This window comes from Sorex araneus, chromosome 3 (genome assembly GCF_027595985.1).
Source record: "Sorex araneus isolate mSorAra2 chromosome 3, mSorAra2.pri, whole genome shotgun sequence".
In the NCBI taxonomy this organism is placed as follows: domain Eukaryota; kingdom Metazoa; phylum Chordata; class Mammalia; order Eulipotyphla; family Soricidae; genus Sorex; species Sorex araneus.
In genome coordinates this window covers 44,712,917-44,857,095 of record NC_073304.1, presented here as the reverse complement: position 1 = coordinate 44,857,095, position 144,179 = coordinate 44,712,917, and the positions used below count along the sequence as shown (strand labels likewise).

Below are 144,179 nucleotides of genomic sequence, written 5' to 3'. Positions count from 1 at the left end.
ATGGCTGGGTGTGACCTCAATAAAATGAGCAAAGCTAACAAAATTAAAAAACAATAAAAGGCACTTTTACAAGCTTTTTATTGTTTTTAATTTTGGAGGTTATGGAGATGGAATAGGAAAGAGAGGGAGGCGGAGTAGGGCGTGGTGGGCACAGCCTGAGACTCCTGGAAATCAGGATTGAGGGCTGGAAGTAGACAACTCTCAGGAGCCTGTCAAGGGCTCTGAGTTGCAAGCTGTAAGTGACACGGGTCTACCCCCTCTGGTCACCCGCAGCCTTAGACAGGCCAAGGGGGAGGCCCCCTCCCTCAGGAAGCCCAGGGAGTATGGTTGGGACCTAGTTGCACTGATATCTTTGCAGGGTGTCCTAGGTATGAGGAATGGGCCCACAGCACACGGCCCACTTCCTGGAGGGCCCATCAAACCCGGGGCTTCACATATGCCAAACAAGTGCTCTGCCACTGAGCTACATCCAGAAGACACTGGGATGCAAATGGAAAGAAAACTTCATCAAGGGCCACAGAAATGGCACAAAAGGCCAAACACATGCCTTGCCTCCAGGAGGCCTAAGTTCAGTCCCCGGCACTGCGTCCTCTCCCAAGCACCTCCCGAAGCAAGTTGCAAGCAGCAAGCCAGAGGAACCCCTGAGCACTGCTAGGTGCAGCCGCCCCAAACAAGCAAAGGCCTCATCAAGGTAAAGCGTTTGGGTGTAGCTCTGTGGTAGAGCACATGCTCAGCACCCCAAAACTACCGAAACCCCAAACCCTTTATCAGAGCAACAGAAGACGCCTTTCCGGGACCAGGCGGGCTGGGTGGGAGGCACACAGGACTGTCTGACAATGACTGTCTGAGCATTTGGACCATGGGTAGAACCCTCAGTGCCACGGAGTGTGGTCCCTAGGTGTGGCTTATGGTCCCAAGTGTATGACTTTCTGTGACAGGAACAACAGTACAAAGGGGATTTTTAAAAATTCCAAATAAAATAAATAAATAAATAAATAAATAAAACCTCAGTTCAGTGTGGAAGTGTCCACTGACCCCTGAGCCAGTCCCGAGAGAAGGAAAATAAACTTCCCAGTATAGTCGCCCCCTCACAGAACGCTAATCCCGTCTGGGGGAACGCCAAGCTCCAGGCTCACAGAAGAGCAGACAAGCAACTGCTTATTAACTGCTGGTGAGATCAAGAGCCAAGACGAAGCATGGAGTAATGAGCCCCAGGTCAAAGACCCTTTTCAGAGGCTCCCGATGGAGCCACACTGCCGCTTTCATGAGGGAGCCTGAAAAGTCAGCCCAACCTGGCCGCGAGCTCTCAGAACAGAACTGAGGGTGTGGCCTCCTGGCTCCGAGGCTCCCCTGACTTTCTCCAGCACCTCTAAAAGAGTGATTCAGAAAGCCTGCAGCGTGGCAGGGCCCCACCTTCTCTGCCTGGGTCTCCGGCTTTACCCACTTGCCATGTCCTGGTAGCTGGGTGGTATCGCATTTGCTAAATGCCCACAAGACCCACAGCTGCTGTCCCTAGAGCTCATGCTCACGGGGCTGCCTAGGAGAGGGAAGCAGCGCTGTCACCGGGAAGGGTGGATGGTGGCAGTTGCCCCACTACAGCGGGGAGGCAAGGAATGGAAGGGTGGGCGTGACTCACACCCCAGGCCTCCAGCACGGCCTGACACGGAGATGTTGCCAAATCCTTTTTTGAAACTGCCATTGGTGAATTGTGTCATCCCTTGGGACTCAATCAAAAGCTCAGAGCCGGAGAAATAGTACAGAAAAGGCAAATTGCCTTTCACACAGCTGACCCAGGTTCTAACTCTGGCACCCGCGCACCATCAGGAATGGTCCCTGAGCATAGGGCCAGGAATAAGGCCTGAGCACAGCCAGGTGTGGCCCAAAACCAACCAATCAAATGAACAAACAAACAAAATGCAAAGCCAAAGGCTCAGAAGGGGATCCTGGAGGATGATTGCCTCCATCTTGCAAATGGAAGACTGCAAACACTATCGGGGTGCTGCCCCTACAGGTTCTGAGCACGGTCCTGGCAGGTCTATCTGGAAACCTTCACCACCCCCTGTGCCACAACAGTTTGTGATCTCCAGAGTCCTAGTGTCAGGTGTGGGAGCACAGAAGCCACAGACATGATCCCCACAACCCTAGTGAACCTGTGTGGGGACCCCAGTGCCCCACAACACTTGAGCACCCTAGTATCTATCCTCCCCCAACATATGTGGGTCCCCAACTCCCCAACATATGTGAACACCCTAGTGCCCCCCAACATATGTGAACACTCCTGTATTCTCCCAGCACACATGAACATTCCAGTGCCCCCTAGTACATATGAGTACTCCAGTGCCCCCCAGCACATATGAGGACCCCAGCAACCCCAATATATGGGAGCACCCCAGGGCCCTCCTGGCATATATGAGTACCCTAATGCCCTCCAGAACACATGAGCACCCCAGCACCCTCTTAGCACATGTGAGCACCTCAGGGTCCCCTGGCGGGGCACAGCAAACAGAATGTGGGTAAGCACCTTAATACAGAGTGTGACCCCCACAGTGATACCACAAGAAAGCATGTGTGTGACACCCCCAGTGAGTGCAACCCCAGTCATGGCAAAGGGAAGAGAAAGGGGGAAATCCCAGGGAGACCAAGGAGTACTGGCCTGCCAGGGAATCAGTTTATGCCCAGCCCACACACCAGGGGTAGAATCTTGTGGACACAGTGATGAGAAAGACCAGAGACAGAACTGACAACCAAGTCTGAGAAATCTAAGAACAGGCAAACTCAGCCTCGGGTGAGGCACTGAGTCAGTATGAGCCTCGGAGAGCACATGCAGACTGGGGCGCAGACAGGAGATGGAGATTCAAAGCCAGGGAGCTGCTGGCTGCCCACAGTCTAGGCAAACACTGGAGCCTCTGCTGCTGGGCAGAAAAGGATGAGTCCTGGTTGCAGAAAGAAATATGGATCATTTGCCCAACGTTGTTGAATTTCAGTGCATGTGAATTTACGAGAGCCTGGCAAGCTCCCCGTGGTGTCTTCGATATGCCAAAAACAGTAACAATGATGGATCTCATTCCCCTGACCCTGAAAGAGCCTCGAATATGGCACCATTGGGAAGGACGAGTAAAGAGAAGCTGGTAAAATCTCAGGGCTAGGATGAATGGAGACATTACTGGTACCTGCTCGAGCAAATCGATGAACAACAGGATGACAGTGATACAGTGATACAGTGTGAATTTACCTGAAAATTGCCCTGGTGACCCTGCCCTGAACATGGCCAGAGTGTCTGGGTAATCCTGAGCACTGCAGGATCTGAGCGGCACCGCGTCCTCACACCCTCACACTGACCTTCATCCAGTCAGCCAAGTATTGGCCTCCTGAGCACCCTAGGCCTCCTGAGCACCAGTTGGGAGGCCCACCCCTAAATTGTCAATGTATTGGATTCTGCTTAGGTTTACTTTCAGCAATGCTAGTCAAGAGTAATTCTGAAACTATAATGCATGTATTCTGAGTTTGAGGACACTGGAATCCAGAAGTCTCACTGTTGGAAAAGGAAGACATAAATGTAGAAAGCGTGTTTGATTCATCCTTTATAACTGGAACTTTCAATATAGTTGTATATTTTTGACTATAAAACAACTATACTGAAAGTTCCAGTTATGATGCACCAAACACTTTTCTACACACACACACACATATGTACACGTACATATATATATATATACACACACACACACACACACACACATATATATATATATATATATATATATATATATATATGGCACTTCTTTCTCTTTTTTTCCTTTTTTTCCTTTTCAGGTCATACCCAGCAGTGCTCAAGGGTTACCCCTGGCTCTGCACTCAAGGATTACTCCTGGTGGTTCTCAGGAAACCATATGGAATGCTGAAGATTGAACCTGGATCAGCTGTCATGGGCAAGGCAAATGCCCTACCCACTGTAGTATTATTATTCCAGTCCCTAACTTATTTCTACATTTCATATATATATAAACATATATATATATATTTTTCTTTGTATGTGTATAGTGTATAGTATTACCTAAAATTGTCTGATAAAAGGGTCTGGAAAAGATTTACACACCAGTAGGAATGAGGATATTTAGATACCAGATCTTTGTAAATATCATTTCCCACTAATGAAATCAGGGTCTCTTGAGAACTGGTTTATTTATAGAACTGGGGCAGAGAAAGTAGAAGACTCTGAGGTGGGTGGGGGAGGACAGGGATTGGCTTTGGGGCCACACTCACTATGTTGGGGGCTCCTCACCATTCCAGTAGAGCTGGGGGACCATGTAGTGCCACAGATTGAACTGGGGTCAAGGAAAGGAATGCAAGGAAAGCATCTTAACCCCTGTACTATCTACCTCTTCAATCCCCTGGAACATCTTTTTTGCGAAGACATGTTCAAAGAATCATGTAAATATGCTAAAAAAAAAGATTCAGTTCAAGGGGGTTCCTACTGACCAAACCTGGACAATATTTTAACGTCAGAATAAATCATAAATGCAATGGGTTATAACTTTTGAATTAAAATATTGATATCACAACAATTCAATAGTGGTGAAGGAGAAATTGCTTCAGTTGAATGTCAAGTAAATATGAAAGGAATGACAGGGGCAGAAAGTCATCAGTGGAGGACTGGAGCAATAGTACAGTGGGTAGGGCATTTGCCTTCCATGCGGCACCCCATACCAACAGAAGTAATTTCTGAGCACAAATCCAAGAGTAAATCCTGAATACTGCTGGGTGTGGCCAAAGAACAACAAACCAACAAACAAAAATAGAAAAAGAAAGTCATCAAAGAATACTAAAGCTAGTAAGTGAATTTGGTAAAAGCTAAGATAATTACATAGTTGCAAAATATGTTCACATATATTGTTCCATAATTGCTAAGGAAAAAGCAATAAATTCACATTGGTAGACTCCACTTAATTAAGTCATTAGATCTAACATCACACTATTGCTGTAAATGAATATTTACTATCGAGTGCCTCCAATTCAGATATTTGGAAACACACCATTGATTCCATGAGAATCCTGCCCAAAATACACAAGCTGAAAATATTTATGAGGAAAACATGAGGCAAAACCAAATGAAAGATATTTTTAAAGTAACTGGCCTGTAGGTTTTTAAAAGTCAGAGTTTAGAAATATGAAGAAAGGCTGAGAAAAACGCTTTGGACTAAAGGAAAATAAATAGACTTGGCAATTAAATACCAGGTATGATCTTGGATTTGGACTCAGAAGAAGGAAAAGAGTGAGGGTATTCTGAAGGCAGTTGATGAAATAAATAGTAATACAGCATCCATGCTTAGTTCCGGCTACTGCAACTCTCCAGTAGTTATATAAGAGAAAGGCACACCAGAGTATTGAGGGCTTCTGGGCACTATATCTCTAACTTACTCAGATATTGAAAGGCAGAATAAGCAAACAAGGCAAAATGCAAACAAATGAATCAAAGGATTGAAGGTTGTAGGACTTCCTTGTACTGTTCAATCTTTTTTTTCTTCTATAAATTTTAAAACCACTAGAATGAAAAGATCCTCCCCACAGTGAAATAGAGCAAACAAGCTGATGGGTGTGGTTTGAGCTAGCTGCTGGGAGGCCGGAACTTCCTTAGGAAACTGGAGCCAGCTCAAAAGCATGGCCATCCCAGGCCTGCAGGAGAGAAGCACCCTAGGTCGAGAGTAGGCTCTAGCTGTGAAACATGTAGCAGGCAAATTCTGCTCTCAACTTAACTACAAACTGGGTTTCAGTTCCTACCAGGGCCCATCTTGTCCTCAATGCAGTGAGGCCTTAATAAGTGTTCAGTGGCAGCTAATTGATAGGTAACATGCAGCAAATAAGTCACAAGTAAATGTGGAAGCTGTGCTCGTGTTGTGTTGCTTTTCAAAAATCTCACTATTGGGGCTTGGAACAACAGTGCAGCGGGATAGAACAACAGGGTGCTTGCCTTGCGTGCAGCCAACCTGAGTTCAATCCCCACCCCAAATGGTCTCCTGAGCCCCTTCTGGAGTGAGTCCTGAGAACAGAGTCATGAATAAGCCCTAGCACAGCCACATGTGGCCCATACACAAACAAAAAAAGAATGAGTGTAAGGTGAAAAATGATTAAAGTAGAATCAAATGTAGAATCAAGTGTAGAATCAAAAGTAGAATGGGCCGCCTCTTCCCATCTCCCCACTCTTCCGGGGTCCTGACTGTCACACCCACAAACTGCCTCTGGGTGCCATTAAAGTGCATTAACAGTCATGATTCAGAGACTCACAAATGAATCCTGGAACAAAGCAGCTCACTGCAGAGATGTCTCCGAACCCCAATTATTTAAAATTTTACAATTCCAGGAGCAGTTGAAGCATCATCACATACTTTTTTTAAAATTTTTTTTTTGTTGAACCACTGTGAGATAGACCCTTACAGACATCTCATACTATACAATACAAAATAATAATGGTGATGGGAAGGTGTAATGGTGGTGGAATTGATGTTGAAATATTGAATGTAATCAATTACTGTGAACAACTTTATGAAAATAAAATTTTTTAAATTATAAAAAAAAATAAGTAGAGCCCAGAGCAATAGTACAGCGGGTGGGGCATTTGCCTTGCATGCAGGCAACTGGGGTTTGATCCCGAGCATCTCATATGGTCCCTCCGAGCACTGCCAGGAGTAATTCCTGAGTGCAGTGCCAGGAGGAACCCCTGAGCATAGCTGGGTGTGACCCAAAAAGCAATAAATAAATAGAATGGAATAGAATAGGATAAAATAAAGTAGAATCAATTAAGATTTTTCTGTTTAGTATGATACAACTTAAGGCATATACTTTCCCTAAGCAATTTCTTTGCCAAGAGGAGATAGAGACATTATTCAACAATGTCTTTTCCATGACCATTTTCCAGTGTTTGGCCCCTGGACCGGCTCTGTGTTCATCTCAGAGTGAATTCCTCTGCCGTCCCACCCCCCTCACCACTTTGAATTGCTAATTTTAAAATTCCTTCTATTTTGTTCCCAGAAGCCAAACATTTTCCCCCTTCAGCCAACAAATCAAAGAGCTGCTAGCTAACAGGTTAACCAGGCTGGGCCCACACACCCTCAGCCTCCAGGTGGATATCAACTGCCTTTTTCTCTGAGGAAGAAGAAGTCATTCTGCCAGTCACTTTAGGATGGATGATGGATCCACTATGTCAGTTTTTCCACATGCCAAACACACACTACTGAGGCTGTGTTTGAGAAGGCTCCACGGTGCCCAGCTGCGAGGCCACGGAATTAGCCAGAATTCTCCTTCCCTCTGCCAGCCTGTGGGGAGAATGCCTGGATCCCACCCCCGGACAGGCTGGATAGGACCACGCCCGGACAGCACCTGGCCCACATTAGTAGGCGCTGCCTCAGGAAGGCCTGGAAAACACAGCTCAGAAGCGTGAGGCTGAGTCATCAGGGCGTGGAGGCTGCCGGATCACATTCTTGCAACTTAACAAGCAAGCACACAGAGTACAGGCAGAGAAAGGCGAAATTGTGGGTAAAACATTTTCGAGGCCAGTTCCCAGAGGTATCCCCCAGCTTACACGATGAGTATGTAAAAATGTAAGGCCAGCAGAGCCCGGCTCCTGACAACCACACACTCAGGTTGGGGAAGCAAGGGGCGGGGAAGAGGGGGAAAAGAGAGCAAAGGGGCAAAAGGCAAGGAGGGCAAAGTCTTCCTCAGAGAGAAGGCACACACAGGAACCAGTATTTAGGGGAAAGACTGACGATCTGGGGAGAGTGATTAGAAACAAGCCTCTGACTCATTCTCTCCTTCTTTTTTATTTTTTTGGCTTTTGGGGTCACACCCAGTAATGCTCAGGGGTTACTCGTGGCTCTGCACTAGGGAATTACACCTGGCATTGCTCTGGGGACTATATGAGATGCCGGCGATGAACACAGGTCGGCCACATGCAAGGCCATGCAATCCAATCACGCTGGCCCCTTATTCTCTTTTCTGGACAGAATTTATAGGTTCAAACACAACCCTTTACAGCAGCACTTTGGAACAAATTTGTTCTTAGGGCCCAGTGGGTGCAGCTCTCTGGACAGAAAAGATGAAAATCCATTTTGTTAGGGATCAATAGGCGTAGAGAGGCAAATTTGCTGGAACTTGAAGGTTCGCACAGACCAGAGACAGGGCTGGTCTAACTTGTTTTCTTGTAACCCAAAACCTTAGGCAATAAGGGGGTGATGGGGGGGTAAGTGGTGGGGGGAGAGGTGGGGTTGCCCTGGTGGGTGGAACCTGCTTCTGAGAACAAAGTCAATGCTTCTGAGAGAGGACATGGTGGAGCTCAGGGAAGCAAGAAAGCAGAGTCTAACGTGGCAGTGAGGTGACCGCACCCACCTGTGATGGAGACACTCTGTCCCCATCAGCTGGCTTCAACCTGACGTGCAGTAAGCTAGGAGACCTTACGTGCACGCTCGTGGGAGATCAGGTTCTAGGGGATGCTTCCTGCCCCTTTGATTCTTATTCTCCCTGTTTCTGTGCTGAACCCTGGGGTGGTGGTCCAGACACGTGAAGGCAGGGCAAAGGCGGGAAAGACAAATTTCTGTTCCATTTTCAAAGTGATGCTAGACCTGATCCTCTAGAGGCTACCCCAGATCCATGCTCCAGGGGTTGCTCTCAGCAGTACAGCCAGGGGTGGTGGGGTGGTAGGGTGTGGAGGGTTGAGTGCCTTGCAGAACTGGGGATGGAACCCAGGCAGCCCCAGGAAGAGCACTGCAGCCCTTTGAGCCATTTTCCACCCACAGTTCGAGGTTACCTTTTTTAAGATTGCCAGGAGTGATTGTGAAGTCATTTGTGACTTAAATTTCATTTTTCAAGTAGATCTGGTTTAAATTTTATGTCTCAAATATTCATGGAGTGTATATATTATATACTCCACATATATTTTTCAAGTATACATGAAGGGCATATGTACCAAATTGTATATACTATACACTATATTGTATCTTACTACAATGTAGTATCATATAGTACAGTATAGTAGATAGTACAGTGGTTAGGGGGCATATCTAGCATGGACTCAATCTGATTCAATTCACAATATGATATGGTCCCCTGAGAATCATATGGTGCAGCCTTGGTGGTCCTACCACCTCTGAGGTGGCCCAGGGGACCCCAGTTCTGCAGGCCCTGAACAGCATCACATTCGCACCCACTTGCTTTGAACCACTATGTCAAGAAGAATGACTATATTTGGATTTCATTTTAAAAGTATATTTAAGACTATTTTTAAATACTATAATTAAAAACACAAATACACAATTACATCAACTACAGAGGCAATAACACAATAAAGGCCTCTGGCATCTACCTTTTTTGCTTGTTTGTTTTTGGGTCACACCCAGCGATGCTCAGGGGTTACTCCTTCCTCTGTGCTCAGGAATTACTCCTGGTGGTGCTTGGGACGCCATATGGGATGCTGGGGATTGAACCTGGGTTGGCTGCTTGCAAGACAATCACCCTACCTCTTGTATTATTGCTCCAGCCCTGGCACATACATAGCACAGTGGGTGGGCATTTGCCTTGCACACAGCCAACCAGGGTTCAATTCCTCCACCCCTCTCAGAGAGCCCAGAAAGCTACCGAGAGTATCCCACCTGCACAGCAGAGCCTGGCAAGCTACCCGTGGTGTATTCGATATGCTAAAAACAGTAACAAGTCTCACAATGGAGATGTTACTGGTGCCCACTTGAGCAAATTGATAAACAACGGGACAACAGTGCTACAGTGCTACTTTTCCAGACTGGGACCTCCTCATCTGTGCTCAGGACCATGCCCTTGGGCCTCATCCTGGCAGCTGCATCTAACTGATCTGTCTTCAGGCACTCAGATCCTGCAGTGCTGGGGGCCAGCAGAGCTCCCTGGAAGTACTCAGGGGACCCTGCAATGCTGGCATCAAACCTGGGGTCTTGTGCGTGCAAGGTATGTGCTCCGGTCCCTGACAGATTTTGAGCAAATTCTGGGATAAAATTTGTGGAGTTTCCCAAATTTCTTTCTTTTCTCTCTTCAAGTAACATAACTTTGCACCATAACTTACCTCCAGTTAAGACAAACTGTCAATATCGAAGAGATAGTACAGTAGGTAGGGTACTTGCCTTGTACCCGGCTGACCTGGGTTCAATCCCCAGTACTACATATGGTCCCCTGGCCCTTCCAGAAATAATCCCTGAATATAGAGCTAGGAGGAAACTTTGAGCACCAGCAGGCGTGTTCTCAAAACCAAACAAACAAAACCTCTTTTCCTATTGAGACAGAGCAATAGCACAGAGAATAGGATACTTGCCTTGTACCGGACAAATAAAGGTGAACCCTGAGTTTGATCCCCATCAACCCATACAGTTCCTCAAGCACACACCAGGAATGACCTCTGAGTGCAGAGCCAGGAGTAAGCCCAGATCAATGCCAAGTGTGGCCTCAAGCAAGCAAAGACACATATTCCTAGGGTCAGAGAGATAGTACAGTGGGTAGGACACTTACCTTGCACAGGCTGACTTGGTTCGTTCGATCCCTGGCTCCATATAAGTCTCCCAAGTCCTGCTAGGACTGATCCCTGAGTGCAGAACTGAGTATAACCTAAAAACCTAAAATAGAAATCATCATCATCACCATCATCATCCCGTTGATCGTCAAGTTTCTCGAGCAGTCTTAGTAATGTCTCCATTTGTCCTAGCCCTGAGATTTTAGAAGCCTCTCTTTACTCGTCCTTTCCAATGGTGCCGCATTGGAGGTTCTTTCGGGTTCAAGAGAATGAGACCCATCATTGTTACTGGTTTTGGCATATGAATACACCATGGGGAGTTGCAAGGCTCTCCCATGTGGGCAGGAAACTCTCAGTAGCTTGCCAGGTTTTCCGAGAGGGAGAACTAGGCTATAAGATGTCGGGAGTCTTGGGCCGGGGCCGGTGCCAGCTCGAGCTCCGCCGAGATTCGACCAGGGTGGCCATGCCTTTGCACAGCCGCTTTGCTGCTGAACAACCTGGATCCAGAGCCAGCTATATTACTTGGGGTCCAAGCGAGTGCTTACAGCCATGTCTCCAGACTGTGAACTAAGCTTTTGCCCCATGCCGGCTAAGGGGGGAAATATCCTTCTTCCTTGGTTTTTCTCCCCCCTGGGAGGAAGTGGTGTGGTGTCTGCCATATTATGGAACTTTTAAAGAGGTATGAACTTGGTGGTGTGGGGAAAAAGAAAAAAAAATGTGGTTTGAACTTGAAACAGCGGGACGCTTGGGCAGTCTCGGGCCGGGGCCAGTGCCAGCTTGAGCTCTGCCAAGATTCGACCTGGGTGGCCATGCCTTTGCACAGCCACTTTGCTGCTGAACGACCAGGATCCAGAGCCAGCTATATTACTTGGGGTCCTAGCGAGTGCTTGCAGCCATGTCTCCAGACTGTGAACTAAGCTTTTGCTCCATGCTGCCCCAGGAAGGGAAATTATGCAATTTCCAACTTAAATCTCCCTGGACTTAATTACTTAAATACAGAAATCCTAAACCGCATGGCCGCTACTGTGGCCGCGCGACTTTATATCTCTTCATTTTCATCAGTGGAAAACTAATTATCAAATGTTTTCTTGTCAATAGGGCTGTATTCTTGGGGGATAAATTCCAACAAGAATAGTGAGTTCTGTGTTGAAACTCCAACAACAATAGTGAGTTTTGTGTTGAAATATGGAATGTAATCAAGGTAAAGAGAAAAGGAAGTGAAATGTATCAGTTATGCAGGGGGGGTGGGGGTTGGGGGGTGGGGGGGTGGGAGGTATACTGTTTTTTTTTTCCTTTTTTTGGTAGTGGAATATGGGCACTGGTGAAAGGACGGGTGTTTGAGCATTGTATAACTGAGACATAAGCCTGAGAACTTTGTAACTTTCCACATGGTGATTCAATAAAATAAATTAAAAAAAAAAGATGTCGGGAGCTTGGTTTTATAGTCTCTGGATGTTAGCCATTGGTGGGATTACAGGGCACCGGGACAGTCCCTAGGTGTGACCACCTAGCTACCGGAAAATGGGGAATCTGGGCGGATAAGGCCCAGTCCCAATCCAAGCAGGCTTGGAGGTCTCAGTCCCAGGTCCCACACACCTGGGTTCCTTTGTTGGTTCCTTCATGCGTGAAGCTCATCTGAACATGTGGAGAGGGGCCTTGACCATGGCTGTAGCTAGGCTCCAGAAATCTTTGGCCCCGGGAGCTCTGTTCAGGGCAGGGAGGGAAACTGAAGCCCACCCCCTCCAAAAGGCCCTGTGGAAGACAGCCAGGCATGGGGCAAGAGACTCTCTGCCAAAATAGAAATAGAAAAGACACATATGTTTTGTTTTGTTTTGCTTTTGGGGCCTGTGTTCAGGGTTTATTCCTGACTCTGTGCTCAGGGGTCCCCATGTGGGGTACTGGGGATGGAACCCAGATTGTCCATGTGCAAAGCAAGTACCCTACCCACCTGTACTATCCCTTAGCCTCAAGACACGTACTTCATTTTTTTTCTTTTTGGGTCACACCCAGCGATGCTCAGGGGTTACTCCTGGCTCTGCATCTCAGGAATTACTCCTGGCGGTGCTCGGGGGATGCTGGGAATCGAACCCGGGTTGGCCGCATGCAAGGCAAATGCCCTACCGACTGTGCTATTGGTCCAGCCCCAAGACACATATTTCTTTTTTATTATTATTATTTTTTTTATTTTTGGGTCACACCCAGCGATGCTCAGGGGTTACTCCTGGCTTTGCACTCAGGAATTACTCCTGGCGGTGCTTGGGGGACCATATGGGATGCCGGGGATTGAACCCAGGTCGGCCGCGTGCAAGGCAAATGCCCTACCCGCTGTGCTATCGCTCCAGCCCCCAAGACACGTATTTCTTAAGTGCACAATGCATGCATTTTGTTTCCCTTTCTTGATTTTGAGGCCACACCCAGTCGTGCTCAGGTGCTGCTCCCAGCTCTGTGCTTGGGAGTCATCTGGTGGTGCTCAGAAGACCATGAGGTGCTGGAGCTCAAACCTGAGCCTCCAGCTTGCACAGCTTGCACTCACCCTCTTGAGATCTCCGCAACTCAGCTGTGCATTTTCACCGAGAAATGCCATGTCATCACTATCTTTTGAGAGGGGGCACGGGAAGTTAAAGAGCTTTATTTCAGGGGCTGGAGTGATAGCACAGCGGGTAGGGCGTTTGCCTTGCACACGGCCGACCCGGGTTCTAATCCCAGCATCCCATATGGTCCCCTGAGCAACGCCAGGGGTAATTCCTGAGTGAAGAGCCAGGAGTAACCCCTGTGCATCGCTGGGTGTGACCCAAAAACCAAAAAAAAAAAAAGAGCTTTATTTCAATATATTTACTTAAAGAAATGTGAAGGGAGAGAAAGAGAGATCCAAGTTCAAAGGAGAACACTGACTTCTCCAGAGAGAAAAAAGCCAGAGGACCCACCTCAGGTGGCGATGCAGGCCAGTATCGTGTCCAGGGTGCAGAATGAGCCCGTCTTAACTTTCCTTATCTGCATACACAGTGTCCAGCACTCCAGAAAGTTCCCTTGTGTCCCTTCCAGGTCACCAGCACTCCTCACCCATCACTATGCTGACCCTTTCTGTTCTGTGCCATCGATTTGACAATTTGTGGGTCTGACCTGACCTGTAAAAATCTGTTCCTATATCAGTGCTCTCAAGAACTGGGTGCTCAGCCAACTGCCACCCAAGGCTTGGAAGCATCCATCAACCCCAGGCTCTGCTCCGGCCCATGGCTTCCCCAGGAGACTATGTAGCTCTCAGTGTGACTCTGCTGCTTTCATAAAGCACAGGGGGTTCATATCTGGCTTCTGTATCTAGGACAAGATATTCGATTGCCTTAAGGATTCTATTTGGATTTTTTTCTAATGTTATGCCCTCCCTTGTTCATCTTCTGGATCCGTTTAAACATCAGAAAGACAATCAAGCAAAGTAAAAAATAAATATTTCTTAATTCTTTGCAACTAAAATAATACATAGAAGTAAATCAAATGCTGAACTTGATTATCAGATTACAGTGATTATACCTCCATTCGTCATTCTTAATTTTGGTATTTAAAATAGTAATGTTACCTCAGATATTTTGTAAAAAGTAAATTTAATGGGGCAGGGAGATCGCTCAAAGGATTGGAACACAGGCCTGGCATGCTCTGAGTCAGATCCCCTGCTCTGTGTGGCCCTCAGGTACTTCAAGGGGTGAACCCCAAAGGTCCTAACTCCACTGGGTAGCCTCTGGTGACTTAAAAACTGCTGGGCTCAGGCAGAATTTTGGCACCACCCTCAAGGACTGAACCCTCTGGTCCGCATAGCCCTACTTGTTGAGGCTCCCCTTCCTGAGTGATGCATCTTTTAGTTGCAGTGCTTGTGGGGTATTTGAGGTGAGATTACAACCCTCTGTAGGAACTGCAGACAGCAGAGCTGCCAGGCTCCAGCCCAGGGCATGTGAACACAGTATTGGTATGTGTGTGACAGGGGTTGAACTTGTGACCTTGACTGTTCTATGTCCCCACTCCTTGGACCCAGGGCAGGGAGACTTGGTGGTCCTTAAAGTAACTGGATTTGGTCAGCCTTTCTCTTTTTTCCTTCCTTCTTTCTTTCCTTCCTTTCTTCCTTCCTTCCTTCCTTCCTTCCTTCCTTCCTTCCTTCCTTCCTTCCTTCCTTCCTTCCTTCCTTCCTTCCTTCTTTCCTTCCCTCCTTTCTTCCTTGCTTTTTTCCTTCATTCTTCCCTCTATTCTTTATTCTCCTCCTCCCCACCTCCCTTCCCTTCCTTCTTTCCTTCCTTCCTTCTTTTTATTTTTGGGCCAAACCCTGCTATGGCTTGGAGGACCATATGGGACATCAGGGATTGAGGTGGAATTCAATAGGTCGTGTGCAAGACAATCAGCCTTCCTGCTGTACTATCTTTCCAGTCCCAGAGTAACTGGATTTATCATCATGCTTGGGTCATCCTCAGCTGTGCTGGTGGACCACACAGTCAGGATCAAACCTGTGGCCTCCACATGCAAAGCGAGTATTCCAGTAATCTAAGTTATCTCCTCGGACTCTCAGCATTTTCTTCTAGATATGAGTGTCTTTTCATTTCCTATCTAGTTTGAAGCACTTCCCCTACATGTGGAAGCAAAGGAAACAAAGTAGCTGGCACTCCACCACCGTCACCAGGGGAGCGGCCCTGGTCTCTTCCTTGCACCAGGCTTTCTGTGTCTTAGTTTGCTCATTTGACCCTGCAGTGCTCTGGGACTGCTTCCAGCTCAGAGGTTGAGGTTGCTCCCTGTGATACTCAGGCGACCATGCACAGCCAAGCATTGGTTCCAGGGTCTCACACACACACACAAGGCAAGTCCTCTACCAATAAGACACAACCACTACCCAAGACTGGTTTTAAAAAGTATCTCTTTTAGAATTTGCACATTGTGTGTGTGTGTGTGTGTGTGTGTGTGTGTGTGTGTGTGTGCGTGTGCGGGGCGAGGAGAGAGAGAGATTGGGGATGGTTGTTTCTTATTCCTTGTGGGGAAAAGCCATTTTTATTTTTAATTTTTCTATAGTTTTTATTTTATAAAGTCACTGTCACTGTCATCCCATTGCTCATTGATTTGCTTGAGCAGGCACCAGTAATGTTTCCATTGTGAGACTTGTTTTACTGGTTTTGGCATATCGAATATGCCAGGGGTAGCTTGCCAGGCTCTGCCGTGTGGGTGGGATACTCTTGGTAGCTTACCAGGCTCTCCGAGAGGGACGGAGGAATCAAACCCTTGTCTGCTGCATGCAAGGCAAACGCTCTACCTGCTGTGCTATCGCTCAATATTTCATTACAATTAATATCCAAACACCAATCTCACCACCACTACACTTTCCCACCACCATAATTTGGATGTTTCCACCCTGAACCACAATTCCTGCCCCCAAACAGAACCAAAATAATATATTTTGTATTATTTCTTATGAAAAATTGCTGGAAATGCTACCAAAAAAAATCCTTAGAGGAAAGAGGGTGGAGGTTATTGTCTTTCACCCAGGAGCCATTAAGCCCTTCTATAGGAGATCACTAACATGTTGTTAGAGGTCAAGCCTTGTGTGCTTACATACACACACACACACACACACACACACACACATATGCATATGTATCTGTAAAATAAAACTAGGAAAAGCATCTTTAATTTTTAATGAAAAGTTATTTCCTGAAATAAAGCTGAGGGAAGGAAGACTTGAGAGAGAGGGCAGTGAGTCATCAGACACAGCTTAGGAGAGCACGGGGCCACCAGCGTGATGAGGGAGCCTGCTTGCTTCATCCTCCACAGGACCCAGATGTCCAGCACAGCAGCTAGGAAATCCTGGCGTGAGCAGAGACCTCCTGAGAGACGCAGAGGGCCCGGAGTGCAGGGAGGAGGTTGGTGGGGTGCCGCTGGAGACATGGGTGGAAGGCAGGGGAGGGGGGCGGGGATCTGCTGGGGCCCGCTCAGAGTCTGGAAAATGAGATCCAGAAAGTTGCTTGGGCTGTTTGAAGTTGGATTGTTCAGGATGAAACCAACCTTTACACCTGATTAGGTAACACACTCTGACACACTGGGGACAGAAACTGGGTGGTGGAAAAAGCAGGATTCCCAGGTGGGAAGTGGAAGCAGAGTGTGGGAGCAGGGGGGGACCCTAAGGACCTGGACTGGACTCACCATCAAGAGGCCTGATGAGAGTGAAAACTGAGGAGGAGGCTCTGAAGGAGGCTGCGCAGCCACAGACTGGGAGGAGAGCGGACAATTCGGCTCTGCCCCATTACCGAGAGATGGAACCCATGACTGCAACACCCAACTCTGTAGGTGGATGACTCAGAAGAGGATTTTCTAGATAAAATCTAGGCAAGGACTGGAAAGATTACACAGGGTTAAGGCATTTGCCTCACATGTGGGTGACCCAGGTTGGATCCCCAGCATCCTGGACAACTGGGACCCAGAGTAGCCTGAGAGGAAACACTTCCGACTGTGGCTAACCTCTGGGTGTGTGATCACCCCAGGCTGGTTCTTTTCATCAGCCGTCACCCCCAGACAGATCTAGAAGGCCAGGCCTCTACATTGGAACCATCCCAGTAGATTCTGTTTTCTGTGGGGACCCTGACTGATCCAGTACCCCATGGAGTGTCTGTGTCTTTATCAGTCTTTGGTTCCCTGAGCCCTGCTAAGTGATCCCTTGAATGCAGAGTCAGAAGTAAGCCCTGAGTCCTCCTGGGTGTGACCCCAAAGATATATAAAGAAACAAGCAAACAAGCAAATCACCTAGACCAATAAGTTCCCAGCACTTCTAAGAAGGGATTAGAGAAGAAGCACCTTTCAAGGCCTGGTTGTATTTGTATCAAAGTATGAGACATCTGTGGGTTCTTTGAAGCTTCGCTGTGAACAGCTGCCTGGCCACTTACCACCATTGTTCTCTCCTATTTCTCTGCCACTAGTACATTCCAGGGCTTAGGAGCAGTCCAGGGCATGTTCCGTGACAGAGCTCCTGCCTTATAGGTGTGAGGTCAGGAGCTGTCACACAATGAGTGTCACAGCCCAGTGTCACCGCTTCTGGGATCCCTGGGCCTCAAACGTGTGTGACCACCACCAAGTGTGTGAGCCCTGGCCACACCTGCAACCAAGTGTGCGTGAGACTTGGTCATCACCACAGCAAAGGAAGGGGAGGAGACACATACATACAAGGGAAATTAAACAAAATCGGGCTTCTAACTTGTTTCTGGCCAGATTTTCTATTTACTCACCGTGTGAACTTGGTCGACTTTTAAAATGCCCCTTTATCTATTTCCTGATGTGTAAAGCTGGAGTAATGATAGGGCCGAGTCACAAGGTAACCGAGGACTTGGGGTCCCTCAGGTGAAGGGCTGGGCACAGGGTTGGGGTTCAAAAAATGTTTGCCTATGGGCGGAAGAGGAGGAGGAGTGGGAGAAGTAAGGACAATGGCAAGTCAACAGCAGTTGTGTGCTTGTCTTTGTGATAAGGTAGGGAGAAGTTGGGGAAAGGTGTCCTGGACTGCTGGGACCCAGAGTAGCCTGGGAGGAAACGCTTCCGATGGTGGTTAACCTCTGGGTGTGTCATAACCCCAGGCTGGTTCTCTTCAGCAGCCTTCACCCCCAGGCAGATCTAGAACTCCAGGCCTCTGCATTGGAACCATCCCAGTGAATTCTGTTTCCTCTGGGGACCCCGACTGATCCAGTACCCCATGGAAAATCTGCATCTTTCTACCAGTCTTTGAAGCAGCCCTTTCTCTGTGTCCTCCTGGGACAGTGGCCCTAGCATTTCCCCAGTTCCTAACATGACTCTGAGTCATCCTTGACGGGAATTTCCTCTTCCTGAGCTCTGCTACCCCCACACCTCCAACAAGTTCTTATATCTTGAGACTCTGAGCCCACAGAATAATCCCTCCTGTCTGCTCCTTCCTTTCCCTTCCCATGGCTTCTCCCTCCCTGTTATCCACTTGGGCTGTGGTAAGCCTCCTAACTGGACCTGCAGCTTCTAGCTCCTAACTCAGCCCATGGTTGACCATTGGAAGAAGGGGCATTCCAACTCTTTGACCTTGAGTTCACAATAAGAAATGTATTTCACTTCACCACTCAGCACACACTCACAAAACTCACAAGGCGATAATGCACTCTGATGTTGCTTTGATTCATGACCCAAGAAATTGACTTGGTGACCCACTAATGGGTCCTTCCCTGCACTTGAAGCAGAGCCCTCACAGAGCTCTAGTTCTGTCTCTATCCCAGTGAAAGCTTTCAGTTGTTCCCATCACTGACTGGATTTGCTGCCAGTGGCATTAAAAGATTTTATGGGATGACCCAAATCTGCCTGTCTAAACATTTTTCTCTCCCTATCTCCATTTACATCATCTAATCTCTCTGGGCCTTCATAGTCAAAAGGAATAGAAGTATTTTTCCAATCTGAAAGGCAAGCAAGACTTCCTGTTTCCGCCATAAATGTATAATTCTAGGGGCTGGAGTGATAGTACAGCGGGTGGGGCATTTGCCTCGTACGTGGCCGACCAGGGTTCAATCCCCGTCATCCCATATGGTTCCCCAAGTACCGCCAGGAGTAATTCCTAAGTGCAGAGTCAGGACTAACTCCTAAGCATTGCTAGGTGTGACTCAAAAGGGGAAAAAAATGTATAATATGATTGGACAGTGTGTAGGGTGCTTGCTTTGCATGTAGCCAACTCAGGATTGATTTGTGGCATCCCATATGGTCCCCTGAGCACTTCGAGAGGTGATCCCTGAGCACTGAGAGGGTGGGCCCCCCACACACACATAAAGAGTATTATTCTAGACCTAGTAGCTAGTACTAAACCTACTCTTCTCAGGTTTCAAAAAACCCCAACATCACTGTCTTTGTTGAGGTTAATTCTATTTAACTCCTTTCTACCTTTCTATGTTGAAATCCATTCAAAGTCTAGCAAGAGCAAAGGACATAGCCAGAACATACTCATAAAATGCGATGAATCCATTAAGGGTGGAGTCGCCAAGGATATTTATTACACACAAGTAAAAAGAAGGAGATGAAACAACGAAGGTCTTTGTGTGTGTGTGTGTGTGTGTGTGTGTGTGTGTGTGTGTGTGTGCGCGCGCGCCACACCCAGAAGTACTCAGGAGTTACTCCTGGCTCTGCACCCAGGAATCACTTTTGGCGGGCTCACATCTAGGATGCCAAGGATGCAAGGCAAGCATCCTCCCCACTCCACTATCTCTCCAGCCCCAAAGGTAGCTTTTTTATTTTTAAATGTTATTTTATTTTTTATAAAGTTGTTCACATTATTTGATTACATTTCATATTCAAACACCAATTCCACTATCATTACACCTCCCACCACCATATTTCAGAGGCTTCCTTCCCGAACCCCAAACCCTGCCCCCAAAGCAGAACCGAAATAACTTATTTTGTATTTTTTGTATTGCTTGTTATGAATAATCTGCTAAACATGATCCAAAAAAAAAGATTTCTTAGAGAAAAGTGTGTGAAGATTGTTGTATTTCACCACCCAGGAACCATTAAGCCATTGAGAGAGAGAGAGAGAGAGAGAGAGAGAGAGAGAGAGACCAAAATCCAACACCTTACATGTGCAAGGCATGTACTCTGCCACGGAGCAACAACTGAATCTCTTGAAATTTCATTTCAGTTTAGAGGCCATGGGTGTCATTGATAGTTTTTGAGCAGGTGTGATTATGTTCTGCGGAGAGGTGTAAGGAGACTGACATAGCCTGGATGGAGTTGGACTTAGGACAGACTAGACCAGAGATGGCTCTAGAAACTCAGGCAGGCATGTCTGGAAGGTTCAGCTTTGGTCACAGATGAGCATTTTAGAGAAAGGAATGTAGTCTCTAAGTATCAGGGACAGATGAGTGGGTCTTGGGAACAGGAGGCAGGACCTGGAAAGCAAAGTTTCTGGAAGGAAAGAAACTTTACTGTTTCATGTGTGACAGGTTCTCTGCCAAGCCCTAAACCGCCACGGAGTGTCTAAAGAGGAGAAGCAACTCTCCTCTCATGGGACCTAGCACATGTCCGTAGAGAGCAAATTGAGATAGACAATGGCTAGGGTGGTTAAAAGGGGGTTCTCAGTCCCATCACCCATAGACATCGCATCTTGTCCACTTGGTGATTCTTGGTGTCCTGGGTGTGACTCTTTAATCAAAAGAGCCTGAATGCCACAGCTCTGAGGCTGATGACTCCTAGCAAGTAGTCAGCATCTGTCAAGCTGAACTCTATTAGAGGAGAGGCTAGAGGTGCCGCTTTTGCCAAGGTTGTGTTCTCAGCCAGGGTGAAATGAGTGTTACTGACGTTCAGCTCCATAATAAAACACGAACCACAAACTGCCATGAGCTTTGTGTCTGCTGAGAGTGAGATGCCAACCCTCTCATTACTGCTCTTTTCATCTATCTTCCAGAGAGCTGAGGAACGGCCTGTGCTCCCCATCCGCCCAGATGAGCTGAGCTAGAGGAAGTTGTGGGTCCCGCAGGGGGCCCAGGTTCCATCCTTATCTCGACTGTATCTCACCAGCACTGCCTGAAAGTAGCCTCAGAGCACTGCCAGCTTTGCCCCTAACGAAAGGAGAAGGCTGAACCTTGCACAATCTGGGACCCCAGCATGGGTGGGAGTAGCTGATCACGGTCCTTTACAACTGCACTCCCTATGATAGCAGGGGATGTTTCGACTGTCAGAAAGAGGGTGTGGAACTGTTTCTCTTGAGAAATTTTCCAGAAATGTGAATAATTCAGAACCCACAGTTTGTGTTTGTTTTTAAAATTAAAATTGTGTCACAAGGGGTTGGAGAGATAGTATAGTGCATGCCTTGTGCATACCTGACCTGGATTCGAACCCAGGCTTCCCATATGGTCCCCCCAGCACCACCAAGAGTAATTCCTCCGTGCAGAGCCAGCAGTAACCCCTGAGCATTGCTGGGTGTGTCCCCCAGCACTCTGCAAAAATAAAAGCAAACAAATAAATAAAGTTTGATTTCTTTCCCTCCTATAAGTACAACTTTGTGTCAGAATTCAGAAGCTCAAGCGCAGCCGATATAAGGTCCAAATCCAAAGCTCATAATGAATCGGGGAGCTGGATCTCACAGACACAGTCCCACTCAGGATCCACCGTGGTCTGCTGCCCACCAGGATATACGGTGACCAAATGATGGCAGCTCCTTATGTTCTGACTCAAGCCAGACTCCATTGAGCCACATAGGCGCTCTTTGACTTCACATGGAGTCTGGAGCTTTGATTGGCCCTGAGGGGCGACACCCAGATGTGAGATTCTGACCTGGTTTGAAACAAGTCTCTAGGATTGTGAGAGACTTTGCTGCCAACTCAGTCCATAATTAGGCTTGTTGGCTGGAGTCCTAGCTCTGATTTCCCCATATGCACCAACACGGTGAAAACACCCTCTTTTGAAATGCTTCAACATGTTCACCTGTAGCAACAGGAAAAGAAGGAATTTGAAGAGACTCTGACTTGGAGAGCTGACAAACGTCTCTAAACTCACAGAGCCAGGAGCAGGAGATTGATGTTCAAACACAGAAGCACATGGTTTGATTTCCACTTAGATAGTGCAAGGGACTGACAGCATCCGTCTTTCAAAAGAAACTAGAAAAAACAAACCAAACACTAATATATTTGCTCTGCCAGGGGTTGGCTTTCAGGGACAGTGTCCCAGGGACCCTTTGCTTTGGAATCTGCTTTTTTTCCTAGCTTTGAGGGGACCCTAGCTAGAGGCTCCTATAAAACCAACTGAGCTCTGAGTCAAAACCATGCTGGGTTCTCTTTTCTTAGAACTTCTCTTTAAGAATTTCAAATATGTCACCAAAGAGATAGTTCAAAGAACTGAGCTTCTGCTTTGTATGCAAGTGTCTGGTGTTCCCTCCCTTACCACATGGTCCTCTAGGCAACACTGGATGTGACCCTCAACAAAAAAACAAACGAAACAAGAATTTCAAATGTGTTTCAAGAGAAGTCAGTCATTAGCACTGAATCCTTACATTCCCTAGGAGGAACAGGATTCTGTTACTTCTCGAAGTGAAATGTGAAGTCCTTGGCCTGTCCTGTGGCCTTCAGCGTGGGGCTGCCCCAAGACTCACTGATAGCTGAGAATATGAAGAGGAGGTGAGAAACAGTCATGTCACAATTAGAGAGCATTGTCTAAAGACTCGGAATCTGGAAATGGCTGATGTGTAAATGTACCTCCGCCTTTAGAAAAGCAAATAAGCAGATAAGCGAGGAAAGAAGAAATAACATCAACTCACAATGTTGCATATAATTATTTTTCCATATCCATCTCATCTTAATTATAGAGAGATAAAAATAAATTGATGTCTCTGCAAAGGGAAAACATTTGAAAAGCATTTTTTCATCCCCAGGGTGGGGAGCAGGGGAAGGGCACAGGTGAAAGGAACACTTTAGCTCTACCTGAGCACAATAATATTTGCAAAAGTAGTGTACCTCTAAACATCATTATTTTTTTCCCATTCTGGAAAAAAGAAGATGTATTATGAAAATTGCATAAACCTACAGAATTCTGGGTTATTTATACATATGTATAGCTCAATTTTATATAATAAATTTTATATGATAAAAATATATGATAAAATTTTATATGATTTCATATGGTAAAAATTTTACATGGTTTTATATGATAAAAAGGAATACTTAAATATGATAAAGTACATGTATCAAAAAATAAGCTATAACACAACTTGGAAATTACACAACACCCATAATAAAGTCTAAAGTCATATGCTTAATAACATTAGTGCCAATTAAGAAAGTTGATTTAACTTTGCTAAATGCAGTATCTAGAATCTCAAATAGGGATAATATTACTCAAATTTACATTATACAGCAAGGATTTAAATAGTCATGGGAAAACAACATAATATATAAAAAGGTTCTCTCTGGTATCTGTAGAATGCATCATACACGTGTTGAAAATAATGTATGAATTTTAGGCATATAATTCTGTAATACATTATTGTCATCATTGTATTTCTTTTTTATTTTTATTTTATTTTATTTTTTATTATTTTTTTAATTGAATCACCATATGGAAAGTTACAAAGCTTTCAGGCTTAAGTCTCAGTTATGTAATGCTCGAACACCCATCCTTCACCAGTGCACATATTACACCACCGCGAACCACAGTAAGCATCATCATTTTTGAAAAATACTTTTCACCAAAGAAGTGCTAGACTCCCAAAAAGAACAAAAACCAAAACCAAAATACAAACTAAAACAATAACAAATGCTATAAGTCAGAGTGGCCACTCTGAGTTTACTTTTGGTATTGTTAGCTCATTAAAGGAGAGAAAATTATAGGTGATACAACTGCCATTAATTACTGAGTTTCATAAATCCTTTGTCCCGTGATTTTTAGTGTGTATTTCTAAAGGCAGTAATGACCTTTGCTTTCCTTTTTTGCCTTTAAGAGTAAAAATTCTGGGGCTGGAGTGATAGCACAGCAGGTGGGGCGTTTGCCTTCCATGCAGCTGACCCAGGTTCGATTCCCAGCATCCCATATCCCCCAGCACCGCCAAGAGTGATTCCTGAGTGTAGAGCCAGGAGTAACCCTGTGTATCGCTGGGTGTGACCCAAAAAGAAAAAAAAAAAGAGTAAAAATTATGGTACAGTGCTATATAAATTCTGATTAATTGGGTCCTAACTAAATCCCCAAATCTATTCCTTTGCTCACACCTACAGACACTTCACTGCCCCCTTATCACCTGCAAAAAATTACCTTCTTCATCCCTCAGCATTGGATTTGTGATGATGACTCCTTTATTCACATCTGAGAAATAGGGATGGTATTCGGTCACATAGTCTCTTTACTCAGAAGTGCCTGGCATTTTGTGAGGTTCTGTAGATTAAAAATGTGACCAAAATAAAGACAGAGCCTTGGACTAGTGAGTGGTAAGAGTCACAGCAAAAACATTCAGTTAGAGTCTGTGAGAAATACCTACTCTTGGTGCTGGAGTGATAGTACAGCTGATAGGGCATTTGCCTTGCAATTGGCCTATTCGGGTTTGATCTTGGTATCTCATATGGTTTCCCAAGCTCCTGCCCCTTGACCTCTTGGGTGAGCCTCATAGGATAGGAGACTTTCTCTCTTTTCTCCCCTCATTTATTCAGCCCTTGCTTTCTTTCTCTGCTGCAGTGTTTTTAACCTTTTCCCTTCTGGCCTCTTTTCTTTCTTGTGCCCCTCATGTAGTCACCCCCCCTACTCTTATTCAGCGGCACCCCATTCATGTGATTTTTCACCCATGGCCTCTTTGGAATATCCTGGGGGCCTACAAGGACCATGTGTTCCTAATTGAGAAACTGTGCTAAAGAAACAATCCAGCTAGTCATGCAGGTTCAGTTTTTGTTTTCTGTGCTTTTTGTTTGCTTACTTTTGTGCCAAAATTCTGAGTGCGTTGGGGACCACAAAATGCCAGGATTCAAGCCCAGGCCTCCCCCATGCAAAGCATGCACTCAGCCCATTGAGCTGCCTCCCAGGCCTTTATCACACCTTCTTTTTTAAAAAAATTTTTTATTAGTGAATCACTGTGAGGGTACAGTTACAGATTTATACATTTTTTTGCTCATGTTTCCCCCATACAAAGTTTGAGAACCCATCCCTTCACCAGTGCCCATTCTCCACCACCCGTAAAACTCAGCAACCCTCCCACCCTTCCCAGTCCCGTCTCCCCCCACCCCACACTGCCACTATGTCAGGGTATTCCCTTTTGTTCTCTCTCTCTAATTAGGTGTTGTGGTTTGCAATAAAGGTGTTGAGTGGCCATTGTGTTCAGTCTCTAGTCTACATTCGGCACGCGTCACCCTTCCCCCGTATGACCTCCGACCACAGATTACTTGGTGTTCCCTTCTCTGAGTTGCCCAGAATGAGAGACCAGCCTCCAAGCCATGGAGACAGCCTCCTGGTACTTATTTCTACTATTCTTGGGTGTTAGTCTCCTAGTCTATTATTCTATATTCCACAGATGAGCGCAATCTTTCTATGTCTGTCTCTCTCTTTCTGACTCATTTCACTTAGCATGATACTTTCCATGCTGATCCACTTATATGCAAACTTCATGACCTCATTTTTTCTAACAGCTGCATAGTATTCCATTGTATAGATGCACCAAAGTTTCTTCAGCCAGTCATCTGTTCTAGGGCACTCAGGTTTTTTCCAGAGTCTGACTATTGTAAACAGTGCTGCGTTAATCACACCTTCTTAAAAAGACTTCCAGGGCTAGAGAGATAGTAGAGTGGGATGGAGCTTGTTTTGCACATGGCTGACCTGGGTTTGATCCCTGGCACTGCATATGGTCCTCTGAGCACCACCAGGAGTGACCTCTGAGCACAGAGCTAGGAGTAAGCCCCGAAAATGAAACAAAACAAAAGTCATCCTCATACTAAGGATAAAGCATAAGTCATTAAAGGCCATTTTATTTTTTTTCAAAGAAATTAACTTTTATTTAAAAAGAGACTACTTTTCCCATACATATTTCCAAGGATTCATATTATACAACAGCCTGCTTAAACTTAAACCACTGTCCCCTAAACCAAAATTTCAAGCAGCAAAGTATGTAATTATGATAGGTAATAAATAAGGGTTGTCCTTCACCGATTAAAGGAATGCTTAAATACTTCAAAAAAGCCAACACAAAAATCACACTTTAAGTTTGTAAGTTTTAACAGATGTATTTTAAATACAAAATGTTTGTAGGAGTCCACACACTTTTCATCTCTAAAAAAACAGCTTGATTTGTAGGGCTAAAAAATTCCATTCATCAAAAGAAATGAAGCCTTTTCTTCTATAGCTTCAAACTTTTTATACTCAACTATCTCACTGCTCTGTACCACTCCAGACAAAGTTGACCTGACTGAACTACTATATGTGTTACTAACTTTCTCAAAAGAAAGTTATAAAAGGAATGCTTAAGGGGCTGGAGCAATAGCACAGCGGGTAGGGCGTTTGCCTTGCACGCGGCCGACCCGGGTTCGATTCCCAGCATCCCATATAGTCCCCTGAGCACAGCCAGGAGCAATTCCTGAGTGCAGAGCCAGGAATAACCCCTGTGCATCGCCAGGTGTGACCCATAAAAAGCAAAAAAAAAAAAAAAAAAAGGAATGCTTAAATGCATATCTCGAATACAATGCCTATTACAATATTTAACATAACAGAAGCTTTAAAAAGATCATTTCTTTCTTCATCTGATTAGCCAGGAGTTAATTTTCTGAAAAAGCAAAGAAAAAAAATTTTCGCAAAACATAACACTAGGAGTTTCTTTTTTACTTGAGATGTTTAATCACTCAAAATGATAACAATTACATCTTTAAGAGTGCAATAAAAGGGGTGGAAAACACCAGTACAACAAACAAAGTGTAGATGCTAAATAAACCAACATTTTTCCAAGAGTTCTTTTTTGAGGAACAGGAATGACTAAAAGCTTGGGGAAATCCAGAATTAAAAGTAAAGAAAATCAAGAGTAAAGGATGTCCTCAACTGCAACCATTCTGTTTATCAATACCATCTTGGGCTTTAGGAACAAGATCTTGATCATGATCTATATCAACTACCATAAGGAGAAAGTGATCTTCTGTACTGGTAGTCATAATCTTTGTATCTGTCATATTCATGATCATATCCACTAACATAGTATGATTCTCAATGCCTACAACCTCCTCCACCTCCACTACTGCATCCACTACCTTCACCATCACTCTGAGTTGGTCTGCCCATGTAAATGCCTGGTGTAGGTGTGTGTGCTCTTTTGGAGATAGAATAATTGACACAAATTCTGTCATCCAGCTCCATTCCATTGGCCCTTTCCATAGCCTTCCATAGCCTTTCCATAGGATTGAGTCATCAATCCTCTCAAAATAAACAAAAGCAAATCCTCGTGATCATCCAGTTCAATGATCATAAACCACATTGACCCCACTCAATGGTACATATCGAGAAAATGTTTCCCGAAGATCTTTCTCTGTGGTATATAAACTGAGGCCAAATACTCCAAGACAGGTGTGAGGATCTGGGTTTGCCCTGCTGCCTGTATGTCTCCTCCAGTTAGACATCAGAGAATGACTTCAGCTCCTTTGATACCAGTATTCTGGTGTATATGACTTACTTGGAGATTGTCTTCTATGACAATGAGAATGGAATCTGGATCCAGTGTCACGTCTATGAGAATGACTCCTTGACCTTGACCTGGATTTTGATCTTGATTGAGAATGGGATTCAGAGTGTTTGAAAACCATCGAAGAACTATGAGATCCTGACCTGCTCTCCAATTTTACACGAGAAGGTGTTCTAGGTGGAGATTTTGACTGAGAGCGAGACTCCTAGGACCCATTCATTCTTCCAGATTCTTTCAATTCTACTTCATTCTTGCTTTCTTGTTCTCCTCATTCTTTATTTTTTTCATTTTTCATACTTCTTGTATTCTTCCCGAATTCAAACAATTGAAAATAGCCTTAAAAATATTCAAGTGCTTCTTTCTGACCAATCTTCTGTTCCATTTTTCCCCCATTCAATTATAATTTTCTGATCTTTAATACTTTTCATTAGCCTATTATTTAAAAATTTTTTTTTAACTTTTTATTGAATCACCGAGTGAAAAGTTATAAAGCTTTCAGGCTTAAGTCTCAGTCATACAATGATCAAAAACCCATTCCTTCACCAGTGCACATGTTCCACCACCAAGAACCCCAGTATACCTCCCCCTCCCACTTCCACCCCCCGGCTGTGTAGCTGATAATTTTCACTTTACTTTCTCTTTACTTTGATTACATTCAATATTTCAACAGAAAACTCACTATTATTATTTGGAATTTTCCCCCAACAATCAGACATGCCGAAAAGCATCATTTGATAATTTGTTTTACATTGCTGAGAATGAAGAGCATATGAAGTTGCGCGGCCGTGTGGTTTTGGATTTCTGGTATTTTAGTAATTAAGTCCAGAGAAATTTCTGCCAGAAATCGCATCATTGCAAGCTCGTACCTCTGTTTAGTGGGCCTTATAAGGTGGTGGTTGCCACACCGCTGCCAGTGAAAAAAAAAAGGCCAAGAGAAAAACCTTTCCTCTCCTGGAGCGGCATGGGGCTGTAGCTTAGTTCACAGTCTAGAGGCATTTCTGCAAGAAGCCACTGGGTGCCAAAAGTAGTTAGCTGGCCTCCAGGATCATGGGCATTCAGGAATGGAGGGGCCCTCATTAGCCTTCTTTTATCTTGATTTATCTTCCACATTCTTGGGAAAAAAAAAACTTCAATTTCTTCTCGATCATTAACTCTACCCTTGATGTTGTTCTCCTCGAGATCACTCATGTTGGCCAGGCATTCCCCAGAACTCAATAAGAGACCAGTCTTGGCATGAGGGCCCACAGCCTAATCAACCACTGACTGGACTGTGGGGAGGAGGGAAGAGCCGGCAGCTATGGCCCTGTTCCTCCACTCCCACTGGATCTCGGTCTCTAACAAAACGGTGCCTACCTAAAGGCCATTTTAGAATCTGACATCCATACCTCGACTATCTGCAGTATTCTCCCACGTGCTCCAGGTCATCTGGCCCAGCATCAACACTGTTGTTCCCAGCATTCACGGCACAGAGCAGATGACTTTCTGCCCAGTTTCAAACCCTAATCCTACCAATGACCGGCTGTGTAACTCTGAGCAAGTTAATTGAGTCTCTATGGCTGCTTTCTGCACAAGTGAAGAGAATAATTATAGCAGATTCATAAGTTTATTCTGAGAATTAAATGAGTTAAATGATAAAAATGCTTAGAGAAGCCTGTGGGGTGTAATAAACAAAGTGAAATATTTACTCCTGTCACTGCTGCCATGCCTGGCACATTTACTCTCACAGATTTTAGTCAAGCTAGCTTTGCCCAATACTTAATGTGAGGAGAGAGAGCGAGAGCAAGAGTGAGAGCGAGAGCAAGAGAGAGCGAGAGCGAGAGAGAGAGAGAGAGAGAGAGAGAGAGAGAGAGAGAGCCCCTTAAGGGTAAAGAACATATTTTCCATTGTACAGAAAATAATAATCATGGTCCTATCTGAATGATGAACAAAGGAATGCATGAATTGGCAATTGAGACAGCATGAGCGCTGGATAGTGAAAATGACAAAATCATTGGAACTGTTGTTTATCTATAAGGAGAATGTAAGTGATAATTTATTTCCTGAAATTCTATGCAGGTAGTAGGCTGACTTTTTCTGGATGAAATATTCAAATATCAGGGCTGGAGCAATAGCATAGCGGGTAGGGCATTTGCCTTGTACATGGCCAACCTGGATTCAATTCCCAGCATCCCATATTTTCCCCGAGCACCGCCAGGAGTAATTCCTGAGTGCAGAGCCAGGAGTAACCCCTGTGCATCGCTGGGTGTAACCCAAAAAAAAAAAAAAACTAAGCCCTTCTGGGCTGGAGCTATAAAACAGCAGGTAGGGCATTTGCCTTCCAAGTGGCCGACTGAGGTTCAATCTGCAGCATCCCATATAGTCTCTGAGCACCCCTAGGTAATAATTCCTGAGTACAAAGCCAGAAGTACAAATGCTTGGGAATAATCCCTGACCATTGCTGGTGCTCTCCCCCCACCAAAAAAAAATAATAATGAGCTCCCATCTGAAAAATAGCTGCCATCATTTACTGCCCTATCCTCCTAGTATGATTGAAATGTTCTGGTCTTACATGGTTAATAGTAAACAACCAGGTACCGACATGCCTGGTTGATTCTCTGCAAGACTTCTGACCTTGGTTTTGCCCTTGTGGGTTTAGGGCATGCGGCATGACTTTCAAGAATGCAGAGAGGAGGAAATCCTTCCCCACAAACTTCTGTTCTCTGCATAACCCAGATCTCCCCAGTTTGCTCCAGAGTGGTGTCTGATTGATGGTTATCAGACGCATTGGAAAGAAGCACAGCGGGCTGCCAATGTGCAGATCTGGAAGGCCCTCCCACAAGAGCCTGTCAGTCCTGTTCCACCCCTCCCACCACAGCCCTGGCAACGCTCCCAATGCTGGTCACCTAGAGAGATCCAAAGAAGCAGAGGTGAAGCTCCCCACTAGCAGTAGGCACGCTTCAGGGGCCTCCTCCCCAGCTCCCCTCACCTACAGACTATATGGTCGGAGAAGCTGCACCCAGGGAGTCTTTGGGCTGGTCCTGCTTCAGAAATAAACCTGTTAAGAGGATCTATTTATTTTTATTTTCATTTTTATTTTTTATAAATTTATTTATCGAATCACCATGAGAGCAGTTACAAAACTTTCGTGTTTAAGTCTCGGTAATACAATGATCAAACACCCATCCCTTCACCAGTGCATTTTCCACCACCAAAATCCCCAGTATACCCCCTACCCCCTACCTGTTGGCAGATAATTTCCACATTACTCTCTCTCTACTTTGATTACATTCAGTATTTTGACACCAGACCCACATTATTCTTTGGAATTTCCCCCCAACACTCAGACCTGCCGAAAAGGCAACATTAGATAATTTGTTTTCTATTGCTGATTATGAATAGCATATGATGTTGCACAGCCGAGAGCCATGTGTGTGTGTCTGGGATCATGACTGTTAAGGAGTTTAATAAGTAACCAGAGTGACCGTTTGTGGGCGGCATCTCAGGGTCTCCTGGGGGGGGGGGCGGGGTGGTGGAGGAGGAGAAGGACCGGTTCCATCCCCTGCTATGAGGATCTAAAGAAGCAAACTTGTGTGGCATTGGGGTGGTGCACCCGGGGAGCATGTTTTGGGAGGGGAGAAAAGAGAATCTGCAGAGGAGTAGAACTAAAGGAGAGCAACGGTCCTGGAGGATGGTGCTGGTGGAACCTTGAGCATCTGAAGGGGCACAGACTGCAGAAGATCTCAGCAAGCCCGAGCTGACTGGGCACAGAGAAAGTGCAGCTTGGCACCAAGTTCCCAGAAAAGTCTTCCCAGGGACCTGGGTGTCCCCAGGGCCCCTGAGTCACAGCTGGGTAGTGTGGGAATTGGTGGAGAAATGCCCGCACATGAGTCAAGTAGTAGCTGTGGCGACAACACTGAAAGCAACTTGTCTCTGGTCTGCGTCTCCCCAGCGCACACACCAGAGCCAGTGGCCATGAGGCACGGAGCCTTTGCAGGGAGGCATCAGGGACTTCTGTTGTATATTGGAGTGCCTCGGTGGCAAATGACTGAGACCAGTATTAGCAAGCTCACAGAGAAAGGATTTAAGGGGTAGAGCACAGACTAGCATTCGAAATCCAAGTAGAGGCTGGGCAGGCAGCTCAACTGTAGTAATAATTGTCATTATGTGTGATGCCCTAGTTTCTCTTCCTGGCTTACACACACACACACACACACACACACACACACACACACACACACACACACACACGTGTGACTAGGGCCCTAAAAGGTCTGAAAGTGGGAATTTAAATAAATCTTTCCAGAATTCATGACGCGCCTTTTTTTCTTCTCTGCAGGCTAACTTTTTCAGTTTTATTCATATGACAGAACCTGTTCCATATGGTTCCCACGTGGACAGAGACAGGCACAGCTGACCGCCTGGGCCTCTCTGGGCTGAGCCACAAGATCCTGAGAAGGTTCCCACGTGCTCAGTTTATCTTAAGAGTTTCCTCTCAAGACTCTGCTGCTCCGGCGGGGTGGAGGTGGTGGAGGGCTCTCCTGGCTGTGGAGTGCCCCCTGGGAGGATATAGTGAGGACAGCGAACCATGCCTCTCTGGACACTGGTTTCCATGGCCCTCCCGGAGCTTCTCATTGTTCCCTCTTTCCTTCCAATCTCAAACCTACCCATGCTCCCCCTTCTCATTAGCATTTCATCAGAACGAGGTATTCAGCTCTCACCTCCTGGGAGAAATCTTTCCTGTCAAGATTCGCTAAATAACTCCTCAACCCTCTCTGCTCTGAGCTGTATTACACCCCTGCAAGTCCTTCTATCCATGCCCTCACCACGAATACTTCAGCAAGTGCTCATGGGGCCTTAAAGAGCTTAGTAAGGAAGCCAGAGTTATAGTACAGCAGGTAGGGCATTTGCCTTCCATGTAGCCAAGCCAGGCTTGATCCCTGCATCCCATATGGTCCTCTGAGCACTGCCAGGAGTAACTCCTGAGTGCGGAACCAAAAACAACCCTGGATTTTTTGGTGTGACCAAAAAGCCAAAAAATTAAAAATGAGAGAGAGTGAGAGAGAGAGAGAGAGAGAGAGAGAGAGAGAGAGAGAGAGAGAGAGAGAGAGAGAGCTCAATAAGTTAAAATGAACTCTTTAGAGTGGCCCAAATCCAGTAAGACACTGGTCTTAGAAGAAGAGGAAATTCAGAGCCTAGCAGACCCCAGGGGAAGATCACGCTGAGATTCCATGAGGGGAACCCCATCAATCAGAGCCTTGGAGGAAGCAGAGTCTGTGACCCCATGCCCTCAGGACCCTACCTGGGTCCACAAGTACAGGTGTACATATCTATGTAGCACGTGCCTGAGATCTTGGGGTCCATCCTTCTGCCTCCCCCCACACTCCCCAGTCAGTTAAAATAAAGGTAAATGTATGTTGTTTAGCCTAGATTGAGGTGCTTTGTGACAGTGGCGCAGCTGGGTTGCTGCTCTGTCCCTCTCGCTTGCCCTAGGGCTCCTCGGAGAGGCTGTATGGAATAGCGGCACTCTGCACGGGCTCTGTCAGCAACAAGAGCTGGTGTGAGGGCCTAATGGGTGTGGCACATGCCCACTGGACCTGGGAAGGTGACCATGGTCAAATCATGGATTTGTGTGGGAGCTAATGTGGGAGACAGACCTCAGGTCAGGTTTGAGACAAGAAAGGGCCGAGATGATAAGGAAAAGTCTGGGCTGAAGAAGAACCTAATTTTTTTGGGGGGTGGGAGGGGGGCCTACCTGGAAGTGTTCAGGGCTTCTTCTTAGCTTTGTGCTCAGGGATCACTCCTGTTGGTGCTCAGAGGACCATGCATGACGTGGCAGAGATTGAACTGGGGTCATCATATACAAGATAAACACCTTGCTTCCTATATTATGTCTTCGGTCAAAATGGCCTTTTTCTTTCTTTTTTTTTTCTCTTTCTCTTCCTTGTTTTTCATTCTTCCTTTCCTTTTTAAAATTGTCATTTAGGTACCATGGTTGCAATAGCATCAAAATTTATGGTTTGGTGCACTAAGTCATTGCATTTTATGCCACCAGAATGTCCAAGACCCTCCACTCTCTGTCTCCTCTAGTTTGCCTTGAAAAAGACACTTTCAACATGCTTTTGCCCAGGGAGATTTTCATTCTCTGGTGCTGCTGACTTCCCTATCTGAGAAGCAGGGTCTCCTTTATTTTGAGGGTGAGGGAATGGAGGTACACTCAGTGATGCTCAGAGGTTACTCCTGGCTCTGCACTCAGGAATTACTCCTGGCAGTGCTCAGGAGACTGTATGATCCTATCCTCCAGGGACTGAACCCAATTCAGGTGCTTCCAAGGCAAATATTCTATCTGCTGTACTCTCCAGCTCAGAAGGTCTCATTTCTAAGCCTATCATAGTCTTCACACTATGAGGGACTCTAGTTGCTGCAGGGACCCTTCTGAAAGCATTTGACTGGGTGTAGACACTGACGCCATATTATTTGTGGGCCTGAAGAACCGGCTCATTTATTGAGTTGAGAGAGGTGATTTTGTGAAACGTTAAGAGCACCAATAACGTCCCTCAAAAAATGCCTCTGAAGCAATGAAATGTTCAGATGACAAAGCTTGGGAGCAGCAATCTCAGGCCTCTGGTCTAGAATCGGAAACTGCTCTGTCTCCTAAGCATGAACCGTGTCCCCACAAGACCCAGCCTCTCTTAGTCCCTCCATCTGCCAGCCACAAGGTTCACGTTTCCAACTCAAAATCCACTTGTTAGCATTCAATATGCCAAATTCAGTGTCACAATTCATCACTCAGCATCCCACTTGTCACCTGGAAGTGCTGACCCTGGGGAAACAGAATTGTCACATGTACCATGGGTCCCCCAGGGTCCAGATGTGGAGACTGGAAAGATATCTTTGCTTACCCATGACTTGCTATTCATGGAATCTGTTCTCAATTTCTCAATGAGATTTAAACATATTTTCATTTTTATCCCACAAGCATCTTCTCTTTTGTGCAACATTCTTTCCTTCTCTGAATCATTGGAGGGCTGTGATTTCTAAATAATTTCTTGACTCTTGTCTCACTTGTTCTGTGTTCACTGATGCTTTTTACATTCCCACAATCCTACTTTCCTTTCTCCATCCTTCCTCTCCAGTTCTATTTTCTAATTAAAAGTTTGGTTTTGAAAAAATAAGACTCTGAGGAACAAAGAGGTAGTCCAGGATGTTAGACTGCATGCAAATCAAGCTTTATCTGCAGCACCAAGTAATCTCCCAAGCACAGCTGAGATGGCCTCAGTGGTCCCTGACATTGCAGGGCCTAAGCGCTATATCCTAAGACCAAGTGTTGATCATCAAGTTGATTGGATGGGCAATGTCAGGAGTAGCCCAGTTTCTGCCTCCTACCACACTCCCCACTGCCTCACACAAAAAAGTTGCCTTTGCTTTCTCCTTCAAGTTTTCCTTCCTCTCTTTTTCATTCACCTTGAAAGGGCCTCTACTAACTCTCATGTTCATATCCTAATCTCTTCTGACTTTCTCTAACTTTCTCATCCCTCAACCTGATGCCTTCTGGGCCCCTGGTGCCCCGCCAACTCTCTTCAGTGCCCTCAACACACCCTTCTGGAGAAATGTTTCTGCAGATTTTGTACCAGGGGTTTAAAAATCTCAATATATAGACCAGTCAGCCAGTTGCTTGAGTGGTGATATTAGGCTTGACCCTTTTGTCAGATGGCAGAGTGATTCATACATGAAGTATGATTCAACAGTATTTTCGTGATTTTATTGCATTGCTTTTTGAACCTACATTGAGAGAACTTATAGGGGCTTTGGTTTGGGTATCAAGAGCTATTTACTGCATGTGTACAGATTATAAATTGTTAGGCACACCCGGATTATGGTAAAATGCTTCACTTAGCTTTAGGGGGCATGAAGTTGGCACAAAAGGGTGTACGGAGATGTGCAAATAAGGAAGAAAAGCCAAAAATATATCTGACCACACAAGTGTGCTTAAACAAATCAGCTAAGTAGCAAGGACGTGATTTTTGTCGGCCCCCAAACCAACCAAAGATTACTGGAAAGAAAGGCAAGAAGGTGATTCATTCTTTGTTTCTATAACAACCTGCTTGGTTAACATCACCATGGCTAACTAGTGTGGGTAGTGGTGCCACGCCTGACCATGTGACCGAATGACTCAAAGTCTTAAGATTTAGAACATTTTCCTCAGAAACAAAGACCATTCCTATGGCAAATCCTCTTTATAATACCCACAGGTTAGTCATTGACCATGAATGAGCCATTCAAGGCCATTGGTTGCCAGATTCCCTCTTCAGAGAAGGGGGTAGAATTTCATAGAGATCCCCTCCCCCCACCCGCTGGCACCCAGTGACTCATCCAGAACCCAGTGAGGTTCAAGTACAAATCTAAAGCACACCTGAGCAGCACCAGCCCACCCAGATTTCTTTTTTAATTTGAACCATTATTGAGGTGCTGTGATCTACAATAATGGTTTTATGTGTACTTCATTCCAAAACCAAATCCATACCCAGAGTATCCTCCTCCCTCCACAAAGTATCCCAAATTTATTGTTACATAAATTTTATTTTTATTTCAGATTTATCCTGGACACCCCAAGGACCTTGCTCAGTTCCACCCACATTCCGTCCAGGGGTCTTTTGCCTCCTCTGCTGGAAACTGACGGAAATCCTCTTTACATAATTAATTAATTGTTTAGGAATTAGTTTCAGAGTTTACACTGGCCAGCTGCTGAAGGCTTCTCTCCTCAAGATTCACTAGAAGAGTTAGAAAAGCAGAACTTCCAAATTCTGTTCCTGCATGTGTGAGCATAGATTAGTTAACCCTTTTCCCTGAAACTTAAAACAAGGCCACAATGCTTAACTGTTTTGTGAAATAAAAAATAAGGTGAGGTTAAAAGGAGAAAATACCTAGCTTGAATTTCCTGTGCAAAATGTATTAGAGTGGGCAGGTAATTTTTTCCTAGTGGACTTGATTTGCCATTATTTGTTTATCCAAAACAAGTGGTTACTTTTAGCCTGTTCCCTGGGAAATAAACATCACAAAGATTTGGGGGTTTGTTTTGTTTTGTTTATTTACAAACATAGCAACCTCTCTATTAAATTCTTTTCACTCATGAAAAAAATTGGGGGGAATTCCCCAAACAGTGCTCAAGAGATCCGGGATCCCCATCTGAAGATGCTCAGTCAACAGGACCTATTCAATGCAAGTCCCTGACGATGTGGTGCTACTTGTCACTGCAGTACTGGGAATGCATCCCAACCCCTGTGTGTGTTGGGGATGGGGGGAGGGAGGAGAGTGGGGGTGAAGGAGTGAGAGGGCTCCAAGGCCACACCCAGCAGTGCTGGAGGACCATGTAGTACCCGTGCACCCACCACACGTAAGTGCCTTAACCTCTGTTCTATCTTCTTAGGCCTGTATTTCTTTTTTAAAAATCAGTTTTAAGATAACAAGAAGGAAGTTAGCTAGAAGGAAGTATACCGCAAGTGATAAAATCAGAGTACAGGATTTACTCTAAAGCCTGCACTAAGACGGAGCAATAGCACAGCGGGTAGGGTGTTTGCTTTGAATGGGGCCAACCGGGGTTCAATTCCCAGCATCCCATATGTTCCCTGAGCACTGCCAGGAGTAATTCCTGAGTGTATGAGCCAGGAATAACCCCTGTGCATCGCTGGGGTGACCCAAAAAGCAAAAAGAAAAACCAAAACAAAACACAAAGAATTGTTTCACTTAGCAAATACTGAGTGCCTACTATGTGTCATCAGAGAACGCTGCATCCAGGGACTCTGGGATCAGGGTAGGGCATAGCAGAAAGGCTGGGGGAACCAGCTGGAAATAGTAGAGCTAAGAAATAAATTCTGCAGCATGAAGGAAATGGACAAATGAACTTTTTGTTAACTATCAAAAATTCTATTTCTTGCAAGAAAAGTAGATTGGAAAAAAAGGGGATTTGGCAGCAGAAGGGTTTGGGGGAAAAGAGCTGCATTTTAAACAGGTGGCTGAGTTTTGGAGCCAGTACAAAAAAAAAATGGCTAAACAAAAACTCAAAGGCAGTGGGAGAGAGTAGATAACAGAAGAAGGGCATTCCAGGCACAGGGAACAGCCTGTGGGCAAGGACCGAGTCTTGTGTGCCAGGGGGAAGAAAGGGGGCCCTTGTGACCATGATGTAGTCAGTGCTGGGAGCAGAAAGGGAGAAAAGGTTGGAGTTTTATTTTTATCCCTTTTCTCTTTCATTTCAATGCATTAGAAAAAGAATTATCAGTTGAGATTCTGTGATTTACAATACTATCAATAATTTCTCATGGACATAATCCCAACACGACACCCATTACCACTACACCCACCTCCCTCCCCCAAGGAATTGAATACCTTCCTTTTCACTCCCTCTCACCCCCCTCCCCATAACTCAATTGTGTGGAGCACTTTTTTTTTCTTTTTGAATCACTCCCGGCAATGCACAGGGGTTACTCCTGGCTTTGTACTCAGGAATTACTCCTGGCAGTGCTTGGGGGACCATATGGGTTGCTGAGAATTGAACTCGGGTAGGCCCTGTGCAAGGCAAACGCCCCACCCACTGTATTATTGTTCCAGCCCCTGTGTGGATCACTTTTGTTGCTACCTTATTGTGTATTGTTAATTCCCACATACAAAAGAGATCATTCTATATTTATCCCTTTCCTTCTGACTGATGTTACTCACCATGATACGGTTCCATGATATCCTCTAGTTCAATCCGTGTTGCTGCAAACTGCATAATTTCACTTTTTCTTAGACTTACATAGTATTCCATTGTGACCACAACTTTTTTTTTCTTTTTGGGTCACACCCAGCGATGCACAGGGGTTACTCCTGGCTCTGCACTCAGGAATTACTCCTGGCAGTGCTCAGAGGACCATATGGAATGCTGGGATTTGAACCCGGGTCAGTTGCAACAACTTCTTGACTTAGTTAGGCATTTGGGGTGTTTCCATATTTGGCTATTATACTAAGTGTGGTGATGGACTTAAGTGTATGTATATTTACTTGAATTAATGTTTTTGTGTATGGGGGATAGATGCCAAGAAGTGATATCACTGGGTTGTACGGAAGTTCTATTCCTATGTTTTGGATATAGATCTCTGTATATTGCTTTCCAGAAGGCTGAACCTGCCAGCCATGGATGAGGGATCTTTTATCACTACACCCCAACAATGACTGTTTCCAGACTTTTTGATAGGGGCAATGGTTGAAGTTAACTTCCATATTTTTGCATTTGTTTCCTTCCTTAGGGTTTTATTTGCTTGTTTTACTCTTGGGGCTGCACCTGAGGTGCTCAGGACCTACTCATGACTTTATGCTCAGGGTAACTCCTGGGAGTGCTCAGGAGACTACATGCAGTGCCAAGGATTAAACTGTGGTTAGCCACTTGTAAGACAAGCACCTTACCCACTATAGTAGCTCTCCAGCCCCCTTTCTTTGGTTTCCTTAGTAATATATAGCTTTGTCACATATTGTTTGTCCTCTGACATCACAGATAATCATGTAGTCCTCATTTGAATCACCTTATCTAACCTTGAAGTCCATAGAACATTTTGCAGCCCACTGGGAAGCATAGATTTTTTTAACTTATTTTATTAGAGCTATGGAACTAGATAAAGACCCACATGGCTAAAACATACATAAATTTGTTATACAAAAAGTAACTTGAACCTTTCGTTAATTTTCATCTTTCACTCACATTACATCAGAGGCGAACTGTGTACAGTTCCACACATGCATTTTCCGTGTGGGTCTGGGGAATAAACTCAGTCACCACATGTAATGGTCTCCCTACGGGATAGCCTGGATACCAGTGGCCAGACTTCCTTCATCTCACTGAGGTTACGAACCAGCCTTTAGACTCAGGCTCTTGCAAGAACAAGACTTTTCTTGCAGTGTCTTTCTGCTCCATGAGACCTAATAGACCCCTGTGGTAAGCTCTGTCAACTGGTGTGGGGACCCCAGCCTAAGGGAGCGTCTTCCAGGTTCTTGGGAGTGTCCAGGAGCTCCCTGACGGAACTCCTGGAGATGTCGCTTGTGATTCCCCCCAGTGAGAAGCTCATGTCTGTCCCACCAGGACTCTGCTCTGAAAATACAATGGGTGTGTACAGAACAGAAAAAACAAGTGCTTTGCACTCCACAACTACATCTTGTTATTTGAGTCTCAGAGCAACTTCTCTCAAAACGTTCACCAAAAAAAACTGCCCATTCCAGAGTAAAATGACTGTGCACTAAGGTTGCTTCACATACGTATTGCCTCACATCTTTTTTTTTTCTTTGTGGTGAGAATATTTAGGACCTACTCTCCTAGCAACTTTCAAGTATACAGCACCTTCTTGTGAATTCAGGCTGTACTTTAGATTCCTAAACTGATTCATCTTATAACTTTTTTGTATCCCTTTGGTCAACGCTCTTCATTTTCCCCACACCACTACCTCCACCCCCCCTCCACATCACCCCACCTTCAAACAACATCCCATTTTTCTTCTATTAGTTCTGCTTTTTTTTTCAGGGGTTACCATGAAATGAGATCATGTGGCATGTCTTTCTCTGACATTTCATTCTGCCTAATGCCCTCAAGGTCTACCCATGTTGTCACAAAGCACTAGGATTTTCTCTTTTTTTCTTTTCTGGCTGATTAATATTCTAGAGTGTGCTTATGTAATATCTTCTTTATTCTTCATCTGTCAACAGACCCTTAGGTGGTTTCCATACCCTGCCTATGGTAAATACTTCACTGCTTCGATGAACACGGGGGTGGCAGATACTTCCTTCCTCATGCTTGGTGATGCCATTTGCTTTGGATTTGGACACAGATTAGGGTTGCAGGATCATATGTTCATTCTCTTTGTCATTTCTTTTTTTTTTTTTTTTTTTTTTTTTTGCTTTTTGGGTCATACCTGGCGATGCACAGGGGTTACTCCTGGCTTTGCACTCAGGAATTACCCCGGCGGTGCTCAGGGGACCATATGGGATGCTGGGATTCGAACCCGGGTCGGCCGCGTGCAAGGCAAACGCCTTACCCGCTGTGCTATTGCTCCAGCCCCTCTTTGTCATTTCTTGAGGAACCTCCATATCGGTTTCCTTAGTGGCTACAACAAGAAACATTCTCACAGTGTGCAGGGTTCCATTTTCTCCACATCCTCCTCAGCATTTAACCGTTGTCTTTTTTTGTAATAGTCATTCTAATAGGCATGAGCTAATAACTCATTAAAGCTTCAATTTGCATTGTCATAATAATTAGTGATGTTGAGAACTTTTTGTTTACCTACTGGCCATATATTTCTTCTTTGGGGAAAAAATTCAATTCATGTTCTTTGTCCACTTAAGATTTTGTTTTTGTTTGGGGGCCACACCCAAAAGGACTGGGAGTACAACTCCTGGCAGTGCTTTGAGGACCATCTTAGGTGTTAGGGATTGAACCTGGGTTGGCTGCACGCAAGGCAAGTGCTCTACCTGCTGTACTATTGCTCCAGCCCAAGTGTTACAAATTTCTCATATATTTTGGAGACTAACCCTTATCAGAAACATGGTTTGCAAATGTTTTCATAAATTTTATCTTCTCATTTTGTTGGTCACTTTTGGTTTGATGTAGTGTCACTTGATTATTTTTGCTTTCACTTCTTGTGCTTTGATGTCAGTTCCAAAAAAAAAAAAAACTGCTGCCAAAACACTAAATGCTTGAAACTGCATGAAGAAAAACTTTGTAAATTGCAAATTTTTTTAAATAAAAATTTTTTAAATAACATGAAAAAAAATTTTAAAGTGTTAAAGAATCTTTCCCCCGTATTTTCTTCTAGGAGCTTTACATAAAGTTCAGGTCTTAAACATGTCGACTTATGTCTTTAATCTATTCTTATTTTTTCACGCACTACCGGTAGGTAGTTTCTGAAAAAAAGAAATTGATTAAAATTGTTACAAAATATTAAAGAATACTACTTAGAGTATCCTGCCCGCAGGGCAGAGCCTGGCAAGCTACCCGTGGCGAATTTGATATGCCTAAAACAGTAACAAGTCTCACAATGGAGACGACGTTACTGGTGCCCTCTCGAGCAAATCGATGAACAATGGGAGGACAGTGCTACAGTGCTACCGGTAGGGTAGTACACTACCAGCTGTACAATCTCTCCTGCCTCTCGAATTAGTTCTTTTTTGTTTGGTTGGTTGGTTGGGTTTTGTTTTTGTTTTTGTTTTTGTTTTGCTTTTTGGGTCACACCTGGCGATGCACAGAGACTACTCCTGGCTTTCCACTCCTGGCGGTGCTCAGGGGACCATATGGGATGCTGGGAATCGAAGCCGGGTCAGCCGCGTGTAAGGCAAACGCCTTCCCCGTTGTGCTATTGCTCCAGCCCCTTGAATTAGTTTTTTGCCAGTGCTTATCTGAGCTTAAGGAAAAACCTTCCTTAACCACTTTACCCAGGGATTACCTAGATAAATACGACGAAACATGGTCATCTTTCTGGGAAGCAGCTCTTTGATGCACAGCCTTTCTTCGAGTCTATTCTGGTCCTTTCGTGCGCTTGCCAAAGGAACTTCCATCTCAAACAGCTCGGTTCATCAGGAGTCGCCCTGATCGTGGAGAAGACAAGACTTGAGACTAAGAGCCTTGTTCCTAGTAGCAAGATTTTCTTTTCTTTTCTTTTTTCTCTTCTGGCTGATTAATATTCCAGAGTGAGGTTTATTTACTCGGTAAGCATTTACTGAGCACGTACAGCTGCTAAAGGTCTCATGGAAGCAGCGGGTCTCACACCTTGGTGCAGGGGGGCCAAGGACGTGGGCACGACCCCGCGGCGCCTCGAGAGCCAGACAGGGCACTCGGTGCCCGCGGGGAAGGCTGTTTGATCGTGTCCCAAGGCGCAGCTGCAGCAAGTGTGAGCGCAGCCCCGAGACCCGCGGGACCCTCAGAAACTCCACGAGCGCAAGGCCTCCTCCGAAAAGAGTACAGCGGGGAGGGCGCTTGCCTTGCACGCGGCCGGTAGGGTGGGGTTCGAGCCCCGATATCCCTTCTGGTTTGCCGAGTCCACCAGGAGTGACCCCTGAGCGCAGACCAGGAGTCAGCCCTGAGCACCCGCCAGGTGTCAACCCCAAACTAAAGCAAACAGCAAAACCTCTAGGAAGCAGCCCGTGCTGCGCTGCCGCACCTCGCTGAGACTGGGGAGAGGGCGGTGACCACGGCCACTCCCCAGCGCTGCGGCGGCTGTCCACGGGACCCCCACCCCTAGAGGCGGCAGGGACGGTGGGGAGTCCTGCCGGCTCCCAACGCTCGCTTTCCCGAGCATCGCTTGCGCTCCCGGGACTCGGGCGCCGCCGTCTCAGGGGATGTCCAGGAGCCCCCAGCCCGCGGCCCGGGGTGCGGCCTGGGTGTGGACTGGGGCGGCCCCGCCCCGGGAGAGGCGGGTCGGGCAGCGGGTATTTGAGGCTTGCGCCACCACCCCGCAGGCACCGCCGCACCTCGCCAGGAGCCTCCTAGGAACGAGCGAGCAGCGACTTAGCACCCAGGTGAAGAGCGCGGGCGCGGGATGGCTGGACGCGGGGGGCGAGGGTCTGACTCCGGGTACTGCGCGCGGCGCGCGGCTATTTTGGGGAGCATAAGTGGGGCCCGGGCGCTGCGGGATCGCGAGCACCGAGAGCGCCTCCCACCCCCGAAGTGAATGCGGCGCTGTCCGCACCGTCTCCGCAGAGACCCCTCTACCTTTGACCCCTGGACACCCCTTAGTTCGTTCAGAGGGTGCGGGAACAGCAACACCAGGCCCGCGGACTTCGGGGCTTAGTGTGCGTTTTCGCCAGCTACGGAGAAGGAGGCGGGAGGCGCAGCCACCTGCGTGCCGCGTCTCCCAGCCCCCTTCGGGCAGGTCCACAGGTCGCGGAAAGTGGACGCTCTCCTAAACCCCGGGTCTGCTCTTCCTTGGTGGTGGGGCGCACGTACCTGTCCCGAACCCTTCCCCGGGCAGAGCTGAGGGTTAGAGAGGAGTAGGGGGGATTTGGGGAAGTGCCCTTGAAGGATGGTTTCTGTGGGCCAGGGGCCGAGAGCCGGTCGTAGGCACGGGAGGGGAATGAGCCCCAAGAACAGCCACAAGCAGGGGGGCTGCCAGCCCCAAGACCTGAGTGGGCATGTGCCTGGCTGGGCAAAAAACCGCAAACCCGGAGCGTTTGCAAAGGACTGACTCATCTCTGCCTAAATTGGCTAACCCGGGCCTTAGGCATGTCAGATGTGTGCGGAGGAGGCCGGTGGGGTGCGGCCGAAAGTGGGTATAGTACGTATGCCCAGCCCTAGCTTGAGGGCTGGGCCGTTCTCCAAACGGGCTTGAAGTTTTGTTATGAATTAGCAGCTGCTTACAATAAACCCTTTTCCAAGCGTTCCACTCAAAGGTCAGGGAGCTTAACCTACACTTCCAGGGGCCTCCGAAGTATAAGGAGGAGACTGTGGCTTAGCCCCTGGAAGTGAATCATGTCAGTTCTGGACACGAGGGTGGCTAAAGGGACGGTGATACTTGGAACTTGTTTGTTCCGAGTGTTTTTCTAGGATGCAGGAAAAATTCTGGAGGACTGACTCAGTTCATTTGAAAGAAAGGGTCAAATCAGTACCTCATAAGGTCCTTTGAGCTGGTCCGGAGCTGCGAAAGAGTGATTCTTGAGTGCAGCTAGGTAAGCCCTGAGCACCACCCCCTGATGTGGCCCCCAAACAAAACAAACAAAAGACAAAATAGTGATGGGCACCCCCCCAAGAGAACATTTACCACCTATCAAAATTCTGACTTATTTGCATTGTGCCTATCAAGTTTCATACCTAGAAATTGTGTTTCTGAAAGTTAAAGTTTCATAATAAAATGTATTGTTTTCCATGCATCTCCTCTTCAGATACTGACTTTGAACTCTTAACAGCAAGGACTTTCATTCTCTTGATGGAGGTGCCTTATCCTGGACTTTAGGGGTATTGAAGCTGCTTCTTAAATGCTTGGTGTCCGAGGGTGCCCATTTAGTATCAGCACTCACTCCATATTCTGGGGAGATGTTTGATGGGGGTTCTTGAATGTTCTCAGCTTTGAAGGGAAAGAAGTTGCTTCACTGGTTATATAGTAGCAGAAGAAAGGAAGCATTTGAGGGGCTGGAGTGATAGCATAGTGGGTAGAGCGTTTGCCTTGCACACGGCCAACCCGGTTTGATTCCCAGCATCCCATATGGTCCCCCAGCACAACCTAGGAGTAATTCCTGAGTGCAGAGCCAGGAGTACCCCTGTGCAATTCCGGGTGTGACCCAAAGAGAAAAAAAGGAAAAGAAAAGGAAGGAAGTATATGATCTGATTGGCTCCCCAGATCTCATTTTCATTAGAACAGGCACATCTTGCTCTGTTGAAGTCGCCTTCATAAGTGCTGTTTCTCTCTGCTACATGGAAGGACCTTTTATTTATTGCTAACAGGTTGGGAAGCTAATGTTGGTCCCACCTATAATTTAGGCCACCATTTGCTTAGATACCTCATTAGCTGGACTCCAAAGCTTAACTGCTGCAGAGACCAATATAGTATAACTGAAGAATCTTCCTTTGACCTTAAATACTAATTGGCATCTAAAGTTGAGACTTAAGGTAACTGATGTGAATACCCACTTCTCTTTTCCTGTGATCCTTGGGACACAGGATACCGGGTGGCACTTGACATCTGGTGCCTGAGCTTACTCTCATTAAATTCTGAGTAGTAAGCCTGTCAGGGCAGTCTTTGGTGTATCCCAGCTTACTCTTGACTAAGTATCATATGTTCACGCTTAACTGGATCAACTTTTCCACAGGGGAAAAAAATCCAGCAGTTGCAAGACAGAAAGAAATGTTACCTTCTAGAAGCCGGGGTGCTATGATAAGAAAGCCAGAAAGCAAACTTAGAAAGGACCTGTTCCCTTATTCAAGCATAGCAACTTAGGAGGGACCTGTTCCTTTCTTCCTGCTCAGCATATCACTGAATTTGACTTTGCAGCCGGCTTTTCTCAAACCCTGTTATGGGCTTCAGTAAGGGCAGGAAGTTCCTCAGGTCTTTGGAGAGAAGATGGGCAGTGCACTGGGGTTCTGAGGAAATTCATTCATTAGCCACTTTCCTTCCAGCACATATAAAGGTCGGGCCCTTTGTAAGCAGAAACTTCAGTAATGCTGCTGGGGACCTGGGCAACAGGGTTAATGACAAGGTGGAACTTTGTGGATAGTCACTTTATTAAAGGGAGAGCTGCCAGTTAACAGCCAGTGGAAGTAATCTGAGTCATGTTCCTTGTCCTAGAGTGACACTGAACTGCTTCCTGTAAGTTTTTGTTTTTTGTTTAAAATGTGAAAACTCAGGGCAGTCTGGTAGTGTCTCTCTGTCCCTCATTTTCCATCTCTTTCTTATCTCTCGTGTTACTTGTATTCAGCATATCTTTGCTGGCTCTTCAAAATTTCTAGGCGAATAATGAAAAAGAAAATATTTGTCCAAATAGAGGTGGCCTTTTTTTTTTTCAAATTCTAGGATTGCAAGTCTTGGTTAAAACAACAACCAAGAAAACAAACATTGGTTATGATTCTTTACAAAAAATTGATGGCAAGGAGTTGACATAAGAACAATACCTACGCAATTTTTAGAAAAGTACACTTTATTGGCTTAAATGTGGTTATAATTAGCAAAGTGACTATGCACAATGGCATCCTTATATTAAATATCGTCGGGCAATGAGTCACCCAGCTAGTTTTCTGACAAAAACATGATCTTTGAAAAAAATTGTTTGCAATTTCAGCATGTTATGTAGTTCCTAATGAGTAAGCTGGAGGAGAATTAGTTTCTAAGTGAAACAGTGCTTTCAGAGGAATGTAATTTAAAATGTCAGAGTGTGAAGTTTTGTATTAGTGTTGAATAGCCAGGACACTTGGACCTCAGCCCTTGGCCTGCCAATGTTGGAATAACTTTGGGCCATCACTTTAGCATTCTGAGCTTCAATTCCTCACCTCTGAAATGAGGAATATTAATTTCCTTTTCAATCTCATAAGATTATACTCAGAAACCAAACAGAGATGTGTAACTACTTTGTAAGTTGACAAGCACCACCAAGTACAGGGCATCATTAATCTAATGGACTTGTCTCATGTGTCACAACACAATCTAAACTGTCATCTGAGGTGTCACACAAAGCAAACTGGGGAAAAAAGTAAAAGTTCTTTTCTGTCTCTAGGGTGGTTGGATTGAATTAAAAAGTAAATTAAATATACTTGGCGAGATCCCCATGGCATATTCATATGCCAAAACCAGTAACAATGATGAGGCTCATTCCCCTGACCCTGATAGAGCCTCCAATGCAGCACTGTTGGGAAGGACGAATAAAGAGAGGCTTCTAAAATCTCAGGGCTAGGACAAATGGAGACGTTACTGAGACTGCTTGAGAAAATTAATGATCAATGGGATGATGATGATGATGATGATGATGATGATGAAATATACTTTGCACAGGGAATTTGGAAAGAACCAATATTATATTTGGAAGTGTCCCCTTTCTCTGAGCCTCTGCATATAATTAGCCTTTATTGTTTATTGCCCTTTTTTTTAAAACCATATCCTGCAGTGATCAGGACTTAATTCTTGGCACTTAGGGGTCATTCTTGGGGGTCCTCTAGGGATCATATGGGTTGCCAGGGATTGAACTTAGGTCAGCTGCATGCAAGACAAGCACCTTACCATCAATACTATCTCTCTAGCCCTATAATTAGCCTTTAAACATAGTTTGATTGGAGTTATGTTAATGAGGCAGCAGTACAGATTTTAGCTCGTTTTATAATTGAAACTACTTTGTTTTATTAATTCATCAATACTTTCATGTAGGGAAATGCATGCTAATCATCCTGGATGTCAAACCAGGAGTGCTTTTGTCCTTTCTTCATCCTAAGGCATGGTGAGGATGGGGATGTTTGGCATTGGATTTTTTTTTTAGTTGATATAATGGGGAGAGGGTGGGTTCTGCTGCTGGTAGTGTCTTGTAAAGTGAGTCATGCTGCTAAACACCCTGCAGCATACCCCTATGGGGAGTATCCCACCTAACATGAAGTGGTGCTGAGGCTGGAGATAAGCTCCTATGGAGTAGGGATAGCTTAAGAAGTGCCACACCTACCAGGTGATCATTGGATGCAGAGGATGGTTGTGGAAGAAGAAGCTGTGGAATCAAGGACCTGAGCTTGATAACCTGTGGGTTATTCAAAAGTCTTTCTTACTGGCATTGAAAATGAGAAGCTTTCTTTTCTTGAATTAAAACTCTGTTTTTTTTTTCCTTTCTGGTCTCCTCTTCCTCTTGTAATCCAGTTTTCTTGGTGGTGACAGCCTTTCAGGGAAGGAGGTGCAAGCAAGATTTAGCTTTTGCTTTAGAAGGTCATCCTATATAATAAATGCAATGGTACAGCAGGCAGGAGCAATAGTGAAGTGAGCACTACTACATGTACTTGCCTTGCATGTGGCTAACCTGGTTCCAATCCCCAGAACCTCATGTAGTCCCTGAGCCCCACCAGGTGATCCCTGAGTGTCAACCCAGGAATAAGTCCTAAAGATCACTGGGTGTGGCCACAAAACTAACTGAACTGAGCAAACAAAAAACCACACAGTGAGTTTCATCCCTGCTGGGCCACAATGGAGCATTACCAGGCTCATTGCCAGCAACTTCCTGTGTTGGCAGATAAGCATCAGGATAACCAATGCCGCTTCCAAAGAACCTGATAAAAACCAGGTTAAAGAAGTATGTGCAGGATGGGAGAGTTAGCTCAACAAGCTGAGAACATGCTTTGCATGAAGGTCTGGACCTGGGCTCCATCCCAGTTCCCAAGGACTGCTGAGGGTCATGCCTGAGCACTGAGTCAAGAGTAAACCCTCAGCACACTGGATAAAGATCAGGAAAAACAAACAAGGGCCAGAGAGATGGTATCGTGGGTACTATCTCAGGGCACTTGCTTTGCACACAGCTAAACCAGGTTCAGTCCCTGGCATCATGTATGGTTCCTTGAGACCTGCCAGGAGTGATCCCTGAGCACAAGGCAAGGAATAAAACCTGAGCACAGCGGGGTGGTGTGGCTCAAAAACAAAACAAGCACAGAAAACAAATGTGGGGGAAAACAAAACAGAGAGAGAGAGAGAGAGAGAGAGAGAGAGAGAGAGAGAGAGAGAGAGAGAGAGAATGGGCTGGCAATGTTTAACTGTGATTTTAACAAAATGGGCTATAATGCCCTGTATGTGCGAATGAGGCCAGATTAAGTCCTGAGGGAGATGATAATAAATTTTTCACCCAAACAATTTGATGTTTACATTTTCAGGGTCTACCAAGTAGTTGGTTTCTTGCATCCCTTGAGGGCAATATTAACTCTTAATTGAGAATCACTCACAAAGGGCAAATCAAGGAAAAGGCTATTCGAGTTAGAGTGCAGGGGAGATTCCACTTAGGGTGCAGGTTAATTTGATCACATCACTGAGTTCCTGAGCTGAGAGAAGGCGCTTCAGGCCTGAGCGGTGCAGAGCTCTTCCCTGTGGCCGGATGTGGGGAATGGGGAGGCCTCTTTTAAGGCTGCTTTAAGTAAGGCAAAACCTTTGGTAGCATCCTATGAAATAGATAAACTTTTGTTATTCTGCTGAAGAATTTATTTGTCATAGGAGCAATAGCACAGCAGGTAGGGCATTTGCCATCTTTTTTTCCCCTCAAAGCAAGTATCTTGTACATGTCTTTTTCTGTTGTTCCACATCCAGATCTCACTCACCTTGGAGAATTTGTTTAACTGACCTTGTCCCTTCCCTCGTGATGGCAGCCTCCCAGGTGTGGCTTTCTATGACAAACAGTCAGGCTTATAACATCATGCATGCAGGATCATGTGGGATTTCTGCCAGCCCATGAGTCTTTTGGCTGTACAGGTCTCGGCCTGTCATTCTCCACTCCCAACCAGGCAGAGCAGGTGCCAGTGAAGGAGTAAACATCGGCAGTAACAATGTCTGGGGCAGTGTCCTTAATGGCTCAGCTGTAGGTCACCAGCACTGCTTTTCTGCTAAAACTCAACTAAGAGTGTGAGCTCTCAGTGGGAAAAGAAGAGAAGGTGGGCCATAGTACAAAAGGAATACAGGGAGGCTGAAGAGATAACACAGTGGGTAAAAAATTTGCCTTGCACGTGGCTAACCTGGATTTAATCCCCAGCATCCCCTATGGTCCCTGAGGACCACTGGGAGTGATCCCTGAGTGCACAGCCAAAAGGAAGCCCTGAACACTTCTGGGTGTGGACCCCAAACAAACAAACAAACAAAAAAAGTGTATGCGAGCACACACACACACATACCCCATTCCTACACTTAGCTGTTCTGATGATGGGGTTGCACACTTGGTTGTGTTGCACCATCCAGCCTGTTCTTTACATGGTGTCAGAGAGCTCCATGGCTGTATACCTTGCAGTACTCAGGGACCAGGTGTTTCCAGGGATCAACCCCAGGCCCTGTGCATGCCAAGCATGTGCAAAGTCTTCTGTGCTATTGCTCTGGTCTTTCTATTTGCATTTTTAAAAAACCCAATCAAAAGGCAGAACATTTTCGGGGCTGGAGCAATAGCACAGCAGGTAGGGCATTTGCCTTGCACACGGCCAAACTGGGTTCAAATCCCAGCATCCCATATGGTCCCCTGAGCATCGCCAGGAGTAATTCCTAAGTGCATGAGCCAAGAGTAACCCCTCTGCAACGCCACGTGTGACCCAAGAAGAAAGGAAATAAAAAGGCAGAACATTTTCTTCCTTGTTCTCTCCCCTACCCTGTATGTCATGGACGCTGTGCCCAGGATTCAGAACAGAGAATCAGTGTGATTAGAGTTTAAAAGCTGAGTATTAAACATATTTGGGGCTCTAGGTGCCCACACCTTGCCCTTTGATGAAACTTGTTTGTGGTTCTGCACTGAAGCTTCAGGTGCATTTCCCAGTAGATGGGCTTGTGTGGATTGACCATCCCAGTGTTTCTCAACCGGCATAGTCCAGGGGGGCCATGGTGAAAGTGTGTAAATGTGGGACTGTGGCCCAAGACTCAGAGCCAACCAGTAGGCCAGAGTGCCACAAAAAGGAAGAAGGTCAGACGGGGGTACAGAGGGGAAATGACTGAGAAACACTGGTCTTCACCATGACCTGTTCATAGTAATCAGCACAATCCTTCAGGCTCAAGAAAATAACCTATTTTTTTTTTCTTTTAGGAAAATGGCAGACAGTTTTTCGGTAAGTGCTTGAGGGCTGGTTTTGGTTATTGGTACCCACTTCCTCACAGACAGAGATTTTTGTTTTGAGCCCTACACTGTCCCCACTAACTCCCAGCCCTGCTTTCCTTTGGCCTCACCCATGTGAAAAGGGCCGCTGAGCTGGAGTCCTATTTTTTCCGTCAGGCTCTGCAAGAGCTGGGTAGAGAAGCCTGGGGTTGACCCTCAGTGACCTAGCTGCAAAGCTGGTTGGTATGACTGAGAAATTCTTGGAGCCCCATCATCACACCAGGATCTAGTTTTGATTCTTCCCTGCCTCTCCTGAGGCACACGCTTCTCCATTGTGGTAGCTGGCACCTGACGCCAACCATAGACAAAAGGCATCCCTCCATGCTCTGAGATGATGGGAGGCAACAATGAAATGGTCACACCTACATCATCCCAACTGAAGTCTCACTTTAGTTTTTGGAAGTGAGTAGGAGGAATTTGGTGTGAACATGAATTTCCTCCTTGTACCAGGCCTTTCTGCCCCTCAGATCACAGCCTCCTGTTATTCTTTGAGATTCGGTACGTATGACTATTTTTCATCTTATAATTGTTCTTCTTTCTTTCCAGCTTAATGATGCTGTATCTGGGTCTGGAAACCCGAACCCTCAAGGATGGCCTGGTGCCTGGGGAAACCAGCCTGGTGGAACTGCCTATCCTGGGGCCTACCCTGGGCAGGCACCGCCCGGGGCCTACCCTGGGCAGGCACCCCCTGGGGCCTACCCTGGACAGGCACCCCCTGGGGCTTACCCTGGACAGGCACCACCCGGGGCCTACCCTGGACAGGCACCGCCTGGGGCTTACCCTGGCGCAACAGCACCTGCTTACCCTGGATCAAACACACCAGGTGCCTACCCTGGGCAGCCGGGTGGACCAGGCGCCTATCCTCCTTCTGGACAGCCCAGTGCTCCTGGACAACCCAGCGCTCCTGGCGCTTACCCTGCTGCCGGCCCCTATGGAACCCCAGCTGGACCGATGGTAAGACGAACTAGTCATTTCCTGTTCTCGCTTCTGGCCAGGACAAAGCTAACACAGGATGCAGCGTGCTTCTGGAGCACACTGCCACCCCACCGCGGGGCTCTGGCTGGGGGCCAGCTCCTGGCACCCGTCTGCTTCTGGCCTCACGGAAACGGGAACCTTAAATTGTGCTCTGAGTCACATGCCAAGGACTAGCTGCGGTGTGTTTTAGTCCCCTAGACAAAAGTGCCAGTGGATATTGAGTTTAGTAACAACAAGTCTCACAATGGAGACATTGCTGGTGCCCGCTGGAGCAAATCGATGAACAACGGGATGACAGTGCTACAGTGCTATAATGTGTAAAAAAGGAAGCTAATGCAGGAGTTGGGGAAACGGTGCAGTGGGTAGGGTGCTTGCCTTGCATGTCGTCAAACCTGGTTCTACCCCTGTCATCTCCCAGGGTCCCCTGAGCCCCGTCAGGAGTGATTCCTGAGTGAGGAGCCAGCTGTAAACCCAAAATCAAACCAAAAAAAAAAAAAAAACCAATGCACACCCTAAAGACATAGGATAAAGCAGTTTTATAGATGCGGAGTTAATGTCATAGTAACGGGGGAATTGGGGTTATAGTCAATAAAGGCTGCGTACAGACCCTGTGCTAACAGTGGGCTCCTACGTGGCTGGTCTCACTGAGCCCCGTCACTACCTATGGGACATGGGATAGTAGGAGCAGGAGCTGTGACTCAGTGGTTGAGTACATTGCATATAGGTGAGGCCCAGGGTTCCAGCCCTGGCACTGCAGGGCTCCACTCCCTAACACCTGGATGTCCTTCCCCCATCCACCCAGAGCAACAATACTAGATACTTTTATTATTCTCCCCATTTACCCAGGACCGATTTCTGAACACAGAGCCAGGTGTGGTCATACCCCCCCACACCAGCCGCCACAAAAAAGTGACTGAACTTTAGCAACAACTTTTGCTTCTCTCCTAGACAACTTGACTTTCTATTGACACGGTTATATTTTTTCCTCCCCAGACTGTGCCCTATGACCTGCCTCTGCCTACAGGCGTCATGCCCCGCATGCTGATAACCATTATGGGTACGGTCAAGCCCAATGCAAACAGGTGAGAGCAAAGTGGACACGCTTGACACACTTGTGGATTGCTATTGGACTAAAGGATGATCCATATACATTGAATTTTTCAAATTACATATTTAGAATCTTAGTAACACCACAATAAGAGGTTAATCCAGATCATTATCTATCGCCACCAATGCAACAAGGTTTCCCCACACGAAATCTTATGCTTCCCCCACAACCAGAAGGCAGCAGACTTTTACTTAGTGAGGACCCTTAGGAAAGCAGAAAACCCCTTCTGTTGGTTCTTCCTGTCAGTGAAAGGCTTTGAATGAGAGAGCTGCAGAGCCTTTGTAATGGTATGTTCACACATTCGAATGCCTGAGCCATAGAGTCCCTAAAAAACCAAGCGGGCACTTTCTGTCTAGGTGCCTATCAAAAGTTACCATCCTGGGCCAGAGAGAAAGAATCCAGGGGGTAAGGTGCTTGCCTTGCAGACTCACCCCAGTTCACACCTGGGCACGACATGATTCCCCTGAGCACCACCAGGATTGACTCCTGCACAGAGACAGGAGTCTTCCCTAAGCACTGCTAGATGGCCCCCAAAACCTCTTACTCCAAAAACTCTCTCCAAAAGAATGTGGCCAAAGATGAGGTAAAAAAAATTAACACATTTATCTTGCCTTTTTTTTCTTTAAAAAAAAGCAATGAGGAAAAGTAGTGTATAACATTTATTATATTAAATCGATGAACAACGGGACAACAGTACAGTGCAATAATGAACATGCATTACTGGCTCATGAGCAGAAAAACAAGAAAGGGTTGGAGGTGGGGGATGGGAAAGCCCAGAATGATGCTACTGCATTGACTTCTCCCAGCTGATTTTCCAGTTAGAACTCATTTTCTGGTTCTCTACTTTCTGTTGAGAAAAATGCCTTGTATTTTATAATCTGCTCTTTAGAAAATGATGTTTGATACTTAGTATACTGTTGTGTGGCCTGAATCGTTTCATTAACTCTGACCTTGGGTTTAAAACAGAATTGCTTTAGATTTCAAGAGAGGGAATGACGTGGCCTTCCACTTTAACCCCCGCTTCAATGAGGACAACAGGAGAGTCATCGTTTGCAACACAAAGATGGATAATCTCTGGGGAAAGGAAGAGAGACAGTCGACTTTCCCTTTTGAAAGTGGCAAACCATTCAAAGTAAGCTACTGGTTTTATACATTGATGGTGTATATGTGCTCATGGGGAATTATAAAGATTTAGCTCATTACTCTGGAATCTTCGTGCAGCTGAAATGAATTTTCATCTGCTCTCCTGCCACACCAAACCAGCACGGCTCCTTCCCCATCCCAGGAGGGCACCCTCCCTAGTTCCATTCAAGTACTGCTATGCCTTAGTGCTCTTCTTGGTTCAAGATTTCCTAGAAATAAGAAAAATAAAATTTAAATTAAAAAGAAGAAAGCCTTTAAAAAAATTTATAAAGTAGTTCACAATATTTGATTACATTTAATATTCAAACACCAATCCCATCAACATTCCACCTTCCCACCACCATATTTTGAGTTTTTCCATCATGAGCCCCAGTCCCTGCCCCAGAGTAGAATCAAAATTATATTTCCCTCTAAGGTTGGTGGTCTCCTACTTTGGATTCCATCAATGTGGTGTGCTGCTCTTTCAGTATTGGTAGGGTGTGTCCTATGAAATGTGTGGCCGCAAATGCAGCCGAGCAGTCCAGGAACAGGTTCACTCATGATGAGACTCAGCCTAAGCATGTGGAGAGCGACCATGAGCATGGCAGCAGTTGAGTTCTGGAGATTTTTGGCTGCTGGGGCTGGGTCCCTTGGGAAGGGGAGGGGTCTCATCTACCCCTCCTCTGGGGTGCCCTGAGTGAAACAGCAAAAAGTAGAAAGTCTTTATGATATATTTGTTCCTTAAAGCAACTTGGCAATCAGAATCAGAGAGGTAACAGGAGTTATGGCATCTTCCTTATTTGTCATCAACCTCAGTTTAATCCCCCATATCACATATAGATCCCTGAGCCCCACAAAAAGGGATCCCTGAGTACAGAGCCAGGAGTAAGCCCCTGAATGTAACTCCTCTCTCCCTAATTAATAAACAAGGTAAAAAAAATCATGGCAATCAAAATAATTTTTAAGTTATAAAATCCATATACTTTTTTGTGAAAGGAAAATCTTAGATTTTTTTTCTTTTTGGGTCACACCTAGCGATGCACAGGGGTTACTCCTGGCTCTGCACTCAGGAACCACCCCTGGCGGTGCCCAGGTGACCATATGGGATGCTGGGATTTGAACCTGGGTTGGCTGCGTGCAAGGCAAACACCCTACCCGCTGTGCTATCGCTCCAGCCCCAAAAATCTTAGATTTTTAAATAAAACTTTCATCATTTTATCCTTCCTGCATCTTCATAAAATTTTCAAAAGTGAACCTTTCCAATATTTTTTTATGACCTATGACATGCTTCATAAGCATTGCTTCAACAAATATCTATTAGGTCTATGTTATTGGGTTAGAACTGATTAGAAAGCGAACATTAAAACTGTTATAGTGAACAAAACACTTGGTGGACATAATTCCCACAGAATATGATTAACAGTGTTCCATTTTCTAGGTCTATGGTAAGTTAACTGATGCCCTACTGATGAAAACTTGAAGTATGAACAAATTCTAAACAAATTAAAAATGAAGGAGCTAATTTTACTAAAACCACCTATCCATGTAAATATTTGCTTCCAAAATATTTTATCCAAAGAACATGCTTGTTTAAACGTTAGATCAAATATCACAAAACAGCTTCTTCCAAAAGGTTATATGAACTAGAAGAGCATATCAACATTACCCTTGTCCATCCAAAATTATTTTCATAAAATCTGCCAGTTTCAGGTGATTCCTTTTCCCCCATAATTTTATTTTTTACTGAAGTAACATCACATTATGTCATATAAACTTCAGGTGTACATCACTTTGATGTGGGTGGGGGGTTGGGGCTACTCCCTGCTCTGTGCTCAGGGGTTAGTCCTGGTGGTATCTGGAGGATCTTGTGGTGGCATGATCAGAACCAGGGTCAGCTGCACACAAGGCAAGTGACTTACCATTGTATGAGCGCTCCACCCATCAGGTGTACATTGTTTTTAAATCAATGTCTGCCTATAATACATTATAACCATTAAAATTCCCAAACCTTGGTTACATTTGCTTTCAAATCGCTTTCTAAGACCACAAGCCTAATTTCTCATTCATGCACATTACTAAATGCTTTTCTACTATGAAAAATAGGCAATCCTACGTATTAGGAATAAACTTTTACATTTAATTGAACTTTTTTTTTTTTTTTGCTTTTTGGGTCTCACCCGGTGATGCACAGGGGTTACTCCTGGCTTTGCACTCAGGAGTTACTCCTGGCGGTGCTCAGGGGACCATATGGGATGCTGGGGATCGAACTCAGATCGGCCGCGTGCAAGGCAAACGCCCTACCCGCTGTGCTATCGCTCCAGCCCCCATTTAATTGAACTTTTAATACATCAAAATATCTCCTAATTGAACTATCTGTAGTTTAAAAATCTTCACTAGTTCTGTTGCCACAATCTATGGCATTTACTGGGTCATAGACCATCTCTGAATTTTTGGGAAATTTTTTTTTCTCCAGTTGGGGATTCCTACTTTAATTTTCAGGATTTTTAGGGAACAAGTAATCTTTTCCTTAATGGCTTCACTTGTATAGCCTTCTAACAATTTTATCTTTTAAGTCTTTGAATCATCTGGAGTTTCTGTTGTTGATTTACTTTTTCTGGACTTTAATATGTTTACAAATGATCAAATGAAATGTTTGCTCTATTGAGCCATCTCAGATGTTTCTAACGGTTTTCTGAATATGCCATTTCAGATCCAAGTACTGGTTGAAAACGACCACTTTAAGGTGGCTGTCAATGATGCTCACTTGTTGCAGTACAATCATCGGATGAGAAACCTCAATGAAATCAACAAACTGGGCATTTCTGGTGACATTGACCTCACCAGTGCTTCGCATGCTATGATATAATCTTAAGGGGGTGAATACTTAAAAAACGTAAAACTTACACATGTAATGTTCACTGTGAGTGAAATATTGTATGCTTATCCATTGAAATTTTTCTTATAAATCATCCATTTAATAAATACTTATTGTTTGGTTTTATTTTATTTTTGGGTCACACCAGCTGTGCTCAGGGTTTACTCCTGATGTATTTGGGGGACCATATGGGAATCAAACTTGGGTCGGCTGTGAGGAAGGCAAGGGCCCATCCCATTGTAACATCTCTCTAGCCTAAATATTCTAAGAGCTACCTGTCTTGATGTGGCATTTGAGGCAGTTTATTCTAGGTAACACACAATGGATACAATGGAAAAGGAAGCATGTGAGAGTATCACCACATTGAGGTCTCCAGATGTTTTATTTGTTAAAATATTTTAAGGAAAGAAGTAGGGGTTGGTCAGGCATAGCCCAGACTGCAGCGCTCACCCTACAGATGTGAGGCTGTTTCCTACCTGCTGCCTCACGTACTTGGTGTCTGACCCTGGTGTCTTGACTGAGATCTGGGCACCACCAGCAATGTCCTGTTGTGCTAGCAGTGCATGGTGGCCAGGAGCGTGGCCCCGGTCAGCATGTGTGAAAGCACAGCCATAGGAGCATAACCCATGGAGAACCCAACCCTGACCACGGAAACATCAGAAGGAAGGGAGTGGGGGAAATAAGAGAACCATGACCTGCAGTGGGTCAGTCTTACAGGGTGTTATAAAAACTAGGAGATGTGATGATTAAACCATTTCCCCATTTTCTTGAAAAATTTTATTTCTAAGGGGCTGGGGACATGGCTCTGTGATAGAGCACTTACTCAACCCCTCAAACAACATAAGAAAAAAAATGGGACAAGACAGACTGTATTTGGGAAATGAAAAAATCGGGAAAAAAAATGTACCATCAATGATTTACTCTGCAGGATTCAGTCACTGTTGGGATTCTACTTCTTGACTCCTTTAAAATCCTATTTTATCTCTTTATACCCCACTATTTTCAAGCCAGTATTTGATACCAACAAGAAATTATATCATTGTAGGTTTCCTTTTTTTTTCTTTTAATAAAATATCCGAATTCATGGAGCAGAAAAGTAGCTTTATATACAAAATTGACTTCCAAATCTTGAGTTCTCTTGGCTAGCTTAATTTTTCTACCTCTGCGCTCCTTCCCCTTTTCATTTTTATCATGACAAGGGGGTGTCACACTGGTGTGAAGCTTGCATGTGTTCCCCTGGGGAGCACACCTGGCCTCAGTCTTTTTTTTTCCCTTTTAAATAAGTTTTATTTGATCAGTGAGATAGTTACAAACTTGCATGATTATACTTCAGTCATACAATGCTCAAGCACCCATCCTTCCACCAGTGCACATTTTCCGACACCATTGTTTCCAGTGTCCTTCCTGCCACCCCCACCCCATCCCACTCCCTGCCTCTGTGGCAGGTACAATCCTTCTTACTCTATTTCTAATTTGGGGCACTACCATTTGCAATATAGATACTAAGAGGTCATCATGTTTGGTCCTTATCCCGGGCAATCTCTTACTTAGTGGTTCCTTCTCCATCCCAACTGCCTTTTCTCCCAGTATGTGGACCCAGCTTCCTAACCTGGTGTGATCCTCCTGGCCCTTATCTTTACTGTCCTTAGGTGTTAGTCTCATATTATGCTACTTCATATTCCACGAATAGTGCAGCCATCCTATGACTGTTCCGCTCTAATTTCACTTAGCATGATACTCTCCATGACCATCCATTTATATACAAATTTCATCTCTTCTAACAGCTGCACAGTATTACATTGTGTAGATGTACCAGAATTTCCTTAACCAGTCATCTGTTCTTGGGCACTTGTGTTTTTTCCATATTCTGGCTATTGTGAACAGTGCTGCAATAAACATACAAGTGCAGATGTCATTTCTACTGTTTTTTTTTTTTTTCATTTCCAGAATATATTCCCAGGAGTGGTATTGCTGGGTCATATGGAAGCTCAATTTATATTTTTTGGAGGAATATTCATATTGTTTCCCAAAAAGACTGGACCAGTTGACATTCCCACCAACAATGAATGATAGTCCCTTTCTCCTGGCATCCACACCAGCACTGAACGTTCTTGTTCTTTTTGATGTGTGTCAGTTTCTATGGTGTAAGATACCTTATTGTTGTTCTGATTTGCATCTCCCAATGATTAGCTATGTGGAGCATTTTTTCATGTGCCTTTTGGCTATTTGAATTTCTTTTTTGAGGAAGCTTCTGTTCACTTCTCCCCATTTTTTGATGGGGTTGGTAAGTGCTCAGTCTTGAGTTGAAGTGCTTCTCAGGGTCACACATGCTTTAGCTGTGTTCGCACATATCTGGCTGCTATACACAGGAGACCACCCCTGTGGTGCCAGAAGCAGAGTGGTGAGGAGCATGTCAGCACTGGGGAATGAGTGCACACCTTACAGTGGAACCTGGCCTCTTAGCCAGAGCCCTTCACTGGCCCTCCGGCAGCAGAATGAGCCAGGGCTTTGAAGGCACTGATTTCCAGTTACTTATACTTCATTTCAGGCACACAGTGTTCCAACACCAACCCCACCACCAGTGCCCCCAGGTTCTATTATCTTCTACCCTGTCTCCTTGACAATCACATTTTTTTTTTTTTGGTTGCTGTAGTTTGGATAGCATGCTTACCTTGTTGGTTCTGCGGCTCAGATATATACATATACCATACCTCCATTCCACCGTGTGCTTGAGGCCGCTAACCCCTGCCCATTACCTCCTGCCAACCTCTCCTTACTCCTTCCCTTGATTGCTTTCTTTCCCTCGCCCTCCTCATTTCTACAATCTAAGGACCTAGGCAATGTAGGTATCCCCAACTGATACCTTGCATTCCCTCATCCCGTTATTCTATACACAGTAGATAAGTGAAATCATACAGTATTTGTCCTTCTTCTGACTCATTCACTTAACATGATATACCCTACTTCCAAGTTGGCACAAACTGCATGATTTCATCATTCCTTGCAGCAGCATGGTATTCCATTATGTGTACATATGTATATATATATACATATATACATATATATATACACATACGTACATACATACATATACATGTATATATACACATATATACACACCATTGTGTGTATGAGTGGATATAGTCATTATCCACTCATCTGTTGCTGAATACCTTGTTCACAGGACTTTCTGCCTCTCTTTACAAATAGCAAGCCAACAATAAATAAACATTTCACATTTGATTTTAGCCAAAAGACTGAGAAGCAATTGAATGAACATTTCAAAACTAGGATGACACCTTTTCATTTCACAAAAGACCAAAACATGACTATCGTTTCTACAATATACTTCACAAAATAGTTAAAAACACTATCACAGGTTGGAATCCCCAAGGAGATGTGAATATAAAAAAATTTAAACAAGTGCTCTTATAATAAACAGTTGTGGGGAGAAGTTATAGGGTTGGGCCGAGGGAGTTGAACATTAATGCCTCAGCCCACTCCACCAGGTTCTGAAGCTGGAATGATCTGTTAAAATAGCTGAGAAGAAGCTAGGTCCTTAGTACCTCACATCAGTGCATACCAGCCATCTGGGAGAATGTGGGACTGGCTGAAGGAGCTCTCTCCAGCTGAGAGGGTAACACAGGAGGGCTGCCAGCAACTGAAATAGCCTGTTTCTTTGGTACATCTACACAATGGAATACTATGCAGCTGTTTGGAAAGATGAAGTCATGAAATTTGCTTATAAGTGGATGGCCATGGAGAGTATCATGCTACATGAAATGAGTCAGAGAGGGACAGAATGACTGCACTCATTTGTGAAATATAAAATGAGACTGACACCCAAGGGCAGTAGAGACAGGGACAGGAGTATTGTTCCATGGTTGGTAGCCTGCCTTATGAGCTGGGGAAGAAGGCAGCTAGAGAAAGGATCACTAAGTCAATGATGGCTGGAGGGATAGTTCGGGATGGGATATATGTGCTGAGAGTAGATAAAGGACCAAACGTGATAGCCTCTCAGTATCTGTATTGCAAACCATAATGCCCCAAAGTAGAGAGAGAGTATGGGGGAAATTGCCATAGAGGCAGGGGAGGGGTGGGATGGGATGGAAGGGATACTGGGGACATTGGTGATGGAAAATGTGCACTGGTGGAGGGATGGGTGTTCGATCATTGTATGACTGAAATGCAAACATGAAAGCTTTGCAACTATCTCACTATCTCATAGTGATTCAATGGAAAGAAGGAAAGAAGGAAGGAAAGACAGAAAGATGGAAAGAAAATAAAGACAGGAAGGAAGGAAGGAAGGAAGGAAGGAAGGAAGGAAGGAAGGAAGGAAGGAAGGAAGGAAGGAAGGAAGGAAGGAAGGAAGGAAGGAAGGAAGGAAGGAAGGAAGGAAGGAAGGAAGGAAGGAAGGAAGGAAAAATGGCCTGTTTCAAACTTATAAATTCCTATCCTAACACTCAGGCTTTGTACTCTAGCTATGAATAAGTGAAAGAACTAAGCTTTGGAGAAAAGAGGGGAACTTGGTTTACATAAAACTACTCACATTCTCTGGTTCCTTTGTAAAATAAGCACCATGACCATTGGATAACTATTGTTTACAGAAGGATTTTTCATATGGCAGGTCTTCAATACACAGAAATTTCCAGTTTATTTTGAAAATTCCCCTTTAATCTTAGAAATGTTCTTTCCAAGTGAAAGAAGTTTGCTTTTGTAGTGTCTTCAAAGATTTTCCTGGGGTTAGAGTGACAGCACAGTATGTAGGGTGCTTGTTTTGCATGTGCCCGATCCGGGTATGATCCCTAGCATCCCCTGAGCATTGCCAGGAGGGATTCCTGAGTGCAAAGCCGGGAGTAACCCCAGAACACCACCGAATGTAGACCAAAAGACAATAAAACAAACAAAAAAATATTCTCCCAATATCATGTAATGCTAGGGTCCAAAAGACTAAAAACACTAGTTGTAAGGGACAACTTGGATTGTAGAGCCTAAGCACAGCCATGTGACCCCCAAACAAATGAGAAATCTAAGAAAACCCCAACCCCAACAAACAAACACACCCTCCTCCCCATCCCAGCCAAGAAACCCAAGAAACCCAAAAAAATCCCACTCATATTTTGGGAAAACTAGGTATTCTGAGAACATTCTTCTAGGCCAGCATAAGCCTCTTCACATAAGCCTCTTTGCAGGCTCAAGTGGACTTAAACCTTTGCTTCTACAATGTTAACACACCTTTCTCTGACAACAAAAGTGAATGTGTTTTGTCTTTGATAATTCCAAATTTTAGGGGCTATCCATAAGGTCACTGTTTGATGGATAATTTTGTGAGAAATACACAGATCTAATTATGAGCTTTGGTTGCTAGTCTGCTCAGAGCCATTACTCTGACGGCTCCATCTTAAACAATGTGGTCAGTACAAGTTTTATGAAAGAAAATCATTCAGGGACGAGGAGATAGCTTGAAGGTCCTGTGTTTGATCCCTGGACTGCATGCCCTCTCCATGCCAACACCACTGACCCCACCAGCACCGCATCACCTAGCCCAAGCACCAAACTACAGGTATTAGAAGAAGCAGTTCCTGGGGCCCCAAGTATCACTGGGGAGACCCCTATTAAGAAACACAAACTTAGGGCCAGAGGATAGTACAGTGGGTAGGGCACTTGCCTTGTATGATGACAGGATCTATCCCTGGCATCCCCCACTTGGTTCCCTAAATTCTGCCAGGAATGATCCTTGAGCACAGAGCCAGAATAAACCCTGACCACTGCCAGGTATGGCCCAAATTCCCCGCTGCCAAAAAGGAAAAACCAAAAAACTGAAAACTATCTCAGCACAGCAAGTACTGATATGATCCTCTTCAAGAGAAAAAGGCATTTCCTCTGAAGGCTGAAAGTCAAGGGGAAAATAGAAAAAAAAAAAAAAAACACAAAAAACCTAGAATTTAATGGGAATCTCTTAATATTTAACTATTCAATATCGCAGCATGTAAACTCACTCCAGAATCCAGGAAGCTGAAAAAGAAACTGTATGTTCTTACATAGACAATAGTCAATAGTCAATGTTAGATGTGTAGATCAATACATCTAAGAATTCAAATTAAGAATACAGTATAAGGGGGCTGGAGTGATAGCACAGTGGATAAGGAGTTTGCCTTGCTCACGGCTGACCAGGGTTCGATTCCTAGCATGCCATACGGTCTCCTGAGCACTGCCAGGGGTGGTTCCGGAGTGCAGAGCCGGTGTGACCCAAAAAGAAAAAAAGAATACAGTATAAAAGGATCCAAATATTCTACCAACATTTAATATATTCTGATTAAACCAAAGATGGTTTATAAGCTCTCATATGTTACTTAGCATTAACTTTACACGTTTAAATAAGCTATAAGGCATACTACATATTTTATTCTGCACGGTTAAAGTATAAAATGTCTCCACTTCCATGAAACAGCACCACATCCAAAACATGAATGAACAATGTCTATGAAAGGACAAGATGACCTATAGAACTGGACAGAAAAGATACAAAAGTACACATGTCATTCAGCTTGTCAGTAACCTAAGAATATATTACAGCATTAATAAAACAAAGCAAAATGTTGGAACTTATTATTTTTTTTAATTTAAGACTCTTCTGACTGTTCTCCAGTGAGGGGCCTCAAAGGTGAGAAGGTGATCAGGTTGCCACCAAAGGAAACGTATCTGGACTCTCTCTGGTGCCTCTTCTCCACAGGAGCGAATGGATTACCACAGCTGAGACGTGGCTAGAAACACATTCAGAGACAAATGTCATTAAAACCAACACCCAGACTTTTGCCAGTTAAATCTTCAACATTGCAAGTTCACAGGGGGAAAACCTAGTAACGGAATCATTTTTCCTACAGAAAAACAAAATTATTATGGTTCTACTACATGACCGCAGATGTCATTTTGTTTATTTTTTTTTTATTGAGAAGGCAAATTAGTAATGCACCCTTAAAAATGTTTAATGATATGTAATTTCCACAGCTTATGGAAGATGAATAAAATTGAGACCATGTCTAAAGTAACTCGTGCAGACTCTAATGGCTAAGTCACCTAGTGGCATATGATAGGCCTATCGCAAGAGGGTCCTGCTGGGACCCTTCTGTTTCCCCCTCAGATCCTACTTCAGGTTCAAATAATGCCACAGCAAGTAATTATTTGGTAGATCAACTCCACCCTCCACTTCCCCCAAATACCCCAGGGCCAGGGAGATAGCTCAATGGTAGAATACATGCCCAGTATGCGCAGGCCCCTGAGCCCTGCCAGGGGTAGTGTGCAAGGCAAGTGGCATGCAAGGCAAGCACCCTGGCCTCTTGATTCATATCTGAAGTCTGACGTAGATCGTCAGAACCAATCATACAGAATTCAAATCTGGGAACAGACTGATCAGGTTTATAGAAATTGCTCAAAGTCCCTGACTTCAGCTCTTAGCCTAGAATTAAAGAAGGGAAAGACCAAGAAAGAACAGAAGGTGGGTCTCTGTAATGTGCTTCATTCTGCTCTGGGACACAGGGCAGCCTGGCAGCTGGAAGGCAAAGGAGGAACCTTTAAAAGATAATGAAATAGGACCAGAGCCGTAGTACAGCAGATAGGGTGCTTTGCCTTGCAAGTATCTGACCTGGGTTCCATTCCTGGCACCCCATATGGTCACCTAGGCCCGCCAGGAGTGATCCCTGAATGCAGAGCCAGGAGCAAGGCCTGAGTACTGGCTAGGTGTGGCCCCCAAACTAAAAAACAGAAAGAAAGAGAATGACACCAAAGAAATAAAAGATGTCCTGCGGGTGCCAAATGTTCGTCAGGCTTCATGACCATGTCTTTACTTTAATGAACTTTTAATAGTCTGTGATCAAAGATTAGCAAACCCTGGCCATTTCCTGACCTATTTAGCGACTAGTTCTGGAAAATGCATGCCAGAACTGTTGACCTTGCTACATCTTAAGTACAGGGGGATGGCATTTGTCCTATACTTTATATCAATATAGTTGACCTGGATTCAATTCCTAGCACAATATATAGTTCCCCGAGCCTCACTAGGAGTTCTACTACCCCTACCCTCAATACTAATGCCTGCCGTATTATAAAGTCTATAAACATTAAATTTTGGTTAAATGAATAGCAACTAGATCTTAGAATTTAAAGGTAAAAAGATACAAGTTTTTTTTTTTTTTTTGGCAATTCAAAACACCATCAAACTTTTATTTCTTTGAACAAATAGCACAGAAGTGATGGAGAGTGAAAAATATATGGGGGTTTAAGCAATAACTGCTTAAAAGTGGTGTTGACATAAGTTTTCTTTTTCTTTTTTTTTTTTTTGGAACCCATCCCTTCACCAGTGCCCATTCTCCACCACCCGTAAACCCAGTGTCCCTCCCACCCTCCCCAATCCCATCTCCCCCCCACCCCACCCTGCCACTGTGGCAAGGCATTCCCTTCTGTTTTCTCTCTCTAATTAGCTGTTGTGGTTTGCAATAAAGGTGTTGAGTGGCCGCTGTGCTCAGTCTCTAGCCCTCATTCAGCCCGCAACTCCCTTCCCCCACATGGCCTTCGACTACAATGTAGTTGGTGATCGCTTCTCTGAGTTGACCTTTCCCCGGAACGTGAGGCCAGCCTCGAAGCCATGGAGTCAACCTCCTGGTACTTATTTCTACAGTTCTTGGGTGTTAGTCTCCCACTCTGTTATTCTATATACCATAGATGAGTGCAATCTTTCTATGTCTGTCTCTCTCTTTCTGACTCATTTCACTCAGCATGAAACTTTTCATGCCCATCCACTTGACTACAAAATTCTTGACCTCCTTTTTTCTAACAGCTGCATAGTATTCCATTGTATAGATGTACCAAAGTTTCCTCAACCAGTCATCCGTTCTGGGGCATTCGGGTTTTTTCCAGATTCTGGCTATTGTAAACAGTGCTGCGATGAACATACATGTGCAGATGTTGTTTCGATTGTACTTTTTTGCCTCTCTGGGATATATTCCCAGCAGTGGTATTGCTGGGTCAAATGGGAATTCAATAAAAAGATACAAGTTTTAAACTGTACAGAGATGAGTAATAATTCATTTTATAAAACAAATCTAGAACAAACTTTTCAGTTTAACAACTCACATCCTTCGGACCAGCTTAGAACATAAACTTTTCACATAAATCTGAAAAACTTACAGAATCAAGGTGGTATTCAGTAGTGATCCTTTCATTATCGAATGGTACTGAAAAACAATAGAATAATTTTTAACTTTTCAAAAGAATATTCTTAGTCAGTGTTGCTAGAAATGGATAAGCCTTGAAAAATAACTTTCATATAGCAAAGCCTAGAACAAAAATATAGACCATAGGATAATGTAACATCTAAAATGAAATCCTCACCCATAATTTCAGTATAAAGATAGTCTTCAGGGGCAGGAGCGATAGTGGGTAAGGCGCTTGCCTTGCATGCTGCCAACCTGGGTTCTATCCCTAGCACCTTGTATGGTCACCCAAACCCACCAAGAGTGATCCTTGAGCATAGATCCAAGAGAAAGCCCTGAACACTGCCAGATGTGGTCCCAGAACAAAACAAAACAACATAAAAAGCATCTTCAGGGGGGCTGGAGCAATCTTTCAGTGAGTAGGACACTTGCTTCATATATGGCCAGCACCATGTATGATCCCCAAGAATCTCTAGAAGTGATTCTGAGCACAGGGCCAACAGTATCATTGAGTGGCTAAAAATAAATTAAAAAAAGTAAAATAAAACAAAACAAACTTGGCTCCTCAGGGTCAAGGACACAGGTCAAGTGAGAGAACACAGCCTGGCATGTGCAGTCTGGAGGTCCATTTCAGCAGGGCCTGTTTCCCTTCCACACTGGCTGTGACCCTCACGGCCCGAGCACGTTTAGCCGGATCACTACCAGGGATCCCTTGGAGGTCAGTAATGCTGCCAAGGCTGGCCCTTCCTTATTAAAACCAATCATCCAGTACAATATAAGCCTTGATTTATTTAGCAGAGCTTTTATTTTTCTTTTACTATATTAAAAAGACCTCACCTAGGCTGGAGATAGTATAAGGATTAAGGCAATTGCCTTGCATGAAGATGACCTGGTTCAGTTCCTGGCACTACATATGATCCCCTGAGCACTGCAGGGGTCAGTCCTGAGCACAGAGCCAGAAATATCCCCTGAGCACCACTGGGTGTTGACCCCACCCCAACTCCACCCCACAGTAAAATTAAAGACCTCACCTGGATGAGAAATTGCTGATGGTGTCATTTGTCTTGGAAGGTCAACTTCAGTCCTGCCCTCAGACACAACTTTGCTGGTAGACTTCGGTGTTTTAATTTTTTGAGAAAAAGGTTCAGAAGAGATAGAAAGCCCTAGAAGATTATGAAACTTCAATATTCAAAACTTCTTTCATTTGTTTTTCATCAGAACTAGAAAAACAGGGCAAATTCTTTCTTTTCCTACTAACTAGCCTCATTCTCCTGTAAAATAATATTAGTTAAAAACCATATGTCTGGGAGGCTGGAGCAATAGCACAGAGGGTAGGGTGTTTGCCTTGCACATGGCCAACCCAGGTTCAATTCCCAACATCCCATAGGTCCCCAAGCACTGCCAGAAGTAATTCCTGAGTGCAGAGCCAGGAGTAACCCCTGAGCATCACTGGGTATGACCCAAAAAGCTAAAAAAACAAAAACAAAAACAAAAAACCAACCCATATGTCTGGGACTTTCAGTTAAAGACTATACATAGGAAAGATACACATGAAACTCTGCTCTCTCTCCATTGCTGACTGCTCTACCAGTAACAAATCATATTAAAAGGTAGACTGATACAAAGGCAAAGGTGGCTAAGCAGAAGCCCCTATAACAGAAAATTATCTATATCAGAAAATCACCTACATTTCAATCTGGATCAAGTCTTTTTTTCTAACGTCTATGAAAAATTGTCAATTGAAAAAAAAAATACGAGTTACAAAATTCTAACAATGGTTTCCCGACGTATTAAAAAGGGGGTATGTGGTGCATATGCTATCCAAGTCAATGAGCTGCTTGTGCCCACATGTTGCTGGCAAGTGCATGTGGTATCGAGCACATGTGTCACTGCATCTCCCCTCTTGAGACGTATACTTTCACACTTTATATCTAATGCTGGGATGCATACTGGGTTCCTTCTCAACTCTGGAGAAGCTCACATTCTCTCTTGGTATATTAAGTCTCTCTCTCTCCCTCCCCACCTTCCCTTCCTTAGAATTTCCAAGTAAAATCATCATACTTTTTTTTATAAAGGGGGGGTGAGGTGTTGCTGAATATTTAATTAACTCTTTTTTATTTTTTAAATTTGGGGACCACACCCATCAGTGCTCAGGGATCATACTAGGCAGGGCTCAAAGCACCACATAGAGTGCTGGGGATTGAATCTGGGTTGGCCCCGTGCAAGACAAGTGTCCTACCAGTTATGCTATCTCTCTCTGAGTATTTTAAAGTTAGAGAATTTACTGAATTTAAAAGGAGCTGAGCAGAATTTTTAATATAAGTGAAAACAAAACAAAAAACACCACAGCTTCCCTAAGTTTCACATCTGGAGAGGTGAGGTAGTTTGATGGCTGATTTCTTTGAGTCTTTTCATTCTTGCAATGGCAGGATTTCAATCCAGGGCCTCACAAAGGCGCTTGACCACCGAGTCATATCTGGGCCCTGTGATTCTTCCTTTGCTTCTAATTAAACTTCTAACTAACCTAAAGGAAAACCACCTAACTTCTTATTCTTCCGTGAATAAGGTTAAGACCCTTAAACCCCTGGAATCCTAAGGCCTATCTCACATTGCAGAGTAGCTATAACATGTAGAATCTCTAAGGACATAAAAAATAATTCTAGAAGCTCGATCTCACAAGGCAATCGCATCAAACTTAGCAAAATGCAACCTGTATATGTGAGTGAGCATGTGTACTTAATTTCCAGGAGCCAGAGAAAGCTTACATCTCTCCTCGTGAAAACACTTTTCCACCACTTATATACGCTCATCAAACCCAAACAGTTCTCTTAAGTAATGTCAGCAGAGAAACTGACCTGAGAATGATTTAACAGGACTTTCCACTCTGAAAAACCCAGCATCAAACACTATTTTATCCACTTCCTTTGGCATTACAGAGTTTGCCATCTCAGCTTGGTTTTCCTGCTTAATTTTCTCTCTCATGGCATTTTTTATGGCAGCTAGGCGATTTCTAGCTGCAATTCTTGCACTGTCGTCCTTTTTGGGTTGACTTGCTATACTTGAGACAACTTTCTTCTGCAAAGAGAAATTATGACATTTATGAAAGTTACTTATTACTAAGAAAAACATAAAAAGCACACATGAAATGTATGTAGACACAAAATATATACGAGATACTTGTCCAGCTCCTAATCTGCAAGAAAAATGCTTGTGGTAAAAGTGTAAAGGACAAAGTAAGTTCCTGCCCTCAAAAGAACTCATAGCTTCACAATTAAAAAGCAAGTTATGGGCTACTTATTATAAGGACAAATGTCATGCTAGAGATAAACTCAGAGGGGTAGGAGAACACAAAGATAACACTTAAGTCAGTCTTCAGAGGCATCAAGAAATGTTTATAGGAAGCAGGACCTGAGCTGAAATCATGTGTGCATTGGGGCTGGAGTTGGAGTAGAGTGGATTGGGTCTTTGACTTGCATTTGTGGACCCGGGTTTGATCCCTGGCATCCCATACGGTCCCTGGTCCCCCAAGAATTGCAAGGAGTAATTCCTGAGTGCAGAGCCAGGAGTAACCCGTGGGCATCACAGGAAGGAAGGAAGGAAGGAAGGAAGGAAGGAAGGAAGGAAGGAAGGAAGGAAGGAAGGAAGGAAGGAAGGAAGGAAGGAAGGAAGGATGAAAGAAAGGAAGGAAGGATGAAAGAAAGGAAGGAAGGATGAAAGAAAGGGAGGAAGGGAGGGAGGAAGGGAGGGAGGGACGGATGGAGGGAGGAAATAACGAAAAAGAAATCATGTAGGCTGAACAGATGGGTTGAGGAAAGTAGAGCTGGGTAGAGACAAGAGCATGTTTGCCAGCCCACAGGGAAAGAAGGCTCAGAGGAGTTAGTAAGAACAAGTCATAGCTTGTTAAACGGAATTATAAAACCCCTTACCTCTAATGATCTTAAAGTGCTACCCTTATACAGAGTATAAAGCTTAAAGATCTTGATGATTTTTAATCAGGAGATTAATATCATTGGATCTATGTTTTGGAAAGGTAATTCTGGCAAAAGCCTGGGGAATGAACTGGTCATAAGTAGTTAGAAAGGGGACCAAAGCACTAATACTGGCAACAGATGATGCTAATTAAGAAAAGAGGGCACCAGAGCCACAGTACAGTGGGTAGGGTGTTTGCCTTGCATGAGGAGGACCCAGGTTCAATCCTCAGATCCCATATCGTCCCACGATCACCACCAGGAGTAATTCCTGAGTGCAGAGGTAGGAAAACCCCTGAGCATTGCCAGGTGTGACAAAAAAAATTAAAAAAATAAAATTAAATAAATAAGAGGAGAGAAGTGAACAGAGATAATTAAGAGATAGAATTAAGAGGACCTTGTAATCTATTAGATGTATATGGGGTAGAGATGGTGTTAGAAAGGGTAGAACCAGGGGCTTGAGTAAAGCAGGTAAGGCACTTGTCTTGTGTGCGGCTAAACTGGATTTGATCCCTGGCATCCCCTATGTTCCCCTGTGCCCTGCCAGTGGACTCCTGAGTACCATAACTGCTGAGCACTGCCTGGTGTTGCTCAAAAACCAAAAAAAGAAAGAACCAAAGAAAACAGTTTCTATCACAGACATCTGAGGGAACATTGGTGTGTAAAAATGATGGTTTCAGTTTGGGATATATTGATTTTAAGGGATAGTGAGTCAGGATATATGGGACTGAGCAGTGTGGTTTGAAGTGCAGATTTGGGAATCATTGCAGGTTAAGACTGCACGGGAAGATGGAAGGAAAGAGGAGAACTGAGAGACGAATTCTGAACATTCTGAACAGCTAAAGAATAAATAGAAAAGTAAACTTGAAAACGTGCCAAAGATAAAGGCATGGAGATAGGAAGAAAATTGGTAGAATACAATATCAAGAAAAAGAACTAGATTCCACTTAATACTGCAGTGAATTAGATCTTATAATTAAGTCCTTAATTAGTTTCGACAACTGGTGGATCAGATCTTTAGTGGTCACAGTTTCACAGGCATAGCGAGGAATGAGGCTGTGCTGCAATGAGTTGGAAAAAAACAAATAAAACCATAGAATTTTGAAACCTTTTCAGAAAGCTTGAAACTTGGAATAAAAAAGATGGGAACAGGTGGTAACTAGATAGATAACTAGATAGATAACTAGAGCTGGAAGAGATTTTTTTAAAAATCCATTATTCATTTTACATATACAATGTTCTATATATTTAATCTATTTATTACATCACAGACATTTTCTTTTAAATAAGGACCTTTAAACATGTCTAAACACTGAATAGAAAAGAGCAATGATGATAGAAAACAAGGTTGAAGAAGTCAATGATTTGTCTCACTGGCTCTAGAATCTTAACAGTGGATGCTAAAATGAGGAGAGAGAGACACCTGGTGAGAAAGTGCAGAATTGCAAGGCTCTGATAAAAGGCTGATGCCATTGTGATATGAGCCACTGACATTGTTATGTTTCTAGAACAGTCCCATAAGCAATACCCACAGGAATTTCAAAACAATTAAGTAGTCTTCATTGTTTAGAACTGAAATTCAATTTTATCAATATCCTCAAGGTTTCTGTGACGCAACTTCATTAGTAAAACAAACATTACAAGGTTCTTTTAGTGCTCCAACATCTTAAACACCCAAGCTAGGATTCATGGCAGTTTCTACTTAGATTACACAGCGCAACAAAGTACAACCCTCTGGCTATAGTCTGGAATAATCACAGCTACTTTCCTAAAAAGAAAAACAAGCAGTGTGCATGGTGGTTTGAGAAGTCTCCATCTGAATCAGAAACTTTGAATCCAAAACATTATCATATATATAAAAAACAAACTACAAAGAAGTTCATGAAAAAGCTGAGTGTGAGACCAAGCACTGCCAGGAGTGATTCCTAATACTGCCAGGTGTTGCCCCAAATGTGCCCCCCATGCCCCCCAAAAGAGTGGAATCTATCATGCTAGCCAAGCAAATTTACGAAGAAAATAACAAGGAGATTTTTATTGTAAAGAAGACAGATAATAGCAAAGAAGAGCCATTATTCCTCTTTCCATTAAAAAGTTATTTCACTAGGGCCAGAGCAATAGTACAGTGGGTAGGGCATTTGCCTTGCATGTGGCTGACCTGTACTCAGTCCCTGGCATCCTATACTGTTCCCTGCCAGGGGTGATCCCGAACTCAGAGCTGGAAATAAGCCTAAGCACTGCCGGGTGTGCCCCCAATCTGAAGAAAAATTTCACTTAAAAATGTACCACTTGAAACAAATATAAACAAATGGGACTACACTAAACTAAGAAGCTTCTTCACCTCAAAAGAAACAGTGACCAAAATACAGAAAGAGCCCACGGAATGGAAAAAATTATTTACCCAATCAATATCCATCAGATATCCTTAATATCCAGATAACCTTAATATCCAGGATATACAAGACACTGGTAGAACTTTACAAAAAAGACCCCATCCCCATCAAAAAATGGGGAGAAGAAATGAACAGAAACTTCCTCAAAAAAGAAATTCAGATGGCCAAAAGGCACATAAAAAAATGTTCCACATCGCTAATCATGAGGGAGACGCAAATCAAAACAATGAAGTATCATCTTACAGACAGAAACTGGCACACATCAAAAAGAACAAGAACAACCAGTGCTGGCGTGGATACAGGGAGAAAGAGACTCTCATTCATCATTGGTGGGAATGCCAACTGGTCCAGCCTTTTTGGGAAATAATATGAACATTCCTCCAAAAAATAGAAATTGAGCTCCCATATGACCCAGCAATACCACTCCTGGGAATATATCCTGGAGATGCAAAAAAAAAAAAAAAAAAAAAAAAAACCCACAGTAGAAATGACATCTGCACCTGTATATTTATTGTAGCACTGTTCGAAATAGTTAGAATTTGGAAAAAAAAACCTAGTGTCCGAGAACAGATGACTGGTTAAAGAAACTTTGGTACATCTACACAATGGAATACTATGTAGCTGTTAGAAAAGATGAAATCATAAAATTTGCTAAGTGGATGGACATGGAGAGTATCATAAGTGAAATTAGAAAGAGGGACAGACATAGAATGACTACAATCATTTGTGGAATATAAAATATCATAATATAAAACTAACACCAAGAACAGTAGAGTCAAGGGTTAGGAAGACTGCTCTACAGTTGGAAGCCAGCCTTTTGAGCTGGGGGAGAAAGGCAGGTGGGATAGAGAAGGGATCACTAAGTCAAATGATGATTGGGGACTGGAGCGATAGCACAGCAGGTAGGGCGTTTGCCTTGCACGCGGCTGACCCGGGTTCGAATCCCAGCATCCCATACGGTCCCCTGAGCACCGCCAGGAGTGATTCCTGAGTGAGGAGCCAGGAGTAACCCTTGTGCACTGCCGGGTGTGACCCAAAAAGAAAGAAAGGAAAAAAATATGGTTGGAATGATCGTTCTAGATGGGATGCGTGCACTAAAAGTAAAGGACCAAACATAATGGTCTCTCATTATCTGTATTGCAAATCATAATGCCCATAAGTAGAGAGTAAAAGGCACATTGTCTGCAGTAGAGGCAGGGGGAGAAGAGGAATACTGGGGACATTGGTGGTGGAGAATGTACACTGGTGGAGGTATGGGTGTTCGATCACTGTATGACTGAAACTCAAACATGAAAGAAAGCTTTGTAAGTGTAGCTCACGGTGATTCAATAAAAAAAAAAAAAGATGAACCACTCATCTGAACAATACAGAACTTTGAGGATAAGCAACAGCTCAGGAAATTCATAGCCTTGAAGCCAATTTTTCAAGTACTAAAAGCTCCTTTAAAGGACAGCAGAAACTTTCCATCATGTGGCACCGAGTATGGCACCCATTCATGGTGCATATGGTTGTCCTCACTAGATGAAGAAAGGTTAGTAACAGAGCAATTCATCATCACAAATTGACTTTTATTGATTTGCTTTCTAATAATTCTATTTGCCATTCTTTTAATAAAAGTTTTTTTGAACCAAGTAATATGAAATGAATTTGTTATATGCCTGCCAAGGGATGAAGGGGAAGAAGTCTCATTTATGACAAGGAGGATATAATGATTACCTCAATCAAGGTCATGCACAAAATAAAATTTAATATGTTTTAGATGCCAGAGTTTAAGAGTTAGTTATGAGAATAGGCAGTGTACTATATTGTATTAAATGATTTGAATTTCCTTATTTATATAGGTTAAAATTATACAGCAGCTAGGGGAAAAGGCAGCTCAGATAGAGAAGGGAACACTAAGTAGAGGATGTCGGGTTGGAAGATGCAAGCTGAAAAAAGACCATAGACCAAACATGATGGCCACTCAATACCTCTATTGCAAACTACAAAACCCAAAAGGAGAGAGAACAAAGGGGAATGCCCTGCCGCAGAGACAGGGTGGGGTGGTGGGGGATGGGGTGGGGGTGGTGAGAGGGATACTGGGATCATTGGTAGAGGTGAATGGGCACCGGTGGAGGGATGGGTAAACGATCACTGTATGAGTAAAACGCAAACACAAAAGTTCATAAGTTTGTAACTGTACATCACAGTGATTCTCTAATAAAAAATTAAAAAAAAAAAAAAAGAAATGTGAGAAGCCTGTAGGGAATTGTCTATCAATGAAATGTTGTTTGATTTGTACACAAGACTCAGCTACATATATTCAGGGATATATTTTAGGCATTGCCAAATTTCCTAGGTAATAGTGTTTTCTAGTAATAAAGTTATTCTTTTAGATTATATAAATATCATTAATGCATAAGTATATAACTAGAATTATATGAATTTTTTTGTAACTGATAATCTTTGTCAATATAAAATGTGGAATTGAGGGGCTGGAGCCATAGCACAGTGGGTAGGGCGTTTGCCTTGCACGCGGCCGACCTGGGTTTGAATCCCAGCATCCCATATGGTCCCCTGAGCACCGCCAGGAGTAATTCCTGAGTGCATGAGCCAGGAGTAACCCCTGTGCATCGCCAGGTGCGACCCAAAAACAAAAAACAAAACCAAAAAAAAAATGTGGAATTGATGAAGTATCAATGACAATCCCATTACTACTATAACTACATTCTGCCTATCAGCTAGATTCCATATATTCATCTTTGTATTCATACACATTATCTACCTATCTAACATCTATTAATTATAGTATACTATTTTTAAAATCATGCTCATTAAAATTTTACTGTTTTATATAATACCTGCAGATTAAAGATGGATCTTAGTTCTTTAAATGGGTAATGTAAAAATTTCATCCTATGGAAAAAAAGGCATAAGATACCCTTAATAGGAACTAATTAATGTCCTGAAATTGAAGAATATTGTTTATTTTAATAAACCATATGGTATGAAAAATATTGGAAAACATCTGTAGGACATCAGAAGAATAAATTTTTTAAAAAATGGATTACAGTAGGTTGTTCCTCAAATTAAGAATACTTCTACATAACATTTCTTTTTTCTGTTTTGGTCATTTTAGATTGATTCTAATTAAAATATAAAGGTAGTGCAAGACTTCAGGCAATTTATTCTTGTGAGGGTATGGAATGTGCAGTGAAGTTATCGGTATACTGTGATAGTTCAGAATTACTTTTTATGTGATCATTGTCCTGTATAAGTTGATATATGCGTTTACTCCTAATTATCTCTATTTTATATACAATTTCTGTTAAAAGGATGATTCAATATAATCTATTAAATTTAATAATTCACTACAAAAAATCATATAGCAATTAATCACTACAAACTGACTTGATTTATCTTCTAATAATTCTATTTGCCATTTTTTTAAGATTTGTTGGAGCAAGCAATATGAAATAAATTTGTTATGTGCCTGGCAAGAGGGCAGGGAAAGGTATGGCAGGGCCCCCTAGGACACTGGTAGTGGGACCACTGTTGCACCACTGTATGCCTGGAACAATTCTATTATGAACAGCTTTGTAAATCAGGGTGTCTTAATTAAAAAGAAATATATTTTTAAATGTACCACACAGGGGCTGGAGAGATGGTACAGCAGGTAAAGCTGTACCTTGCATGTGACTTAGCCAGGTTAGATCCGTGGCATCTCACATGGTCCCCCAAGCACTGCCAGGAGTGGTCTCTGAGCACAGAGACAGGAATAAGCCCTGATCACTGCTGGTGTGGCCCCCAAACAAAACCAGATCATACAGAAAAGTATAGAAACATGAATTCTGGAATGAGAAAGTCTGGCTTGAAGTCAGCTCTCTGTTGGGCCATGATTTAATGTATTGGGTGCCCTGGATTCCTCAACTGTAAAACAGAAATAATAGTTCAAACATTGCTAAAAAATAAGGGGTTAAGATGATAGCTCAAGGGGTAAATAGAGAACTGTTTAGCCTGCTGAGGCCCTAAATTAATTCCTGGCACTGCGGGCACAATCCTAGCACCACCAGGAGTGGCCTATGTGGGGAAAACAAAACTTCAAACAAAGCGGGAGGGGTAGCTGCAGCGAAAGACAGTGGGCAGGACACCTGCTTGCTTGCACAAGGCCAACTCAGGTTCAATCCCCCAAATCCCATACAGTCCCTTAAAGCCCACCAGAAATGAAAAACTAAACAAAAACAGGAAAAAACAAAGGGCAGGGGGAAAGATGACAACACTTCACAGGACTGTTGTGAAGATTAATATAGTCATACATGCAGGGTATGTGGAATATGGCACATGCTAAGCATAATATAGATTATTTGCTTCTACTACTACAATGACATGCATAGACACAGTTTAAAGAATAAAGCAAACCTGCATGGGGTGGGGGTGGGGGGAAGGGTACCTGCAGGGTGAGTGCATAAGCAGCCTGATGGTGACTTCAGGCTTCCTGATACCCCAAAATTGCCACTGTGCCTCTAGCCAGACCCCAACAACTTGGGACTAAGTTTCTCAAGAAATTAAATGGCTAAAAGTTAGGTATATGGGAGCCATACCCACAAACCACCTCCAGCTCAGCTATACAAGCTCATTTATTGGCCTTGCTTCAGAGACCCATAAATAAATCTCAAAAGAAATCAAAAGCAGGAATTAACCTCGGACTCATTCAAGGCTGAAAGGACCTGTGTAAATTGGAGGGGCTGAGGGCAGGGGTCAGCCTGGTGCCCGTCCAAACAGAGCCCCTGGCAGTTGCTTGCTCCCACAATCCAAAATCACTGCCGCAACTCTGGCTGGATTCCACCATCTTGGGACAGACCTCACAGAGATATAATCTGCTGAAAATTTGGTTATGCAGGTTTTGTGACTGTAATCTCCAGGCTTTTTTGGGGTCGGAATGGGCTACCACCTCCACTTCCCAATACTCCTGAAAGCACTGTCAGTCACCCCCACAAACCAAATTCAGTGCCATCATGTCAGCTCTTCTACTGGCCTTGCTTCAGAGACCCATAAATAAATCTCGAAAGAGATCAAAAGACCCAGGCAAAACCCAACACACTGGGGTAGGTCAGAGGGGGACTGGGTCAGCCTGGTGTCCATCTAAGCAGAGGCCTCAGCAGCCGCTTGTTTCCAGAATCACAGCTATGCATCTGATAGACTTGTCTCAGACAAACCTCACCAAGATATCATCTGCTGAAAATTCAGGTATGTGGATTTTGTGGCTGAAATCTCGCAGGCTTTCTTGGGGGTCGGGATGGGCTACCTCCCCCTACCTCCCTGTACTTCTGGAAGCCTCGGCAGTCACATCCACACCCCAAGCTGCCACCTAGTTAAAGAAACTACTTCAGCCTTACCTTCCCAATAAGAATACTGAACGCCCTGAATAAACACAATGACCTCTTAGTACTTGCATTGCAAACCATAATGCACAAAAGGAGAGAGGGAGGAGGGGTGCCTGCCATAGAGGAAAGCTGGCTGGGGTAAGCGGTGTTGAGGGATGGTGGGAGGGAAACTGTGGACACTGGTGGTGGGAAATGTACACTGGTGTTGGATCATTGTGTGATTGAAACCTAATCATACAGTCTATCTCACAGATATTCAATTAAATGATAATGAAAACACATGCAGGGGCCAGGGAGATAGTACAGTGGGAAGAGTACATGCCTTGCACATAGCTGACCCAGGTTAGATCCCTGGCATCCCATATGTATCATGAGCTTGCCAGGAATGATTCCTGAGCGCAGAGCTAGGAGTAACTCCTGAGAACCACTAGGTGTTCTAAAACTAAAAACCAAACAAAGCCAAAAAAAAAATATATATATATCCAAACAAGCACAGACCTACTATTTAGTAACTTAAAAGTCCTCTAGGGTTCAACTATGACTGAACTATTCAACCACAGTTCCTTACCTTCCTGAAAAAATAACCATCCTGAATTCTGTGTTGATCATTTCCTTATTCTTCCTTCAGAAGTAACCAGGACATTATAAATAATACACAAAACTTATGAAGCTGAATTAAAAGAAATGAGATAAAGTAGAAGTGTTGGATAACATTGGGTTGTCCTTGCTCCTCCCACAGGGAGCTTAGGTTTACTGAGTCATTCCCACAACAGTGCCCCTGAGGCACATCCAATTCCATCAAGCATTAATAATCCTATATTGTTTTTCTCTTTCCCTTATGTCATTTGCATGGCTTATTTAGCAATGTCCTTTTCTGTATAGACACAGGAAAACAGTTCATGCTATGCTTTTGTAATATGGGAGTTAATTGATTCCAAATAATATTTACTCCCAGGCATCCATCGTACTTACCTGACTCACACCTCAGTTGCCCTTACTTCCTAACACCCACAAAAGAAAGATCCCAACAAAGAGACTGGACAAGCTGTAAGCTACCCTGGCATCAGAAAGGGACAAGCTAAGCACAGTAAGAATAATAAGGGCATGCCATGGAACAAACTATCATGTCCCAAAAAGAAGTAACTGAATAAGGACCCTGTTGGGGTTAGGAAAGAGTAACCTGGTCAGAGGACTGTGGTCTGGAATATATAGCAAGATGTCACCAGGAAGAGCCAACCTTCAAGTTTAGTATATCTCTGTGTTCTTACAAAATGACTAGTAATATTATAAGAAGTAAATTCATTATGATTGTTTAAATGGATTACTAGCCGTGGAAAGGAGAAAGCAATACATCCTAGATGGAGTTCTGTCCTTGAGCGGATTACCTAGTAATCTAGAGTGCTGAACCCTCAAATGAGATCTTGTCCTCGAGTTTATCTCCTAGAACTTCCCCTGAAGGAGGGACTTTACATCTGTTTGTTGTTATACAATGTTCAACCCCACATGAAGGGGTACCCTTCATGATTTCTTTTTTTTTTTTCCCTTAAGTAAACAGATTTCATTTAGAGGTGTTTGAGGGAAGGAGGAAGGGATAAGTGGGAGAGAGAAGAGTAAGAGTAACGCACTCAAGAGAACGCGGGCTTCTCCAAGGGTGGAGAGAGCTCTATACACATCCTAGCACTGGAAACGAAAGCATGAAAGTACACATCTCAAGAGGGGAGATGCGGGCGACACATGTGCTTGGGCACCGCATGTGGTCACGTGGGCGCAAGCAGCACATGGGCTCGGGCAGCACATGTGCCCCTTCATGATTTCTATATAACTGTGCTGTAAGGGGAAAGAGGGGACTAGAAGACAAGGAATATATGAAGACTAGGAGGATGAGGATGAGGGAACTATGATGACTGAGTCTATGACCAAAACTATGACTATGATTGTGCTGTAAGGGAGAGATCAAACTACCCTGGGGAGGAGAGAGAAATTAACTACCAACGAGTGTGGGGCCCTATTTCTCCGTTCCCTGGTCTTTCCATTGCCGTGGGCTGGCCAGAGGAATGGCTCTCGGCCACTGAACATTCGAGTCCCTCGAATGCTCACACTTTTCTTTTGGAATCTCCCAGAAAAGTCTATATCAGAATTAGGTGTAAAACCCACAAACTTACCCGTAAGAGCTTTTTGCTTGTTTTATTGTTTTGCCATCCATTTTCCTCAAGTTTGGTCAGATTGTTGAATTTTTGTTTTACATCAACTATCTGTTAATAAGTAAAGCATACGTTTACCAGAGCAATGTTAATCATACTGAAATTACAAACTATTTAAGCCAGAGAGATAGTACAGCAGGTAGGGCACTTGCCTTGTACATGGCGACCCAGGTTCAACCCCTGACACATTTGGTCCCCCAAGCACACCAGAGGTGACCTCTGAGCAGGGCCAGGATTCAGTCCTGAGCACCAGTGGGTGTGGCCCCCAAACCAAAAAATAAATGAATACAATCTCTCATTTCCTTTTTTTAAAACTCCTTTTTCCCTCCCCCCAAGTTATCTACTCCCTTTCTAAAAAACATCAGTTGCTTTTAGGTTTTGTCAACTATGAAAAAAGTTTCTATAAACATTTTTTATACATGTATTTGGGGAAGGAGTGGGAGTTGGGGCCATACCTGGCTGGACTCAGGGATCATGACTGGTGGGCTCATGTACAGGGGACCAAGCTTGGGCCAGCTATGTGCCAGGCTTGTGCTATCATTCTAGTCTGTGTATACATGCTTTTATATGGCTAAGTTTTCAATTGAGGAAATATCAGGAAGCAGGAGAGTTTGCATGGATGAATAGAGTAAGCTTAATTTTGCAAGAAAGTGCCAAATAGTCTTCCAGTATGCGTGTGCCATTGTACGTTTTTACCACCAACTCCAGTTCTTGTTGCTCCACATACTCAACGGTATCTGATATTGTGCACTCTAAAATTCTGCCATTGTTAAGTGCATAGTGGTACTGCAGTGTCATTTTGTGTGTGTGTGTGTGTGTGTGTGTGTGTGTGTGTGTGGTTCCCTCAATGGTAGACTTGGTACATTCAATTGGAATCATATATTGTATCTGACTCATTAGTAAAAATACAAATTTTTCTGGGAGAGTGAATGTGACTTACTTATGGGCTTCTAAGTATAATGCCCGCCACACAGGAGAAATGCAACAACTGCTATATGGGGCAAGGGCTGTAATTTGAGGCTCTGGGTTTGATCCAACAAGCATGCACGCATGCATGCACTCACTCGTGCTAGAAGAACTTGTTCTTTTTTTTTGGGGGGGGGGTCACACCCAGTGATGTACAGGGGTTACTCCTGGCTCTGCACTCAGGAATTATTCCTGGCAGTGCTCAGGGGACCATATGGGATGCTGGGGATCAAACCCAGGTTGGTTGCATGCAAGGCAAATGTCCTACCTGCTGTGCTATAGCTCCAGCCCCTGCTAGATGAGTTTGAACTGCTAAGTCTAGATTTATTCATCTCACATGTAGAATCATTATAGAATATTCAACAACATCATTTCAATTTCCAACCTACATTCAATTTCCAACCTACATAGAAGTTATTCTGACAGTAGGGGGGTGAAGAAGATATTGAGTTTGGACAGAGCTTTACAGTTTATGTGAGTATAGTCTAATATTTCATTTAATATTACATGCACTCAAGCAACTACAATAACCATTTTACTGTAATCTCATTAAAAAACACAGCAACAACACTCAAAAGTTAATACACGTATGGGCCAGAAAGATAATTCAATGGGCAGAGTGCATGCTTCGCATACAGGAGGCCTATGTTCGATGCCTGGCACTACAGTGCCCCAGGCACAGAGCTGGGTGTTATCCCTGAGTGCTGTCAGGTACAACAAAAGGAAATACACTCAAAATATTTGACCACATACCTGAAAATTGATCATATCCCAAAATCCATCCAGATCTGTACAAGTAGTCTCCTTTTCACCAACTTTATATTCACAATTGTCCACCAGTCCTTCAAATTGTTTGAACCTTTCTTTCATAAGAAGTCTTGTTTGACCAACTGCTAGATGAATGAGATCTTTCACTAAGGAAATAAAAGGTTTTTTTTTTAAAAAAAAAAATTTAAAGGACAAAGACCTAATTTTTTCAAGCTAACCACTAGGTAGGGCCTCTCCCAGTGCCCTAGGATTTATAGAATCACATTCTTACCCTAAACCAAAAACAAAAAATATCTCCTATAAAAATTTCTCATACAAACACTGGGCATCTGCTTAATTCCTGCTAAAAATTAGCAATATACATTTCCATACTTATTGCTACACAAGTGGCATTCTACCTTTCCTTGAATAAATCACCCTCAAACAACTCATTAATTATCAGTATCTAAAGCACACAAATTATTTTTTCATAACTTTTTCAAGATTGAGGAATTTTCAGAAAATCTCTCACATTAAGGTAATTTTCATTCAGAAAACACTTTGTAAAATTAAATACCAGATCCAGATGTCACAAATAAAGTAACAACAACAAAAAAAATCTCATAACAAGTTAGACAAATGTCTAACTCAGGAATGAAAACTAATATTCTAATGACATATCTTTGAAACTATGTGTCATTTTAGCACAGTGGGGTAAGCAAGCATATGCTGAGAAATAAATTCTTGCTCTTTTGAATAATAAAATTTTACACTCAAATTTTATAATTCGCACAAATGTAACCATATTAAAACAAATAAAAGATTTAAGAATTATTTCCTCACCATCATCTGGAATATCCAGTTGAAGCTTCTTGTCCCACTCTTGGCAGTATGTAATTAATTTCTCACGTTCTGACTGGAGAATATTTCTAAAATTATGATAAACATTTCCATTTTACAGATTTTTCTCTATCAGTACAAAGACACATAATGATAGGAAGATATAGACAGGTTCGATATTCATTTCCAAGAGTCAAGAATTAATCTCATTAGGAACTGTAACATATTGAAATGCATAAAAACAAGGCGATACCTATACCTTGGGCTGAAGCGACAGGGCAGCAGGTAGGGCATTCGCCTTGCACACGGCCGCCCCAGGTTCGATTCTTTCGCCCCTCTCGGGGCGCCTGGCAAGCTACCGAAAGTATCTCGTCCACTCGGCAGAGCCTGGCAAGCTACCCGTGGCATATTCAATATGCCAAAAACAGTAACAAGTCTCACAATGGAGATGTTACTTGTGCCCACTTGAGCAAATTGATGAGCAACAGGATGACAGTAACAGTGATCTATACCTTATGTACGTACTTTTGTTTGTTTTGGGGCCACACTGAGCGGTGCTCAGGACTTACTTCAGGTGGTGCTTAGGGGACCATGTGGTGTGCTGGGGATGAATCTCGGGATGGCTGAGTGTAAGGCAAGCACTACCCTCTATACTATTGCTCCAGTCCCAAATGTGCATCTTTCCATTTTTAATTTTTGGAGAGCTTTTATGGGCCCAGACCCTGCTGTGCTCAGAGCTTACTACTGATTCTGCTCAGGGATGACTCCTGAATATGCTCCCTGAGAGGACCCTGTTTTGTGTCAGACTGATTTGGGGTTGACTGTGCACAAGTGCCTTACCCCCTGAGCTATCTCTCCAGTCTTCCATCTTCTTATATATACAACACATGAAGATGAATAATACCTACAACTCACATTTGAAGCAAGTATTTCTAGTTTGTTCTAGTTTTAATTTTCAGAGGCTGAAAAGAACCAGACATTCCTTTGCACTGTCACAATCTATGACCCACACAACTGCCAAGAGAAGTTGTATGTCTGGCATTACAGTGATAGGGCCTTAGAGATTCTAATGATAAAGCTTTTCTTACAAAGGCAGTGGTTCTCAAATAGGATCAGTTTTTTTGGACGGGGAGTGGGGGCACACCCAGTGGTGTTCAGTAACCACTCCTGGTGGGGCTTGGGGGAACCACAGGAAGTGCCAGGGATCGAAACCAGGTTGGCCACATGCAAGGCTAGCATACTTCCTGCTGTCATGTCTCTCCAGCTCCTCAAGTGGAATCCATTTTGTCCCCACTGGGACATTAGCAAACGTCTAGAACAGTGAGTTTTCACTGCCAGGTCACAGGTATAAAAAGGTTGAAAACCACTGGTATAGAAGTATTTTTGATGATCACAAATAAGAGCAGTGTTACTGGCAAAAGACTCATTCAACAATACAGAGGGCAGACTTCCCAAAGAGGGATCTGTTCAGTCTGCAATCTCAAGAGAACCAAGGTTGGCCTAGCCAACGGCTAGGGAGAAGGCTGAGGGTTGGAGCGTATGCTTTGCAGCTGGCAGCAATGAGCTACTAAGTCCATTCTGCTAGGTTGAGCATAGCTGGGAGTGATCTCTGGCTTTGGTTTTTTGATTTGGAGTTATACCTGGTGGTGCTCAAGATTTGCTCCTGGTTTTGTGCTCGGGGATCACTTCTGGCAAGGCTTGGGAGACCACATGGGATGCTGAGGATTAAACCTGGGTGGGGTAAACACAAGCGCCCTACTAACTGTATAATCTCTCTGGTCCCTAATGAGAATTTTTTTAAAAAGTTGAAATCACCCAAGACAATTTCTCCCTAACTGACCAGTTAATGTACGGTTAAAATGAGAGAGGCCCGGGGGTTTTATCTCCAGCACCCTACATGGTCCTAAGTGCCTCCAGGAGTGATCCTTCAGCAGAGTGAAAAATAAGCCTTGAGCGCCACCAGGTGTGACCCCCAAAACAAAACAAACAAAAAAAGAGTTAAATTTCATCCTTAAAAGATCTATAAATGAAAAAAAAAATCTAAATGTTAATATAATTCTCTTAAGACTGGGAAATGGACAAACCTGAAATATGGCACATCATGTTCTGGCTGAGACATCTGTTCTTCATTTATTTGAAGGGGTGGGACTTCCATTGAGTGACCATTTGAATTTTTAAGAGTTTCATTTTTATTTAAGACATGTTCTATAGAATAAAGAATAAATATTACACACAAAATTCAGAAGCACCATACCTAAAATGACATTTCATTCTTGATTTTTTAAATGTTGAATTTTAGAATTTGATTTCTGAGATAATAATTTCATTAATCTTATCTCCTTCTAAAGTCTCTAAATATTCTTTACCTCTTTATTTTTTTCTTATTTATTTATTTATTATTGGTGAATCACTATGAGTTACGGTTACAAACTTATGAACTTTCATGTTTGCATTTTGTTTATATCCCTCCACCAGTGCCCGGTATCCCTCCCACCCTATGCCCCCCGCCCCACCCCACCTCTGTGGCAGGGCATTCCCTTTTGTTCTCTCCTCTTGGGTGTTGTGGTTTGAACAGAGGCACTGCATGGCCATCGTGTTTGATCTATATTCTATTTTCAGCGAGCATCTCCCATCCCGTGCAGGTCCTTGAACCACACTTTACCTGGTGTTCCCTTCTCTATGCGAGCTGCCCCTTCCTCCAGCGTGTGGGGCCGCTTCCAAGCCTTGGAGCCAACCTCCTGGTACTTATCTCTACTATTTTTGGGAATAGTCTCCTATTCCGTTATTTTATTTTATATTCCACAGATGAGTGCAATCTTTCTATGTCTGCATAGACAGACATATTCTTTACCTCTTTAAATTTACATTTATTCCCTTCTCTTTGTAGTCTAAATTCCTTTCCCATTCTCTCTCTCCCCCCAAGTCTTTCCCCAAGTCTACCTCCCTCCCTCCCTCCCTCCCACTCTTTGGGTCATACCTAGCAATGCTCAGCGGTTACTCCTGGCTCTACACTCAGGAGTGCTTGGGGGACAATATGGGATGCTGGGTCGACCAGCTGTGTGCAAAGCAAACATCCTATCCGCTGTACTATCTCTCCCATCCAGTCTTCCTTTTCTAATCCTGAGGTCATTACCCCGAGCCAGATAGTAAAAAGAAAAGTTCTCAACAAATCTCTGCCAAATCATAATCCAGAAAAGTATGCATCTTACTTAAAAGACCATACCTCTATTGCACACTGTGAGGGAATCTAAAAGACACTGTGATTTATTTGAATCTTGATGTACTGCTTCAGTAGAATAAGTTTCACACTCTTGTGTAAAAATTTCTCTTGTTTCTTCTTTAATCTTATCACTAAAAATAAAAAAATAGCAAAAATATTTCATGAAACATGATCCCTAGATATTTAATTGCAAGATTTCAAAATTATATAGCTTTTTTAAAAACTTGGTATAGAATAATGTTCATGTCTGTTCTGGAAGGGACGGCAATTTAAATAAATACCTCCATAGAAAGTTCACCTTTATTAGAGTGAGACTCAAGGATTTTGAAAATCATTTTTTTCTTTTCAATGGAGACTTCCCAGTGGTGTGCAGGGTGTTGGTAAAGACAGAGATTGAACTCAGGGCCTCAATAGAAACCACTGGGGGCTATTGCAATGATTGTTGAAGAGCCCTTCATGGAATATAAATACTTAGCAGCGTTGAAAGCTGCTGACCAGCTTCCAATAAATTTGGCATCAACCAGTATTTGCATAAAGAATCTTACTTTTTCTTTTAAGGATACCAAGCGATTTTTCACACACAGCAACCCCCTCACCCCAACTTACACACACACACACACACACACACACACACACACACACACACACACACACACACAGAGTAAGTTAATCTTTTTCTCTAGAATTCTCATGTACTGTTGGTAGGACTCTTGTATGAGTCAGCCTCTTTGAAAAATAGTCTGGAGACTTCTCAAAAATGTAAGAAGTTATGAACAGAACTTTCATATCACCCTTTGATTCTACTCCAGGGTATCTACTCCAATGACACATAAGCATTAATTCGAAAGGACATATGCACATCTATGTTCATAGCAGCACTTACTATATACCTTACAATAGCCAAGGTCAGAAAACAGCCCAAATGCCCAGCAACAGAGTGGAAAAAGAAACAGTGGTATATGTACACAATGGGATATGACTCAAGTACGAGAAAAGATGAAACCTACGGTTTGTTGCTACATGGATGGAACGGGAAGGTATCATGTCAGAAGGAAGAAACTAAGAAAGGGATTAGACTACCCCAGTGGAAACAAATCCTGAGATAAAGGTCAACAGAACTGTAAACTGAGGCGGCTAAGGGGGTTGCAGGGAGGGTCTGTGGGACAAAAATAGAGGAATCCTGACACTCTAAAGGGTGGTCCTGGTGTAGCAGGACTGAAGGTAGAAAACAATAATGCCACTATTAGAAACTATGCGATTGAGCTAAAGTATTGTAGAAATTTGTCTCTCTAAAAATGTAAATTATATCTTTTTAAAAATGCACATTCTACCATGAAAATAACAGAAAATAGTGCATAGGAAATGCCAAAACTACCAAATACATTAGTGTGTATAGGAAACATCAAAACTACCAAATACTTCTAAAAAGTATTTCTTGGAGGGAGTTTTGGGGCAGTTCTCAGGGTACATGTAGAGTTGGAGATCAAACCAGGGTACCTCATGCAAAGCCAGTGCCTTAACTCCTATATTATCTCTCTGGTCCTGCAAAGTACCTTTAAAGGCCACATCTACATGACTTTTTGATTAATACATTTCACTAACTAAATAACTTCCAAAAGCACGGGTTAAATCTAAGAAAGGCAATTTGTCATCCAAATTGCCTTAGATTTAACCCGTGCTTTTGGGAGTTATTTAGTTGCCTTAGCAAGGGATTCATTATTAAAATTACAGTCTTACACTTCTGTTTCTGAAGGCATCCATGTGTAACTGGGTGTCAAGAAAGCGTCAGCACTTCGGGGAGTCATAGGGTTTACTTGATAGGTCCTCAGACCATTTAGTGGTTGAAACATAAAATCTTTAGGTGCAAAGGATTTCTTTCCTTTCACTTTTGCAGTATTTATCTTTGGCGAGTTTTCCACTTTTGATAGATCTATTCCATTTGTTGCACTGGTTTGTGGATCCAAAGTATTTTCTTCATTCTCAGCTTTAGAAGAAATGACCTGGATGCAAGTAAAGAGAATAGAGTGAAAATCCCTCTACTTAAGCTAGAGATAACTAATTAGAGGTCTGAAACGTGAAAGTTGAGAAGTTCCAAGTCTATAGTTTAAAACAAAAAATTAAATGTATATATGGAATAGTGATGATCCAGAGAGAGACACAATCCTTATTAAAGGGCTCAATATAGTTTTTAGGTTTCTAATACATGAAAAATGGAGGCTGGGGAAACAGCTCAAAGGGTTTTTTGCATGGGAGATCTTGATTCAACCCCTAGTACTGCATGTCCCCAAGAATTGCTGGTATGATGCCAAAACAAACAAAATTACTTTTTATAAAAACTGAGGTGTCAAACCAGAGTGACGGGTACTTGCCTTGCATGTGATCAGGCTGGGCTTAATCCCCAAGACCCCATATGGTCCACAGAGCGCCCAAGAGTGATCCCTGAGTTGTAGGGCCAGAAAGCCCTGAGCACCGAGTGTAGCCCCAAAACAAAAAAACAAAACCTAATTAATTAAAAAAAAATTAAAAAATTTAAAAAAAAAGAACAAAACACCTGAGGTGTAAAAATGTACTCAGCCACAAATATGTCTTTTTACTCAAGCTAAATTGATAATTTCAGTGGTTTGAGAATAAGCAATCCAATGCTTACAAGATGACTACTATTATCAAGGATCAAATCTTTTAAAAATAATTTTGAATAAACTTAAAATACAAGCAAAGGGGCTGGTGAAACAGTACAGTGGGTTAGGTGCCTGCCTTGCATGAGGCTGACCTGGGCTTGATCCCTGACACTATGAACATAGAGCTAAATGTAAGCCCTGAGTACTGCTAGGTGTGGCCCCAAAACCAAAAAAGGAAAAGCAAAGAAAAATGTTTTTGGTGTGATACATTAAGATTAACCATATAAAATATGATTAATATTATTTTCTCAATAAAACCCAATTTTGGTATTCTTACCAAATATATGTCATATATCAACATATAATTGATACATAATATTACACTAATTTCAGGTGTAAAACATATGATTTAATATAAAAATTATAAGCTGATATCAAATACAAGTTTGTCTTTGAAATTGATGATACATTCTCTTACCAATTCTTAAACATACTATCATGTTTATTAATCGTAAGCATTAATTGTATCATAAGTATTATTTATATCCTTTTGGTGTTGGGACCACCCCTGGCAGTGCTCAGGGGCTACTCCTATCTTAGTGCTTACTCTAAGTGTTTGGGGCACCAGATAGCAGTGGGGATTGAACCCGAGGCTCCTGCATTCAAAGCATGTGTCCCCACCCATTGGGCTCAATGAAAATACAGTAGTAGTAACTATCCTCAATATGCTATACATTACAATCTCTGGGGTTTATTTTATAAATCAAAATTGATAACTTTTCACCACCTTAATCCATTTTACAACAATTTTAAACATAGGTTTTAGAGGTTTATTCTAGTTTCTGGTTTTGGGGGGAGGAATGGGCTCAAACCAGAGTGTTTTGACCTAGAGGAGGGTACATGTGTCACACTGGCCCTGAGGCTGGTGTGGCAGTGAAAGTAAAAACTAGTGATCATCCATAAGGACCAAATCAGTCTCTAAGGAAGAGCTGTGGGGCCCAGTGGTTTATCTATGCAGGTTCACTATCACTTTCGTTAAAGGATCGCTGCCTGATTTTCAATAATAATCTAGCTAGATCTCTTAATTTTTGGCATGACCTTTCTATCCCTACCCCCCACCCCAAAGTTAAGAAATTATAGATAGACAGGATAATGAGCCAAGAAACTGAGTCCTCAAAGTGCCATTTTTGCTGTCTCATATGTATGTTCCATGACAAAAGAAACTACTTTGGAAGACTAATAGAGGCTAGGAATGTTATTTAATTCTTAAAACTAATATGTAGGTAATCAGCATTTGAGATGGGAAAACCATTCATAATTTGCCCAAGGAACTGGAAGTGATGGCAATATTCAGACTAAATGAATGGAAAGTTAGTGTGTATCTCCTAACTCTCTTATCTAGTTCATACCTAAAGATTTGTCAGCTGTGTTTTTATTATCATTTCCTATTCCCTGTTAACCAAATTATGCTTTCTATACCATAAAACTGAGGACACAATTTCTGAAAAGAAAAAAAGTCCTCAATATTTCTTTGCTTTTCAAGAGCTTTTGGCAAATATGTAGGTCTTAAAGCAAATCTGAATGCTTAATTCAGCTTTATGAGAGCTGCAATGAAATTTTTAAAGTAACCAGAAGTCAGTAAGTATATATGGCCTACCTTTCCAGGCTTTGTTTCTATCTTTTTCATAGATCTTCCTTCATTTGGTGATTTTCTTTCTGTTTCTAAAATAAAAAATGAAATAAGACATCCACTTTGACTAGTCACATAGAAAATGTTGCACTAGGAATTTGGAAAGGGAAAAAAGGCATCTATAGAAATGTATGTCTGAAAAGAATCTTATGATCATATGCTATTAAATGGTCCCAGGTCATACTCCCCCCCTATATATACACGTCATTATAAAATGGAATAAAAACAAAAGGCATATCATGCTAAGGTATGCCGTCTGTTTTCAAATCAAAGTAGCTATTTTATATTTTACCTTATGCCACCATAACAAGCAATTATCATCAAAAAATAAAAACACAAAGAACAACAATAAGTCAGAAAAAAAAAATCACCCCAAGATTACATCACTCAATAATACTCCAGATAAGACTTTGGGGTAAGTCTACTAAGTTTTATCTATTCATGTACAACTTCTTTAGAATTGTCATCATATTGTTCCGAATTTGGCCTGCTTTTATTTACTATATCAGAAACATTATCCTCTAGTAAGTTTCATGTTGTTCTTAAATGGCCACACTATATCCCAGCAAATGGATGGTGCATTAATAATTTGAGTCAATTCATTTTTCATTTGAAAGCACTGCTTACACTAATCAAGGTCTTCAACATTTGAACAAGCCTGGATGTAGGGACACATAGTCTACCTGTAGGAATTGAATTTTCTATTTCCTCCCTTTCTACCTTTTATTTTTAAAAGAAAAGAAAAGCATGCTGATTTAAAACAACTGAGCACAAAACTTCAAGGACATTCTAGCTCACTTACTACTGATCAAAACAAGCTCTTACCATTAGTAGCACTCATGACTGTCTTTCTTGTTGCAGAGGAAACTGTTTGGACAATCTGCTTTGCTGCCTGTAAGCTGTTTATAGCTGAGCGAGTCATTCTCACCACTGTGGCAACAGGCTGTGGAGCTGTGGAGGAAAAATTAAACAAAATGACTTTTGTAATTATTAAGTTACTGTTTTAATAATTGTGGGTGCATTAGAACTTATAGTAATGGCTAATGTCCCACCTTCCTTCTCTTTATCCAACGCTTTCTTTGCAGAAGTTTGTCTTTGAGCAGATAGAGTTGCTCGAACTTTAGTTCCATCATTAATCTGTTGAAGAGATGAGGTGCCCAATGATTTAATTGTATAATGAATCAAATCACATTTGACATCGTAAATGAACCATCTGAAAGTACGACAATGAGAAATGTCCTAGCAAAAAGTTCACTATCCTACATAAAAGGAGATGAAGAAATTCCTCGAAAGCATACTTAGAATCCTAGAACTTGGAAAATGCTAATGAGCTATTAGCAATAGCTGACTAAAATCTGAGGGTCCATAAACACATCAGATGCATTTTTGCTTTAAGACCTCTAAATTTTGCCTAAAAAATTCTCCGAACAGAAAGAGCTTTTTCATCTTTGTGTGTGACGTCTTCCCTCAAAACCTGCCTGACTGCTGAATCTGATAGCATCATTGGGAAGCAAGGTCAGAATTGTCCAATATAGGATATGAAGAGGTCATCTGGGGAACTTCTTTCCCTAATTAGAAATTGGTCCTGAACCTATTTCCTGCTCCAACCAAGATTCCAGACCATGCTTACTTCAGTACTCTATTTCCTTTTCCTTTTCAAAAAAAGGAAATTTTTTAAATTTCTTTATTTCCTTTTCAAAAAACTTTCATGATAGTTATACTCATTTACTATATACTTTTTTTTGCCTGCCTCACATAAAATCAAGGGATCTTATTTTTTTTATTGACTATTGTACCCCAGGACCTATGATAGTAATTCAAATTTATTGACTAGAGAATACTTGCTCACCAAATAAAAAGACATACTATTTTCCTCCTTGACCATTTCACTTGATTTTAGTAACCCTCCTACTAACCTTATCCATTATGCTACCTTGAAGACTCTCATATTTTCAACACCTCTCTGATGTGCCTACATCCCTAGATGCACTCATGGGTCATGGAATGGCTAATTAGAAGCCACTTAACAAAATGAGTGCGGCCCCAAGATAAAGCTCACAAAGAGCATTTCCTTAGCATCCAGCCAAAACTTTTCTGTTGCAATACCAAAAAAAAAGAAAGAAATTTTGGTATTATTTATCAAGTAGATAAATGGTTGTCCTTGAAGCTGTCATTAGATTAAAAATGAATTTACATGCTGAGGGAAAAATGTCACCGCTTCTCATTTAGTAACAATGATCAACGATACCTTAATCTGTTCCATTTGCTCTCTGGCCTTTGACCTTGTAATCCGCATAAACGATTGAACATCCTTAAAGCAATTGAAAGAAGAGAACGTTTAAAAAATAATCATGCTGGGGACAGTTTGACAGTACAGTGAGGAAGGGGCTTGCCTTGTATGAGTCAGATCCAGGTTCAAACCCTAGCACCCCATACGGTCCCCTAAGCCCTGCCAGGATCCCTGAGCACAAATCACAAAGTCCTAAGCACTGTCAAGAAACAAAAGTTTATTTCCATGTCTCATTATGAAGTTTAGCTCCCATTTTAAAGTCAAACCAAGTTTCACCACTGATGCCTGACTACTGTTTGGATGAAGATGCTCTTTAGAATGAACTCTTCTAGGACTTTGTAGATCCTTACTGCAGTGTTCTCATGCAATCCTATACCTTAGATGCCCACCTTTGCTCCCAATGCTATAGACTAGATTCCTCCTTAGTATAGATTTCCAAAGGAAAAAAAAAAAAAACCTTTTTCGCATGTGTGGCGGGAGGGGAGGGCTGAAACTCAGCAGTGTTTGGGGGACCATATAAGCCTCCTCCCCCAGAGCCCAACTTCCAAAACTTTCCCCAACAGGGCCTATTATCTAGAGCCACCTTTCTCAACCAGCAGCCTAGAGTCCCCTAGGAGCTCTGACAATATTCTAAGAGATGCACTGGTAAAAACTGTAAATGGGAGGGTAATGGCATGAGACTTGGGGTCCAAATGGTAGGATGAGAGGGGTATAGGAATGAAACAAGATGCAAAGGGGCCACTGTCGGAAAAGGACCAAGATACACTAATGTAGATGATCCAAGCAGGATTTTTTTTTGTTTTTAAGTTTTAATATGCCTACTTAAATCCATTTCTCTTCTTGTCTTCTGTATCTCTTGAGAAGCAGCATGACTTACATGGTTGCTCAAGCCAATACCAGAATCATCTTATCTGACTTTTCAATTTCCTTTACCCCTTACCATCGACATGGTCACCAGTCCTATCAAATTTTCTCTCAAAATGAGTTTTTCCTCTTTCTTCCTTTTAAACCCACTGCCCCAGATTATAAGCCGTAACCTAATCTTGTATAATAAGCTCACAACTGATCTTCCTATCCATAAACAATTAACACTGTCCTATCCAAATAATTTTCCTAGCGTGGGTATTCCTCTCAAATTATTAATCTAATACAGATAGAACTCATTTATGTAAGTTTCCCAGGGCTCGCCATATTCTCCAGGAGGAATGCCAAATCCTTTGACATAATGTCCACTGTTCACCCTACTCGACTTTCTCTCCTAGTTTATCCTATTCTCAATTTACCCAAGCTAGTTAAGTGCTTTGATTCTTATCACCTTATGTCATTCCCGCCTTCTACCAACTAGTCAAATGAATAAAGGGAAGGGGAAAGTTATTTTTAAAAGTTTAGTCATTTAACCTTTTAAAATTCCTTCTAAAATGAACTATTCCTCTGTATCAGTTTAAGATGATACATTTACCTTTTGAGGCTCAGCTTTCAGAGACTTCTGGTTTGACAGAAAACAAGGCATGTCAGGTCTAACGCGACACACTTTAAAGATTCCCTTTTTAGCTCTCTCTCTCTGTTCTTTCAGCTTTTGAAGCTGCTTCTCCTCTTTGTATTTCTGGAGCATTTTTCTTCGTTGATCACCTAAGAACAGTTTTCATTGAACCAATGAAGAAAAAACAAAAACCATACAAAACATTTCAGAAGATAAAAATTTATACAAGTGTATAAAACATCATTTTGTTCAACTGCTTCAACTAACTTTCAACTACTACTAAGAAATGTTCTTCTATTGTTGTTGTTGCAGTTCTGTGGCCACACCTGGTGGTGCTCACTCACCCCTGGCTATAGTCAGGGATTATTCCTGGCAGGACTCAGGGTGGGGGTAGGGGATGGTACATACAGTGCTGGTAACTGAACCTGGATTGATTGCATAGGGGACAATTACCTTAACCCACCATACTAGTTCTCTGTCTCCCTAAGAAAGACTTTTGAGCAAATTCTTATTCAATCCTTAGCCTATTAACTATAGGCCTTTCAATCCTTATTCTTAAAAAAATTTCTATTCAACAAATTTTATCCCTAGGTACTTCAGTATGTAGCTCTAAAAATAGACGTTTTCTTTCATAATCATATCATCATCATCACACAGCCAACAAAATTAGCAGGTAAGATACTGTCTATTACAGGGACCAGATATAAATTTCCTTACTTCAAAGAGATATTTTTAAAACTACTGGAAACAAAAAGCAAGCAAGACCCACTTGTGGCACATAGATGTCTTCTAGGTGTCTTCATTTAAATGAGATTCTCCTCCCATCTCTTTCTATACCATTATTTTCTTGTTCAATAGATTATCTTCCACTGCACATATCTGTTTACTTTTTCCTGCTTTTTACTCATTTCTCCAGCCCCCATGTTTTCTATAACCTGGAAAGCTATCTCAGGATTTGATCAGACTCAAATTCAACTTTTGGGGGAAGAATAGTATGTCCTAGGTGGTGCTGCTCTCTGGAACCAAAACTACCTACCAGTCTACAAATGCTAGTGACGAGAAAAGAATTGAAGAACATGAATTTAGAATACCTGTGACCTTCACAGTGAAGATGGTCAAATTATACTTCAAAAATCACTTGAAATGAGGTAGGAAAGGTAGCTCAATGGGCTCAACATATGCTCTGTGTGCAGGAGAACCGGGGTCAATCTCCAGCATCATGAGATCCTCTGAGCTGCTCCCCGAGCTCTGAACTGGGAGTAGCTCCTGGGCACATCAGATATTGCCCAAAATCCCCGCCTCCAAAAAAACAAAAACAAAAAAAAACTCAAACAAAAACCAAATACTACTTGCCATCAGCAAGCAGCACTAATACACTGAAGAGTCTCTCCTCGTTATTCCTGCCTTGCCTGACTCCAGGGTAGCCTATTCTCTGGTGTTCTCTTTGCCCCTCATTTCTTCACTGGTTTTCCTTTACCCTAACTGTTGGAATACTCACCCCACTTCTTTTTTCCACGACAAAATTCTGGATAATCACATCTACTTTTAGTGCTTCAAAAGCCATGTATCGCTGACAACGCCTGTGCACTGAGCTCCAGCCCAGACTCCCTCCCGCCATGGGCTCATCTGGAACATCTAACTCGACAGCCATCTCTCTCCTCAGTTCTGGTGGACACCTCAAATTAACATATCCGGGCCGGAGCGATAGCACAGCGGGTAGGGCATTTGCCTTGCATGCGACTGACCCGGGTTCAATCCCCGGCATCCCATATGGTCCCCCAAGCACTGCCAGGAGTAATTCCTGAGTGCAAAGCCAGGAGTAACCCCTGAGCGTCACTGGGTGTGACCCAAAAAGCAAAAAAAAAAAAAAATTAACATATCCATCATCAACTGGGCACTTAAATCTTACCATTCCCCAAAGACTGTTCCCCTCTCAGTCTGATACCTTTGCCAATGGCCACGCCACATTTTCAGATGGTGAAGCCAAACACCTTGGAATCATTTCAAACTGTCTATCAATCCCATATCCAATCCATTAGGAAAGCCTACTGGACAAAAGGCATTCAGACTGCAGCTAACTATGTTGCTGCTACCAATCTGATCAATTGTGAACTATCAGCTAAATTTTACCGTGATCATCTCATTAGTCTCCCAGGAGCCATGCTATATAGTCTACTCTCACTAAAGCAGAAAGATGTCTTTATAACATGAATCAAGGTGGGGTGGTCAGGGGGATGCTAGAACAACAGTATAGTGGTAGGATGCTTGCCTTGCACATGGCCAACCTGGGTTCGAATCCCAGCATCCCATAAGGTCCCCCAAGTCAGCCAGGAGTGATCCCTGAGTACTGTTCGGTGTGGCCGCCAAACAAAACAAAAACCATAAATGAGGGCCTGGAGGATGTGGCTGAAAAAAAGAATGTCTGCCATACATGCGCTCCCCCCTCCACCAGCCCCGTCTCCTCTTTGTATGAGCTCCCCCCTCCACCAGCCCCGTCTCCTCTTTGTCCCCATAACTGCACTGTGATGAAGTCAGTGGAGAATGACCACACAATTCAGGCAGGATTTTCAGTGTCGCCAATATGTCCATAACAAAGTTTGGGGAGTCCCATCAAACAAGCTGCTGAGGGTAAAGGGTTTTTCCTTTTGTCTTGGAATCCTTAGAAAAAAAGGAAGTTGTGAGGGTCAGAATGATAGTTCAGTGGGCAAAGCACTTGCCTTGCACATGGCTGACCGAGATTCGATCCCTAGCATCCCATATGGTCCCCCAAGCACCGCCAGGAGTAACTCCTGAGTGTATAGCCAGGAGTAACCCCTGAGTATTGTGGGGAGTGACCCAAAAAATAAAAATAACAACAAAACCCAATACAACAACATGAATCAGATTACATGACAACCATTAATCCATGAATGGCTTCTCATTTCACCTATTCGGAGTAAAAGTCAAAGTCCTTATAATGACAGCCTTCCGTTTGCTTTTTCTACCAAATACTAGGCTCACTTCCAAGCTTAGACCTTTGCAAACGGGAAATAAACAAATGAAACTTTAATAGTACATTGACAGTTATATTTCTATTTGAGGGCATTTGATCAAAAAATGGAGCCTTGGGCCAGACAGTATAGCAGGTAGCCTGCGGTGAATCAGGGTTTGGTCCCTGGCACCACATATGGTTTCCCGGAGCCCATCAGGAGTGATTCCTGAGCCTAGAATAAGCACTGAGCACCATCGCTTCCACCCTACCAAAAAAGAAAGGAGTTTCCCTGGGGCCTGAGATATCATACAGTGGATAAGGCACTTGCATGTGGCAGACCCAGGTTCAACCCCCAGCACCCCACATGGTCTCCTGAGCAGAGTCAGGAGTGATCCTTGACCTTGGACCAAGTGCCCTATCTGCTGAACTATCACTCTGGTCCCTCTAGGGCACCTACTTCCTAAGAAAAGATTATCCATTCCCCTACATGCCTCTACCTAGCCTACTGCCTTTCTCCTTGAATTTAACACTGATCATCTCATCTCAGAACCAAATAATAGAACCCTAAAACTTTTGTCTTTTAGAATCATAAGATAATGTTAAGCTGAAATATTCTAGCTCAATATCCTCATTAAAGCATCAATTAAACAGGGACAAGAGATAGTATAGTAGCCCTGGCACTTGTTAGCACGTAGCCAACCTGGGTTCAGTCCCTGGCATACCATATGGTCCCCTGAACCCTGTCAGTAGTGATTCTTCAGTACAAAGCCAGAAGTAAGCTCTAAACTTCGCTGAGCGTTGCCCCAAAGACAAAATGGAAAAAAAGGAAGAAAACGATCAGTTTAAGTAATTTTGTCACCATTTTTGCTTTGTTATAAATTTACTACAGACACAATAGTCTACTGACTTGTAGCTAAATGAAAGTCATTTCCAGCCTCCTCCTCCCTTCCTATGCATCTCTTGCCTTTTAAGACACATTATTTTAAAATTCTGCTCCCCAAGATCATTCTTTTCCTTTCTGCTGAAGCTGATTTCTTCCTAAGATCACTGAATTCTTTGGATAATGCAAGGATGAATAATTCTTTTATTTTCAGAGTTTTTAAAGGTCTTTATTTGGGGGGGGGGCCTTTTGTGTCACATGTGGTGATGCTCAGGGGTTACTCCTGGTTCTGCACTCAGGAATTACTCTTGGCAGGGCTCAGGGGGCCATATGGGATGCTAGGGATTGAACCCCGATTGCCCACATGCAAGGCTAACATCTACCTATTGTACTTTTGCTCTGGCCCCAATTCTTTTATTTTCTTTTAAAGCTTTTTTTTTTAATTGTATTTTTATCTATTTATTGCTTTTTGGGTCATACCCAGCGATGCACAGGGGTTACTCCTGGCTCTGCACTCAGGAATTCCCGCACGCAGTGCTCAAGGGACCATATGGGATGCTGGGAATGGAACCTGGGATGGCCGTGTGCAAGGCAAACACCCTACTCGCTGTGCTATTGCTCCAGCCCCCCAATTCTTTTATTTTCTATGAAATTTTTCCACTGGAAGAGAATAATTTCAAGGAGTCTTCATTCAGTTCTAGTTTTATGTCCCTTATCAATTTATCTTATCAATACTAACTCTAGCTCCAGACTTTAAGGTTTCTATATGGCAGCATACAGAATGAAGTGTTCAGACACATCAGAGGCAAATGGCTTTAGTCTAGCAAGGGAACCTTCACAATCTTTATGATAAATAGTTATTTTCAGTATAGAAAACACCAAATCATCTTAATGATATTTAAAAGCTCCATTCTTTGGTTAGGAATTTTTTTTAAAAAACTCAGACTACTAAATCATCTTTTATTCATTCATCAAAGCACTGAAAACTGTAATAGATCTTTACGTACTTGGTTTCATAGTGGCCTTTTTGGGAACAAGCTCTTCAGAAGTCTCACTTATTTCAAGAAGACTTCTACCTTCCGTGATTGGAATGTTGACATCTTTCAAACCAAAGAGTCTATTTCGCTGGTATTCTTTGTGTCTGCTTTCTTTCTGAGACAGTGATTTTCTTTGAGCAATTTTAGTTCTAATCATCTCAGTACTTAAATCCTTCCTATGTCGAGCAGTAAAATGTGATGAAGACATCCTGTAAGGTAAAAGAGACAGAACAACTTACATGGATTTTCCTTTTATTATTTTTTTAATTAAGTTTCAGCTATAGAAAAGATAGTACAGAGGTTAAGACATTTGCCTTGTACATGGCCAACCCCGTTGATTCCCAGTACCACACAAGGTCCCCTGAGCAACGCCAAGAGTGACCCCTGAGTATGAGCCCATCAGATGTGGGCCAAAAACCCAAAGGGGGAAAACAGATTCTGCTGAAGGCCTGAAAGGCTGTTTAAATGGACACATTCACAAAACCCAGGAAGTAGAGCTGGGCCTAGCTGGCACAACTTCCCATTTAAAAATGGTCATTGTGAAAGAGATCACGCACCGAAGACTGCCTAGACAGCCCCACTCGGGTTGGAATTATCTACCCTCTACATGACAGCTGCCAGAGAAAGAGCAAAATTGTCAGAAGGTCAAAGATCAAGTCCTTTATGACAGTTCATACAAATAGTCACCTCATGCTCTTAAGGTTCTCTGTGGCACTCTACTAGGACAAAACTCTGGTCAATAATAATGTGCTCTGAGACCCCACTCTGAAATACAAGAGGACAAGTTCAAGAAGAGACTGGAAAGACCAAAGAGAAGTTGCAACTTTTAGAAGTTTTGGGTCCATCACTAAAAAAGGTAATGGGGGGGGTGGGCAGAGAGGTGGTCAGAGCAGGTGGTATAGCAGGTTGGCACTTGCCTTGCATGTGGCTGACCTGGATTTAATTCCCAGCATCCTATACAGTTCCCCAAGCACCACCAGAGCACTGCCAGAAGTGATTTCTGAGTTCAGTCAGGAGTAATCCCTAAGTTCTGCTAGGTCTGCTCCCCTCCACCTCAAAAAGGGTGGTTTTTTTTTTTTTTTTTTTTGCTTTTTGGGTCACACCCAGCAATGCACAGGGGTCATTCCTGGCTCATGCACTCAGGAATTACCCCTGGCGGTGCTCAGGGGACCATATGGGATGCTGGGATTCGAACCCAGGTCAGCCGCGTGCAAGGTAAACGCCCTACCCGCTGTGCTATCACTCCAGCCCCAAGGGTGTTTTTTTTAAAGCATACAAATGAAAATTAAAAAATTAAGACTGCAATACTCCTCTTGCCCTAACTCAGAGACTTTTGAAATAAAGATATCAAATACAAAATGGAACATGAGGCTCTATAGAGTGGGATGAAGGTTATCAAAAACTAAACATTACAACTTACTTTGTGGTTTCTAAATAGGAGCTTGAGATTGCTGGAGGAAGGAAGAAGTGAAGTTCAGGAAATTACAGTCTGGAATGTAAAAAATAGTCTCAAGTCTTAACTTTCCCCTGGCGATGTATGCAGGCAACCTGGCATATTGTTTCTCAAACTAAAAAACAAATCAAACTAAAAAACAAACCTACTGGATATGCCAGGGTAATAAGTAGGCTGCTGGATGTACAAGACAGGAAAAAGTGGGAGTTTCTGGAGAATTACCATAGTGATGCAAAAGGATAAACATATCAGTTTGACCTTGTAAGGGAAAAATAAATTATTTACAGTAATGTTAGAAATCACCATTTACATGGCATGTGCCCCTGCCCCTCGCCTTTTTATTACAGTGATTAAAACAAAACAAAACATAGATCCAAGTGGAGAAAGAGAATTGGTTCTCTAGAATAAACATCTCTGAGGTAGAGTTAAAGGGGGAGTGCGGGTGAGGGGGGGCGGGCAGAGAGAGATAAAGACAAGGTCAAGGCCAGTGTTCTCTGGATTACATCAAATTCCCCCTCTTTTCTCCTTTCCCTCCCCTTCCTATATGACCACAGGAAGATCTTGGAGGGTGGGGGGAGGTGGGGCGGGGTGCGAGGGTCTGCCAGGCACCAGCAATCTTGAGTGTCCTGGCTCTAGACAGTCTCATGACTACCAGTGAGAGCAACTCTTAGAGCACCAATGCAGGACTAGCCCTGCATGGCCAGATGTGGCCCCAAAACAAAAATAGTAGAACGTAGTAGAACTAAAATAAACAAAAACACTATAGAGGGGCTCAACAGCAGAATGAGCCAAATAAATATCAAATCACTTAACTCAGGGTTAAGGTGAAAAAATATAAACTTTTAAACAAAGAACAAAAAAATTAAAATTTTAATGAAGAAAACGTAAGATTTATGGGAGCGTATCAAGAGGGTCAACATTTGCATCAGAGGGTTGAAGAAAGAGGATAGAGAAAGGAGAATAATTCTTGTTTGGGGGTCACAGCTGGCACTGCTCATGGGTTACTCCTGGCTTTGCATTCTGAAATCACTCCTGATGGGCTGGAATGCCTGTAATCCAACCAGGGTCAACTGCGTGCAAGGCAAGAACCAAACCCTCTGTACTATCTCTTCAGCCCCAGAAAGGGGAAGAATTCTTAGTTGAAGAATAACTGAGAACTTTAATAATCTAAGGTAGGAGATAGCTATCCAGATTCAGGGATTTCAAAGAATTCCAAACAAAATAAGCCCAGATAGACATAGTAATTAAATGGCAGAAACCAAAGATAGAGACAGAATTTTAAGACAGCATGAAAAAAAGCAATGATTCACAGAAAAGAAAACCCCCATAAGATTCAGCAGTTTTCTCAACAGAACTTGACAAGTCTAAAGGGAGTGGAATGAAATAACCACAGCGTTAGATCTTTGGATATTTTATATCAGGACCAGACCTCCAACCAAGAATACTCTATCTGTTATCACTAGATTCAAGGGAGTGATTAAAAAAACCTCTTGGACAAATAGAAACCCATGGTCACTAAACTGGATTTGCAAGAAATAGTAAAGGTTGTTCTACAAAGGGTAAAGAAACCAACTTGGAAATAGTGAGATACTTAAAAAACAAAATGTAGGAAGAGAGAGAAGTGGGATCTCTTAGAATGCACCCAAGACAGATGAGTGGATAAAGAAGTTGTGGTATATATACATAAATGAAACACTACCCCACTAAAAGAAATGTGCTTGCCTTTTGTCATGACAGGGATGGAACTGGAGGGGGTCATGATAAGCAAAATAAACCAGACGAAATATAAATACCAGATGATCATTCATTGGTGGCATATAAAGAAGCAAAGCAAGGAAAACAGAAATGTCTAATGAAAACAAACCATTAGACTCTAACAATAGAAAAGAAGTAATCAAGAGGATTGAAGGGGTTGAACAGAAAGGGTCCTATGGACAGTGAAGGGTGTCGGTGGTATTGGCACTTTGATGGACATGGTATGTTAACAGTGTATCCCCAAAACACAAACATTAAACCGTAACCAATGTTAGTTTGTAGATGTAGCTCAGAGGTAGAAGGGTGAGTGCATTGTGTATATGAGATCAGGCAAAGTCTTGGTCCCACAGCACCACTAAAAGCCACTGTCATCCCGTTGCTTATCGTTTTGCTCGAGTGGGCAGCAGTAATGTCTCCATTGTGAGATTTGCTGTTACTGTTTTTGGCATATTGAATACACCACGGGTAGCTTGCCAGGCTCTGCCGTGTGGGTGGGATACTCTTGGTAGCTTGCTGGGCTGCCCGAGAGGGATGGAGGAATCGAACCCGGGTTCGCCGCATGAAAGGCAAACGTCCTACCACTGTGCTATCGCTCCAGCCCACCACTAAGAGAAGCAAACAAAAAAACTGACAATACCAATTGCTGGCAATGCAAAAATGGTTAGCCACTTTGGAAAAACATTCAGCAGTTTCTTACATAGTCAAAAATACGTACTGGCTGGAGTGATAGTACAGTGGGTAGGGCACACCATATGGTTCCCTGAGCGTCACCAGGAGTGATCCCTGAGTGCAGAGTCAGGAGTGAGTCCTGAGTACTGCCAGAAGTGGCCTCCCAAAACGAAACAACACTTAACAATGATCCACCAATTCCATCCTTCACATTTATCTCAAATAAATTAAAATCATATATGTAAATGCTTATAGCAGCCTTTTTTATAGTTGCAAAAAATTGGGAAGCTAAATTTCATTTAACTGGTGAACAGAAAAACATACTGTGGTCACCTACACAACAGAATATTACTTAGCAATGAAAAGGAGCACACTATCGATACACACATCATAGACAAATGTAAAATGCTCTAATCTGTGTGAAACCAAGCGAAGGGGCCACAGGAAGCACAGTGTGTAGGGGCACTTGCTTTCCAGGCAGGCAGTCACCCTGGGTCTGATCCCCAGCACTGCATATGGTTTCCTGAACTTCAGCAGGTGTGATCCCTAAATGCAGAGACCAAAAAAAAAAAGTCTATTCTTAGCGGGCTGGGAGACGAGTTAGTGCCTACCTTTCAGGGTGTGACCTTGAGTTCAATCCCAGTGCTGCGCAAGTGCATGGAATGCAATCCAGGCAACTCTGCCATCTACAATCCCCAGTGACAAGCCAGGGATGGAGTACTGCAATCAAGGAGTGTGCAGTCCCTAGTGAGTACTGCACTACAACTACATAAATGTGCAGGCACCATAGCCAGCAGCACCACTCCCTTCGAGCAGGTGTGAGAGCACATATAAAAAGTGAGCTATTCCCAAAGACACTACACCATAACGCGACAGAGAACCATAGCCAAGAGTTTAATTCCCAGCAAGTATGTGTGCAAACACAACCAGTTAAATGGAATTTAGCTTCCCAAACACAACCTCATGTGAAAACCCCAATGAGCAACCTTAAATGGATGTGCGGTTACTACTATCTGGCATGTGTGGAAATCTTGGTCACTATAACAGCATCAACAGAGAAGGAGAAGAAAAAAAAAGTGTATGATTCCACTGTTAGGACACAAGGATTAGTGGGTTGTCAGGAACCAAAGAGAGCTGACACACTGACTATAAAACAGTAAGGAATATGGGTCGTTTTTGGGGTTTGTTTGTTTTTTTTGAGGGGAATAATGGGTGGAAGATGTTGATCATAACTATTCTATATCTCATTGTAGTAGGTAGCTACAAGACTTGATAACACAAAGAATGAATTTTGCTATAGGCTACTTAAAAAATTAATTATTTTCAGGAAAATAAACCCCTCACAATCAGGAAGTTTAAAATGTTATAGGTCCACTATACTCTTCAAGAACTGAAAATATCCGCTAAAACACTCCAACAAAAGAATTGGTGGGGCTGGAGTGATAGCACAGCGGGTAGGGCCTTGCACGAGGCCGACCCAGGTTCGATTCCCAGCATCCCATATGGTCCCCCAGCACCGCCTGGAGTAATTTCTCAGTGCAGAGTCAGGAGGCCAGGAGTAACCCCGTGCATCGCTGGGTGTGACCTCTGAAGCCAAAAAAAAAAAAAAAAAGGAAGAAAGAATTGGTAGTGTAGTAGAGATGCTAACACTACAATGGTAATCATATTTCAATATAATATGTATCTAATCTTGGGGCTGTATGATAATACAGCTGGCAGGACGTTCCACGTGGCCGACCGGGGTTTGATCCCTGGTATCCCATATGGTCCCCTGAGCATTGCTGGAGTAATTTCTGAGAGTAGAGCCAAGCGTAACCCCTGAGCATTGCCCGGTGTGATCCAAAAGTACAGCGGGTAGGGTGTATGACTTGCAAGTGGCTGACTTGGGTTTGATTCCCAGCATCCCATATGGTTCCCTGAGAACTACCAGGAACAATTACTGAGTGCAGCATCAGGAGTAACCCCTGAGCATTGCCAGATGTGATCCCAAAACAACAACAACAAATAGGTGGACTGAAGAAAATAGTATGGTGGGTACGGTACTTGCGTTACACACAGCCAACCCAGCTTCCATCTTCAGCACCCCATACGGCCACTTGAGCATTGCCAGTTGTGGCCCCAAAAAAACTTATTTCTTTTAAAAAAGGAAAACATGCAGAAGAAATTCATCAAATTAAACATATTACACAATTTCATGCAATTAACTGAGTTTTTTAAATGGGGATTTATTTTTCTCTCAAAAGACCTGGATGAATTTAAGAGTCCAAGCTGGGGGTTGGGGCACCAGGGAGACGACTCAAGGGGCTGGAGTGCATGCTTGACCCCAGGTTGAATCTCTCTTATGCTTACTGGAGCCCTGCAAACAAAGTTCTCTATAATCTAAGGAGAGTTATTACAGACTATGCTGATTCACCACCTCCTGCAAGTGTTACTTTGCTAAATATTAAAGAAAAAACACACTCACATGCAAAAGAAGCTAGACTATCTTACATCATATACACAAAGCAATTCAAAATGCTCTAAAAACTGGATTGTAAGATGTGAAAACCATGGAATACTAAGAAAACATAAGCAATACACTGCTTGATACTGCCTTGGACATAGGTACTTTTGAAGATTTGACCTCAACAGTAAGGAAAACTAAAGTAAAGGGTACTCAATAAAGCAAAAAATCTGCCCTGCTAAAGAAACCACATCAAGGCCAGAGAGATAGTACCTAGGCAGGCCACCTTGCAATAGACTGACCCAGGTTCAATCCCTGGCACTCCATATGGTCTCCAAAGCCTGGTAAGGAGGGATTCCTGAGTGCAGAGCCAGGAGTAAACCTAAGTACTGCTGGGTGTCATCCAAAAATGAAAAAAGGAAAGAAACCATCACTGAAATGTAAAAGCAACTACCAAAATGAGAATTTCCAACTGAGTGGGAGAAGGTATTTGCAAATGATGCCCATAATATAGAGCTTAATATCCAAAATATCTAAACAACTCAACAAAAAACAACCTGATTGTGCAACAGGCAGAGAAGCTGAACAGAATTTCTCCAAAGACTTACAGATGGCCAACCATCTGTAAGTAAGGCACCAGGAACATTGTCCAGATGTATGTCATCACTTATCATTAGAGAAATGCAAATTAAGAAGTGGTGAAAAGGGAACACTTGTGTTCTGTTAGTGGGAATATAAATGGGTGCAGCCTCCACAGAAAATAGTATGGAAGGGCTGGAGAGATAATACAGTAGTTTCTTGCCATGCATGTAGCCAACCTGGGTTTGGTCCCTGGCACCCAATATTGTCCAGTAAGTTGTGTCTATAGTGACCCTTGAGTGCAGAGCCTGGATTAATTCCTGAGTAGCACGAGGCCCCAAACCAAAAATAAAAACAGTATGGATATTTCTCAAATATTAAAAATTATGATATTATTTATTTCATTTCAGAGGGTTTATCCAAATTAGTGTATCCAAATTAGTGTTTTCGTATTTCTTGGGAAAACCCTTTGAAATGAAATAGTTGCACTCTTATGTTCACTTAAGCATGTTTCACAAGAGCCAAGATATGGAAACCTAAGTGTCCACTAAGAGATGAATTAAAAAGTGGTGTGTGTTCATATATATTTAGTTATTTATATACATAAATGTTTAACAAGATTAAATTTTACCATTTGCAACAATGTGAATAGACCTTGAAGGAAACATGCTAAAGAACATAAGTCACCCCAAGAAAATAAAACCCACTATGAGCTTAATCATATGTGAAAGACTAATAAACAAAGCAAACAAAAAGTCTCAGCCAAAATGATGGTGATCAGGCAGGGAAAGAGGAGGGTGGTAATGGGACAAGAAAGAGGACAGTGTTGGGGGGGGGCTGGAGGGGAGGAGGGGAGTCGGGTAATGGTCATAGAGAGTTGAAGGATGGAAACTACAGTCTTGGTGGCAGACTGGTAGTGCTCCAGGTAACAAATACGTGCTCTTCTAGGGGCCCTGGGAACCTGAGCTACAGTCTACTCTGTACACGCCAAAGCATAAATAGGGTATGCCTGAAACATATGCGGTTTTCCATACCAAAGTTCCCTCAATTAAAAAAAAAATCTCAAATTAAACGAAAAGGGAAAAACGTATACATTGGCTATTTAAAAAAAAAAATTCAGCGGAGCAAGAATATTAAAGGCAAGTTCAACTGTGGCAACCCTTACGTTGGGTTGTTGTCAATTAACTAATTAACTCTTCATATTGGCACAACTAAAAGGTGATGAAGTTTGGATCACAAGTGGTGGCTTTTCACACACCACTGAATTCTCGAGGCTTTTCTTTCCATCCGAAAGTCTGGACCGCCTTAGCCGGGCCCGCCTAGAAGTTCTCACAGAAACGGGGCGTTGTTGTTTTCACGGCACCTGGGAGGGGCTACTGGAATTGCCGGTCGGCTGCAGGGGGCAGGACTAAGGGTCCTACAGCTCACCCTCCTCACCGCCTCTCGCCATTTCAGCCCCGAGGGTAAAACGCAGACTCCAGCGCCCAAGGCAACAAACAGGGGCCCGGGGAGGGGCAGGGGCAGCCGCCCGAGAGAGGCGCCCCGCTCCCCGCCGCTGAGCCGCAGTCTCCTCTCTGAAGTGTCCAAGGAAGCAGGCCAGCGCCCGCTCCGCCGAGTCCCAACACCGCCTACCTGAAGCAGCTGGTGGCGTGAAACCTCTGTCAAACAAAAACGTGCAGGAACTCTCCCACAGGAAGACCACCGCCGCCTCCGAAGCGCGACCACCCGAAGCCCGAACCTCTACAAAATTCAAACCTCCCGCACCGAGTCGCTGATTGGAGGGGCTTAACTAGTGCTTCCGGGGGAAGGTGCCCGCCCCTTCCCTCCGGAGAGAATTGCGATTGGTTCGCTCCTGCGACATTTGAATTGATTGAAAGGTGAACAGACGGGTCAAAGGAAGAGGACGGAATCCGTAGAAAAGTCCGAGCCGGAGGGTTGATTAGGAGCCGGGAAGCGGCGCCGGGGATAGTGGGGTGGGCAGCGAGTTTGGTGTCCCGGGGTCGAACTCCCTAGGACTCGCAGGCATTGACTGGAGGTCCAGAGAACCCCTTCAGCGAGGGGCGGGGGTGGAGGATGGGGGTGTAAGTATAGTGTGCTGGGCTTTAGCCATTGTTTAATCATCTAATATAGCAACACGCTGGGATGTTTCTGAAGACTTTAAAGGGGCCAGAGGGATAGTACAATGGGTCAGGCACTTTCCTTGTACTGGGCCACCAGTTTTGATACCCCAGCACCCTATATGGTCTCCCAGATACCATCAGAAGTGATCACTGACTACAGAGTCAGCAATAAACTTTGGGCATCCCTGGGTGTGACCCAAAAGAAAAAGAGAGCTTCTCATATCAGATTTCTCATAATTCTCTTACTATGGCCTTACAATGTCTCTAAGCTTTTTTTTCTATTCCATTTTAAGAAATTGAAGTCAAATTTAACTATAGTGAAATTATAATGGGGCTTATATAATTTTTTATGATGTTGGTTTACAAGACTATATATGCTTTAGAGCTGCAAGTTAATGCTACTTCAAAATTCATGATACCACACTTAGCACACCCCCTTCCCCTCCCAACCGTCACTCCAGAGTTTGTTTTTTGTTCGGTTTTGTGCCCTTGAAAAACCCTAGTTTCTTAAGTGTGTAATTGGAAGGAGGCCCTGGGAATGACATCATATAAAAGAGCCAGTTTTGCAAAACCTGAGCCTGAGTTCTCTCTCCTGGGCTGCCCCCATACTCTGGATGCCCTGCGGTGAGGCCAATGTGCGACCCTGAGAGCTCGCCAACCAGAACGTGCAGGAGCAGCACAAATGAAAGAGCGGCTACCCTCTGCGAGCACCAAAGCCCAGTGTGTGAGCACTGCACCCACTCCAGTGATGGTCATCACAACCGCAACAAAGGGAAAGGAAGGGGATGCAGGGAAAGTGTGCAAATGGTTGAGTTTGGCCACAGCTGATTAGAATGTTAACGATCAAGAGTTCACTGTCTGCCAGAGAGGCAGGCTGGGAGTGGGGTGGGGGGTGTTGGGAGGGAAATTGGGGACACTGGTGCTGGGAAATGTACACTGGTGGAGGGGTGGGTGTTGGAACACTGTGTGACTGAAATCCAATCGTGAACAGCTTTGTAAGGGTCTCACAGTGATTCAATTTTTTAACAAAAAAAAAGAATTAAAAAAAAGACTTCCCTGCCTCTTCCCAGTTTCCCACTCTTTAGGCAACCACCCCCGCCCCCACCCCATGTTCATTACCATATAAAGGAAATGGTTGGTACTCTTTCTATCTGCCTTCTTTTTTTTTTTTGCCTCCTTTCTTAAAGTAAGGTTTTTGAGATTCACCCTTAATCTTCTAGAATTAGCAGTTGTTTTTATTGCTGAAAAGTATTTATCAGCTCACCCATTGGTGGACTTTTGGGTTCTAGTTTTTCACTTGTATAAATAAAGTTGCCATAAACGTTCTTGGATAACTTTTTGAGGGCATGTTTTATTTGACTTGGAAGAAATATAGATATGGGATTTCTAGGTTTATATACTTTATAAGAAATTGCCAAGCAGTTTTCCAAAGCGGCTGCACCGTCTTACATTAGTCATGTGCAAGAGCTCCAGCTGTCCAACATGCTTGCCCACATTTGGAGTTGTCAGTCTAATTTTAACCCTATGAGTGGGTGTGAAATAGTATCTCCTTTTAATTTCATAATTCCCCTATGACTGAGCATCTTTTCATGCTCTATTGATTTTTTTATATTGTGTTATGTGAATATCTATCCAAGTATTTTTCCTGTGTTCTTAAAATTAGGGGCTAGCTTATTAAGTGTGCTTGTCCTTTTTATATAATTTGGTAGGAGTTCTGTCTATTCTGGTTAGAAGTTCTTTGTGAAATCATTGTATCACTATCATCCCTTTGTTCATTGATTTACTCGAGTGGGCGCCAGTAACGTCTCCATTCATCCCAACTCTGAGATCTTAGCGGCCTCTCCTTACTCATCTTTCCCAACGATTGGAGGCTCTGTCAGGGTCAGGGGAATGAGACTTGTTGTTACTGTTTTTAGCATATTGAATACACCACGGGGAGCTTGCCGGGCTCTGCTATGTGGGTGGGATACTCTCAGTAGCTATCTCCCAGGGCCTGGAGAGACAGTACAGCCAGTAAGGTTCTTACTTTGCATGTGGCCAACCAGCAGGATGTACCCTCCCCAGAAATAAATAAATATGTTCTCCCAGTATGTGTAGTTTATTTTTTTTAAGAGAGGGGTAGGTTTTTGGGCCATTTACTCCTGGCTCTGTGCTCAGGAATCATTCTTGACAGGCTTGGTATATGGTTCCAGGATCAAATCCAGGTTGGCTGAGTGCAAGGCAAACAACCTACATTCTGTACAATCTCTACAGCCCCTACTCTCATTTTTGAAGTAGGGGCCATCCCCAGTTGTGCCCAGGTGGTGCTGTGGGCCTAAATGGGCAGGTCTGGGGGTACTCAGACCTAGAGGTTTCCAGGGCTCTTCTGTTGCTGGGGTTGTGTTTCCGCCCCATGTTGCAACTTGAAATCAAGAACTTGCACGTGTGAGACAGATATTCCACCACTTGAGTTTTTTTCTTGGACCCTGGATTGTTTCTTTCTTGTTTATTTGATTATATTTGGGTGCCACATATTCAATGGTTATTTGCAAGCTTGGAGATGGTAAGATCTCTACACCTTTACAGTTTGGCAGGTTAGGAAATTATTTTTCTTCTTTATTAGTTGCATTCCTATAGACTATTTTGATTTGGGGGCCACACCTGGCAGTGCTTGGGGCTTATTTCTAGTTCACACTCAGGGATCACACCTGGCAAGGCGCAGGGGACCATATGGCGTATGAGCAATCAAACCCAGGTTAGCCAGGCAAGAACCCTACCTGCTGAATTAGCTGTCTGGCCATCTCTTATATTTTATAATAAACTTCATAAAAGATAATCATAAATCTCAGTTGGATTCTGACAAATGATCTCCTTCATAAAAATCACCAAATTCTCCAAAGGATTCTACTGCTATCTGGAGGAACAATTTTATCAATGAAGCCTTGAAAAATATTCACATTAGAGAAACATTGAGAGCTCATAGAAATAGCTCAAAGGACTGGAGCTCACATCACAAGTTCTCCTGAGCACCTGAGCTCAGTGCCAGGAGTTAGTCCCTGAACACTGTCAGATGTGACCAAAACACAAAACAGTGAAAACAAAAGAAAGGGGCCAGAGTGATAGTATAGTGGGTACGGCATCTGCCTTGAATGCTGCCAATTCTAGTCCACCAACCCCTGTCAGAAATAATCTCTGGGCACCACTGGATGTGATTAAAAACAAAAATAAAAAGAAAGAGATTGAGGGAGGGAGGGAAGGAGGGAGAGAAGGAAGGAAGGAAGGAAGGAAGAGAGGAAGGAAGGAAGGAAGGAAGGAAGGAAGGAAGGAAGGAAGGAAGGAAGGAAGGAAGGAAGGAAGGAAGGAAGGAAGGAAGGGAGGGAGGGAGGGAGGGAGGGAGGGGAGGAGGGAGGGAGGAGAGGAAAGAAAGAAAAAGAAAAAACAAAAGATAAACACCGAATGCAATGGAAAGTCAAAGTATTGAGAAGTTTTAAATAAACTGAATATGAAATTTGGTTTTAAATTAAGATTTAAAATATTTCATTCTATACTGTCATACTGTCATCCTGTTGCTCATCGATTTGCTTGAGCGGGCACCAGTAACGTCTCCACTGTGAGACTTGTTGTTACTGTTTTTTGGCATATTGAATATGCCACAGGTAGCTTGCCAGGCTTTGCCGTGCGGGCGAGATACTCTCGGTAGCTTGTCAGGCTCTCCAATAGGGGCGGAGGAATTGAACCCGGGTCCGCTGCGTGCAAGGCAAATGCCCTGCCGCTATGCTATAGCTCCAGCCCATTTCATTCTATAATGACTACTAATAGGTTAGTTGGGTTTTATTTTTGTTTTGTTTTGTTTTGGAATCACTGACGGTGCACAGAGTTTACTTCTAGGTCTACAATCACTTTAGGCAGGCCTCGGAGAACCATATGGAGTGCCAGGAACCAAACCCAGCTTGGCTGCACGCAAGGCAAGAGCCTCTCCTATGGTACTATCTCTCCAGCCCAATCATTGCTAATAGTTAATAAACTTGCTATGTACCAGACACTGTTCTGACACTGTGTTACCCTACAAGGTAGTTTCAAGTAAGAAGGTCTAATTAATTGCCTGAAAGTAACCTGATCCAGATCACACAGACAAAAGAAGATGAAAAAGTATTTGAAGGACATGTCAAAATTCTAAGTTTCCTTAGATCTAGAGAATATAATAATAAATTTTGTATGGTTACATATTTTCCAAATTGTCCTATAATGAACCTAAACTGTCATAATTAGTAATATGTTCAAAATCAAATATTCAACTTATTATACACAATAATAAGTAAATTTATCCCCAACCTCAAACTGTACTACAAAGCGGTGATAATTAAAGTAGCATGGTATTGGAACAAAGACAGATCCATAGACCAGTGGAATAGGGTTGAACATCCTTATGCACACCCTCAAATATATGATCATCTAATCTTTGATAAGGGAGCAAGAAATATGAAGTGGAGCAAGGAAATACTCTTTAACAAATGGTGCTGTCCACCGAGCCAATTTCACTGGGCACCCCAGATAGAGCAGGTGCAGTCTCCCCGCTACCCCAGAGGGAATCCCAGTGACGTAGAGCTTCCACAAGCAAGGCCCAGGTATGTGGGTTCCAGGGTTCCTCAGCCACCAGGCTGTCCCTCCCCAGCTCCCCGCCCACACACTCATCCACCTGGCTGTCACACCCACAATGTGCCTCCAGGCGCCATCTTAGCACAGCAACAGCCCTGGTCTAGAGATGCCCAATTGAATCCCCAAATGGATTAGTGCCCTACATAAATGTTTCTGGAACCCAACCATTTATAATCTAGAATTCCAGAAATGCAGTCGTGGCACCCAAGATTTTCTAAATGAGCAATGGACAATAAATGATCTAGCACCTGCCCCTGGCAAGCAGGCTTGAATGGTGGTGGAAAAATTTGAGCAAAACATAATGCCCCGAAGTGGAGAGAGAGAGTATTGGGGAAATTGCCTGCCATGGAGGAAAGGTGAGAACTGGGATGGCAGCGGGGGTGGGAGTGGGGGGAATAATATTGGAGACACTGGTGGTGGAAAGTGTGCACTAGTGGAGGGATGGGTGTTCAATTAATGTACAGCTGAATCTCAAATATGAAAGCTTTGTAACTGTATCTCATGGTAATTTTTTTTTTAAAAAAAGTGACTCAGCAGTGAAGAAACCCAGAGGGCACCATAACACCGGAGAATTCTCCAGGCTCTATACCAAGCCAATATCTCTGGGACCCCCAGATGAGCAGGTGCAGTCTCCCCACCTTCTCCAGATGGAATCCCAGCGACCATGAGCATGGCTCTGGTATATGGCCACAGGAATATTTCTCCGAAGCGTGCAGCTGTTTATGAGACCGCGCGACCTTTCCTGACATACAAAGTGAGCAATAGAAAATAAATCATCTAGCGTCTGCCCCTGCCCAAAACTAGAGAGAGAGCGAGGCTACACACAGGGGCTCATGGGATGGGAGGTGAAACCGGCCCCTCTCCCTGCCCCGACAAGGCCCCGAGTTGCTGCCCATGAATGGCTTCTGGCTCCTGAATGGCCATAATCCCAGAGGCACACAGACCAACCTGGAAACCCAGCGGCTTCTGGCAGAAATGCATCTGGACTGAGCACTAAACTACGGCACTGTGCCACCCTGGTTGGGAAAGGTGTTTGTCCATTCTGCCTTTTCTTCCTGCCATTGTGGTGGCCACCACCTTTCCAGAGCTTATTGGACAGCCAGCTATGAGACTGTAGTGACGTGACACGCAGGGCCTCACGGGAGTGGGGGTGAAATCGGCCCCTCTCCCTCCCCTGACAAGGCCCTGAGTTGCTGCCCACAATGGCTCCTGGCTCCTGAATGGCCATGATCTCAGAGGCACACAAAACAATCTTGGAACCCAGCGGCTTTTGGCAGAAATTCTCCAGACTTATTACTAAAATGCTCTTCATATCAGCAATAGAAAAAAAAATTATCTAATTATGTATTTTCAGCAGATCTGAATGTTGGGGAAAATTCCAAATAATAATGGTGGATCTTTTGTCGAAATATTGAAGGTGATCAATGCGGAGAGAGTAAGGCGGAAATCATCTGCCACATAGGCGTGGGGAGGGGCGGAATGGGGGGTATAGTGGGGTTCTTGGTGGTGGAGGGTGTACTGCTGAGGGGATGGGTGTTTGATCATTGTATGACTGAGACTTGACTGGAAAGCTTTGTAACTGTTCTCATGGTGATTCAATAAAAAATAAAATAAAAAAAGTAATGTGGAGTTCATGCCAAATTCAATCAGCTTAATCAATGGCTGAATAAATAGCAGTACTCCTACATTTTTTTAAAAAATGGTACTGGCAAAACTGGACAGCTACATGCAGCTACATGCAAAAAAAAAAAAAAAAAAAGGGCTCAGACCTCTACCTAAGACCATGCACAAAAATCAGATCAAAATGGATTAAAGACCTCAACATCAGACCAGAATCTATAAGGTACATTGAAGAAAAAGTCAGCACCCTCTACGACATTGAAACTAAAGATATCTTCAAGGATGAAACGCCACTGACCAAGCAAGTGGAAACAGAGATAAACAAATAGGACTATCTTGAATTAAGAAGTTTCTGCACCTCAAAAGAAACAGTGACCAGAATCAAATACAGTCTACAGAATGGGAAAGGACATTCACCAAATACCCTTTTGATAAGGGGTTAATATCAAGGATATATAAGGCACTGGTTAAACTCTACAAAAAGAAAACACCCAATCCCATCAGAAAATGGGGTGATGAAATGAACAGAAACTTTCTCAAAGAAGAAATTCAAATGCCCAAAAATGCTCTTCATCACTTGTAAAAAACTAAAGCTCGCCGAGGGGCGAGTGCACTCTTGAGCTCTCTGGGCGGCTCTGTCTCACCGCCCGCGTTCAGTGCCCTGGAACCGCAGTGTGTGGGCTGGATCGGGACGGCCAGGGGTTAAGGGCAGGCGAAGGAAGAACGAGGACCAAGCTGGTGGCTGATTAGTTACCGTTTATTCAATCTTCCACCTTTCTTATCTTCTGCACTCCCAGCTCCGTCCTCTCTCTGGATCAACTGCCGCTTCTTTCTGGCTTCTCTGTCTCTTTTTCCTCTCTCGCCCTTGCCGCTAGGTTACACCCAGCCAGGTAGCAAAATCAACATAATAAAGCCCTTCCTGAGGGCTGTCAGGTTTAAAGGGAACATAACCTAGGGGCGTTTTAAAGCCCTTCCTGACTGCCAGTAGGCAAAATACCTCTTAAGGGTTTTTTCTCCTCTCCCCATTCCAAACACTCATTAATATCTTAATACTAGTTATTTTTGCATGGACATAGCAAGAGATACTTTGAGGTTTGCAAGGCAGCTCTCCTGGCAACATCTTGCCACAGGCTCAGACCACAGCACTCAGGCCAGATTAATCATTCCTCACCCTAGCAGGGTCCGAATCTAGTATCACTGTTTGGATCATGACAACATTTGTCCATGATCAAGCTCTTAACTTATAGTTAAGCATTAGGCACTTTGGCCAGGCCCATCTCGATGCCAGGGTAGCACACAACTCACCGCTTGCCCTGGGTCCTTCTCGTCCCACATTGTCGGGACCCTGCTTTGGGGATGCTAGGAAGTAAGGGCAGCTGAGGCTTAGGTCAAGAGAACAGATGCCCTGGAGGAAAATATCATGTAGAGTCAAATGACTCCCAGGTTACAAAAGCATAACATTTGTTAAGTCTTCCTGTGTCCATACAAAAAAGGACTTGCTCTGAATAAACTATGCAAAGGACTCAAGGAGAAGAGAAAAACATTATTTACAAGTCAACAGAACACTAAGAAAGAAGCTACAAATAAACAAAGAGGAATAGGAGCACTGTAACGGGAGTAACCCAATAAACCTAAACTACTGAGGCTATGTTATGCTACAATCACTAATCATCAGGAAGATGCAGATCAAAACAACAATGAGATATCATCTCACACCACAGAGATTGACACACATCCAAAAGAACAAAAGCAACCAGTCTTGGCATGGATGTGGGGAGAAAGAAACTCTCCTTCACTACTGGTGGGAATACCGACTGGTCCAGCCTTTTTGGAAAACAATATGGAAGTTTCTCAAAAAGGTAGAAATTGGGGGCTGAAGTGATAGCACAGCAGGTAGGGCGTTTGCCTTGCACGCAGCCGACCCGGGTTCAATTCCCAGCATCCCATATGGTCCCCTGAGCACTGGTAGGAGTAATTCCTGAGAGCAGAGCCAGGAATAACCCCTGTGAATTGCTGGATATGGCCCCAAAGCAAAAACAAACAAATAAAAAAACTAGAAATTGAACTCCCATTTGACCCAGGAATACCACTTCTGGGAATATATCCTGAAGATGAAAAAAAAAACCAGTAGAAATGACATCTACACTACACTTGTATGTTTATTGCAGCACTATTTGCAATAGCCAGAATCTGGAAAAAACTTAATAGCCCGAGAACAGATGACTGTAAAGAAACTTTAGTGTATCTACACACAATGTAATATTATGCAGCTGTTAGAAAAGATGAAATCATGGAATTTGCATATAAGTGGATGGACATGGAGAGTATCATGCTAAGTGAAAAGAGTCAGAAAGAGAGAGACATAGAATGTCTGCACTTATTTGTGGAATATAAAGTAACATAATAGGAGACTAACACCTAAATGTATAATCTCCAGGACACTTGGGAAGGCCCCAGCGGTTCTTCCTCTTGCCGCCTGGGGTTGGGTGATCTCAGGCTATTTCCCCACTTGGGCCAGTCAATGCCATTGACGGGCGGAGGAGGAAACAAAGGCCAAGCTGTTTATTCCATTTTTCCCCCGTGCGCCTGTTCCAGTCTCATTAAGCTCTCCATGCTAGTCTCACACTGCCCCTGATTCCCGTCTCCTCCTGTCTCTCTTGCTCATCTCTATGCTCCATCTTGCATCCTTGTCTCTCCTCTCTCTGTGCGCCTGCTCCTGAATTTTTCTTCTACATTCTTCTCCCTCTGTTCCCCTTGCTAGTCTCTCTGCGTTCCATCTTGCTGCCCTCTCTCTCTCTCTCTCTCATCTCTCTCCAACTGTCTTGTCTCTCCCCAACTCCCTAGCACTAGGGGTAGACGCTACACCCAGTCCAGTAGCAAAATCAACATAAGAAAGCCCTTCCTTTGCTCAAAATACCACTTAAGGTGTTTTACTCTTTTCCTTAGTCCAATAACTTAATTAACATCTTAATTAACATCCTAATTTGACTTCTTCATATTATTCATTTTGTATGGACATAGTAAGAGATAGATTGAGCTTGGTAGGGTGGCTCTCCTGGTAACATCTTGCCACAGACTCAGACTATAGTGCTCAGGCCAGATTAATCTTTCCTAACCCTAGTAGGGTCCAAATCTAGATATTACTTTTTGGATCATGACAGAATTTGTCCATGACCATGCTCTTAACTTATAGTTAAATATTATGGCGCTTTGGCCAGGCCCATTTCAATGCCAGGTTAGCACATAGCTCACAGCTTGCCGTGGGTCCATCTAGTCCCTTGTTGGGACCCTGCATTTGAGGTGCTGGGAAGTAAGGGCAACTGAGGCTTAAGTCGAGAGAACGGATGTCCTAGAGGTAAGTATCATTCAGAGTCAATTAACTCCCAAGTTGCAAAAGTATAGCATTAACTGTTTTCTAGTGTCCATACAAAAAGGACATTGCTCTGAATTAATATGCAAAAGACTTAAGAAGAAGAGGAAAACAATATTTACAAGTCAACAGAGCACAAAAAAAGAGGTTACAAATAAACACAGAGGAATGGAGCACTGTGATGGGAGTAACCCAATAAACCTAAGCTCCCTGTGGCAAGGCAGAAAGGACAAACCAATGTTATCTTACATCTAAGAACAGTAGAGATAAGGGTCAGGAGCATTGCTCCATGGCTTGGAAGCCTGTCTCATGTGCTGGGGGAAAAGGCAGCTGGGATAGAGAAGGGACCACCAAATAAATGATGGTTGGAGGGCTCACTCAGGATGGTAGATGCGTGCTGAAAGTAGGCTATGGGCCAAACATGATGGCCACTTAGTATCTGTCTTACAAACCTAAATGAGAGAGAGTAAGAGGGAATGTGCTTGCCAAAGAGGCAGGGGTGGGAAGGGGTGGGGTGGCGGGGGTGATACTGGAAACATTGCTGGTGGAGAATGGACACCGGTGGAGGGATGGGTACTTGAACATTGTATGACTGGAATGTAATCACAAAAATTTGTAAGTCTGTAACTTATGGTGATTCATTAAAATAAAATTTTTTAAGAAATAAGTAAATTTAGTGCTGTCACCCAATATTGATTAATGCACATACAAAGAGCATTCCTACTATTAGATTGCTTTTTAAAAAAAATTTAAATGAGGAAATAAAATGATTTAGAAAATGCATTGATCAACTCAGAGTGTTCCTTTCAATGAGTGTAAAACTCCTTAGGTTTGCATTAAATCCACTCTTTCCCCCTATGCAATATAAACTGTAACTTCTCCACAATGAATCTAATGCATATAATTTAAAATAAATCTGATCAAAGCATTGCAGTGTCAGCATTACTGCTACAGCAGTTGGGTTTGACTCATTTAATACTCATTCTAAAGTCCTCACTGTAGGGGCTAGAGAAAAAGTACAGCAGGTAGGCCACTTGTCTTGCAGGAAATTGTTCTGGATTCAATTCCTGGCATGCCATTTGGTCCCCTGGGCCCACCAGGAGAAACCCTGAACACCACTGGGTATGTCCCAACTCAAAAATAAGTAAATAATGTCTTCCCTTTAAAGCAGCACAGCCCTTTAAGCACTTATAGGAAAAATGTGTGTGTGTGCATGTGTGTGTGTGTGTGTGTGTGTGTGTGTGTTATGTATTAATAGCACCATGACTAAGCTTCTGATTTGAATCTGCACTGTAGCACTGTCGTCCCATTGTTCATCGATTTGCTCGAGCGGGCACCAGTAACGTCTCCATTGTGAGACTTGTTGTTTCTGTTTTTGGCATATCGAATAAGCCACGGCTAGCTTGTCAGGCTCTGCTGTGCGAGCGGGATACTCTTGGTAGCTTGCCAGGCTCTCTGAGAGGGATGGAAGAATTGAACCCAGATTGGCCGCGTGCAAGACAAACGCCCTACCCTCTGTGCTATTGCTCCAGTCCTGATTTGAATCTATACTCCTCCAATTTCAATGTTTATGTTCTTTCAGGAGTACCAGGTTGCCTTTCGTGATCACACCATATTGTTTCTCTCTCTTTTAATTCTGATATTTTTAAATACGCATGTATACCAAAAGCAGATTATCAGTATTCACTTTGGAAAATATTCTGATTATATGAATTTACCCAAAGACCCTAATTAATGAAGGGCAGAACTGGAATTTAACTACCTCTTCACTTTGCCCTCTAAGAAATCATTGTGAGGTTCAAACATGCCTGATCTCTGGCAACTCAGATAGGCCCTGTCCTAGCTGACTCTTACAGAAACCAGGGCTTCCCATAGTGTGTGCTGTGGACCAACAGGGCAACCTTAAGTTGCTTAGGGGCCACTGGGACCACATGTAGTGGGTCTCAAATGCTATGGATTGCCAGGATTTAAATTCATGACCTTGTGGATGCAAGTCACACATCCATGGCTGCTGAGTGATCTCCCAGCTCCTCATTCATTTGTTTTTGTTTTTGCTTCCTTTGTCCTTGAGTTGAATCCCCAAGGATGAATATCATACATCCCGTTCAATATATCTTACTGTTTCAGGTCTTAAGTCTAAATGTCTAAGTTTTTTATACATTTTGAGTTAATTTTTGTATATGGTATTAAAATAGTGATTCAGTTTTCCCTTTTGGCACTAGGTTTGTCCAGGGTTCCTCTCATCATTTTGAAGAGACTTTCCATTCTCCATTGGATGGTCTTATCTCCTTTGTTGTAAACTAAACATTTCCTTTACTTTTTAAAATGTGGCTATTAGAAACCATTTTAGTTGTGTATGGCCTGTATTATATTTATACTCAAAAATGTGCTCAGGGGCTGGAGCAATAGCACAGTGGGTAGGGTGTTTGCCTTGCACTCGGCCAACCCGGGTTCGATTCCCAGCATCCCATATGGTCCCCTGAGCACCTCCAGGGGTAAATCCTGAGTGCAGAGTCAGGAGTAACCCCTGTGCATTTCTGGGTGTGACCCAAAAAGCAAAACAAAATAACAAAAAAACAAAAAAACCCAAAAAAGTGCTCAGCAGGGCCAAAGTAATAGTACAGAGGGTAGGGTGCTTGCCTTGCATGCAACCAGCCCAGGTTTGGTCCCCAGTACCACATATGCTCCCCAGAGCCTTGCCAGGAGTGATTCTTGAGTGCAAAGCCATGAGTAAGCCCTGAGCACATTGGGTGTGCCTCCCCATAAAAGGAAAAGTGAAAATATGTTCCCAGTTAATAGAAAATCACTGCTTGCAATATCAGTGAGATGGGAATGTCTCACTCCTACTGGAAAGATCTGAGCCTTATAGATTATTTTGACACAGAAATCTGCCTCAATTTCTTAACCAGTGCTTCAGAGAAGGTATTTTTTAAATGTAGTTTCCAAGAAAACAGATAATGAGGCTTGAAAAATATTCCTAACAATAACTTTAAAAGTTTTCAAAGGTAAGAGACCAAGACCATGTAAACAATATTTCTGCTCAGGGAGAGTGATAATTTCAGAGTGATAATTGCTTTATTTCAGTCACCCATGGCACCCCCCTGCCCAGCACTGATCCTGTTGATGCCAGAGCAAAGATTAACAGAATCTCAGCTGCAAAACTTAATTCCCAACAACACCAATCCTTTATATTTTTTTTTTGTAATTTAAAAAATTTTATTGAATCACCGTGAGATAGTTACAAGCTTTCATGTTTGGGTTACAATCTCACAATGATCAAACACCCATCCCTCCACCAGTACACATTCCCCACCACCAATATCCTGGGTATACCCCCCCTTTCCCACCCTCCCCAGGCCTCTAAGGCAGACAACATTCCCCATACTCTCTCTCTCTACTTTTGGGCATTATAGCTTGCAACACAGACTCTGAGAGGTCATCATGTTTGGCCCATTATCTACTTTCAGCATGCATCTCCCATCCCAACTGGTTCCTCTAGCCATCATTTTCTTAGTGATCCCTTCTCTATTCCATCTGCCTTCTCCCCTCCGCTCATGAAGCAGTCTTCCAGCTATGGGCAATCCCCCTGGCCCTTGTATCTATGGTCCTTGGGTGTCAGTCTCATGTGATGCTACCCTACACTCCACAAATGAATGCAGTCCCTCTATGTCTGTCCCTCTCTTTCTGACTCATTTCACTTAGCATGATACTCTCCATGTTTATCCATTTATAAGCAAATTTCATGATTTCATCTCTCCTAACAATTGCGTAGTATTCCATTGTGTAGATGTACCAAAATTTCTTTAACCAGTCATCTGTTTTAGGGCGCTCAGGTTGTTTCCAGATTTTGGCTATTGTGAACAGTGCTGCAATGAATATATAGGTACAGATGTCATTTCTACTGTGCTCTTTTGTATCCTCGGGATATATTCCCAGAAGTGGTATTGTGGGGTCATATAGAAGCTCAATTTCTAGTTTTTGAAGGACTGTCCATATTGTTTTCCAGAAAGGCTGGACCAGTCAGCATTCCCACCAACAGTGAAGGAGCGTTCTTTTTTCCCCACATCCAGGCCAGCACTGGTTGCTTTTGTTCTTTTGAATGTGTGCCAGTCTCTGTGGTGTGAGATGATATCTCATTGTTGCTTTGATTTGCATCTCCCAGATGACTAGTGATGTGGAGAATTTTTTATGTGCCTTTGGGCCATTTGTATTTATTTTTTGAGGAAACTTCTGTTCATTTCTTCTCCCCATTTTTTGATGGGGCTGGAGGTTTTTTTCTTATACAATTATACAAGTATCTTGTATATCCTGGATATTAATCCCTTATCATATGGGTATTGGGTAAATATTCTTTCCCAGTCTGTGGGCTCTTTCTGTATTTTGGTCACTGTTTCTTTTGAAGTGCAGAAGCTTCTTAGTTTGATGTAGTCCCATTTGTTTATGTTTGCTTCCACTTGCATGGTCAGTGCTGTTTCGTCCTTAAAGATGCTTTTAGCTTCAACGGATAGTTCTGCCTACATTTTCTTCTATGAACCTTATAGAGTCATGTCTGATATTGAGGTCTTTAATCCACTTTGATCTGACTTTTGTGCCTAGCATTAGACAGAGGTCAGAGTTCATTTTTTTACAGGTAGCTATCCAGTTTTCCCAGCCCCATTTGTTGAAGAGGCTTTCCTTGTTCCACTTTGCATTTCTTGCTCCTTTGTCAAAGATTAAATGGCCATATATTTGGGGGTCTGTGACAGGATATTCAACTCTGTTCCACTGGTCTGCAGGTCTGTTTTTATCAACATACCATGCTGTTTTAATTACTACTGATTTGTAGTAGAGTTTGAAGTTGGGGAAGGTGACACCACCCATCTTCTTTTTTCTTTCTTTTTTTTTTTTTTGCTTTTTGGGTCACACACAGCGATGCTCAGGGGTTACTCCTGGCTCTGCACTCAGGAATTACTCCTGGCGGTGCTTGGGGGACCATATGGGATGCCGAGGATCGAACCCAGGTCGGCCGCGTGCAAGGCAAACGCCCTCCCCGCTGTGCTATCGCTCCGGCCCCCCATCTTCTTTTTTCCAAGGATTGCTTTAGCTATTCGTGGGGGTTTATTGTTCCATATAAATTTCAGGAGTGTTTTGTCTATTTCTTTGAAAAATGTCATGAGCATCCTGATAGGGATTGCATTAAATTTGTATAATGCTTTGGGCAGTATTGCCATTTTGATAATGTTAATTCTCCCTATTCATGAGCAGGGGATGTGTCTCCATTTCCTAGTGTCCTCCTTTATTTCTTGAAGTACTGTTTTTTTTTTTTAACTTTTTATTAAATCACCATGTGGAAAGTTACAAAGTTCTCAGGTTTATGTCTCAATTATACAATATTCAAACACCCATCCCTTCACCAGTGCCCATATTCCACCACCAAAAACCCCAGTATACCCCCCGCCCCCACCCCCTACCCTCTACTGTAAACTAATGAATTTCACTTCATTTTCTCTTTACCTTGATTACATTCCATAATTCAACACAAAACTCACTATAGTTGTTGGAGTTTCCACCCAAGAGAGACAGACCTACTACCAAGGAAGCATTTGATAATTAGTTTTCCATTGCTGGAAATGAAGAGATATGTAGCCCCACTGCTACAAGTACATAACACTTTTTTTTTCCTTTTTCCTTTTCCCTTTTTCTTTCCCCCTCACCCCCCTTCCCGCGCCTCATAGTATGGTGTACGCCACGCCGCATCGGGCAGTGTGGGGCTTTTGCTTAGTTCACAGTCCAGAGAGGTGGCTGCTACATTAATAACCTTCAATATTTCAACAAAAACTTACTGTTATTATTTGGAGTTTCCCCCCCAAGTCAGACCTGTTCATAAGGAACCGTTTCACAATGCTGACAATTATAAATGTTTTGGATTTCTGTATAAAGTCCAGGGAAAATTCTGCCAGAAATAGCATAGCCCAGCTCACAGTCCCAGTGCATTGCTGTAAGAAGTCTCTGGAATCAAAGTCTTTAGGCGAAGAGGGTCCACTTCACGCTCAGTGGCTCCGGATTTATCTGGGCTGAGGGCGTGCCGGTTATGCCCCCTTCCCATGGGTCCCTGGGAGCCCCAAGAGTAAAAACCGAATACCTCTGGGTTTGGAGTCTTGGTTGCTACTTTGATTACCTTCAATATTTCAACAAAAAACTCAGTATCGTTGTTTGGAGTTAACCCCCACAGTCAGACCTGCTAAAAAAGAAACCTTTCACATTGCTGACAATAAAGATATAATAGGTCGCGCGGCCACGCGGGTGTTTTTTTTTTTTTTTTTTTTTTGGTATGAAGTCCAAGGAAAATTCTGCCAGTATTTGCATTCCTGGAAGCTTTTACTTTCCTTTTGTGGTGCTCATATGGAGAAGCCTGTGGAGAAAAACCCTGCCCCGCTGGCGGAGAATGGGCCAGGGGCTCCCATCCCGGTCTGGGGCCTCTCCGGGAGCTGCTCGTGTCCATAGTGGCTCAGTTGCCACCGGGGTCGAGTTCTTAGGGCAGCTGAAAAGGCCGGGCCCGCGTGGCGTTGTGCTTAAATATCAGTAAAGGGCGGGACCGGCAAACCCGCCCTCTGGGATCACCTGGACGGATGTCCCGCTGGTACCTGCATTCTGTGTTCTAAAACCGGCTGTTACCTTGCTGCGCCCAATAAGGAAGAGTTGAGAGAGAAAGCCCTGCCCCGCTGGCGGCAGATGGGCCAGGGGCTCCCATCCCAGTCTGGGGGCCTCTCCGGGAGCTGCTCGTGTCCATAGTAGCTCAGTTGCCGCCGGGGTCGAGCTCTTAGGGCAGCTGAAAAGGGAAGTACTGTTTTCTAATTTTCCTTGTATAGGTCCTTCACCTTTTTGGTTAAGCTGATTCCAAGGTACTTGATCTTCTGAGGTACTATTGTGAACAGGATTGTTTTTTTAATGTCTCTTTCTTCTCTTTCACTATTTGTATATAAGAAAGCCATGGACTTTTGGGTGTTGATTTTGTATTCTGCCACTTTACTATATTGACTTATTGTTTCTAGGAGCTTTTCTGTAGAGTCTTTAAGGTTTTCCAAGTATAGTATCATATCATCTGCAAATAGTGATAACTTGATCTCTTCCTTTCCTATCTGTATGCCCTTGATATTCTTTTCTTGTCTAACTGCTATGGCCAGGACTTCCAGTACTGTATTGAATAGGAGTGGTGAAAGCGGGCAACCTTGCCTTGTTCCCAATCTTAGAGGGAAGGCTTTCAGTTTTTCCCCATTGAGAATGATACTTGCCATGGGCTTTTGGTAGATGGCTTTGACTATATTGAGGAAAGTTCCTTTGATGCCCATTCTGCTGAGAGTTTTCATCATAAACGGGTGCTGAATCTTGCCAAATGCTTTCTCTGCATCTATTGATATGATCATATGGTTTTTATTATTTCTTTTATTAATATGATGAATTATGTTGATTGACTTGCAAATGTTAAACCATCCTTGCATCCCTGGGATGAATCCTACTTAGTCATGGTGTATGATCTTTTTGATGAGTCATTGGATTCTATTTGCTAATATTTTGTTGAGGATCTTTGCATCTGTGTTCATCAGGGATATCAGTCTGTAATTCTCTTTCTTTGTGGTATCTTTGTCTGTTTTTGGTATCAGGGTGATATTTGCTTCATAGAAACTGTTTGGAAGTGTTTTTGATACTTCAATTTCTTGGAAAAGCTTAAAGAGGATTGGGAGTAAATCCTCTTTAAAGGTTTGGAAGAATTCACTAGTAAATCCATCTGGTCCAGGACTTTTGTGCTTGGGGAGATCTTTTATTACCATTTCAATTTCTTTGATGGTGATAGGTCTGTTCAGGTATTCCAGGTCTTCTTGATTCAGCCTTGGGAGGCTATAGGAGTCTAGGAATTTATCCATTTCCTCGAGGTTTTCGTGTTTCATGGCATAAAGATTCTCAAAGTAATCTCTGAGGATCCTTTGAATTTCTGTAATTTCTGTTGTAATGTTCTCCTTTTCATTTCTAATTCAATTTATTAGGGTTTTCTCTCTCCCTTTTTTTTGTGAGTCTTTCTAGAGGTTTATCAATCTTGTTTATTTTCTCAAAGAACCAGATCTTGGTTTCATTGATCGTTCAGATTGTTTTTTTGGTTTCCATCTAATTAATTTCTGCTCTGAGTTTTATTATTTCCTTCCTCCTGTTTGGATTGGGCTCCTTTACTTGGTCATTCTCCAAGCTCTTAAGCTGTGAGGTTAGGTTACTTATGTGGGCTCGCTCCTCCTTCCTGAGGAATGCTTGTAGAGCTATGAACTTTCCTCTTAACACAGCTTTTGCTGTGTCCCACAGGTTTTGTGTCCTTATTGTCGTTCGTTTCTAGAAATCTTTTGATTTCCTCTTTGATTTCCTTTCTAAGCCACTCATTGTCCAATAGTGAGTTGTTTAATTTCCAGGTGTTTGATTTCATTTTCTGTTTATGTGTGTGATTTATTTCTAAGTTCAGCGCATAGTGGTATGAGAAGATTGTTGATACAATCTCTATCTTCTTAATTTTATGGAGGTATGTTTTGTGGCTCAGCATGTGGTCTATCTTGGAGAATGTTTCATGCACACTTGAGAAGAATGTATATTCAGCTTTTTGAGGATGAAGGCAACAACACCAATCCTGAGCTCTGTCCTGCTTCTCCTGAGATCACTCAGCACAACCTAAACCCTTGCGTGCCCACACACCCTGTCTTCCCTGATGAGTTTTTTATGCTGTCTTTTGCAACACAAAGTAAATAAAAAAACAAACTTTATTTAGCTGCAAGTACAGTCCTGTGGTCTTCATCCATAAGACTTTATCTGTAGATATGTTGAAATGGAGTCTTGAAATCATGCAATTAGATTACCAAGAAAAGAGCAAGGATATTCGTTATGGATTGAACAATAATGAATAATAGTAAAGGTAGACAGTTTTGGGCCTGGAGCGATAGCACAGTGGGTAGGGCATTTGCCTTGCATGCAGCCGACCTCGGCCCCTCTCGGAGAGCCTAGCAAGCTACCGAGAGTATCTTTCCCACATGGCAGAGCCTGGCAAGCTACCTGTGGTATATTCGATATGCCTAAAACAGTAACAACAAGCCTCACAATGGAGACGTTACTGGTGCCCGCTTGAGGAAACGGATGAGCAATGGGATGACAGTGATGACAATGATGATGACAGTGAAACAATTTTCAATCAATCTGGGTTCAAGTCCTGGAGCTGCTCAATTTCTGTCCTCAAGCTTCACTGATCTGAACAATATCCACACCTACATCATAAGGTGGTTGTGAGAGTTACAGGAAATTCCCTCCCTAAAGGCCTTGATATAGTCATCAATAGATTGTAACCACTTAAGGATGATTGTTAACAGAGTTTGCCTCTGGCAAAAATATTCCTGGGTTCCCTGGAAGGAATACCTGGTAGAGTGGGCACAAGGGGTTTGGGTGGCAGACCAGAGACAATTAAACAAATTTCCCAGAAAAGTTAAAGCTGAAAGGAGAGTAAAGGGGCTACAAATTCTCCACTGGAGTTAAAGATGAAGAAATTACAGATTGTTCCTCTTAGAAATCTGTTTTTCTGTATTGTGACGATGCTATTCCTTTATAGGGCTGATAAACTTTTCATGGCTCAAATGGACTTATTTTATATGACCTTATCGCTGCAGAGTTCAGGTAAACCAAAGCTTGGTTTAGTGAACTACTATGATAACACAAGAGAGGGGTGGCAAGAGTGGCCTTCCACTCCCGAGACTAACTCCAACACTAACATGACTTTTTAAATCCATAGATTAAAAGCCACAGATTGGGAGGTGGGGGGAAGGGGGGAGGTATATCGTGATTCTTGGTGATGGAATATGTGCACTGGTGAAGGGATGGGTGTTTGAGCATTGTATAACTGAGACTTAAATCTGAAAGCTTTGTAACTTTCCACATGGTGAATCAATAAAAGAATTAAAAAAAATAAATAAAAGCCACAGATAATCTTGCACAAGAGACTTAGATCTTCCTGAGGTTCAATTCAACAACAATGTTATCTTCCTTACAGACTTATAAGACAATGATGTAAATTAATTTGACAACTAATTTCCATGTTTTGGGTCCTTGCTGTGTGCTGGTGAACCATATGTGTTGTTAAAATGAAATGGAAGCAGTTACAAGGCAAATGCCTGAACTCCTTTACTATTTCTCTGGCAATTAATACATTGTCGTTGTTGTTTTTGGATACATATGGCAGTGCTCAAGGGTTACCCCTGGGTCTACACTCAGGAATTACTTCTGGTAGGGTTCCGGGGACCATATGTGGTACCAAAGATTGAGCTCAGGCAGGATGGCCTGATTCAAGGCAGAAGCTCTACCCCCGATGTGTCTCTCCAGTCCCCAACTAATAGTTTTTTTTAATAAATGGTACTTAAATTATAGAAAATAGTAATAATAGCATCAAAATGATTAGTCCCACAGAACCCAGGTAATGGGGAACTTTGTGATCTTGGACTCTGGGCTCAACGGGACCAGGAGCAGAGATCCTCTGCCTGCTTCCCCCAATCTCTAGCAACCCAGGGGTCACACCCATAAGCCACCTCCTGCCGGTGCCAGATAATCTCCTCATCAGCCACCGTGCAGAACTCACAACTGCTTTTTCCAGAAGGGAGCATAAAATGAAGCCCCCATAACCATGCCACCGGACTCTGTACCTGGCTGTTTTTACTTGGGGTGCCCCAGAGGGGGACAGGTGAGAGCCCTTCCCACCCCAAAGTACCCCGCCCTGGCAGCCAACCTCCACTACCCAACCGCTGCCATTCTCCAAGCCGCTTTGCACATGCTCTGGCCAAGCCTCACGCATAAGTGAACATATTGCTGGACTGTGTGGCCACAAGGTGGCCGTGCAACACATCATCATAAAAGGAGAGCCCAGCAAGCTACTGAGAGTATCCTGCTGGCACGGCAGAGCCTGGCAAGCTCCCGGTGGCATTTTTGATATGCCAAATACAGCAACAACAACATGTCTCATTCCCCTGACCCCGAAAGAGCCTCCAGTCATTGGGAAATATGAGTAAGGAGAGACTGCTAAAATCTCAGGGCTGGGACGAAAGGAGACGTTACTGGCGACCACTTGAGTAAATCAATGAACAACAGGATGACAGTGATACAGCATCAAAATATATCAATAGAAACTTTGTTTCATCACAACAACAAAAATCATTTAAAAAATGAAAATACTGAGAAATGGAAAGATACAGATACTGCTAGCCAAAATACTAAACATCACAAAATGTAATGTTATTATGTTATTGGCTCAATTCCAAACAGTAGAGTCTTTATGGAAAATATACCTAACAGATATTTCACCCTTAGTTTTGTTTGTTTAAAGGTGGTAAGATTGCTCTTTTTATTTTTTAATTTTTTAGGACATGGCAGAGCCTGGCAAGCTACCCATGGCGTATTTGATATACCAAAAACAGTAACAACAAGTCTCATAATGGAAATGTCACTGGTGCCTGGTCGAGCAAATCGATGAACAACAGGATGACAGTGCTACAGTGCTACAGTGCTAGGACATGGGTTCTGGGCTCTACCCAGCAGTATTCAGTCTGTACTCCTAGCTCTGTGCTCAGAGATCACTTTTGGGGTTGGGGTAGCAGGTTTGGAGGACCACATGTTGTTCCAGAGATCAAACTTGGTGGGAAGAGAGAAAAAACAAGTATCCTAACCAATATACAATTTCTCTGGGCCCAGTCAGGTTTCTTTTAACTCACACAGTCTGAGTTATTGCTTTGGACAAGCAACTACTCCATCCCTCTCCTTCTAATATACACACAACGACAAATGGCCATTTGAAATTTTTTAAAAAGTAGAAACTTTTTTTTTGCTGGGGGTGCTGTGGTGGGTGCTATGGCTTGGGGGCATACAGAGCAGTGCTCAGGAGTTGTATGATCAGGAGTGACCTCTGGCAGAGCTTAGGGGACCATACGTGGTGCTGGGATGTAAGTGGGCCCACCCACCTGCAAGGCAGCTTGCTGCCTTACCTTCCTTACCTCCTGTACTATCCCTTACCCTTCAAAATGTTTTTTTTTCTTATCCACTAATTACTGTGTTCTTCCTGCAACCATTGAAAGCCATTGATGACCACTTGGGTTGAATCTCGGCAGAGCATGCGCTGGTATCGCCCCTGGCCTGAGACTGCCCACGTGCTCTGCTACTGATCGACCATGATCCAGAGGCCAGCTAGACTACTTTTGGTCCCAGCAACTGCTTGCAGCCATGTCTCTAGACTGTGAACTAAGCCATAGCCCCACGCCAGCCAAGGAGGGGAAAGATCCTTCTTTCTAGTTTTTTTTTTCCCTTTTCAGGGAGAAGCGGCGTGGCGTCCGCCATATTTTAAGGACTATTAAGCAGGTACAAACTTGGTGGCACAGGAAAAAGAAAAAAAAAAGACTTATGAACTTAAAACAGCATGACACGTGGGTAGTCTCCGACCAGGGGCAATACCGGCACACGCTCCACCAAGATTTGACCCGAGTGGCCACACTTTTGTGCGGCTGCTCTGCTGCTGATTGACCACGATCTGGAGGACAGCTAGACTACTTTTGGTCCCAGCAACTGTTTGCAGCCATGTCTCTAGACTGTGAACTAAGCCATTGCCCCATGCTGCGCCAGAAAGGGAAATGATGCAATTTCTAACATAACTCTCCCTGGACTTAGTTACTAAAATACTAAAATACAGAAATCCTAAACTTCCATATCTCTTCATATCTCTTCATTCGCAGCAATAGAAAACTAATTATCAAATGCTTCCTTGTCAGTAGGGCTGTTTTTTTTTGGGGGAAACCCCAACAACAATAGTGAGTTTTGTGTTGAAATATGGAATGTAATCAAGGTAAAGAGAAAATGAAGTGAAATTTATGAGCTATGCAGGCAGAGGTGGGGGGTGGGGGGTGGGGGGTGGGAAATATACTGGGGTTTTTGGTGGCAGAATATGGGCACTGGTGAAGGGACAGGTGTTCGAGCATTGTATAACTGAGACATAAGCCTGAGAACTTTGCAACTTTCCACTATTATGGTGGTTATTATGGTGGTATCACCATAATATAACTATTATGGTGATTCAATAAAATAAAAAAGCTATTGATGAGTCTTCAGTGACAGACCTAAGACCCACAAATTTGGGAAAACAGCAAAAATGCAATAAATTATAATTAATGTTTTATTATATGTTTACATAAAGTACCAAAATTTTTATGGTATCGTGAACTCATAAAATATAACTGAAAACACTTTTTTAAAAACTTTGTAAAATTTGGGGCTGGATCAATATTACAGCAGGTAGGATGCTTGCCTTGCATGTGACTGACCCAGGTTCCATCCCCAGCGTTCCATATGGTCCCCTGAAGTACTGCCAGGAATAATTTCTAGTGCAGAGCCAGGAGTAACCTCTGAGGACCACAATGTGTAACTCAAAAACAAAACCAATGAAAGCCCTCTTAAAATTTAAGCACACACCCCCCAAATCATTTCTGAAAACATAACTACAGAGTTCACAGATTACAACTATTTAAAAGTTATGCATATAGACAAAACCTGGAAGAAACTATGCTTTGGCAAAATTATGTGACTCTTTTTAAAATTTTGATTTCTGCCATCATTTTAATAAGGTTTTGTGTAATGAATAGTACCTTAAAAATTCTTGCAGTAAGCTCATCTACATGTCTCTCAAGATGTAGTTAAATATTAAATTTAACAGTTATTGAAAACCACATCTTTCTCAAAAGAAAATCTTGTAACTCATTGTTACATAATTTATTGTTTCATACATATTTGATATTTTCAATTCAATCATGCTATTTCTATTATTATTTAAGCTATTTTAAAGTTCTTATTAAAATAACATGTTTTTTAATTTAAAAAAATTTTTTTAATTAGTGAATCACCGTGAGGGTACAGTTACAGATTTATACATTTTTGTGCTCATGTTTCCCCCATACAAAGTTCGAGAACCCATCCCTTCACCAGTGCCCATTCTCCACCACCAGTAAACCCAGCATCCCTCCCACCCTCCCCAGTCCCGTCTCCCCCCACCCCACACTGCCACTATGTCAGGGTATTCCCTTTTGTTCTCTCTCTCTGATTAGGTGTTGTGGTTTGCAATAAAGGTGTTGAGTGGCCATTGTGTTCAGTCTCTAGTCCACATTCAGCATGCGTCACCCTTCCCCCGCATGACCTCCGACCACATTTTACTTGGTGTTCCCTTCTCTGAGTTTCCCAGAATGAGAGACCAGCCTCCAGCCCTGGAGTCAACCTCCTGGCACTTATTTCTACTATTCTTGGGTGTTAGTCTCCTAGTCTATTATTCTATGTTCCACAGATGAGTGCTATCTTTCTATGTCTGTCTCTCTCTTTCTGACTCATTTCACTTAGCATGATACTTTCCATGCTGATCCACTTATATGCAAACTTCATGACCTCATTTTTTTCTAACAGCTGCATAGTATTCCATTGTATAGATGTACCAAAGTTTCTTCAACCAGTCATCTGTTCTAGGACACTCGGATTTTTTCCAGATTCTGGCTATTGTGAACAGTGCTGCGATGAACATATAAGTGCAGATGTCATTTCGACTATACTTTTTTGCTTCTCTGGGATATATTCCCAGCAGTAGTATTGCTGGGTCAAATGGAAGCTCAACCTCTAGTTTTTTGAGAATCGTCCATATTGTTTTCCAAAAGGGCTGAACTAGTCGGCATTCCCACCAGCAGTGTAGAAGGGTCCCTTTCTCCCCACACCCTCTCCAACAGTGGTTGCTTTTGTTCTTTTGGATGTGTGCTAGTCTCTGTGGTGTGAGGTGGTATCTCATGGTTGTTTTGATCTGCATCTCTCTGATGATTAGTGTTGTAGAGCACTTTTTCATGTGCCTTTTGGCCATTCGTATCTCTTCCTTGGGAAAGTTTCTGTTCATTTCTTCGCCCCATTTTTTGATGGGGTTGGATGTTTTCTTCTTGTAGAGTTCAACCAGTGCTTTATATACCATTGATATCAACCCCTTATCTGATGGGTATTGTGTAAATATCCTTTCCCATTCTGTAGATAGTCTTTGTATTTTGGTCACTGTATCTTTTGCGGTGCAGAAGCTTTTTAGTTTAATGTAGTCCCATTTGTTGATCTCTGTTTCCACTTGGTTGGCCAGTTGCATGTCATCTTTGAAGATACCTTTATCTTCAATATCGTGGAGGGTTTAAAATAACATGTTTTTTAGATGTCAGTTTCTGTTCAATCTTTTATTAGTATTTTAAAAGGATTTCTATATTTCCTGCTCTTTATGATGGGAGAGAGGAATGGCATAAGCTTTTAAAAATTATTTTTAAAAACTGAAAAAAGTAAGTATACCTGTTAATGCACAATATTTACATTTCCACCCCCACTCCCATCTATCACTCCCCACCACCCACATTTTCAAGTGTGAGCATCTTTAATTTGTCTGTTTTTTTGTTTTGGGCTACACCAGGTAATGCTTAGGGTTACTCCTGGATCTTCACTCAGAAATCACTCCTGGCAGTATTTGGGGGACCATTTGGCATATTGGGAATAAACCCGGTTGGCTAAGTGCAATACAAACACTCTACCCACTGTATTTTCTCTCCAGCCCTAACTTGAATAAGTTCTTACTAACTTCATAGGAGAGAATTCCAGATGGGGAGGTATTGAATAATAAGGAATTGAATAATTTTAAATTATGAAATCATTAAAGAACATTATTGGTGAAGCTTTAAAGAAATTAAGCAAGAAATATGAAGATGAATGAAAAAATAAAGGAATAAACTTCTTTGGCAAACCTCAAAACTCAAATTATAGATATAAAACATTGCCACAAGGGGGCTGGAGCAAAAGCACAGTGGGTAGGGCATTTTCCTTGCACACAGCCAACCAGGGCTTGGGTTCGATTCCCAATATCCCATATGGTCCCCTAGCACCGCCAGGAGTAATTCCTGAGTGCAAAGCCAGGAGTAACCCCTGTGCATCGCCGGGTGTGACCCAAAAAGCAAAAAACAAAAACAAACAAACAAACAAAAAACATTGGCACAAGAGAAAACAAAGAAGAAAAAGAAAACCACTAGGGTGTGTTTTCAAAGTAGAACATCAGTCTCATAGATGTAGGACCTTAGGTTTAATCACTGAAAAAGAAGTACTGAAAAAGAATGAAAGGAAAAGAGAAAAAGAAAACCCACAAGAGTTGAGAAATATATGTGGTTAATGTGTCAGATAGGAATTAGAATACTGATAATTTCTTTGGACAATAACTAGTTTCCAATAGAGTAGTAATATTCATTGTTAATACATATTTGTTATGTGAAATTTAAATTTCATGACTAAATATACTGTTATGTATATTGGTAGGGAAACTAAGTATCTTTAATTTAATTTAAGAGAGTACTAGAATATTCTGCATCAAAGAAATCAGAATATGGATGCTGGTGATGTGGCTAAGTAATAGAGAATATACTTTTCATGTGTGAGGCCCTAGGTTAGAAACCTCACACTGTAAAAATAAATAAATGAAGAAAATCAGGATATGAAATTTTTGTGTAATGACATGTTTTGAATGGTTTCTTTCTTTCTTTTTTTTTTTTTTATTTTTTGGGGTCGTACCTAGAGATGCACAGAGGTTACTCCTGGCTCTGCACTCAGGAATTACTCTTGGCAGTGCTCAGGGGACTATATGGGATGCTGGAATCGAACCCAAGTCGGCCGCATGCAATGCAAACGCCCTACCCTTTGTGCTATTGCTCTCGCCCCTGAATGGGTTCCTCTATGACTGCACGCCTGTTAACATTGCTTTGTCACTCTTGTAATTTAATTCCTATTAACATTTTCCTCTAGTTATTTTCCAAGGGTTTCTTGCTTTTTGTTTCACTTTATTTTGTTTGCAATGTGCAGGGGACCTGGAGGTCACTCCAAGAGATACTTGGCCAAGCATTGTGGGTCTGACTAGACTTGGGCTACTAGACTTCACCCGGTGGTGGGGACCACAGTGAGCAAACTGGGGACTGCATGCAAGGTATGTACTCCAGCCCTTTGAACTATCTTCCCAGAGGTTTCTTTCTATGTAAGTTATTTACTTATCTGTCTATAGCTAAGGGAATTTGGGTTTTGCTGTGGATTGTTTAGCAGATGTTCATAGTATGGAAAATAATTTAATTGTGATTTGGGGGGTTTGTTTTCATGGTGTCTGAGGTTCAACTCTAGTCCTCACACATTTAGGGCTTGCTTTCTACTGATGAGCCACATCTTCTACGAATAGCGGATTTTTTTGTAAATGGGCATTCCGAGACCCCTAGCCTCCCTCCGATAACCAGAAGGGTCTTCTGCCTCCACCCAGATCCATTTCCAATCCCCTTGTCCCTCCTGTCGCCCACTTTTAGGTCCTCTCCTTCAGTAATCTCTCATTGTTTTTCTTCCCAAAATCTTTCCTGAGACTATGGCACTAATCCTTCTGATGTCTTCTATGCCCCTACCCCCTCCACACCACCCCCAGCAGTGTAATTTTTTTCCACCAGAGGATCTCATTAGCCCACTCCCCTCACCTATGTTTGTCCTAAGCGTTTTCTCCAAATGCATACACACACAAAATAAAACTAGACCCTTTGTTTTTTTTTTTAAAACAAAACAAATATTTAAAAGCTCTCTATACTCTTGCTGTTCTGAAACTTGACCTGTTTACATAATTTTGAAAGTACATAAATTAAGCCTAGCCTAAGCAAGGAAGTCAATTCTTATTTTGATACTTAACCGAAACACTTCTTTCGTTTAATAGTTTTATTGATATGTTTTTTTAAAAATACATATCCTATGCACTTAAAAACATAGTCACACTATTTTGTACATGTAATAATGCAATTCATCATGGTTGTTCAGCCAGAATTTGAAAATTACATTGATAGATGTAGACTGAGCTTCTTCATTTTAACTATGGAACAGTATTCCCCTTTGTAGACTTACTTTTCTTAAAAAATAATTATTGAACACTTAGATTATCCTTTTCTTTCCTCTGGCAAAAACAACACAGTATACAACAAATTTTCTAGGGGACACAATTGAGAATTTTTCTAGAATTATTGTCTAAAAAGTGAAGCTGTTGCATTATAAATCCTGCATACTTTTATTTATTTTTTTCCTGTATACTTTTTTTTATTAGGTATTGCCAAATTGTTCTTTAAAACACTTCTATCATATAATCACTTCCCTCAGGAGTAAGTAGGGTTCCTGTTTGCCTAGTCTTTTCATCTCTGGCTTCTTTGTTTTGGACTTGTTTAGTTTAAACACATGATTTATCAAATATTGCCTTTGACAATGGCATGTGCATGCACGCACATGTGTGTGTGTACGTGGTTGTATGTCTAGAGGTTTTAGGTCATCCTGTATTTTGGTAGTAAATGATATTACATTTTAACTTATAGATGTGTTTCTTACCATTGCTCATTTTGTTTTACAGTAATGAAGTTAAAAGAGAAGAAGGCTCATGGTCTGTAACTCTGAAAACCCTATAGGTGGGCATTATGCAGGTTACTTAGTTACTTAGTATTTTGCTTGCTGTATGATCAGAGAACCAGCTGTAAAGTTAAATTCAGAAAACTCTGATTAGGAAACTGGGCTACCTTTTGAGGTGGCAGACGTTTGTCATGATTCTGCTTAGTGTGCAGGACAAGCTGTCTAAACAGATCATTGCATGTATCAGAAGTATCAGTGTATCACTATCACTGTATCAGATAATCACTGTATCAGATCTGGGGTTATTAGTTAATCTGAAGGGATCCCAAACTGCTGCTGCTGCTTTTTTAAAAAATTAATGTAGGATGATGTTTCTTTTCTCCTATCTTCTTTCTCTTCCTCTTTTGAATAGCTTTCATTTTTTTTTTCCCTTATCAGGTCAATCTTAAAGTTTCCAGAAAAAAAAAATCCTAAATGTAGCAAAGTTCAGGATAAAAATTGTAGCCCTGTCAGCTTATCCAAGACATGAAATTTTAGCCTGCCTTCCCAGCTAAAAATAAACTAAATCTCCAAACCTGTGGGATAACCAGATGTAACATCTGCTGAGATGTCCTGTATAAATAAGCAATAAATTACCAAGGGAACAAGGAATGTCGCAGGTGTGATGAATCGTGATTTTTTTTGGGGGGGGGCAAGAACTGATTTTTTTAAAACAACTGGAACAGTCAGAGGTATTGCATTTTTCTTTGGGGTAGACGATTGGGCCATATCAGCAGTGCTCAGGGTCTATTCCTGGCTCTGTGCTCAGGAGTGATTTCTGGTAGTGTTCAGGGGACCATACAACATGGTAGTTCTGAGGGTTAAACTAGGTAGGCCACATGAAACACAAGCTTCTTACCTCCAGTACTATCTCTCTGCTCCAGAGATATTTTCTTGACATGTTCTATCATTTTTGTAAGACATATTTAATAACAGTAAGAAATTTAACAAGTTTATTGTACTATCTCTCGTGTGGGTTGGGATTATTGTCTTTCATCATTTAAATGACCCTTAGTGAGGGGGCTGGAGAGATAGTATAGCAGGTAGAGTGCTTGCCTTGCTGACCAGGGTACAATCCCCAGCATCCCATATGGTCCCCCGAGCACCATCGGGAGTAATACAGAGCTGAACACAGAGCTGGGAGTAACCCTGAGCATACAGCCCCCCTCTCAATGGCCCTAAGTGAAGGATTCTTGCCTCGTGGTTTGCCTGCCACCAAATTATATTCAAATGTTTCTTTGAAGAGAACATAACTATTTCAGGAAAATTTAAATCCCACATAAGAAAAGATATGTTTCCAAATATTTTATAATTTTGTTTTTTAGAAAAAATCCTTCAACCCTCTTGGCCAGATCTGGTTATTGGGTTTTTCCTGTTTGGGGGATGTGTGGGCAATGCTCCCGAGCAGAATTCAGGGGCCTTAGGTTCAATTCCAGTGACACTGTACCAACTGTGTCAGTGTTTCAACGCAGGGGCCCAAGGATGCAGTGCTGCCTGAACCCTGTGATTCTGAGATCACCGGGGTCACCTTAGTGGTGCAAGAGGGCTTCAGGGCTACACCCACTGATGCTCAGGAGGCCATGTGGTGTCAGCATCTAACCTGCATGCAAAGTATGTGCCTTAGCCCCTATACCATCTGTAACCCAAGATCAGATTTTTGTAATACAATTTTTTTTTAATCTCCTCCTCCCCCAATTCCTCATCTCTTCCTTTTTGTTTTTGAATCACACCCAGAGAATCCAAGGGCTTATTCCTGGCTCTGTGTTCAAGGGTCACATCAAATGGTGTTTGGGAGACCATACAGTTACAGGGATTGAACCCAAGGCTTTCTCATGCAAAGCACATACTCTAGCCTTTAAGCTATCTCCCTGCCCCCACCCCAAAAACTCTTATTCTTCTTCTTCTTTTTTTTTTTTTTTTGCTTTTCAGGTCATACCCAGCAATGCACAGGTGTTACTCCTGGCTCTGCGTTCAGAAATTTCTTCTGGTGGTGCTCAGGGGACCATATGGGATGCTGGGAATCGAACCTGGTTGGCTGCATGCAAGGCAAACGCCCTACCTGCTGTGCTATTGCTCCAGCCCCCCAAAAAATTTCTTATGAAAAAAGACACTACAATTTTTTCTTTCTAATTTAAGATATTCTAAAGGGAGTCCTAATAAAGTAATTAGAGGAGAGCAAGACTTCATTCAGAATAAATGGAAAGTTGTCTAGTTTACAAAGCCTTCTCAGGCCCCTATGGTAAAGCATTCAGAATCCTATTTCTGCAGCTCTCAAGGCAGTCATGACAATAATTTGTATTGTAGCATTTCTTGTTTACATATTACCTTTGGCTATTTAATTTTTGGAATTTGTTGTTCTAGAAATAACGGTTCATGCTTGTCATTTACCTTTCTTTTTTTTTTTTTTTTTTTTTTTTTCTTTTTGGGTCACACCCGGCGATGCTCAGGGGTTACTCCTGGCTCATGCACTCAGGAATCACTCCTGGCGGTGCTCAGGGGACCATATGGGATGCTGGGAATCGAACCCGGGTCGGCGGCATGCAAGGCAAACTCCCTCCCCGCTGTGCTATCGCTCCAGCCCCTTGTCATTTACCTTTCGTGTAACTAATTCCCTATGTCTGACTCCTACATCCCTTTGATTTCAGCTTGTAGGTGAAATGGGTAACAGACCCAAAGAGAGAAATTACCACTGCTTTAAACAATAGAGATACTGGATTTAAAGTGGCTCCTTGGAAAACAGACTTTTGCTCTAAACAAGGAGCCAAACATTCTTCAAAGCCGTTAATTATTCTCTCAGCCCAGGAATAAAATTCTATCAGATACTGAGTTTAATTGCTTCAAGATTGACTTCATAATCCTCCTTCCCCCTTGGACGTTTAAATCTCTTCCTTATTAGACCATTGTGTTATGCCCCACATTGTGTTATATCCCACATTCTGACAGAACACAGTAGAACATCTAAAAATATTTCTAGAGCCTATGAAGCACATGTAAATATACATTCAGTTGTGAGTGACTTCATCATAGACTGCTGAAGAGATTTTTTAAAAACCTAAAGATTTAGTTACAAAGGGTAATATTTGGTACATAAATATCTTCTCTCTAATTTCTACTAGATACTAACTGCTAATTTATTAGCTTAAGAAAGACGCCACCATATTATAATTGTTAAGTAGTGAAAATTTTGGGTAAAAGCAGTGGCCAAGCTGAGTTCCTACTGTGAAATCTTTTATGTATGAAGTGTAAATGCACTATCAAATGTCAACAAACAACAAGACCTTTAAGGAAGACACAAGAGAGCAAAGATAAAAATCATTTAAATGGACAATAGATGTATTAACAAAATCCAAACATGAGTTCATTTTTTGTCCTGGTTTCAGATAGTATCCTTAGATATTTTACCCCAGTACATATTGACTATATTTTGGAGGAAAAGAAAGTAACATTAAACCCTGTGTCCTGAAAAAAAAAAGAGTAATTGCTGTTAATTAATGTAATGCCTTAAACTGTTTTTATTACTGTCGTCCATGGTACATAGAAAAAGAGTTAATGGCTCTTCTCTTTCACATCTGGAACTTATAAATCAATCCTGTTTAGTAGCACGTATCTTTGCTGCCCACTAATAAACTCATAGCAGCTGGTGGTTGGGATTAATCTCTTCCAAGTTGGAGAAGCACGGGCTACAAATTCTTATCTTGAATAAGAACAATGGCATTTAATTTGATTCTCTTATCCCTTCATTTTATTATGTATTAAGAAATCTGTGATGAAGGGCTGGAGAGATTGTACAGTGGGGGCTTGCCTTGTATGTGGCTGACCTGCGTTTGCCCCTAGGCATCCCATATAGTCCCCTAAGTACTTTGAGGAGTCATTCTTGAGCACAGAGTCAGGAGTAATCCCTGAGTATTGCCTGCTGTGGCCCAAAAATTGAAAAAAAAAAGAGAAAACCCATGATGAAGAAGCAGAGTAATAGTACAGTGGGCAGGGCACTTTCCTTACATGTGACTGACCTGGGTTTGATTCCTGGTATTCCATGTTGTTCCCCTGAGCCCTCCAGGAGTGATCCCTGAGCACAAAGACAGGAGTTAGCCCTGAGCACCACTGGGTGTGAACCAAAAACCAAAAAAGGAAAGAAAAAAGAAGAAATCTGTGACTACTGTATAGCTTATTATTCAGTGTATGGGGTGGTAGGAGCTCTATTATATAATAATATTTGGAGCTCTATTATTCCGATTTGATTCTTAGCCTGTGTATGATCTCAGAAAAGTTGCTTAATTTACCTAAGCTTTACAGAGTTTCCTAAGCTTATCTGACCTACTGCTTTCACTTCAGAAAAAAACAAAACAAAACAAAACAAAGCGAAACAAAACAAAACAAAACTGGAGCCAGAACAATAGTACAGTGGTAAGGCTCTTACCTTTCACAAGTCCATAGGGGTTCAATCTGTATTATCACATATGGCCCACCTCATCACTGCCAGGAGTGATCCCTGGGCACAGGGCCAAAAATAAACCCTGAGCACCACAGGGTGAGAGAAAGAGAGAAGAAGGAAGGAGGGAAAGAGAGAAAGAGAGAAATAGGGAAATAGGGGAAGGGAAAGGAAGGAAAGAAAAAGGAAGGGAGGGGAAGGAAGGGGAGGGTACAGGAGAGGAGGGGAGGGGAGGGAAGGGGAGGGAAGAGGAGGGGAGGGAAGGGGAAAACTACTCAATTGCACTCTGGAAATACTTTCTTTAAGCAAACAAAAAGAAAGCACTCCCTCAGTTACACACACACACACACACACACACACACACACACACACACATTCCAGTTTCAGGGGTCTCCTGTTGGGGTAGTATCTTCCACTTTGGGAAACATTACTCACGTTTCTCATCTATAGTCATTCCAGATCATATGAGAGTATCATGATTGCATGAGCTAATACACTTGAAGAGCACATACAATGCCTTTGAAATGAACATTTCATGGAGACAGCTGCTTGGGGCCACACCCAAAGATATGCAGGGGCTATTCCTGACTTTGTGCTCATGAGTGACCTTTAGCAATGATCAGGAGCCCATATGAGTTGCTGGGGATCAAGCTGGGTAGGCCACATGCAAGGCAAGACCCTTCCACTCTGTCTTGTCTCTCTGGCCCTAAAATCTATGAAGGCTTTTTAGAATTTATTAAAGCCAGAAAGATAGCTTAAAGTGCATGAGCTCAGAGAGCACCTCATGGGGAAGAGTCCCTGAGCATCACAGGGTGTGACTCTAAAACTAGGCATGAAGGTACAATGTGTGTGTGTGTGTGTGTGTGTGTGTGTATGTGTGACACAGTGACGCTTAGGTTTTACTCCTGCCCTTATGCTCAGAAATCACTCCTGGCAGTGCTCAGTGAACCATAAAAGATGCTATAGATCGATCCCAGGACAGTTGAGTTCAAGGCGAGTGCCTTACCCACTGTACTATTGTTCCAGCCCCAGAAGACACGATTTTGATCCCTGGCACCGCACCTCATCACCAAATAAAATCCTAGTGACACCACAGCAAGTGTGCACTCCCAGACATGGCTACAGAAAAAATAAGTGGAGAGGGGGAAGACTTTATTTATTTATTTAAGTTTGGGGGTCACACTCAACTGTGCTCAGGGACCACTTCTTGAGGGATTAGGGGGACCATATGTGGTATGGGAGATCAAGCCTGTTTTGGCTTCATGCAAGGCAAGCACTTCACCCTACTATCTCCCTGGCTCAGGAGAGGCCATTTAAATGAAAGAACAAAACCAGCAATCACAAACTAAGTCATTTATCTTACAGAATTTCCCACACTGTTTTTTCTGATTGAATTTCCATGTTGTAATATAATGACTTCTTGCCTCTGTATATGATTTGTGATTAGTAGGTAGAGCGAGAAATTAAAAAGTTGTTTACCTATTTTGTGAGTTCAAGTTCTATCAGGTGACCTGAAAGACTTAATTGATCTAAGTATCAGTCTCCTCATATGCCAAATGGGAAAAACAAGTGTTTCTACTCTACAATTGTTATGAAGTTCAAATGAGGTCATATAAAGTATTCAGCCTGTTGTACAATACATAGCATAGATGAAATGCAACTTCGTTATTATTTGCATTTTACTTGTTATAGGGCATTGATTCTCAAATCTAGACATTTCTCAAAGTCTATCATTGACTGCATCAAAATCCCCTGTGGACATAAAAATAATCCCTTTATTCTATTATTTTAAAACTTTTTTTTTTGCTTTGGGTCAGACCTAAAGGTTCTCAGGGCTTATTCCCAACTCAAGAGTCACGCCTGGCAGGGCTCAAGGTACTACATGGGATGCCAAGGATTAAACCTGGGTCTGCTTCTTTCAAGGCAAGCACCATACTCACTGTACTATTTCTCAAGGACCCCTCTTACAAATGTTTCTAGAAATTCTATTTCAGGAGGTTGGAATGTACTCCCCAAAGTGTATCTGTGATGTATTCCTAATAATCCTGATGCATTGGAAACTGATGGTTTTATAGAATATCTGCCAGATGGGGCTGAATTTCAGACCCCAAAATTCCTATCCAAGGAGGCTTCTGGTCAGGGTGAAGGACAAGAGGCCTCTGTGCAAGAGATGGAGGTGGAACAGGAGGTCATGACCATTCTGAGCAGACACACATACTTTCCCCCAGTTTTTTTTTAACATAATTTAGACACTACTGTAAAATATCTTGTAATGGCAGATAAAAATCCTGGATTAGTTGATGTCAAGTTCATAAAAAGGGAGCATGAAATTGAAGTTAACAGTATGTATATCATGGAACCTCAATAAAAATTGGGAAAAGAGAAAGAAATTTTCCTTAAGATAAATAAAAAGGAAGATTAGTCTGGTAGCCCTGTCTTAATCGGAAAGCTTAGTCCAGGTCCAGGTGTCTTGCTGATAAAGTCTGTAAAACACAGTAAAAAATCATACTAATTCATACTAGCATTCTTCCTAATTCTTTATAAACACTTCAAAAATATAGGAGGGAATGTTTCCCAGATTAGTCTCTGAGGGCAGAATAATTATGCCCGAACCAAAGGCATCCCAAGGCAAGAAAATTGAAAAACAGTATCTTTTATGAATACAGACATAAAGGTTCTCAACAAAATACTAGCAAAGTAAATCCACCAACATATAAAAAGGATTTTATACACTGGCCAAGGAGTTTTATCCCTGGATTGGAAAGTTTATTTTAAAACCTTAAATGAAAAAAAAAAAACAAAAAAAAAATAAAACCTTAAATGAGTTACTATTACTTACTAGATTTATAGAAAAGGGACAACAACCACATTATTTCAATATATGCTGGATGAAAGTTCAATACTTTTTTTAGGAAAAAAATTCAATAAATCATGAACTAAAGGTAAGTTCCTCAACCTAATACAAAACATTTACAAAAATCTTTCTTTGTGGGAAATTGTGGGAAAGTCCACAATTTCACTTGTTATTCCATTCTAAAATTTTTACTTATACCTTATTACAGGTGGGAGTTTGGGAATAATTCATTGTCTGAGCTGCAGGGGTTGTCTTCTAAGAGTGGGTTCAATTCTAAGAAATCTCCTTTGCCACAGATTGTAGCATGTTTTGTTCTGTAGTGTTTGTAAATAATTAGGGTTTTCTGTTTTACTTTGCTTCGTTTTTTACATCCAAATCTCTAAAGTCTTATACTCTATACTTTTTCTCTGCTGGTTCAGAATCAGAGCAGGGAAGAGAGGTGATAGTCAAAGATTGTAGGATGAGACAACCAAGGGAACCATTTAGGCTGGAGGGAGCTCAACCAGCTGAGCCCTGCTTGGCATATGGGTGGCCCAGATGCCATTTGTGGCACCACCTGACCCCGAGGCACCACAGGGAGTGATCCCCAAGAATAGAAGTGGGAGTGACCCCCAGCACTACTAGGTGTAGTCTCCCTAAAAAATAAACAAAATTAGGAACAATTTAAGAAAATTTTAGGCATGTACTTAAGTAATCCCCAGAGTATTGTTTGAAATCTGATTTTTTTTTAAATTGGGTTTGGGGCCAATTTTGGTCCTGTGCTCAGGGATCCCTCTTGGCATGCCTCAGAAGACCATATGTATTATCTGGGATCAAACTTGGGTTGACTGTGTGCAAGGCAAGTACCCGATCAGCCTGCTGT

The 144,179-nt window shown here is 42.9% G+C and overlaps 2 protein-coding genes and 1 pseudogene across 2 annotated transcripts; 1 reads left to right on the top strand and 2 right to left on the bottom strand.

Moving 5' to 3' along the window:
- Nucleotides 1-27,037: 27,037 nt before the first annotated feature.
- LOC101555605 (transformer-2 protein homolog alpha-like) lies at nt 27,038-28,841 on the bottom strand (annotated as a pseudogene).
- A 14,185-nt stretch (nt 28,842-43,026) lies between these two features.
- LGALS3 (galectin 3) lies at nt 43,027-57,239 on the top strand. Its single transcript, XM_004601762.2, has 6 exons — nt 43,027-43,160; nt 50,853-50,874; nt 51,468-51,875; nt 52,890-52,978; nt 53,971-54,136; nt 56,837-57,239. The coding sequence occupies exons 2-6, from the start codon at nt 50,857-50,859 to the stop codon at nt 56,990-56,992; spliced, it is 837 nt and encodes a 278-aa protein (XP_004601819.2). The 5' UTR covers nt 43,027-43,160; nt 50,853-50,856; the 3' UTR covers nt 56,993-57,239.
- A 6,385-nt stretch (nt 57,240-63,624) lies between these two features.
- On the bottom strand, nt 63,625-107,519 carry DLGAP5 (DLG associated protein 5). The gene is made up of 17 exons (XM_055132075.1): nt 107,403-107,519; nt 98,842-99,080; nt 93,963-94,132; nt 92,462-92,524; nt 91,266-91,350; nt 91,039-91,164; nt 90,181-90,245; nt 87,643-87,905; nt 85,909-86,036; nt 84,770-84,890; nt 82,689-82,774; nt 81,852-82,012; nt 80,094-80,183; nt 69,066-69,285; nt 67,242-67,373; nt 66,185-66,231; nt 63,625-63,765 (listed from the first exon to the last, which is right to left on the bottom strand). Exons 2-17 carry the CDS (start codon nt 99,077-99,079, stop codon nt 63,625-63,627), a joined length of 2,136 nt encoding a protein of 711 aa, XP_054988050.1. The 5' UTR covers nt 99,080; nt 107,403-107,519.
- Between the last annotated feature and the right edge of the window lie 36,660 nt (nt 107,520-144,179).

Excerpts from the sequence above, each read along its gene's own strand:
- LGALS3 (XM_004601762.2), top strand. Across the intron at positions 51,876-52,889 it reads GAACCCCAGCTGGACCGATG|ACTGTGCCCTATGACCTGCC; the intron begins GTAAGACGAACT and ends TTTCCTCCCCAG. Across the intron at positions 54,137-56,836 it reads AAAGTGGCAAACCATTCAAA|ATCCAAGTACTGGTTGAAAA; the intron begins GTAAGCTACTGG and ends ATGCCATTTCAG.
- DLGAP5 (XM_055132075.1), bottom strand. The coding sequence starts at position 99,079 with ATGTCTTCATCACATTTTACTGCTCGACATAGGAAGGATTTAAGTACT. Across the intron at positions 90,246-91,038 it reads AGTCATGAGTGCTACTAATG|AAACAGAAAGAAAATCACCA; the intron begins GTAAGAGCTTGT and ends TTTTTATTTTAG. Across the intron at positions 66,232-67,241 it reads ATCAGCAATTTCTCATCCAG|TACCATTCGATAATGAAAGG; the intron begins GTGAGGTCTTTA and ends ATTGTTTTTCAG.